The sequence below is a fragment of the Cydia amplana genome, chromosome 20 (assembly GCF_948474715.1).
Source record: "Cydia amplana chromosome 20, ilCydAmpl1.1, whole genome shotgun sequence".
NCBI classification, from domain to species: domain Eukaryota; kingdom Metazoa; phylum Arthropoda; class Insecta; order Lepidoptera; family Tortricidae; genus Cydia; species Cydia amplana.
Window position 1 is genome coordinate 6,059,661 of NC_086088.1, and position 103,373 is coordinate 6,163,033.

Below are 103,373 nucleotides of genomic sequence, written 5' to 3' on the forward strand. Positions count from 1 at the left end.
CTTTATACATTTTAAGTACAGTTTCTAAATAAATAATTCTTTCTTTTCGCTGAGCGAGGATCTTGTCTTGTTAAATCTAATTTGTGTGTCTTTAGTATTTGTTTCAATTTTATTTTAATTACTTTCTCCAATGTGACTCATGATTGTGATGAAACGGCAAGGATTTTTTTTAAACTTTAGGAGGCGGCTAACGCAAAATTGTAGTTTATTATATTATTATTTTACTCATTTTAATCGAGACGTGTAATGTAATGAAAAATTTACATGGAAACTAGACTATATTTGCCCTTGCAACCTTAAAAAAGGTAAAGCTGTCTAATTTTCATTTATTCTCAGTTGTATAACGCTCCAGGGCTTCAAATTAATTTATGTAGCATGTATGTTTTGAACAATAAAGATTTATTTAGGTATTATAATTATAGTTACGCTATACGCTATACGCTACGCGTAGTATTATAGTACCTACTTATAGGTAAGTTTAGGTTTACTTAGATATCTAGTGATATAAGTAGCCGGGGGCGGGGGATCTGACGAGCTAAATATTTAACAGCCTACGTATATGTTTTTGAATATATATTCATATTCATTTATTAGTATTAAGAAGATTAAAAATTTGTTAGGTTGGCAATGGCAGTCAAAATTCAATTATTTTAAAACATTGAGGTCATTTTTGGTTGTTATTTTAGATCTCTGGGACTCAAAGGAAAAATTTGGAACTTGGGACTCAAGGAGTTGAAAATGAACATCAGCAGAGCCATGAGCCAACAGTCATTTTGATTTGTATCACATTCCAGCAGTATTGCGCCCTCTATTGTTGAATAGCGTAAGCCCACACTAGGATAGTGACATCTGGCGGCAAGTAGCAGTACTATAAAGTACGTTCCTTATGGTGACATTCCATTTCTAACTGCAGCTGCAATACTGTCAATTTTACTATGGAAATTGACAATGACAACGACGCGTTCAGTACCGGTAGTGCAGCTGCGGTTAGAAATGGAATGTTACCATTAGAGTAAGTTGGTGATCAACTATAAATAGTAAGACGATGGCGCCAGCTGGCCCATGAAATTGTTAATATAATTATGGTTTAATAAGTTTATTTAAAATTAGGTATTATAAAAAAATGTCGTCTGTCGTTATGATTATGATGTGAAAATCCGGGGATTACCATAATGATGTATTATTATAATTGTACAATATTATATAGGAATAGCAGTAACAGTTTTTTACCTAACCGATCCAGAAATATTTACTAAACCACAGAATAAATATTAGTACTAAGTACAGAAGACCCACTCTCTAACAAAACGCGTCTGTTACGATCAGCACAGATATGGCCGCTAGGTGGCGACAGCGCCACGCGCGGCTTAACCAAAATTGGTGTGGAACGGATGTACTTTTAGCTACCTGTAGCAAAGCGACGAAATCGCGGAGTGAGCCACGCCTGACTAAACTAGAACTCGACTTTTAACGATAAATTTTATTTTACATTAATTTCACTAATTTCTTATGATTATGATCTTTCTCGGTGAAAAGAGTCAATTTTCATTAGTAAAAAAGTAAAAGTAGGTAGGTACTTGCTATAGTCACTATCCGGGTTCTATAATATGTAGGTAAGTCTGTCATATAATATAATGTGAGCCTATATGCGTCCCACTGCTGGGCACAGGCCTCCTCTCATGCGCGAGAGGGCTTGGGCTATAGTCCCCACGCCAGCCCAATGCGGATTGGGGACTTCACATACACCATTGAATTTCTTCGCAGATGTATGCAGGTTTCCTCACGATGTTTTCCTTCACCGAAAAGCTAGTGGTAAATATCAAATGATATTTCGTACATACGTTCCGAAAAACTCATTGGTACGAGCCAGGATTTGAACCCGCGACCTCCAGATTGAAAGTCGGACGTCATATCCACTCGGCCACCACCGCTTACTGTCAGGTAAATCATAATGAAAATCGATCAGAGTTTCGGCGTTGCGTGAAATTGTGCGCAGAGGCAAATGTTTTATGAACAAAGGTGTACGTGATGTTACGTTGGTTTCTGTTAGCTCTAGGTTTTTATATAACTAATGGTCACTATGGTCAGTATTTTAATTATTTTATAACAAAATAAAAGTAATGCCGATCAATCCCGATAGTCGGGCACTTAATTACGAAAATAGTGTCTGATATGATGATACCTTATGGGTGATTTTCGATATTATTCTTTGAAATTACTCGAATATACCTTATTTTAACTTAAAATAACAACTATCATGGTGTTTAGATATAAAGAAACAATGGAAAAACTTACTGTCAACGGGTAAGTCGCGGTAGTTCAGTTGGTAGAGCGGCGGGGTGATATTGTGATAAGTATCCTTGAGTCGCAAGTTCGAGTCTTGCCTAAGAATGAGCAGTACGGTTAAGGTTTATTAGTTAACAGTAAAACACTTACTATTACAGACCTTAATAAGACCTTATTTCTAACACTAACAAAAGTATGTTTCAATATATTTTTTGGCCATTTTGGCAGTCATTTTGGTACTTACTTATACTTATTTGATGCTGACTGTAAGTACAACAGTTTGTTCTAACTGCAATGAACCTGCCTACACAAATTACAATAAATATCTACAAAATCTTATTTTAAAATATGCATCAGATCCACAGCAAGGATCCTACACACACACACACACACACACACAATCACAGGAAGGACCTATTGGACCGGAACACGAAACACGGCGGATCTTGAAAGGAACGGCAATTTCTGACACCAGACCTTATATGGTGAGTTTTAATCACTACCGTTCATTCAATCTTTCAGTCACCGCTCCATCGCAGATAATCGTTGAAATTGGAACGGTTAGGGGAGATGAGATTCTTATGGGAGACAATTTCTAGAAGTGTACAGCTGATATTCAACCTTAGAGCCTTTAGTAACTGGAGACGCCTTGTCTGTCTGCCGATTTGTGCGCGGGAGGCGCACGTCAAATGTATGACTATTTGTACGTAACGCACAAATAGCTATGTCAGATAAACGTCAGTCCATACAAGTATGCACAAGCTCTTTTAAAGGCGATTCCGGTTATTAAATGCTCTTAGGTATATAACCTTTTGAACCCACAGGCGTCAAGGGGCCCACTGATTAACAGTCCACCGGGCGGTATCGGCTTGTCAGTTGTTCAGAACTGTCAAATTTTTGTTCTAACTGACAGGCTGATACCGTCCGGCGGACTGTTAATCAGTGAGCCCCTTTATACCTAGTACTGCTTACAGCGCCAGCCATGGACACGTATAAGTGTTATGGCGTGCGCTGTCAAAGTAACCTTCACACTTTCAGTTGAAGAATAATTATTGGTTCTCTCTTAGGTATACCTCCGGCCTGCCAAGATGACCCCAGCCTTGGACCCCAACTGGCTCTGCGGCGGGGTCATCATCCACCCCCGCTACATCCTCACGTCTGCCGCTTGCATTGAGGATGTCACCCACTTCTACATAGTCTCCGGAACCCACAGGTAAAGGTTGGCCGTGCCCAGGCCGAAACGTCCGACATGTCATTTTCTATGACGGCTGATCGGTGATCACTTGGTTCTTTCCATAGAAAACGAAGCTCTGGAAGCTCGGGCCCCGGCCCGGACTAACGTGAGTCAGTAAACTAACTTGATTCGTGACCCACTGCAGTGAAACATAGTTGCAGAATTCATCGGTTTTAGAGTCGTAGAATCAGGCGAACTTCTTGTCATAGCTTTAGCCATAGCATAGAGAAAAAAATACATAGAGTGCTCACTCCATACATCAGTTTTAGTACCAAAAAGACTATTAGCATCTAGCATCGAGTAGTGGAACTATTAGTACTGCTACTTGACAATAGATGTAGCAGCGACCGGAAAGTCTTATCTCAACAGCATAAGACTTTCCGGTCGGTGCTATTACATCCATTGTCAAGTAGCAGTACTGATATTTCCGCTACTCGATGCTAGATGTAGACACTGAAATTAATAGTCTGAACTGATGTATGGAGTGAGCACTCTTGTCTTACTATATTTCTCTATATGGCCATAGAGAAATATAGTAAGACAAGAGTGCTCACTCCATACATCAGTTCAGACTATTAATTTCAGTGTCTACATCTAGCATCGAGTAGCGGAACTATTAGTACTGCTACTTGACAATAGATGTAGCAGTATTACTGATAGTTCCGCTACTCGATGCTAGATGCTTAGTATAGTCTAATATCTCTATAATATCTATAGTAATAGTCTTTTTGGTACTAAAACTGATGTATGGAGTGAGCACTCTATGTATTTTTTTCTCTATGCTTTAGCTATGTTCTTTTAATATAATTTGGTCTGTCAACTGTAACATACTCAAATGTTCTGTCTGTGACAAACAATGGAAAGATATATATAGGCTGGTAATTATGATGATGATGATTTTATTTAACAGATGGGTACCGCCAAAACAGACCAACGAATGTATTAAGAACGGCGCTACGAAAGCAATTTGGAAATGTGTTCCCAAAAGTAAGTTATCAATATTTGTGTACATTCCCTAAAGCAGCGGTCGGCAACCTTTTAGCAGCCAAGGACCACATAGTAGTTAACGAAGCTTAGTTGACGCGGGCCGCACTTTGTTAATATTTATGACTTTATCAGACGTTATCGTTTGTCATTATTACATAGAAAATAGCCAGGGAGGCTCGCGGGCCGCAAGTGACAGGTTCACAGGCCGCAGGTTGCCGAACGCTGGCCTAAAGGTAAGTAACAAATAGACGATTAAGTACTTGAACTCGAAAAAAAAACTATTTTGTTATATTTTACTTTTCATTGAAGCGGTTTTCTGATATTTTTCAGGGTTTTTAATTATATCCACTCACTTGTTTTTAGTAACTAGCTCTAATTAGCCGTCACTTACCTATTGCCTAGGCAATAGAGTTTAATTTTAACTGAATTTATTCAATTCTTTAGGCATGGTAAACTTTAACTCCATACAGAAGTATAAATAGGTAGTTTCACACAATCAATTTAAGCCATAAAACTATCAAGCAACAGACCCTCTAACGATTGCTGCACTGCTTGGCGCAACCTTTTAGATCGAATTTTGTCATTATATCTATTTTATCTTTTATCTCTCAATCTATTTAATCTTTCAATTTTGATCAGAATACTCTCAATGTTCGTTCGCATTATGTCGGCTGTACACACTCGTCGAAAGTCTCGGCACCGCTTCGATCCAATTGGAGATGCGCGAGACGAGACATGGAGGAGCGAGACGAGAAGGGAACAGCATGTATACACTCGTTTTCGGCCTGTCTCGGGGTCTCTCAACGAGTGTGTACTTCGCGGGATGAGATGAATAATGTAGTAAAATCAACGTTGTTCACCGGCCTGGGGATGTTCGTAAGCAATCAAATCGTTCCTAATTAGAAAATATGCCTTCAAATGGTCACTGTGAACTTTCTAATTAGAAACGATTTGATTGTTTACAGGTGTGGCTAGGCCGGTGGACAATGATGATTTAACTCCATGCTTAACGCGAACTATAACTAATTCTGATCCAACAGCCTACCGTTTCGACGGCACCGAGTACAACAACATCCAATGGATGGAGAACGACATAGCGGTCGTGATGGCGGCGGAACCGATCAACTTCAACAAGCGCGTGCAGGGCTGCGACTTCATCCCGCAAATGATCAGGTTTAACAACGTGAGCGACGAATTCGAGGCTCCAGAAACCTCTGCTTCTGTCGCAGGATGGGGTTCTACCCAAGACTTTACAGACGTAAGCACTCAGCTAAAGCTAAACTAAGCTAGCATTTGAAGCTACACGATTCCGCTGGCTCGGCTACCTGGAAAGGACCGCACTTGGCCGGTTTTTAACAAGCAGAAACATCTGCGAACGATGCTATTAAACTTAGAATAAATTTAAGTGTTAAAATTACAGTCTGCTAGGATCCCCTTGACCCATATGGTGGAAAGATTTGCTGGCTATGGATCTGGTCTTGGTGGCTCAGATGGCATAGCGCTGGAGTATCGATCCAGAGGCCGTGAGTTCAAGTCTCACCCGAGATAGTAACCTAACAATGGTTTAAAGATGGAGAAGAGGGTTCTCTAAGTTCCAAGTGTCATACCAAGTGCCCTAGGTCTCTAAATCCGAGCTTGTGAAAACCGTGGGCTCATAACTTATGTTTTAAGTATCGTTTGATATTTATTAGTAATATTTTAATATACATGTCCCAAACAGCCTACCGACGCCATTGATTTTGGCGCCGCGACCGCCATCGCCACTGACATCCCCTCAACCGTAGTTGACAACCCCTATCCGGATATTACCCGCTCTATTAACTCAGTCCAGCTCATGGAAGCCGACGTAGAAATATTACCAAAAGGTAATGTACAAAAATTTGCCCTTCTTTTTAAAATGACAAACCGCGTTTCCTTCGCGTTGATTGCTTTTTAAGCTAAAATATCAGTACTTTTGTGTCTTTCTGCCTTCCGCATCCTATTTAAACCTATTTTAACGACACTACCACTAACTGGATAGTGACACTGACAGACTTAATTAGTGAGAAAAAAGATCATAGAAAAATAGCGGGCGCGCTCCACGCGGGAATATTTACCGAGTAATTTTATCTCACTGACAAGGTTTAAATCATGTTTTTGGATGTGCCATATTTATATATATTTTCAGTCAAAATTTAAATATAACTTTTATATAATTATGTTGTTTGTAATGTCAATGCCGTCACTTGTTATAAGTTGTAACTACAATCCCTGGGCTGCTGAAAATATGCGCAGTGTCTTGCCGCGGGATTAAACTGAGCGGGGTACTTCTTAGCGTCAGTTTGTTTTATTTAATTTTATGTTTATTAATATAATATGTAATATTGTTGAACGTTGTGTAAGCAGACTGACTGACAGACAGACGGTGGACTCTTAGTAATAGGATCCCGTTTTTACCCTTTGGGTCTGGAACCCTAAAAATAACTAATTGCATTTAACCTGGTTGACCTTATTTTCTTCGTTTCTTTGAAAAGGCAACTGCAAAAGCCTCTGGTTGCCGCGGTACCACGAGGTTATCGACAACTACATGATCTGTGGGAAGAACATCTTTTACGACGAGCTGCATCTAGACTGTGAGGTATTCTTTGTTACCCTAATATTACTTGGATGATTAGGTTATCATTTGACATAGTGACTTCGATGAAATGCCGTGGCTCCAATTAACACATTCATTGCCACCCAGCCAAACAAGACATCCGCGCCTGGCTACAAAAATTTCGTCATATAAAGCTGTAGTAGGTACCACGATCCCGACTATCGGGTCGTCCGTCCTGGGAACGAAATCATAAAATATCCGATAGTCGCATTGCTACCGCAAATGTCAAAAATCCGCTGTGCGATTTACACATTTTCTAAAATATAGACATATCGGAACATTCGTATGCATTCAGGCACAATACACAACACCGTAGTTTATTTTAACACTGTGCAATACGAGTACGGTAATATTAGGTAGCTTAGCTAGGAAATTACTGTTGCAAGTTGCAAGTACTGTGTTGCTCCACAGTAGCACCACAAAACTGCGGTGTGGAGCCACCTTTACATGTTATGTCGGCTGTACACACTCGTCGAGAGCCTCTCGCCGAGTCTCGGCACTACTCCAATCCAATCGGAGAAGTGTGAGACGAGACAAGGAAGAGGCGAGACGAGAACACATCTCTCGACGCATGTCTTACAGCCAGCACTTAGGTTGTATTTTCAACTAAGCAATTGAGCAAGTGATCGAGCAATGTGGCTTCCACGCATGTGTGATCTAATGATAAAGTTGGTTACCACAGTTTAAACTCTTAGATGTTACTGTATTGGTATATTTTTCAGGAAAACCAAATGGAGTGTAGAGAGTTAGTGTACACGCCGGAGGATGGCGGTGTTGTCCGGAGACATCAAGGCAAAAAATTCGAAAAGCTAGTGTTGCAATCGTTGAAGAGGTTGAAGATTTTGAGGCGAGCGAGGCAAAAATCGTTGAGAAGAGAAGGAAAAGAGGTTGGAGGGTTTTGTGAGGTAGATGAACATGTTATTGAGTAATTATTTATGTCACCTCTGTATTTGTGTCTGACTGCCCAGCATAACTGTACTAGTTTGTAACTTAGCTCAAAAGTGGGACCAGATTTTTGCCCTAAAAGGCCGAAGTTCAGGGTTTTGAATAATTATAGTTGTGTATACGCAAACTGACATCGAGCTGCAAAAGTGCACGGACATATACAATAATATGTACTTAAGTATAATTATGTATTATATTATAATGAATGAAATCCATTCATAAAGTGGCCGTGCAATTTTGCATTTCTGTGTACTTTTTGGCCTGACCATTGTGGCTATACCTAGTCTGATTAGGCTTCTGGTTATACTCGTAGTAAGGAAATAGTACAATCTTATCTGACCATCGGTGTATCTTATGTCTTTACTATAACGTTTGCAAACAACGAACTAGAATTTGCAATCTGTCCGTTGTTAACAAGTTGTTAAGACAGTGGACATTTGGACAATAGTGGTTATCCTTACGTCAACTAACATTATGAAAGACGATAATACCATCCAACTAAAATAAAGTTGGACGACCTTATAAACGATAATAAAGGTGGGTCCAGGCCAGACTGGTGGTCAGGCCAGACAGACCAGAATCGTGGTCACCTACGGAACTCCTAACCACTTCAGGCCACGTAGCCAACATGCCAATCGCTTACGCTCCGTACCAATCGATCGAAACTAGGGTTTGCAATCCGGATGTATGGAATTATCCGGATCTGGATCCGGATCCGCGGATATTCCCATACATTTCGGATCCGTCGTGCAAACCCTAATCGAAACGCAACTGTCACTGTCGCACTAATGGCTCCTCTACACGATGGGCCAACGCCGGCCACTCCAAGGGACGCAGCCATGTGGTAGAATGAGATAGCAATATCACTTGTTCCCTCTAACGCATAAATGCGTCCCTTGGAGTGGCTGGCGTTGGCCCATCGTGTAGAGGAGCCATAATATGGGAGAGTGATAAAGAGACACAAAGCGTTTCGTTGTCGTAGCGATAGCGATTGCCACCTTGGCTAGGCCGGCAGACTCTTTATCTATATCTACTTATATGACTTTTATACACCATCTTACCTTTCAGAACGATCACGGAGGCCCACTGATCACGGGCCAGGGCAAGACCTCAATGGTGATCGGCATCATATCCGCCTACAGAACCCTGAACAGCTCCAAGCGCTGCGTGGGCCCCTTCCTGTACACCAGCGTGTTCAACAACAGGAACCTCATCAACTGTGCTATTAATAGGCAGTTGGGGTTTGTATAGTCACCTGCACTTCCTTATCTTAGACAATGAAAAACGCTACACACACAGACAAACATTACAGGTTTGAATGATTCACGGTTAGTTTAAAAAAAAAACCGAAAATTTTAATCTGGAAGATCAAGGTCTTCTGATACAGGTACTTTATACCTAATAGGGCAGTGGTTCCTAACCTGGGGGTAATTACCCCCGTGGGGGTAAAACTGGTATTTTACGGGGGTAATAAAATAAGCTAACCTAATATAACAATACAACAAACGTACACGTTTTATTTTTTATTACCATTGGGAGGAGGGGTAAAATCAGGTTCCTTAGTTATTAGTCATAGGGGTAACCGGACTGAAAAGGTTAGGAACCACTGTAATAGGGGGTCTCGACCGTTATGTATTTACCAACTTACCAACTAGTTTCACTAGACTTATGTCGACCGGTATATGGACCGTAATCACCTTTTGTATTGTTTTCGAGCTCCCGATATTTCGACGCAGTTTTTTTACATGCATTTTGTTCACGACTGAAGATAGCGGGTGGGTGTCAAAGTTGTGCAGAATGCGCTCAGTCTACACTCAAGCCATGGTCACACAGGCGCGTTTTCCGGGCGCGGCGTGAGCGTGGCGCGCCGCTTTTACATACAAAACGCTCACGCCCCGCCCGGAAAACGCGCCTGTGTGCCGAAGCCTTCATTCTTGCGCGTCGGCTGCGTAAAACAATACAAAAGGTAATCACGTTCCATATCCCGGTCGATATAAATCTAGCACACAAGCATATCTGGGTTATTCTCTGAGAATATGTCTGCTGCGCTTGCTTCTAATTGATTGCCACTACTCTTTTCATACATCTTGCATGGGTCGGTTATTAGACAGCAGACATATTTTTTGAGAATGACCCATCTAAACATCCACATACGAAATATTTAGCATTGCCATACGGTAGCAGGGTAACCCCTTCAATTGATATTATTTATTAACGTAACAATATTTTACAGAAAACAATGTAGGACTTTATTAAGAGACTCCAGTACGGTGCTAGACCAAGAACATATTAATTGGGGTTACAAGTACCAGGACAACAGGTATTTAAAAAAGTAAACTTATCATATCATATACAATTATAAATAACTTATCATATACGCACCTACCGCACTGCCTATGCTAGGAAGAGTAGGAGTCCTAGAGTTTTATGCAAGCCTTGAACAATTTTATTCAAAATTGATGAAATCAGAATGTTTATTTTATGAGCTAATCCTATCCAATCTTACCTAACTATACGGGCATGACACATGCATGCCAAAACATTAAAATTTCCTACCTAGGCAAGTCTCCCGGACTTCCCCTACATATTTATAAGTACAAATACTAATATACACACTCTTATCCAGGCAACTAAGGACAGGCAGGCAAGAGGCTGAGACCAAGAAATCTAAGAAAGAAAAATCTAAGAAGAAAAAGCACCACAGCAAAAGTAAAACACGAAAATCTAACCACACAAGATCTGCTGAACGCATGAGCGCTGTTAAACTAGTAGATAATAATCCCCGAAAAAACCGTAAAAACGTAATGGAACACATGTCAGAGGCGTTTCTCTCCGGCCAGGGGGTGCTTGCATACAAGGTCAGACGCCACGTCCCGCCGCGGAAACGCCAAGTCACGCCGCAAAAACGCAGCGGGCGCGTGCGTTTGAGTCGCCGCGGTAGCGCGAGTGTGAAAAGCTTTGGCAAGCTTGGGAATCATAGTTCCGTCGCACTGCCGAGGAAAGAATCCCTTAAATCGAGGCATTAGGTATGATACTAATCGCGCATATAATAAATCATATTTTGTGACTTAGTGAGCTTTCATTGAACCCGAAAAAAGACAAATATCAGTTGTTTTTATCTCCATTCTCTCCCACAAAATTGGAAATAAGTAGTAGAAATATGTATACTTACATAAATAAATAAAAGTTAGCCACATCAAGCGTATTCTAAGCAAAAAAAACTAAAAACATTTTTTTTTTATTAATAAATAATGGAATTTTTTTAACATTTTATAGTATTTTATGTAATCGTTGTTTAAGAGAGGTCAAAAAAGGCGAGTGGCGTGAGTAACAATTTGAGGCGAAGCCGAAAATTGTTAATAAAGACGCCACGAGTATTTTTTGACTCAGTTAAACAACGTTGCATACAATACTTTTTCTACGACCAAGCACTTACTTTGAAATAATATAGAAAAAACAAATCTTTTTAATTCAAGAAGGAGCAAAAATGGAGGGTACGGGCGGGAAAAGAATGAATGAAATTTAAAAAAAAAACATGTCTATGGTTCACTTATTTGTCAGAGATGACATTTAAAATAAGGTTGGCAACACTGTATTTCATTCAATATTTTTTAAGTGGTCATTACACGAAGTATCGTAAAATCGCCAAAAAGATACTGCGTGTATGCACAAATTATTTTTTGGGGAATAGACTAAAGACTTGTCTTGACAACTATAAGGTAGGGTTTTAAAGGTGTGTGCACGACCCTTTAAATGACAAATGAAAGTACGGGAGTAGAAAAAAATTATAACAGATTTTCTAAATACCTACACCTCAGTGTGGTTACCACCAGTTTGGCACTGACATAAACGCCATCGAGAACGTAATTTACTTTCTATGCATCTCGCTCATATAGTGCGACTAGTGCGAGTGAGATGTATGGAAAGTAAATTACGTTCTCAATAGCGTATATGTCAATAAAATGTTGACACTGGCAGCGACTCATGGTACGGCCTCAGATATCTAGTAAGCACTGGCTGAATCGATCCTTAATAGGGCCATTCTAGGATAGACGCCCTAGTGGCATAGCTCTCCTAGTGAGTACCTATTTATTGTTTGTTTTTTTTTATTTTTTTTTATTATTTAGAAAGTTTGTTACTTGAAAAGCATTATTAAACTGTAAAACTTCATTGTGTTGTTGATATAATGACATGCAACTCATGCAAGGACATTTCAATTTCGGATTGATGTTGGCATAAATGTTAGATAATTAAATATATATAAATTATAGTAACCTAAACAATGATATTTATACATATTAAATTTCTCGATACAAGACCCAAATTAATGAGACCAAAAAATGTAGAGATAGAGATAGAGATTTTTTTTAACAATCGGCAAGCAAAAGTCTCATGTAAGAAAATACGCTTCAGCCAGCTATCATTCTGAATGAAACCAAATTATCATCCTGCCTATTTCAGCAAGTAAATTTAAGAAACAATAATGTTTCAATCGACCGTGAAATTGTGAGTTGGGTGCAATTATGTTTTGCTCTTTTCTGATTTAGTACCTGCCTTGTCAGCTTGCAATGATTTATAATTATAGGAAGTCGATTTTGACGTTACTATGCGTGTCGTGCCATATTCTAGGTAAGTTTTAATTTCTTACCTTTTTCGTTCTTTTTTATTAGGGTTCCGTACCCGAAGGGTAAAAACGGGAACCTATTACTAAGACTCATCTGTCCGTCTGTCTGTCCATCTGTCTGTCTGTCAGCAGGCTGTATCTCATGAACCGTGATAGCTAGACAGTTGAAATTTTCTGAGATGATGTATTTTCTGTTGCCGCTATAACAACTAATACTAAAAACATAATAAATTAAATATTTAAGTGGGGGTTCCCATACAACAAACGTGATTTTTTTTTTTGCCGTTTTTTGCGTAATGGTACGGAACCCTTCGTGCGCGAGTCCGACTCGCATTTGGCCGGTTTTTTAAGGTAGCGTTCGTAATACATATATTATCTTAACATAAAAATAACAAGCCGAAGCTGAAAAAAAGTCACAGTAGTACATGATTGCTTGTGACATCAGCTGGGATGTAACTGAAATAATTAATTTTCAGTTTCAGACGCATCGGTAATCAATGTAGCCACAACAGTGCCTCCAGATGTAGAAAAAATACTTGAGGATACCAATATGACTGAAGTTAGCGAGATTCTCAATAAGTCTAGAAGAATAATTGATGGCGTTGAGTCTGTGACGAAAAGACCTTACATGGTTAGTTCTCAGACTTAGTTCAGCATAAAATATACCTTCCTAATATGACATAATATAAATAACTATTTAATTTTATAAAACCCACGGATTTTTTCAATAAGTGTCTCTTTGAGCGATATCAACCTGTAAGGCTTTGTACCCACTCCAAGAATGCTTATAAATACTTATATTATCGCACCCCGCGTCATGTACAGTATCTACGAGTAAGGTTAAGTTAGCCCGAGTATATTTTGAAGGTAAGTTAAGATAATCCCAGACCTATTTAATTTGTAGTATTTTCGATTCGATTTTAGTGTTGTCTCTAGCCTGGAAGTCCTGGAACACTCCCTGACACATCTTGACTTAATTTATTATTATTTCTGATTTGCCAAAACATAACACGATACGTCACGACAGACAAATGTGAATCCGGCTTCAGAACAATTTTTTTTTCGATTAAACGTATATTACACTTAAAAAAGATATATACGATATAATACTTTCATATATATACCCTTTTCCATTAGGTATATCTTCAGCTGCCGGCAAACAACCCAAAGTACCGAGACTACCGCCGATGGCTTTGTGGTGGCGTCATCGTCCACGATGAATACATACTGACCTCCGCGGCGTGTATCGAAGACGCCAGAAACTTCTACGTGGTTTCTGGGACGTACAAGTGAGACCGCTTGACTGTGAACATGAAGCAAGGTTTCATTTAAATGTTAGGACAGTCTAAGGCTGCCTGTTCACAGAAGCGGAGCGAAGCAGCCAGGAAAAATCCACCAATAGTGCAAAGAGGAGCGGAGATTTTAGATTTTTTTTCGGTTTAGGTGGAATTTTATCTCGCTCATCGTATCACTGCCTCGCACTGTTTCACACTTGCATGGAAAGGCAGCCTAATAGGTGATAACATCTGGTTTCTCGTTTACAGTTAAAAAGATGACTAAAACCACTTATTATTTGAAAAACGTCACACTTTACCTACTAGTATAGCAAGGATAGAAGGCAAAATGCTTTATTTCGTACAATAACTGATGGTAAATATTCATCAGAAATAAAATCTCTCAAAGGTTTATTACTATAATAATGCAAATAAATTAACAGGCACAGCGAGGACTGGTCGTCAACTAACAACATGTGCATTAAAAATGGCGCGAAAAAGGCGATTTGGAAGTGTGTTCCGAGAAGTAAGTTCTTATTTTGTCACTTCACAACACTGATTACCTTTTCTAACACGTATTATGCATGCACGTAATACACTGCGAATAATGGGAACATAGTTTTTTCTTGAGTTGGGGCGCCTATCCTGGAATTACCCTATCATATTAGCATTTACCATTTACCTTCTGCAACGAAGTGTTGGAACAACTTGCCGCCACCAATCAGAAACTATAAACCCCTTGCCTCTTTGAGGCTGTCTGTCTACTGCCAATGCATTTTTCTAAGAAGTAGGTAAGCGGACACATGCATAGGTATATATATATATATATATAGGTAAATATGAAGCATTTATCTGTCCACATATTTATCTGTACAATAGTGGTAATAGGTATTACTTGTATTCAACTGTTTTGTCCTAAACTTTAAACTTACAAGTCCGCTGCGGACTGAAAAAGATTGGGAACCCCTGCTCTGCCTTCGTTCGCGGTATGAATGCAGTAATGGCTCCTCTACACGATGGGCCAGCGCCGGCCACTCCAAGGGACGCATTTATGCGTTAGAGGGAGCAAGTGATATTGCTATCTCATTCTACCGCATGGCTGCGTCCCTTGGAGTGGCCGGCGCTGGCCCATCGTGTAGAGGAGCCATAAAATGGGGGATGGGAGTTGCAGGGATGATTTATTGTGATAAATGAATGAATGAATGTTGAATGTTGAATACTGTTGAATGTGTTCAATGCCAGCGCGTGCGTGCTACGCGTAGCTGGTAACATGTGAAAACCCGTATGAAGCGAAAAGCGACTACGGACTGAGCACCCGCCTGGCGGGTTGCTGGCAGGTTAACGAACTTAGAAGTCTTAGACTCAGAACCCATTTTTTTTTTTTTTTTTTTATTAAGGTTCACCAACAGTGGCAACAACAACTTATAGACTAACACACTTGCGTAATATTAAATTATAATTGCGCCACCAATTACAGGTGAACACAGCATGCATAATATATTACTCTAAACATTTTAATAAGATAGGATTACCACTATACACCTACCAAGAATTACCATTTGCTACACAGACTACGTGTTCGACGGGCACGAGAACGACAACATTCGGTGGATGAACAACGACATCGCCGTCGTGAAGGTTGAAGACGAGTTCGACTTCGAGCGCAGGATCCGGGGCTGCGACTATGTGCCCAAGCCCATCTGCTACAACAATCGGGTATTTTATACTCTATTTATGTCGCTAAACAGCTGTAGGGCTAAGATGGCCGTCTCTTTATCATTTGTCACCATGACTGTCACGTTCTAACAAATTTGTAAGTGCGAAAGTGACGCATGGCATGACAGGTGATAAAAATGCGACCATGATAGCTGCGGCCGTAGCATGATCGCATTTTTATCACCTGTCACCATGCCTGTCACGTTCTAACAAGTACGTAAGTGCGAAAGTGACAGGCATAGTGACAGGCGATATAAATGGAACCATGCTGCCATGGTGTTTGGGTCAAAATTATCTTGGTTGTCTCGTTTCTGACCACTCTATCACGCTTGTATTTTTGTCTTATATCAAAAAAATAAAAAAAGTTGGTGCTGTTGCTTGTCTTTCCAGACATAGATTATAATTATCTTATAAAATTAAAAACCTAATTTCATCCCATACAAAAAGCTCGACTCCGTCACGTTTTTGGGGACAAAAAACAAGCAAATATTTTTTACGCGATTGACATATTATGAAGGGTCGTTGAACTCGTCAGAATTATGGTAGTGAGTGACATAGGCTATATACATTTTGAAAATGGCGCCCGCAAATGAAAAAAGGGGGGGTTCCTACCATAGCAATATGGGTAGGTACCTATTAGGTATCAAATGAAAGCTAGAGAAAAGACCGATATATGATATCTTGATATCAAACACTTTAAAAGTGTTTTAGTTCATTATTTTTAAGCAGTTGGGTTTTCTGTTTTTGTAATTACAGGTTTATGAGACGACAGTAAGTAGAAATTTTAACATATTGGTAACGTATCCCACAGAGTTCATCGTTCGAGAATCCAGGCAACAAGGGAGTCATCGCCGGCTGGGGAAGCACATTGAAATATGACGACGTAAGGATCTTTCATCGCTGTCTAAAGACTACACTTATAAAGGACATTATCTGCTGAGAATGATAAATAAATGTACCTATACCTACATATTATAAGTATTGTTTGCTGGTATACATAGGCACAGTAAGACAAAATGGCGTCATGTTTCTTACAGGCGTAAAAAGGCTTATAAACAGGAAAAAGCGAGGAACATGTATTGTGATCCCATGTAAATTTTCTCTTACATTATAAACTGAAATAGAAATGTCATATGTACTAAAAAAGTGACCAATCCAATCCCTCCAGTGGCGGAGACCGGATTCGAATCGGCGTCTTCAGCTTGCGAGGCTAACGCCCTACCTCTAAGCTACCCGGCCACAGCAGTACCCATCCCAATTTCTCCAGTATATGCATTTATCTCATCATCCCCGCGTTATCCCGGCATTTTGCGACGGCTTATTGGAGCCTGGGGTCCGCTTGGCAACTAATCTCAGGAATTGGCGTGGACACTAGTTCTTCCGAAAGCGACTGCCATCTGACCTTCCAACACAGGGGAAACTAGGCCTTATTGGGATTCGTCCGGTTTCCTCACGATGTTTTCCTTCACCGAAAAGCGACTGGTAAATATCAAATGATATTTCGTACATAAGTTTCGAAAAACTCATTGGTACGAGCCGGGGTTTGAACCCTCGACCTCCAGATTGCAAGTCGCACGCTCTTACCGCTAGGCCACCAGAGATTCTCTATATGCATTATGGTATCTTTTGAAGACGCATATCTCTCTTACACTATTTTCAGTGGGTAAACTCGAACAGGCGGGACATGAACTTGAATATCCTCCGAGAGACCCAAGTGCACATCATCAGCAAGAGGAAGTGCAAGCGACGCTGGGGCGCGAGATACGCCAACATAATTGACAACTATATGATCTGCACTAAAGATTCCACTCCAGACCTTAGTGAGGTTTGCAAGGTAGGTTTCACCTTTGCTTCCCATATGCACCCATTTATATCCTCGTGCCGCCCACCATACAAAATATAGCCAAGGAAGTTTGAACCTTGTTGTATTTTCAGTTGGGTTGAATTTCATTTGTTCAAAAATTTTACGAGACAAATGAAATGCTACCTTCATTGTTATTAGTTAAGGTTAACATTCCATTGAAACTGAGTGTACATTCTGGATACATTGGGCGGCACGAGGCTATATAATTCTGTTTGCAAAATAATCGATCTGAAAACATGTACCTACATATCAAATGTTAATATATAAATGGTTTGTGTTACCCTATCCTACAATGATACGGAAGATATAATACGTTCTTATTTATTTTATTTTATTTATTGAGAAATTTCTTCTTATGTTTAGGTTCTCCTACACCTTTCACACTTCTCCGAATTATCCCAATACAATGTTAATGGTAAAATAAGCTTTTAACGTTTCATCTTACCTGCAGGTACTTCCCTACTTTGTACGCTGTTACCGAGATGTGATAAAACTACGTGACGCTCCTCTATAATATTTCCCGATGATAATTATATTATCTTTTAGGAAAAATACGTGGATTGCACCGACATCATGTACTCCGGAGATTCGAGCGATAAGAAGATGCGACGTGTTATTGATCCCTCATCGCTGGTGCTTCACAGCCCCTTCCACAACGATTCTGGGCGCAGATCCGGCAGCGGAGGTTTCTGTGAGGTTAAGAATTTACTTAAGTATATGCCTTAACACTATCCCGCTCTATGATTAGGATCCTACAGTGTGGCTACCACCAGTTTTGCACTGAAATAAACGCTATCGAGAACGTAACTTACTTTCTCGATAGCGTTTATGTCAGTAGGATCGATATTAATTCTACTGTAGATTTTTTATTCGTCAGATTGGAATAAAATATGGCTGGTTTAAGGAGCTGGGCGGAATAAATACGAAACCCCAAATTGGGACATGAATTATATAATAAATCATAATATGGTATATGGTGGTAACTCAATGGAAGATTTTTTAAAAATCTTCCATTGAGTTAAAATATACATACGAAGTACAGTATGTAGATACATACTTACCTAAAAAGCACAATATCTTCGCCCTATTCTGTAGATACAGAATAGGGAACTCCAACCATATACCACATTTTTAGCTAAATCTGACGAATAAAACAATCAACAACAAAATGAAAATGAAATTAATAACGTTTATTGTAATAGAACGATCACGGCGGCCCCCTGATAGCGAACGACGTCAGCCACAGGCCTCTGGTCATCGGAATCATCTCAGCGTGTCTCGTGAAGGAGCGCACCAACAGGTGTTACGGCCCGTTCCTCTACACCAGCGTCTACAAAAACAGGATGCTGATCAACTGCGCTGTTTATAAGGACACATCGTAAGTGAATCGCCGACAAAATGCAGGAGAGCAAGCTGCGATGGTATGGTCACATAAAAAGAAGGCCCTTGGACTACGTAGGAAAGGCACTACAATTTTTCATCCCAGGTCGAAGATCCAGGGGCAAAATGGAAGGATATAGTGCAAAAGGACATGAGTGAGTGATAGTGATAGTTATCAGAGGACGATGTCATGGACAGGGTTAAGTGGAGAAGGTTAAGCAGGAAAGCAGATAGATAGCTATTAGGAAGAGAGAGAGTTCGTAAGTGATATTGATGAGAAAGAATTGGTTTTGTACGGAAAGGTTTTAGAACGTCTCAAGCGCTGTCGCTATCCTGTTGGGCGTTGGCATTAACCATTTCCATACTGAAATCCAAATATTAAATAACTCAAAATTGAGGTTTGGACCACAATATTATGGAAAGCTTCGGATCTTTATAGAATAACAGTAACAAGGGCCCGTTTCTCAAAAGCTTGTAACTTGTAATACAAGTGGGAGTCCCTTTCTAACAAAAGCTGTCAAAATTTGACATCCGCTCATATGACAAGTTACAAGCTTTTGAGAAACGGGTCCCAGGTAGCTAAGCGTCTGTCACATGAAGGAGCGCACCAACAATTGTTACCCGTTCCTCTATACCAGCGTCTACAAAAACAGGGTACTGCTCAGCTGCGCTATTTATAAGACCAGATTGTCTGTCCCTCTGGGCCATAAGCGGGGTATGTCCATGGGTCCGATAGTCAGATAAGATTATTACTATTAGTACTATTTCATTACTATCACCAGAGTCTAATCAAGTTAGGTCGTCACTGCGGCCAGGCCAGAAAATACATGTGAATGTGAATACACTTAAACTAAAAACTTGCAAGGGCCCGTTTCTCAAAAGCTTGTAACTTGCAATACAAGCGGATGTCACTTTTTGACAGTTTTTGTTAGAAAGGGACTTCCATTTGTATTATAAGTTACAAGTTTTTGAGAAACGGGCGTCTGGTGTGACTCAAAGTTCTGTTTTTAACTGAAAGTTTTATACATATGTATCTTGTTAATTATTATACAGCCCAGAATGCGCCAAGATGTACAGATCCAGTATAACGCACACGGAAACTGTGATGAGTTGGGCTGATCATCCTGATGGGTAAGAAGCTCATTAATTTGGTACTTATATTAATTTTTATGCTACAACTGTCGCAAGCGTACTACATGGGCCCGTTTCTCAAAAGCTTGGAACTTGTAATACAAGTGGTTGTCACTTTTTGACAGCTATTGTTGGAAAGGGACTTCCACATCTATTACAACTATTACAAGTTACAAGCTTTTGAGAAACGGGCCCCAGGTCCTTTGGCTGGTTTTAGCATCGCGCTGACCGTCGGTCCGCACCGACCATTTGTATGAAGTTCATTTCAATTCATGACGACTGTCCGCGCGGACACGTCAGCGTCATTCATACAAAAACACATCTCTAAAACGCTTCCTGAACTTAATACATATTGGTCCGGTGCGGGGTGCGGATCGCTAAGCACCGACGGTCAGTACTACACTAAAACCAGCCTCTGATGGTATCCAGGGGAGATTGTATAGGTACTGACCGGTTACAAACATTTTTGAAGGTTCGCTGCGTCGACCATTAAAAATATATATTTCCGAGATGAAACCTTTTTTCAGCCCTTTTTATTAGGAAGACACTTTTTACTGTGTTTAATGTTATAATATGCACCTAGTTCCTAGTGCCCTAAAGTGCACATCGCCATGAATATGCTTTGTCTACGTAATTGGATACGATTCATACAAATTTCATCAAATTCAACGTCCACTTGTCAGTAGTTCACTCCTAATATTACAAATACTCCCTATGAAATTAAGACTATTTTATTTGATACTCATGAGATATTACTCATCTTCAGACCAGCAAAGAACGAAATCGCTGCATTACGAAGAGCGCAAGAACATAAAACTAATTCAACACAATCAATCGAGGAACACTTGACAGATGGAGTAAATGCGACTAGCGGAGTTAATGAGTCTAGTGGTGTAAATGTAACTGTTGGGCTAAATGCGACTGCTGATGTGACAGCAGGGACAGATCCAGTAAAAGAGGAACAAGCAACTACGGGGGCACATGCCACCCAGACGGAATTTGTGGACAAAGTACAAGAGCACGGTGGGCTAGTACTAAGGTCCGGTTAATATATTGCAATATGACTGTATTGGTTAATAAAATAATTAAAATTGATTTTAACATGTTTTATTTATGGGATAGGTTAGCCCTTAAGTCTATAGCGGCAACATACTTGCCATCATATTTACTTATTTAAAACAAAAACGCATGTCTACAATAATATAGTTTATCATCATACACATTGAGAGTTGTGCATTTTCCCGGAATTTTTGATGTAGGTACAGTCAAGAGCAAAAACATAGGTGCACAAATCAACTCAAAAATTGATATTCCATAGAACTTATGTCAGCGAATTAAGAACTATGGGATATATTTTTGAGTAAGTTGTCTAACCTACCCATATTTTTACACTTAACTGTATATAGTACCTGCTAAATGCGACGACCCGCCTGGCCTAGCGGGTTGTGACCCTGCCTAATAGGAAGCCTATGGTCCTGGGTTCGACCTAGCCCCACAGTAAGCTGAATACTTAAGGCTTGGGATATTTATAATGTAATAAGCATTAAAGGAGGTATGCGTCCTGCCCTAGTAGCACGGTCGCATTTTTATCGTTTATCACCATGCCTGTCACGTTCTAACAAGTATGTAAGTGCGAAAGTGACGGGCATAGTGATAGTCGATAAAAATGGAACCGTGCTGAGCCGGCAGCATAGGTATTAATGCTTGTGAATCCCACTCAACAAAACATGACAAAATTGAGAAAAGTTACATCAAGTATCAAGTTACATCTATGTACTGACAATCCAGGACATGGGCTATCCATTTTTCCATGATTGTCAGTAGATGTAACAGTAGGCACATTGTAATAAAATTACTACGCTCGATTATTTATGAAGAATTCTATGATATGAAATAATAATTAAGAGAAAATTACCAACTACATGGTAATTTTTAGCAACAACGTAGACATTTAAAGCAAAGTGAAGAGCCAACAACGAATAAATAGACTTTCAAATCTACGGATTTTATAAATATTATTTGGGGTGTCAATAAAATAACTCAAATTTCATTTTATTCTATAATAGGTATTCAAATAAATTCAGACGAATATTTCGGTTATGTTATAACTTACAATTATGTTATAACTTATTAACATTTCCATATCTGCAGTTTTCATTATTCGAATCAATTCATAATTTTTTCAAGTGAATGCAATCCGTGAAATAGCTTTTGGTTATAATTATTTCTTGGTCTCGAAACTTCTTTAGTTCTTTCCATATGAATATTCAGTATCGTCATGAAGTCTGTTTTCTTAATTGCAAGTACATTACTATTGTACTCAGGTAATGTATTTACTACTTTAGAATGGTTAATATTGTCAATATTATCTTTAACGTAGGTAGGTATCGACTATCGAGTTATCGACATACGTATGGCAATGTAGCCTACATCTACATCTTGTCGTAGTGTGAGGTAATTAAGATACTTTAATCTTTCTAGTATATGTAAAATAAAATATTTCAGATGTACAGGCTATTGAAGTAGCGACGCACATACCGGCAACAGTAGCACAAATAATTAATGATACCCGAAGAATCATAAATGGCTGGGAGGTCACAGAGGGAAGACCCTATATGGTACGTATTTCTGCAGAACTTAAAGGATTCCAATATTTATTTATTTATTTAAACTTTATTGCACAATAAACAAAAATAATGTACAAATGGCGGACTTAATGTCTAATGCCATTCTCTACTAGTCAACCATCGGGCCAAACAGAGACATATAAAATTGGTGCAAGGAGAAAAAAGGAATTTACTTATCTCTTGAGCATATTTACTTATCTCTTGCATTATCTTTTGGGTTAACAGTTGAAAAGTTGTTGCAAATAACTCTAACTCTAACAATTATAAAACTTCTAATATGCGTCACTTCCTCTAATTTATCAAACAGTAGATATCTTTTACGGTATTTATTTATTTACAAACATGACCGGCTCACAGTTGAAGCCAAACGCCAGGACATGGAATAAACATACAAATATACAAATTAATATTTACAAATACACAAGACAAGTAAAAAGACACAGACACAAGACAAAAAAAAACAATTCATAATTATTAACATAATAACATTTTATATTCGGGCATATCTCCCAACGCTCCCAACCGCTTTAGTCTAGGGACGTCCGACAAAAACAATTAAATATTGGGATATGTTTAAACACAACACCCACCGCACCGAGCATCTTTGTAACAGTGCTGACGTTAAAATGCACATACGTTCGAACAGACGTGTCCTCAACCCTAAAAGCATAAGTACCTAACCTAAGATATAGTGTAAAAAGATTTCCATTTCAAAGTCACCCCATTTTATAGCCCACAGTCGAAAACAACTTTCCTGTTCCATTTATTGCCATAATAGTAAATTCGTTGCAACTTTGCTAATGTTTTAAGGTGCACCTAAAACTGCCCAAGAGCAACCAGAAACAGCAGGCCTACCGGACCTGGTTATGTGGAGGTGTCATTGTCCATGAGGAGTACATCCTCACTTCAGCAGCCTGCATCGAGGACGCTGAGCATTTCTACGTCGTTTCTGGAACTTACAAGTAAAGTCACCTAGTATTTTAGGTATATCCTGATGTGCTGGGGTGGAACAGTTCTTCTAGAAGACACAGAACGCAGATAGAAATATCCCCTAGCAAGGTGGATTGGTAATCGTCTAACCGTATTTATCATCTACCAGCAAGGCCAGCGCTCAACCAGCAACCAGCAAACCTTTGAGGTGGCCAATGTCTAGCTGTAGATGTCTTTTGGCTGATATGATGATACCATACGAAACGCAAGTTTATGAATACACCATGCGTTATTTGCTCTAATATAGTCTTTTTTATTCGCAGATATTCAATGGAAGATGACAAATACAACAGCCAATGTATCAAGAATGGTGCTAAGAAAGCTATTTGGAAATGTGTTCCTAAAAGTAAGCGTGACAAAAAAGTAACATTTAGCATGACATGGTCATTTCACTAGGATATACCTGTAGTACGAGAAGCATCTCTTTAAATGAAGTCAATTCATAATATTCTGAGTTTAAAGGGTATTTTAATTATACGTTCTCTGCTCGCCCAAATGCTTCGGATTCTTGATCACTATCATCATCATCATCCTGTCGTCCTTCATGAACTCATCATCTTAGTCAATGATCAAGTATTAATCGATCCCGCACTGCCTTATTTGGCATCTTTACTAGGCTGCGTTTTAGTTCATCACTTTTAATTTTCTTGGAATTGCTTACATTTTTGAAGTGAATAGCGGCGCTGTGCGCTTTTTGTGATCGAGAAAAAATGTTAAACTCGTAACAGGTGTCACGTGACCGTAAGACGTAAGACGGCCACGTGACCTGATCGAAAAACTTACTTCAATGTCATTGAGTTTTTCTTTATTGATTTAAATGCCATCTAGTGAGTTTCGATCTAACTGGTATTAATATAACTCGAGTACTAACAGTGATGTGCTTAGGGGTTTCAAGTAATGCGACGACATAACGCTAGATAGCGTTAACCTCAATACATAGTGCTGCAGACATTTTGCAATAGTGATTGAGTTTTCACTTCAACCGGCACTGCCTGAGTGCAACCCGTTGTTTTTTTTTTCAGATTACATATTCGACGGTCATGAGAACGACAACATCAGGTGGATGAACAACGACATCGCCGTAGTCAAGGTGGAGGACGGCTTCGACTTCGAGAGGCGTGTGCGCGGCTGCGACTTCATACCGAAGCCAATCTCGTACAACAACCAGACCGCATCGCTAGAAAACCCCGGGAATATCGGCTTTATCGCGGGCTGGGGTAGCACCTCTAAATACAGCGATGTAAGAATATTTCTCTCATTATAATCTGTCCTCGTTGCAACCTAAAGAAGCTCGGATGTCTTCTCGGCTACTCTTCGAATGCATCCCTATGACGATTCACTTACAACGACCTAACTATTAGCACAGAATAAGTAATAGTATTATCATCTATTAGTGCCTACATTCCGTCTGGATGGCAAGCTAAGGGGAACTTCAAAATACAGCAACGTGAGAATTCCCTGTTGCATCATAAAGAAGTCGGATCTCAAACTCTGGTCCTTCAGCTACTCCTTAAAATGTTATGTAATTTTATAGTCCTATAATATGTATTTTTATGTATTTATAGTGTATAATCCTTGAGCTATACCGGTGACCTTAGTCCTTATGTCATTTCTACCGTACAGAGTCTCTAGCTATAGCTTTCTCCTTTGTACGTTGAGTGACTATAAATCGCTTTATATGTTCCATTAATTGTGAATAACCACGTTTAGCATCCATACATTTTGATCTTCAGACAGGGATTGTTACCAGAGCCCTTGAGGATGGCCTGTGCAGTGGCGTAACTAGGGGGGTGCTGGGGGGGGCACGTGCCCCGGGCGCCGTCCAAGGGGGGGCGCCAAAATGGGCAAAAGACCTCCCATAGAAAATGGACCTGCCAAAATGTAGGAAACAGTCAAATTTTTTTATCGCGACTTAGGTGTTGGTCTCATAGTAAAAATTGCTCAGTATAATCCCAAAACCCCCTTGGCAACGAAAATGCAGTTATTTTTTAGCCACCCTGTATACAGGGTGGTCCAAACCTTGACGTCAAAAAAATTTTTTTTGAATCCTTCGTCGTTGGTTATCAGAATATACCCCATGTATGTTAGCCGATTTTTCGTAGTTTTCGAGTTTAAATTTTAACTTTTGTTAAGAAATTCCGGGGTAAAGCTTTGCGTTGCTTTTATGCCTTCTAATAATTGTTCGTGGTATCTATTTGCACTGATAACATGAAATAGCGATGGGGAAGTGACCCCATAAAATAATAGTAGAAATAACAAAAGAGGATTTTTGTAATGAATTACTAATTTGGAAGCTTTCCACCTCAGTTCCTTTGACCGGCGACTCTGACAAATTATGACTATAAGTATCACTTTTTTGACCTTTTAAAAAAACGTAGGGTCTAAAATAACCAAAAGTCCTTGAAATCGCTTGTATTTTTTATTTATTTAGGTAAGGGCAACATGCTTGAATGTAAAAGTTTGTCTTTTTTTCCCAACTCAGCCAAGTGAGGATGCTGTTTTTTTTAGCAACTGCGCCGTTTGTGAAGGATTATGTTACAAAAAGAAATATTCAGAAAAGTTCAATAGTTTTTTTTAATAAATAATTGCTTCACCCCGGAATTTCTCAACAAAAGTTAAAAGTAATAAAAATAAAAATCATAATTCGAAAACTACGAAAAGTCGCCTAACATACATACGTATTCTGATAGCCCACAGCGTGAGGAATCTAAAAAAATTTTTAGGACGGCAAGGTTTGGACCAACCTGTACCTATAACACATGCCGTGCTAACATCGCTCGTTCTGTGATACTAGAATGCCGTGAAATACCTGTGTCAGCTATTGAGAACATTCTATCCAGAGTGTCGGTGTGGGATCGGGAGAATTTAGTCCAATTCAATCCCACCAAGGCTCAATTTTGCGCGTTTACCGCTAAGAAAACCTCATTTTTCAAGGCACAACCCTACCCATGTCAGGGAGTATTGGGAGCCTCGGTGTTGATATCTCAATCAGTGACGTCCAATAATTTCGTAGCCACCTTGCTGGGTAGGCTGCGCTGCGTTCGTATCTAAAAAACTCGGTGTGCTCAATAAAGGGAGGCGATACTTTACTCTGGGGCAGACAGATCCATAGGCGTACCCACGGTGGGGCAAGGTGGGGCAGTTGTCCCACCCTGGTCTCTGACCATAAGCTAAGAATCTCTGTTTCTACCGTACCCTGTTACAACGTCCCCAGCCTCCCCTACTTCTGCCCCACCCCTTAAAAAATGCTGCGTACGACCATGGACAGATCACATATAATGCATGAGTATAATGCTGTCACCTTTGGGCAGGAGCACCTAGATGCCACCTTGGTCCCTTCAAATCAGTCCTAAGGCGCGCTATGAATAGTCTACGATCCAAAACTTACAAGCGATATTGAATCTTCAAGTCTAAGGAGATCTCCAAAAAAGAAGTGTATAAGTTTTAAAATGGTCGGCAACGCGCATGTAACGCCCCTGGAGTGTAGACGTCCATAGGATGCGGTGACCGCTTACCATCAGGTGAGTCGTAAGCTTGTTAGCCACCGATGGACTAAAAAAACACTTATTTGTCTAAATCAAAAATAAACTTTAATAAGTAAAAAGTAACCCTTTCGTTAGTTCATTTCGTTTGGGGGGGGGGGGGGCGCAAATTTGGTGCCTGCCCCGGGCGCCACATCCTCTAGCTACGCCACTGGGCCTGTGTTAACGGGAGAATTATGCATAACACAGTTTTTGAGCTTTGTGGTCTATTCTTACTATAATAAAAAATTAAAAAATATATTGACAAAAACACGTTACAGGTAGGTGTTGAAGTCCCTGACTTCTGAGCTAGGTAAAGACCTGTATTACAGAAGTCAGTGTCCTCTCCCAGACAATAGAAACTGTATAAAGAACTATGTTTCTATTTGGTTTGTATCTTTTAGTGGGCGACGCGAAGAAAGGACATGAGCTCGCAAGATCTCCTCGAGACCCGAGTGGAAATCATAACCAAAAACAGGTGCAAGAGACGCTGGGGGTCGCGCTATGCCAACATTATCGACAACTACATGATTTGCACAAAGGATTTGGGACAAACTATGTCTGACATCTGTAATGTATGTTTTTACAACATTCATTATTCTTTATCAAAAATGTATTGCCATTAATAAACATCCTGTTGTAAATCTTTGATGTTGGAATGTTTTATTGGTGATTTCGATGAGAAAACGAGGTGACCCATATTTACTGTTTAGTGCTGTTGACTTTTTGATCAGCGAATATTTACCTTAAATATGTAGGTACCTTTAAAAAAGGGACAGTGTTCCAAATGTAAGCGATACTTATGATTTCTTAAGTGCCGATCCTTTACAGGAAAAGTACGTAGACTGCCAAGACATCCACTACTCCGATGAAGAAGAAGGCAGAAGATTCGTAGAGAAGATGCCAACAAACTTGGTGATGCACTCTGCGCACGACCACCACCATAATAATGACACAAACACCGCTGTGAATGCGACAAGCGACCGGAGATCCAAAGGAGGAACGGTTGTTGACGGCGGGTTTTGTGAAGTATTTCTTCCAGTTTATAATGAATTATGAATTCAATCTTTGCCTTTCTTAAAAATATTTAAATGAAGCATTGTAGACTTATATTAAGCTTTTCTTTATATTGGTTGGTATAGAACACCTACATTAGCTAAAGTTTTAAATAATCAATTAAAATACAGCACGTACGAAAAGAGAAAGAAACATGGATATTATGATTAAGTGCGCTGTTTGACTCTAAAGACATCATCATCATCATCATCATCATATCAGCCTTTTATCGCCCACTGCTGAGCATAGGCCTCTCTTCGAGTACGCCACTTATCCCGGTCCTGAGCCAATCTCATCCAGAAGTGACCCGCAATCTTCCGAATATCGTCTACCCAACGACCCAACGGACGCCAGGCACTCCTTTCGTCTGTAAGCGGCCACCACTCCGTTAACATTTTGGCCCACCTGCCATCACTCTGCCTGGCAACATGTCCCGCCCAGCTCCATTTAAGTTTGGTAATGACGTATCCGACGTCTTGCACTTTGGTGCGTCGTCGGATCTCGACATTCGGTCTTGCAGTTTGATGCCGAGCATGGCGCGCTCCATGGCTCTCTGTGCCACTCGGATTTTATGCACAGCCTCCTTAGTGAGCGTCCATGTCTCGGCACCGTAGGTCATGGTGGGCAGGACACATTGGTTAAAGAGGCGAGTTTTCAGGCATTGTGGAATGTTAACGGATTTGAGGATGTCCACTAGTTTATACAAACAAGACAAACAAAGACATACAAGTTGTAAACAACTTTTAAATCTTTTAATACGCCTCATCGTGTTACAAAATTCAAATTCTACACCACGGAATTATTCTACTTTCAGCTAGATATAATCATCAAAATATAATCATGCTTCAAAAATACACTTGAAGTTTATTTAGTCTGAGTCTCTCAGAGCTGGATCGAGCTCTTCAAATTAAGATTCGAGAAACTCGTGTTTTCAACAAATAAATTAAATGTAGTAAATACTCGTATTTTCCTCCGGGGCGCCCCGAAGCTCACGAGAAGTACAATAGATAGCTCCAAACCTACCGAAGCCATAATAGCATTTTCTTCCAGAATGACCACGGCGGCCCTCTCATCTACGGCGAAGGCAATAACGCCATCGTAATCGGCGTCATCTCCGCCTGCCTCGTCAAAGAGCGTACCAACAAGTGCTACGGACCCTTCCTTTACACCAGCATCTACAAGAACCGCCAGTTCATCTCTTGCTCCATTTTCAAGGATGTGGAGTGCGTATTCTGTACAATTTTTGTCACAATCTTCGATATTATTTTCATTATCATAAAATACATGATTATCACGCAGAACATAAAGGTTGAAACAGATAACTGCTGAATAACCTTTAACGGAAAACATTTTCTATTTGATTTGCAGACCCAAGTGCCGAAGACAGTTTAGATCTGGAGTGACACATACAGAAAAATCAATTTCGTGGAAAAATCATGCAGATGGGTGAGTTTCTAAAATCATGTTGATTACTGGATTACTGAAAATTCGTTGATGAATGTAAACAAAACTACTTAAGACGTTTTTCTTCACGTTTGTTGGTATTTTATGAGAAATCATATAATCATCATCATTATCTTCCTCGCGTTGTACCGTCATTTTGCCACGGCTCATGGGAGCCAACTAATCCCAGTAATTGGCGTGAGCACTAGTTTTAGTATGAGAAATAATATACATAATATTTTTGATAAATATAAATTTAAACTTGGGACATACCAATTATCGTCAGAGTTAATGATTCGTAACGTCGACGATGAGTTTGTAAATTCAAACGATCCAATAAATCAAGAAAACATTTAAAAAAAAACATTGAGTTACCAACCCCAAAAAACTGAAATGTCATCATCATCATTTTCTTGCCCTTATCTCATTCACTTAGGCCACTTAGGGGTCGGCGCAGCATGTCTTTTTCTTCCATACCTTTCTGTCGCCCGTCGTCTCATCAACCTCATCATTCACTTGCGTTCGTTTCATATCATCTCTCACACACCTTTTTCTCGGTTTTCCTTTCCTTTAACCCCCTTCCACATTCATTCGTCACATGCCTCTACTACGATGGGTGATATTACCTATAGCTATGCTAGGATATTGGCTATGTATCAAAATGAAAGATACTTATTACAAAGCACATAAAAATGCTGACTCCAAAGTTTTTCTTAAATTCAAAATGTTTTTGTGCCTCAGGCCAGCAGTGAATGAGTTGGACCATCCAGTCAATAACGAAGGCAAGTATGAACCCAAGGAACCCAAGGAGCCAAGCGTCCCAGCGCGCGAAGCTGATAAAGTGTACCCTAACCGAGGATACGTGGTCCGCGCACAGGAGAGAATACAAAACATAACTACCGCGATCTGAGCTGGAGGATATCTTTCGCAATAAACATAATTATATATAAATTAACGGGTTTTTAATTAGCCTGATATATGGGAAAATCTGTAGGTATCTAAAGTCTATTTTTTTATTCGGTAGACTAAAATAACATTTCATAATATGTGTTTATTCGGTAGACTAAAATGACATTTCATATTATGAAATGTTATTTTAGTCTACCGAATAAAAAAATAGACTTTACAAACCCCTTTGAATCATTTTACTGCGTAAGATGCCTATTCGAATATTAGAAATACTTTATTTGAACATCAAATCATCAATGTCATTAGGTATGTTATGTATGGTAGCTTAAAAAAGGTACACATTTAATGACGTAGTACATGCTAATAGTTACTGAATAAATAAATAAATATTATAGGACTTTCTTACACAGATTGACTAAGTCCCACAGTAAGCTCAAGAAGGCTTGTGTTGTGGATAGGTACTCAGAACACGATATTTATAATATACAAATAAATACATAGAAAACATCCAAGACTCCGAAACAAATACCTGTGCGCAACACACGAATAAATGCCGATACCGGGATTCGAACCCAGGACCATCGGCTTCACAGGCAGTCACTGCCCACTAGGCCAGACCGGTCGTCAAAATTCATAAATGTGTGGAGTAAATCGAATGATTAAAAGATCACTTATACAAGGACAATCATGACTAAAGTCATAGAGAAATATAGATAGTAAGACAAGAGTGCTCACTCCATACCTCAGTTAGACTATTAATTTCAGTGTCTACATCTAGCATCGAGTAGCGGAACTATCAGTCAGTACTGACTGTCACTACTGTCAGTGGGTAGCAGTCTACTTGACAATAGATGTAGCACCGACCGGAAAGTCTTATCTCAACAGCATAAGAGTTTCCGGTCGGTGCTACATCTATTGTCAAGTAGCAGTACTGATAGTTCCGCTACTCGATGCTAGATGCTAATAGTCTTTTTGGTACTAAAACTGATGTATGGAGTGAGCAATCTATGTATTTTTTTCTCTATGCTAAAGTTTAAGATTACTTTTTTGTGTCTCAAATATTAAAGAAAATGTATAGGTATTGTACAAAACAATAGTCTTGTATAAATATGAAACTGTCAGTAAGTATTATGTGATTTGTGATTTCATTCATACGTTTTTACGTTTTCATTCTTTACTCTCTCCTAATTTCGAAACCTAATCCTGAAAACATTTACCTATTTACCCATTTATTTGGAAATGGTAGTTCTACCACAGCAAAGAAGTGAGTAAAGTGAGAAAGTATTAGTATCGTGGTAACCGATTTCTTCATATTAGCTATAGTTAGCAACAAGATAAGGACAAGAAAAAATAAATTACCAATTAAGTAAACTTTTATAACTACAAGTTACAAGAAAGTTAATTACTTTTTTCAATAATTGAAAATATAATTACTTCATTATATCCAGGAAATCGAATAATTAAATTCAACGAATAAAATATCAGAATAATTGTTTTTTGATGTTTAATTGAAAAAGTCATTTCGGAAAAGTTTCTGGCCAGTGTAAGACCATCCCGGTAACTATGGCCAGAATACTACTTTTAATTTCTCTGGCTCTTTTAATAGGTAAGTTGCAATTCGACTTGATTTTATAAATATTTTCACTAGCCTGAACTAAAAGCCAAACTTCTTTGGTAGGTACGTATCAAAGAATAAAAATATATTTTGTCCCCAATAATGTGTCATGCAAGCTATGTATACGAACGTTATAGCTATAGCACAATCGTAGTTTCGAAACATTTAGCGAGCTTTGATTTACATTACCTAGTAAAGTCTATTTTGTCATAGTATGAAATGACATACTATGAAATGTCATTTTAGTCTACCGAATAAAAAAATAGACTTTAGATAAGCTATGTAACTTTTGGTAAAAATATCAGACGTAGGTAAATAATAATAATAAATATCTCTATCTCATATTTATACAAAGCTCTAAATCGAATAAATCGTACAAGTGTTTTGATTAAGTATAGGTAGACCTTTTTTATGGAAAATCAGAAAAATATAAGCAGTAAGTTCTTACTTTGAAATGACTACTTACCAGGTATAGCACTTTCTGTGCCTTCGACTGATGAAAACGCCTCAAGTAAAGAAAAACATAGCAAAGATAAAAGCGGCGAAAAAAGAGGCAGTTCCGAAAGTCACGAAAAACATGTAAGTCATGAAAAACACAAAAAACACAAGAAGGCCAAGAGCACTGAAAAAGATGAAAGCAAAACCGATGAGGTGCATGATAAACATGAAAACCACAAAAAGCACCATGAAAAGCACGAAGGCCATGAAAAGCACGCGAGTCATGAAAAGCACGACAAACATAAAAAACACGATGATAAACACAAGAAAGACAAACACTCAAAATCCAGGAAGCACCATAGAAAACACAGCCGTAGACAACAGAAAAATAATAGTTCGAATTTAATAGTTGACCACGGCGATATAGGCTGGGAATATGAAAATACTACTGCAGTGGATACTAGAAGAATCCTGTACAGCAAAAATACTCCAAAAGGAAAGCGACCGTACATGGTAAGTGGTATAAACTTATTTAAATTATTTATTACCAACTTAATTTTTTACTTAAAAAAATTACTTCTTACGTCAACGAAATACTACATTACATACCTAGGAGGTGAATTCGTGAATGCTCTAGATCGCAGGTGTTTGTGGCCCGAACCGAAGGTGAGTCTTGCCTTGCCTTGGCCAGGAAGTGAGATCTTCGAAAATCCCACTTACGGTCCACTTACGGTAGGGTCACGTAAAAATATTTACACCGAACGATATTTAGACAGGTAGTATCAACATAATTATGTCATTAAACCCTCTTTTCTGTATCTCTTTATATATTTTCATCAGGTATACCTCCAACTTACGAAAGAATCCGCCAAAGCTCACAAATACCGCGGCTGGCTCTGCGGTGGCGTCATCGTAGAACGATACTACGTCCTCACCTCAGCGGCCTGCGTCGAGGATGCCGAGCACTTCTACATCGTCTCCGGCACCACCAAGTTTGTGGACAGCTTCGACTATAAGAGCGACAAATGTGTTTGCAATAATAGGAGGAAGGTCGTTTGGAAGTGTATTCCTAAAAGTAAGACACCCATCAGCTCTTTTCATTATAAAGTAACCCCAAGCCCACTTGGTTAACGCTACGTTATCCCAAGGATTGTTTCCAACTCTTGAGGGTTTCTCTAGGCTTGGTTAAGATAAATAACTATTTGACTGTAATTTTTTCTTAACACGATCAATGTCCCAATACTAAATGATATGACAAAGTCACACGGTAAAAGAGTCAGTCATTTGAAGTTGTGAACCCATAGTGGAAGCAAGGACTCCTGAAAAAAAGCTTCATGCCCCATATTGGGGGCACCCACACAGAGAACATGTTAACAAATATTTACCCAAAAGTAGAACTACTTCTATAACATGACGTCGAGAGATAAGATATTAAAATTCAACCAGGAAGGGCGCAGATGAAAACAAAACAAAATGCTAAACAACTGCAAGAATAACCATACCAACCTGTTGATGTTTTTTATCCAGGTTATATGTATAGTTTTTATTTTATTTTGAAGCCATAACCAGCGACCCTAAGTGTTTTTATTCTCTTGCCGAATCCAAACCTACGTACTCCATCGACCTCATGTTTTCAGACTACAAGTTCGATTTCCAAGACAGCATAAAGTGGTCCTCGAACGACATCGCCATAGTGAAAGTGAATAAGCCCTTCAAGTTCGGAGTCATCGAGAAGGGCTGCGACTTCGCCGCGGATATGGTTTGCTACAACAATATCAGCCGGGATCTTGAGAAGCCGGGAACTAAGGGCTGGATTGCTGGCTGGGGCAGTGGCAGTAACTTTAGAGAGGTATATTTTCTGCTATGGTGGCTTAAAACTAAATGCGTAAAAGATACAGAACCGCACGAATATATGCAAATCCAAGGAAGTTTCATGCGCTCTTATATAACTTGTCTTCTACTTCTACCTCGGAACACCATATTATGGTTTCTCTCTCCGACTGGGGAGTTAGCTGAAGCTTTCGTTATAGAAAATCTCTTTGCGCTACGACATGGGATTCTTCAAGAAGCGGGTATTTTAGGTCTCTCGGGGGTCAGCATTCGGCAACGCTTAAGTGGCTCACTGTGATGTTGCTTATGTCCATGGGCGACGATGACCGCTTCCCATCAGGTGGCTCGCCTGCTCGTTTGCTGACGATTACATTAAAAAATCCACCAAAACATTTAAGATCCGGGGAGAGCGAGATTTGCTCGAAAACCGATATGAAAACATATAAAAATTCAAAAATGCGCGATTTCCCAGAGATAAGACCTAGCTATTATGAATTGTTGCTACTGACATATATCACATATCCAGCTTGACACACTATACCTACATCATTTACAGGGAGTCTACCGTCGTCAAAAATCTGTTCACGTCCCAGAAAACGCCAAGTGTCTCCAGGAAGCCAGGGTTTGCATCATGGACAACGAGCACTGCGCGAAGAAATGGTCTCAACGGTTCAGGAGCATCATCCAACAATACATGATTTGCACCAAGGACATCATGAAGAGACTAAGCGAAATTTGTGACGTAAGTATAATAAGGTTCCGTACCCAAAGGGTAAACGGGACCCTATTATTAAGACTCCGTTGTCTGTCTGTCGGTTGAATTGCTAGAAATGTTGACGCTGACGTCCCAAAACAGGAGTTTGAAGATCAGTCGATAAGCATAACGCATCCGTTAGTCATGATCCTCTTCCTTCACAAATTATGAAGAAAAATATATTATTGATAATATTTCACTTTCGTCGGTTTTACCATACGGTTCTAGCGGTAGTGTGGTGATTTCATATCAAGTAGGCTGATTTACGAGCTTAAAAAACACCTTCGATATTTAGGAGCAGCTCATTCACTATTATATACTTTTTTCAGAAAAGGTACGCCAACTGCACAGATGTGGATGACTTGAGAAGGGACGACTTGGAAGAGTCCAGAAGAGCCGAGGAAATAGACTTGGGACGGCACCTGCAGGACCCTGATGACTATACAGCGAGGCGATCAGCTAGCCAAGGAGGCTTTTGTGAGGTAATAAAGTTAAAATTTTATTTGACTGTGTGTTTTGATGTTTTTGTCAACAATTCAAATTCTGATGGCCAAGTTATTTTGTATAGGAGTCATTATTTTTGTACAGTGTTTTTTTTAAATGATTACACGAGAGTAGGAAACTTTTCTATACGAGCAAGGTGGAGAAAGGTGGTTCCCGCTTCGGCCACCGGTGGACTTGGTCACTTTTTCTTTAGTGTATGATATCTATTTAAGTTTAAGGTGAAGAAGACCTAGCTAGTCTACAAGCTCTTTCGTCGATTTCAACTCTTACGTTTGTACAGTCACCACACGGGATTGTTACGCCATTTAGGGTCCTAGCTAAATAAGTTGTTCCATACTTACGCTATGGAATGTCCAATTCAGCTAGAACCCTAAATGGCGTAACAATAACGGAGCGTGACTCCGCGACCTACTCCGCTTTTAGAAGTCCGGTAGAGCAGAAGGAGTAAGGTCTTCTTTCCTTACTATGTTGAGCAACGTACCTACGTATATTCGTTCTTGGCCTATGACGGTCTTCCGAGCATTTATCCTTGATGATGATGATGATGGTATCCTGTTATCCCTCATCAGGGACAGGGACATAGGGCTCTCAGAAGAGATTTCCATTTTTCGCGGTCCAGCGCGGCCTCCTCCAGCTCCAACTCATTTATCCTTAGTGTTTCACAAGTTTCAATAACATTTCATATGTTTAATTTGTAAATTCATTAAAGCAATATTTAAACTAGTATTGTAAATATTACAAGTAAACCGTTTCTTCACCAGAACGACCACGGTGGACCGTTACTAGTTAAGTACCAGCAGAAAGAGCGAGTTATCGGCGTCATCTCAGCCTGCAAGATCGACCCAAAGACCCACAGCTGTCACGGACCCTTCCTCTACACGTCCGTGTTCAAGAACCGCCAGTTTATCTCGTGCTCCATCTACAAGGACACCGAGTATGTTATACCTAATTAAATTACAGATGTACCTAGTGCATTATTGTTTTCCTTCATATTTTCTCGGAAACGTGTGTATTTCTCATGCTACTTCAATCAGCCTCAGTATTTTTTGTACCGAGACTGACTGAAATAGCAAGACACGATCGTGCGTTTCCGTTAAAATACGAAGGAGCATAATTATGCACTACATCTGTATTTCTTATTTCGAATGCCCTTCTTCATTCTTGCCTTGAAGACAAAGTTTCATGATTTTCAACGAGAAGTATACCTATTGGCAAGGTGCGAAGTCGGTGGAGGGGGAAGTGGCGCTGATCGTCACAAACACAGGTAATCTTATGGAATGTCCGCCATTAGTACTAGCGGCAGCCGCTTGAACTAATTTTACTCCATAAGATTTAACGTAGAAAGTCCGCCAAAATGAGGGCAGCACCAGTCGTGCACCTAGCGAATACAAAATACTTTATTAAATAAAATGCACAATGTGATCTAAGAGATGATGCCTCCAGGTAAGAAAATATTGTTGTACAAAATTTATATAGAAGACCCATGCAACATACCTACATCTATAATTAGGATTTATAGGATAGGTTTAATTCCGCTGCGATTGTCAGAATATGCGGCATACGCGGCCCGGCCGTACATTTTGTTTAACTATAAATCATTAATATTTGATTATAACTTCAATTTGATACCTGCACTTGTTCCTGAAAAAGTGAAACCAGACGACGAAGTGAAAAGGAAAAGTTAATCGAGCTACTTAACCTTAATGCGGATATTTCGAAAGCACGCTTCAAAAAATTCAAACAAAAAAACTATAGCTAATAAAAAAAAGCTAACATAGCTAAGCTAAGCTAGCAAAAAAATGAAACAGCTATAAGAATTTATTAAAAGAACTGTTTACTAGTTTCTACAATAAAAATAAATTTTACAGAGAGACCTGTAGACGGGTGTTCCGTACGGGCATCACACATGAAGAATGGACCGTCGATTGGGATAGCGTTAAAGAGTAAGTTCTCCCTGATCTCTAGTGAAATCTAGATGGATATGTCGGCGGCCGAGTATTTTATTTGCAGAGAAGTACCAATTCGAACTAACTCTGGCTAACCCCTATCATTTTCCTCAAATGTTCTTGATCCATTTAGAGATCCTTAATGCTGGAATGTAATCCAAAATGTATTTTTATTATTTATTTATTTTCTTTGCTACAGAGACGATGATGACAAGAAGGACGACGATGACAATGAGAAGTAAGTAAAAACAGTAAATTAAAACAAAATTATACTTTTGGGTCAATTTCTGAACACGATTTTTTTTCTGTCCGTGATGAAAATCGCGGGTTAGCATCAGATAATACTTACCATTTTTTTTTTACATAAAGAAGTCACACTTTCACACCGAGTTCCATATGAATTCACTGATTAGTTGGTTTTTAGAGTACACATAAAAATACCTAAAGGCTCAAATTACTACTCCCGTGCCCTGTCCGGAATCTACTTTTAAGCATAATGAAAAATCCTACGAAAAATTCTACATTAGTATCACTAATTTAGTGTCTAATACTTAAACTAGATGATATTTACTATCACTGAGCACATATACTATTAACTTAATTGTGGTAAATAACTTGTGATCGATGTTTAAATTTTGTCCGAGCGCGCGAGTAAAATTTCGTCGGCAAAACTCAAAGGGCTCTGACAGCCGACGTTTGTATTTGAACCGCCTCGTGTCCCGCCTCACCTGTACTGGCAGTATTCGGCTGTCTCTCAAAGCAAGCGGATGTAAGTCAAGCCGCGGCGTGTTCGAGGAAATCGCGTAAGTATTTCGGAATCCGGGTGGGCGACAATTTTTTTCTAATTTCGATGCCCCTTATAAATTTTATTTTCCACATAGCTTTTCAATGACAATTGTCATATTTAGGAGCCCTTTATGTATCTTTATGTAAGCGATAACATATCAGTTTGGTCAAACACGATTTAAATTTTTGGCGAATTTTTTTATTACGAATTCTAATTTCCGTGCCCTAATTCCCATAGCAAATTTACCTAAAACAGCTGATTAAGTGGCACGGGAATTAGAAAGTATTACATATATTGTCAACAAATCTTTTATTGGGGGCACTGTAAGTTAATTGGCAATGTTTACGTCATATTATTATTACATATATATATTGGCATTGAATATATATTATATGTAATAATAATACGACGTATATCTGTCTATTTTACATTTAAGGAAATCTTAAAGAATGCACAAAAATCTGTGAATAGTTTTTTAATATAAGTACTATAGTACATACAGGATGGACCCGAATAACCCGGGCAATTTTAATACGTAAGGTAAGGTGGGGTAAGACGACACCGGGGTAAGACTATCACTTGTATGGAATCCTTGTACTGTTAGTCTTATCCCACCTTACCTTATTCATTGATCATATTATAACATTAAAATATTATATAAACATAAAACTATTTCTGGAATTATTACATATTATAATACCTGTACCTAAAGTTACATGAAACAAAATGAATCACATTTGCAATGTTTTGTTTTTGTAAATTTGACAGCTGACAGCGTATGCCGTATAAAGTTTAAATATCTGGGAGACCGAGCTTTGCTTGGAAAACATATACCTACCTAAAAACTCAAAAATGCGCGTTTTTCCAGAGATAACACCTACCTAGATCGATTTTTCACCCCAGAAAACCCTCATATATGATCAAATTTCATCGAAATCGTTAGAGCCGTTTCCGAGATCCCCGAAATATATACAAGAATTGCTCGTTTAATAGATTAGTTGTTATAAATTAAACCGTAATACTATTTGGGTTCCGTAGCCAAATGGCAAAAAACGGAACCCTTATGGATTCGTCATGTCTGTCTGTCTGTGATAGTCTTACCCCGGTGATAGTCTTACCCCACCTTACCTCATATGTGGTTAAACAATTTTTTGTGTTATGAATTTATAAAGGCAGCATATTCGATTTCTTCAGATTAACTTACACAATAACTTCTTCTCTCTGTGCCCCTATTTATTTCTTAGTATCATTTCCTATACGGCCATATACCAGATCATACACCTTGTACCTATCTACATGCAGATACATAATGACACTTTTTAATGAATAGTTTTGTATGTAAGGCGGACATGTTTACGCAACTACTCAAAGTATTGTTTTGAAATATGTATATTTTACTAAGAAAGAGAGATTAGTTGCCATTAAAATCAAGGAAACGATTAGTCAAATACGTAGTTTTTAGTGTATCATACTTTCGTAGATTTGTCGTCCGAAACTAAAATTAAAGAAGATAAATATGTTCGATGCCGCTTCAGTATGGTTGAAGTATATTATTGTAGATTAAAATATATATAAATAATAGTTTTAACTACCAAAATAAGCTAAGAAAACAATTCCTGTGCCATGTTCTAATTTCCGTGCTAGTAAAATCTAATTCCCATGGACACACTAATTCCCGTGCCCTGACCAAAATTTTAAATTGAAATAACTTTTATAGTTTTATGAATTTTTTTACCCCATAAGAAAATTAATGTTTATTATATTTTTTATCAAATTATCAGCATAATTTTTTTTGTGTAATGTTGATATTTCAAAATTCCATGGGAATTAGACAAAAATGCTCGTTTGTTGAAATTGACCCTTTTGTCGCTGACTGCATCTTATTCTTAGGATAACTGTTAGCAGAAAATACTAATACAACCCTGTAATTTATTTCAGCAATGATAGGGATGACGATGACAGGTGACATCAATTTAAATAACTTTTATAACTTAAATTATAGCTGATTAAATATGCCTTTGAAAGCTAATTTCCTGTCTTTGTTGATTTGTTTCAGTGACGACGAATCAAGAGAGACTTTAAGAGAGGCGTAAGTACTTCATACTATACTCAAAATAATCAGGAAACGATAACATGATAATAATACTACAGAGCGCAAAGTGACACAGGAGAGAAAACTTATGTGTTCATCCGAAATGTACAGTTTTCTCTCCTGTGGGTCTGTGGGTGTGTATGATTTTATCATACTTATCCAAACAAAAGGAGTACCCTTTCATGTGGGTAAGGGTTAAATAAGAAAATTAACCTTTATAGCCCTTAACTTTTGGGTATGTCCAGGAAAAGACCTGAACATGGTTTAGAGTCTGACCCAATTGGGCTTGAACTAAGTTGAAATTCTCATTTGCATTGCAGCAAAACCCAGGCCAAGCCAGCTAAAACTAATAGTTCAAGTAGCGAGGAGAGCAAAGATAAACCCAAGCACAGCAAAAAGGAAAAGTCGGCAGAAAAGCCCAAGACAAACAAAACAGCTGAAAAGAAGGATAGCTCCAGCTCAGAGGAGCAAAAGAAAAGTAAAAAAGAGAAAGATGTAAAAGTATTACGAGACACGTCTTCAGACAGTTCTAGTTCTAGTTCTGAAGAGAAAAAAGCGAGGCGTTCCAACAAGGATGTGTTTTATGAGTCTAGCAGAGATGAGAATGTAAACGAGCCAAATAGTAATGAGTAGGTAATTACTAATTAGATATTTTCTGGCAATGAAATTTTTAGCAAGCTATTTTTGCGAGTTTTATTTGACGAAATGCAAGTGCAGTTCTAAACAGTAGGACAGCCATTCTCAAAGTGTGCTCCGAGGTCCCCTAGGGCTCCGCAAAGCCTCTGTTGGGGCTCCGCGAGAATATTTATAATTAGAAAAAACCCAGCTCTTCTATAGGTACCTATATCTGGTCTATAGTGACGAACGATTTTTTTTATTTGAGGCTCCGTCAAATATTTCGCTTTCCAAACGGGTTCCGTCACCAAAAAAGTTAAAGAACTGCTGCAGTATTAGGTTAGGTAGTAATGGAGTGAAAAGAAATATCATATAGAGAAATTCCTAAGAGGTTGCGTTGTAAATGAAATTGTACGTTATAAGTACGAGTACCTACTAATAATACTCGTTTCAGGCCAGCCAGGGTAGCCAGACCAGGCGGCCTAGCCAAGGTGACAATCGTTTGCGCTTCGCTATCGAATCGCTTTGTGAAATATGATTGCAGAGCATATACTTAAGGTCAACCGAGGTAAATGCGTCACTAGAGGTAAATGCGTCTTTTAAAGATTTCTTCTAAACGGAACATTTTAGAACTATTGCAACCCTCTCTGTTTGAAGTGTGGTTACTGAACGTTTAATTCAGACGGCTATAAGTGTGTGTAATAAGTTATATGTTGCGTTTAGAACAAATCTTTAAAGGACGCATTTACCTCAGTTGACCTTACTTCGATTTCCGTGACTTGAGGATGCAAACTAGAAAGCGTTTAAAAGTAATCTTACCTTTAAGACGATTGGAAGGCCCAATGCCCTTGAGCGTCAGGGCGGAGCTAAGCGCTCTGTACCCGCACCACCCGCTTACCCCGCTCGCTGCGATCGTACGTGAATTTTGTATCGCTGCACCGCCACGAGGTTCAAAGAATAAGATACAGCCCAGAGGCGTGCAGTTGGCGCTATACTCGTATACCTTTTGTTTGCAGATATTTTGTTATTTGAGTATGAGTAGATAATGCATTTAGTGGAGGTCGTAAATTACATTTCACGGTTAATACGACTCGCGTCCTGTTTAAATCGCCGTATAAAATTATATTATTATTATATATTACTTACCCATCCCGTTACGCACCATGCTGCACGTTTGTGTAATTGACATAACTGTCGTATTGAATTGGTAGAGTGTCATTCGATGGAACTTGCTAACTATGTAAGTACCTAATCAAACTTGATGAATGAATTTACTAGTGACTTTTGTTGACATAGTTAGTTCCATACTTGCATAGTTGACATACTTGCGTCAATAAAATTTAAAAAAAAAGAAAACAAATCTATGGTACTATATTTATAAGCGGTTAGACATGGTGCTCGAATAGCTTTTTCTAATGTCAAGTTAAAAAAATAAAAAAAGGCGGCAATTTACATTTTTATTTTCTTACATTGTTTGAGAAAAGCACTATACAATGCTTGGCCGGAACAGGGATTGCAAGACTCGCTTTATCCGGATCTCGGAGACGAGGCCGGCCTCGTCTACGACTCGGCCGTCTACCGCAATCTCGTTCTACAATCCCTTACTTCACGGCCTCTGCAGTAATGTACTATTTATGAACGTAAGGCCGGTAAATGTTATCGCGATTGAAATAATATGTAGGTATGTATAGGTACTTAAAAAATGCGAGGATATACCTATAAAAGTTCAAATAAGGACGGGACATTATGGTAATATGTATATCAACGCATGTTTGAGAAATTTCCACGCATGTTTGAGAAAACTTAATCCCATCAAAAACATTACATGTAAAAAGGTGCAAGTCTCGCAACGCTTCTACTACAAAAAAGTTTTGAGATGTAATGTGAAACCAAGTCGGTTATTTTAATCAGTGCCAGGGGGTGTTAAAACTGTATCAAATATATATCTTTAATTTGTAATACGTATAATGACTTGGACTTGACTTGCACCTTTTTACATGTAATGTTTTTGATGGGATCTCATCTATTTTTGTAGGCAGTCCTTCTTTTCGGGTACTCATACTATGTATACACATACATAAAGAAACACATCTTCATTCATACTCACATCGTACATCGTAGTGTACCTTTACTTTACTACCTACTATTTTTAAGAACTGCAACAGTAACTTTGTAATAGCAAATATTTATATGGGATTACAAACTTACTTATGCAGTTCTTAGATCTTTAAAACGTGACTGATATTGCAATATTTTTAGGTTTTCTATGGCTTGATAAGCTGAAAACTACTTATGTTTAAAATTTGAAGCTTGTGGATATACTAGAAGTACCTTAGAATTATGATGATCGTAGGTGAGTGAGTGAGTGAGTGAGTGTGTCAGTGTCGAAAATAAGGAACTTTGACGTACAATATTTCTTAAACTACTAGTTCAAATTGAATGTTTTTGAGAATATATCTTAAGCATGTTTAGCCCTATATATTACTGAAAATTCAGGGTTTTAGCTTCAGCCAGCACAAAATTACAGGACGTCGAAAATGGCCTGAATCGCTTCGAGAAAAGGATGGTACGGCCGTGCCTCTCTTTTTGCTCGACTTGGCGGGGGCACTGCCGTGCCCCCAGATTTACTTAATAAACTAACATCATTTTAATGGGTAACAATCCTAAAAATGTAATGGTTTCTGAATCAAACTATATAGTATATACCTACAACATAAATTGCCAATGTTGATCAATTTTTTTTAGAAATTGAACTTTATTAAAAACGTTAAATTTTAATGGCAATATGTCGGCGCATGTTCGAAATCATTTTTTATATATTTCAAATGAAGCTTTCTCAAACATAAGTGGAAATATTGTCATTACGTTCGTAATAATAGGCTGCGAAACACCGTGTTGCGCGCGCTAAAGCGCGTCACAACCAAATCAACATTCTGCAGTTATTTAATCTTTGGCCACAATAACTCCAATTTTATTGCACCTCGGCTCAGAACAAGCATGCAGAATACAAGGAAGGCACGGAGCGACGAGCGACACAGCCTCCTCGTCTCAAAGCTAGCACACGACTGCCGGCCACGCCTTTTTCGAGCTACATACGCACAAAATGTTAAAAAATATTCGATTTCTTAAAAAAAAAATATTTATTAACATTATTCTACGTTGCATTTGTAGTATCTGTTAAAATAATTATTCTAGTTTAAAAATAACTTTAATCGAATAAACCGTTTACTAGAAATAGGCAAAGTTAGTCGCAAAACGGCCTGTCGTAATGTTCCTTTTTTGGAAAAACTATAAGTCATAGGGAACAAGTCAAACGTTAGAAATGATGTACATAAAACGTAAAATAATATATATTCTTTCATATTTTTTGTTGAACCGTTAAGAAGATATAGACTCTAGAATGTTAGAGTTTTCGGCCAAAAACGGCGTCTAGCGCCTTAAATAACATCAACATTCATCATTTTATTTAAAACTTTCTTTAGACTCTGAATACCTCCTACTATTTTGTAAACTGTTCTATAGTAAATAACCTCATGAATGGGGGAAATAAAACGCTTTTTAGGTTCAAAGCTGTTCAATAATAAAATCGAGCTTCAGGCATGCTATAAAGGTTTTCATGTTCTTGCAAGTGCTGTCCGGGTTGTTGTATAAATTAATGGTCACCTGGTAGCGGCCCGCCGTGGCACCGTTGATGGGAAGATCGTCGTTGTCCGCTTTCAAATCATGGACTTCATACGGACCCTGGAAACATGGAAACTTATCCATATGTTCACTAATTTGGTGTCAAATTAAGTAAAGTGACGTTAATTGGCGTGTAAGTCATGGGATGTCCAATAAATATTACTCATTATCAAATATCACATGTCACAGTTTTCCTTACAAAAAATTGGAATAGAAAGAAATTAGAGCGAGTACGAGTAGGTATAATAGAAAAGTTTTACTTTACTAACTAAACATAAGCAGCGGCGGTAGCATGGTAGGATTTATCGCCTGTCACTATGCCTGTTACTTTCGCACTTACAGACTTGTTAGAACGTGACAGGCGATAAAAATGCGACCATTGCTACAGCCTCAGTAGGCCTAGCACATGATTGGCGCAACAGTAACACGCAGCGAGATAGACTACCCGGTTTTTTCTAACTACCCATAACTACCTATATGTTAAAATAAAAGAGGGACGGGTAGTCTATCTCGCCGCGAGATACTGTCGCGCCAATCATGTGCTAGCCCGGCAGGTGTTATTGATTTTAAAATCACTACTTAGTATAAAACAAAGTCGCTTCCCGCTGCCTGTCCCTATTTAGATCTTTAAAACTAGTTAAAGTATTTTGATGCGGTTTTTTTTAATAGATAGAGTGATTCAAAAGTTTATGTAGACTTTGTTAACCCGTGCGAAGCCGGGGCGGGTCGCTAGTAATGAATATATAGGTATTACTGATTAGCACTTACAGCGGCAAACGGACATGTGGTGGGGAAGCCGAAGTAGCTGAAATATTTAGCGTACAGACTCTCCTCGTTGCCGAACTCCTTGCAAACGTCACAGATCTCGTGGGAGATGATCATTTCGTATTGGCCGTTTATTTCTCGTTCGACCATTACTTCAACCTGAAACGCAATTAGGTAAAGTTGACGAAATATAAAGTGAGAGAAAATTGTTCGAGAGATCGGCTCACTTTATATTTCGTCAACCTTATGAACCTTAAATGAGCACAGTCTAAAGAGGTCCACAGATTATCATTTCGCCGGACGATATCAGCCTGTCAGATAAACGCAAAAGGTGACAGTTCCGAACAACTGACAGGCTGATATCGTCCGGCAAACTGGTAATCTGTGGGCCCCTTTAGACTAGGTAGGTATACATTTTTAATACCACTCACCATAGTAGCACTGTTGAAACCTTTATGAAAGTATATAGTGCCGGCCATGTACGAAGTAGTTTCATTATATCTGTCGACATCCACGGCCGACGTGTCCACGTAGGCCTGGCTGGACGGGTCGGGGCACACATACACTGGTGAGTCGAAGTTTAACACGAATTCCGCCTGCAATGGTGAGAAAGATAGAATTGTCGCTTATATTGGCATTTTCCTTAAGTCACCACCCTTGTATAGGTACAGTGAGCATCGATAGTAGCGGTAGAAATAACGCGCCAAAAGTATGTGCCAAGCTGGAAAAGTTTTCCACCTAGAGATAAAACTACAATTCATGCCCAAAAGTATTCCTTACAGTCTAAGGGCCACTTACCATCCCACTAACCCAGAGTTAAGCGGTTAAACCGTTAACCCAGTGTCCAATTGTACTGGTATAAACCATGGTAACTCGGTTTAACCGGTACATATACGTAGAGGTCTTTTTATAGCCGGTTTAAACTCTCGTGCAAGCCACGAGACGAGCCGCGAGCCGCGCCACGAGACGCGAGTGTAAGCGGTGGGCTCGCGGCTCGTCTCGTGGCTCGCAAGCTCGTCGAGCTAATATAATTTAAACACTAACGGCACGGCATAAGGTTTATAACCGAATGACAAGCCGAACGCGAGTGTAAGCGGTGGACTCGCGTCTCGTGGCGCGGCTCGCGGCTCGTCTCGTGGCTCGCGCGAGAGTTTAAATGGGCTATTAGAGTAGATACTTTTGAGTCGTGTGATCCCCTACTTTTGATGTTAACTGTATATAGGGTGACCCGTTTAGATTGGCCAGTATGGGAAAATCTGAAACTATAAGACATACGACGATCTCTTCTTAGGAACCATGTCATCGATTTTAGTAACAAGAAAAACTGCATTCATACATTTAAAAAAAATGTGTACTCAGCTCGGAAATCGAACCCGGACGTTTTGAAAAATAAAACTAAAATTATTTCTATTTAGATATTGATTGTGTAGGTCTTAAGCAGTAAATGTTACTATGAAACATGATGTCTGAAATGAATAAAATGCATTGTTTTCATATCCTTTAATTTATTGTAGTAAGTTTTAGAAATGACCACCATTTTTTTCAATACATTTTACATAATTTTTTTTAAATGTATGAATGCAGTTTTTAGGGTTCCGTAGCCGAATGGCAAAAAACGGAACCCTTATAGATTCGTCATGTCTGTCTGTCTGTCCGTCCGTATGTCACAGCCACTTTTCTCCGAAACTATAAGAACTATACTGTTGAAATTTGGTAAGTAGATGTATTCTGTTAACCGCATTAAGATTTTCACACAAAAATAGAAAAAAAACAATAAATTTTTGGGGTTCCCCATACTTCGAACTGAAACTCAAAAATTTTTTTTTCATCAAACCCATACGTGTGGGGTATCTATGGATAGGTCTTCAAAAACGATATTGAGGTTTCTAATATCATTTTTTTCTAAACTAAATAGTTTGTGCGAGAGACACTTCCAAAGTGGTAAAATGTGTGTCCCCCCCTGTAACTTCTAAAATAAGAGAATGATAAAACTAAAAAAAATATATGATGTACATTACCATGTAAACTTCCACCGAAAATTGGTTTGAACGAGATCTAGTAAGTAGTTTTTTTTTATACGTCATAAATCGCCTAAATACGGAACCCTTCATGGGCGAGTCCGACTCGCACTTGGCCGCTTTTTCTTGTTACTAAAATCGATGACATGGTTCCTAAGAAGAGATCGTCGTATGTCTTATAGTTTCAGATTTTCCCATACTGACCTATCTAAATGGGCCACCCTGTATATACCTACCCAAAGTACAGGATTTATATTTTGGACTCTTAAAGGAATATTCACATTCTCATTTGAAGTTTAAGAGCCAACAGGAGTGGTCATTTCTCCATACAAACGTACTCGACTGTTTCCTCCGTGGGTTTTGAAGCTAGCGCAATGATTTTTTCAACACAGATTAATATTGTCAATATCTGTTGTCGGACCGTTTTGTTTTTTTTTTGATATTTTTGTTTTTTAAGGCGCTAGAGCCCTTCAAAAATGGCCAAAATGGCCTAATTGACTAAATATATACTTACATCCGCAGGACCCTGGCAGTCACAAACTCCAATCAAATACAGGAACAAAAAAATAAACATCTCTTCAAAACTCTTCATTGTAAACAGTAGTAACTACAAACTTGGTTATTTAAATACATTCTACATTGCGTGCGGCATCAGATAAACATATCTGATTATCTAACATGGTGGTAGAATGTCAGATATGTTAGATAGCTTTAACAACTTAATAGCTGTTATTATAATTAGGGGAAGTTCCGTTTAGTTAATAAGTATGGTGTACGATGATTCCAATAAGCAACGTAGAATAGAATAGGTCATCAATACTTGGTGAGGCTTGATATAGTTTTTCATAATTTTAAACAGCTAACGCGGCTGATAAGTTATTTCACTGCAAGACGATTTAAACAAACATAATAATGATACTGTTTTCTGCAGTAAACTTTAGTTCACTTAAATTATTAATTTGAAATTTTACGCGTTTTTTACTTGTTTGGAATTATTGTAACTGGCGTTGACCGCAGCTGTCTTTATTTTGGCATTATGATGGCATTATCTTGGTTATTTATTCCTTTATTCAGCGGCTATAGGTGAGTTTTATGCCTTCAACTTTGGCACCGACAATAATTATAGCCTGACAAACAAGTTTTGCCCACAAGTGATTTATGACAACATAGAATAAAAAAACTATAAGGTCAAGGTCAATGTGGCTAATTCCGTCAGGGCATGGTCAGGGCTATTCCGTCCACGAGCGTAATTTTTATCGTAGGAAAAAAACCATCTGCTTTTGATTCCTGCAGTACAGCAATCCTGCAGATGTTTTTTTTTGTTTTGTGCAGCGATTGCAAAAGCAATGCTGCTTTGTCGATGAAATTATCAATTTTGTTCGTTGTTCGAGAAAAACGCTAGTAGACGGAATAGTCCCTCTGACGGAATTAGCCACATTGACTCTATTAGCATACTCTCCGACTCTACTGACAAACCACTCTTGCCAAACTATATTGGTCACTTCTCTCTTTTAGACCACGTGTATTTATTATATAAGGGAACAAAGTTTTTATCTACCTATTATAAACCAAAATATTGTACGATTTCAAAATTGAGCCACGAACGCAGCGAGTATTTAGAATAGAATATGGAATCTTGGGCTTGGCCTTCGCAACAACTTTGCTCGCTTGTATAAAAAAGTAACTTGGGCGCCCGTTTGAAATCCAAACATGGAAATAAAAGATCTTCTATAGAAAAATATATTTTAATTCGGCTCTCAACTTCCTAATGCCAAATCGCTAAGTTACAGACATCACAAAGTTAGAAGTTAGAACGCCTAAAGGACTAATTAGTTATGATAGCCATGAATTATGAAGAATCGCTAAAGTTTACCAATTAAAAACAAAAGTAGTGTTTAATAAATTTATTAAAAAAAAATACAAAACAAAAAAAAGCCATCCATGCCTGCTACGGACGTTATAAGTTTACAAAATAAACTAAAAAAGAGTGCGTTAACAAGTTATATACATAAATACATTTAAGTGCTTAAAATTTATTGAAAGTGAGTAAAAATTACTTGGAAACATATTATGCGAATGAACACTTTAAACTTTTAAACCAAACGTGAAATGCGTATGTATTATCCACTAAGGTTATATTATACTACACTCACCGAATAAACTAAAAATTTCGAAAAATACTTCCTATATAAAATATATTTTTATTTTATACGCTAAAAGAGACCAATAAGTACCATAGAGAAAAACATAGAGTGCTCACTCCATACATCAGTTTTGGTACCAAAAAGACTATTATTTCCATAGTCTACATCTAGCATCGAGTAGCGGAATTATCAGTACTGCCACTTGACAATAGATACCACCGACCGGAAAGTCAAATACTCAACAACATAAGACTTTCCGGTCGGTGCTACATCTATTGTCAAGTAGCAGTACTGATAATTCCGCTACTCGATGCTAGATGTCGACTATGAAAATAATAGTATTTTTGGTACCAAAACTGATGTATGGAGCGAGCACTCTTGTCTTACTATATTTCTCTATGCCAATATTATGCGTAGTGTACGCACACCTCTAAACACACAAGTTAAACGTATCCTATTATGTCAAATATATATTACTTTTCGAGTCTTAAATTAATTTATAACCTAATACTGAAAAAGTAACTTGACTTGCCATAAGTTTTAAATGTATACCAACTTTCATTCATCGATATGTTCAAATGCTTCTAAAATGAATAATCAAATTCTGGCGAAAATCAACCATGTAACAACCATATCGCATGTGATCAGTTGGCACGTACATATAAGATACGAGCGAAGTCCCAACCTTCGAATTGAAATAAATACTCTTAACACTACTTAATCAAATCCTTTCAAACTAAATTTCTATTGGGACGTCGCTATTAAAAAGCACCTTAAACATTAAAAATATGTTTAAATCTGTTTCAATCTACAATATACTAAAATAGCTTCTTTTCTTGTATCATAATGGAAGAATGCTTAAAATATATTGAAACGTATGTAAACCAAGCATTCTAAGATTCACGGCTCTATAAAATTACATCTAACGTTAGACTAGAAAACAAAACATTCGTAAAGATATTTTCGTTAAAGTTTTAATATAGCTCACTCTCTCTAACAGTGCCGGTCCAATGCAAGAAAAACAAAAAACCATCGAGCGAACTCTCGTACGAATCGGGGAAACTAAAATCGAACCATCGCTTGTTCTGGTTAAATAAGTACATTGCATACCTGTAGAACTGAACGTGTCTTGCTATTTCAGTCAGTCTCGGTACAAAAAGTACTAAGGTTAACTGAAGTAGCATGACAAATTCGAACGTATCCGAGAAAATACGATGAAAAACAATTAGGTTCTAGTCTCATTTAAACCTGGTATTGAATGTCGGTGCTAGTCAGTTTAGGTTTGAAAATTGACACACTTTTATGGCAGATAACTACTCACGTTAATAAGGTTCGTATAGTATGCAACATACCCAACACAATGCATGAATTCTGTGGACCGGCACAAAGGAAAATAGACCTTAAAGCTAAATAATTAGTGTTACGACTGCCGGCAGTCAGTGTGCATAGAGAAAAAAATACATAGAGTGCTCACTCCATACATCAGTTTTAGTGCCAAAAGACTATTAGCATCTAGCATCGAGTAGCGGAACTATCAGTACTGCTAATTGACAATAGATGTAGCACCGACCGGAAAGTCTTATGCTGTTGAGATAAGACTTTCCGGTCGGTGCTACATCTATTGTCAAGTAGCAGTACTGATAGTTCCGCTACTCGATGCTAGATGTAGACACTGAAATTAATAGTCTGAACTGATGTATGGGGTGAGCACTCTTGTCTTACTATATTTCTCTATAGTCGGGTGCGAAAGCGAGTGATCGTACAAATAATAAGGGAGTTATCAAAATATCCTGGGTTTCGCGTGCACGGCAGGCGAGGCGAATCAGTGGACCTGCAAGAATTTATTTAATTGAATATCTAATAATATGCCATAAAGGAAGAGTGCCCCCGTACAATGGGGTTAAAAACTGTAGATTATTCACTAATATTGCGTTATGGTAGGCGTGGCTCACTCCGCGATTTCGTCGCTATGCTACAGGTAGCTAAAAGTACGTCCATTCCACACCAATTTTGGTGGCTAGCCATAAGCCGCGCGTGGCGCTGTCGCCACCTAGCGGCCATCTGTCCTGATAGTGACAGACGCGTTTTGTTAGAGTGAGTCTTCTGTACCTAGTACTATTATTTATTCTGTGGTTATGGGGATGGGTTTCAACTAACAAAAATAGTCTCCGCCTGTGCGGAAAATTACGCTGTCCATGATGATTGGGTTCATCGCCTTGTCCCTGCGACTTATGTCCAGCCGCTGTAATGGCGATTGGAATGGGTTGCTGCGATAACAACTACCTACGCCTGCTACTCTGTTCCTTGCGATTGCGTTTGACTACTTGTGATTATAACTGATCGTTGCAAGTGTTGCAACGGCGACTTGTCGCCGTTGCGTACTTATACTTGGTCAACCAGATCTTGACAGTAGAAAAGGCGGCAAATTTGAAAAATGTAGGCGCGAAGGGATATCGTCCCATAGAAAATTTGAATTTCGCGCCATTTTTTACTGACAAGATTTGGTTGACCAGCTATATTATTATTATACACATGGTTGGCCAGCTGGCTTAGCCAAGCTGACAATCGCTATCGCTTCGACAATGAAACGCTTTATGTCTCTATCCTTCCATATAAATGCGTTTCGATCGCTACGGAGCGTAAGCGATTGGCACGTTAGCTACGCGTCGAGTTACTTCTACGGCTGGCGGAGTGGATGCGTCCACCACGGCGGGGTATCGTCTTGGGTCGTCCCATTCGTTTTTCGTCAAGTTATTAAATTAGTCCTATTCTGCTTTCGTCACGCATTCTACATTGAAAGCCACCGACGATTGTGACGAATGTAGAATGAGTGACGAAAGCAGAATAGGACTAATTTAAGAACTTGACGAAAAACGAATGGGACGACCCTAGACGATACCCACGGCGGTTGGGCAACTCGGATGACTGGGTCATCTGATGCTCTGTTACTAGAGAGGAGATTAAACACATGGTTGACCAGTTACCTCTACGGCTGGCGGAGCGGACGCGTCCATGGCGGTTGGGCAACTCGGATGGTTGGGTCGTCCGATGCTCTGTTACTAGAGAAGAGATTAAACACATGATTGACTAGTTACTTCTATGGCTGGCGGAGCTGATGCGTCCACGGTGGTTGGGCAACTCGGATGGTTGGGTCGTCCGATGCTCTGTTGTTTCTAGAGAGGAGATTAAACACATGGTTGACCAGTTACCTCTACGGCTGGCGGAGCGGATGCGTCCACGGCGGTTGGGCAACTCGGATAATTGTGTCGTCCGATGCTCTGTTACTAGAAAAGAGATTAAACACATGGTTGACCAGTTACCTCTACGGCTGGCGTAGCGGATATGTCCACGGCGGTTGGGCAACTCGGGTGGTTGGGTCGTCCGATGCTCTGTTTCTAGAGAAGAGATTACACACATGGTTGACCAGTTACCTCTACGGCTGGCGTAGCGGATGCGTCCACGGCGGTTGGGCAACTCGGGTGGTTGGGTCGTCCGATGCTCTGTTTCTAGAGAAGAGATTACACACATGGTTGACCAGTTACCTCTACGGCTGGCGTAGCGGATGCGTCCACGGCGGTTGGGCAACTCGGGTGGTTGGGTCGTCTGATGCTCTGTTGTTACTAGAGAAGAGATTAAACACATGGTTGGCCAGTTACCTCTGCGGTTGCCGCTGCCGGCGCTAGCGCGGCTGCTGCTGGCGCGGCGGGCGCGTCCTGCGCGGCCTGGTCCCTCGGCACGCGGGGCTCGCGCGGCGGCGCGGGCTCCACGGCGAGCAGGCGCGGCTTGTCGTCGCGGTTGGGGTTAAACACATGGTTGGCCAGTTACCTCTGCGGTTGCCGCTGCCGGCGCTAGCGCGGCTGCTGCTGGCGCGGCGGGCGCGTCCTGCGCGGCCTGGTCCCTCGGCACGCGGGGCTCGCGCGGCGGCGCGGGCTCCACGGCGAGCAGGCGCGGCTTGTCGTCGCGGTTGGGGTTAAACACATGGTTGGCCAGTTACCTCTGCGGTTGCCGCTGCCGGCGCTAGCGCGGCTGCGGCTGGCGCGGCGGGCGCGTCCTGCGCGGCCTGGTCCCTCGGCACGCGGGGCTCGCGCGGCGGCGCGGGCTCCACGGCGAGCAGGCGCGGCTTGTCGTCGCGGTTGGGCGACTCGCCGCCGCTGCCGCCGACAGACATCTCCGCCAGCGCGGATATCACGCTGTCCATGTTCACCGTGGCCGCGCTGTCGCCCTCCCCCTGTGTCACATTAAAGCTATTACTCCTAAGTGTAAGGCCTGAGTGGACGCTCGAAGCGGAGCGTTCGGCGGGGCGTGCAGCGTGGCGTCGGGCTCAGAAGTGATTTGAGCAGCGTGCACTAAGGCCGCTCCTATACGCTTGCATTTGTTTAACATGCACGCCGCACGCCCCGCCCCGCTGCACGCCCAACTCGAGCGTCCACTCAGGCCTTACACTAAGATCGACTACTGAAGAAGGCAGAGAAGTAACACTGATTGAAACTTTCACGATTTTTACACATTATTAAATGCCAAAGAAGTGGCAACAGACAGACTTGTCTGGAGAAATCATGGAAGAAAATGTTGGACAAATACTGAAATATGGTAGAAAAGGGCGATTCGGAAGAGGCCTATGTCAAAAAGACCTTACGAATACGCATGCAGAAATAAACATAGTAAATAATTGTAAAATAAAATGTAACAATTCGTATAATAAAGGCTTTAAAAGGCCATTTCTAAGAAAATATGTATTTTTTTATGTGATAGTCAGCAAACGAGCAGACGAGCCGCCTGATGGGAAGCGGTCATCGTCGCCCATGGACATAAGCAGCTTCAAAGGAGCCCCTTAAGCGTAACCGACCCTTAAGAACCTTAAATACGCGCTTCTTGAAGAATCCCATGTCGCAGCGCAAAGGAAATACCTCAGGAGGCAACTCATTCGGCACGTTGTGAAATACCTCAGGAGGCAACTCATTCGGCACGTTGTGAAATACCTCAGGAGGCAACTCATTCGGCACGTTGTGAAAAGAAACGAGCGAGATGCCAGCTTATTATTTTTACATGTAAAACACAAAATAATCGAATTACCTTTTGTGGTCCAGGCTTGAAAAAGTGTAGGTAGCAGTATCCACGGAAACCCTGGAAAATAAACAGTCACATCACATTCTTGCTGCACATTTTTCACTAATTAATTAGGCAACATAGTTAAAAAGTTCCTGCTTTAGTTTATATTAAGTGTATTAATGCCCCCCATTATTACGTCTTTCGCGAATCACAGGTTGCACATCGTGGTACAGTCGCCATCAAATATATCGGAGCGGCCAAGGTGTTCACAATATCTGAACAGGCACTCTACCGCCCTGACAATAGAGACGTGTTCAGATATTTGTGAGCGCCTTACCCGCTTCCATATATCTGATGGCGACTATATGTACATGCGAGCAGTTAACGAGTTTTTACCAAGCTTTTGTTTAACTTGCAATGTACTATGTATGTTTGTACGGGTCAAATCTTGCAAGTTAAATTTGATCCACTTCCCGATTTCCGATGAAGCTGAAAATTTGCATAAGTGTGTAAGTCGGGTGACAATGCAATATTATGGTACCATGGAGCTGTTCTGATGACGGAGACAGGAGGTGGCCATAGGAACTCTGTGATAAAACAACGTAGCCTAATTGTGTTAGGGGTTTTTAGAATTGTCTCGATGAGTATTAGTTGTCTGTCGTAAGAAAAGTACAGTCAGCGATAAAAGCTTGTACCAAACTCAACTACTGACGCATTCACGGCGCGTTGACGAGATCTGTACGTACCTATTTTATTTATATTTATTTAATCTTTATTGCACAAATGAAAATACAAACGTACAAAAGGCGGACTTAATGCTAAAATGCATTCTCTACCAGTCAACCTTCGGGCAAAGCAGATAACTTGTAGGCGGCGCAATATCATGTTGTAATTACAAAACAAAGTAGGTACCTACTTTTACACAACTAAACAAATACAATGAATATAAATAATAAATAGATATAATACATAGATAATACATATAACATATTAGAATACATATACATACATATACATAAGAAATCTGATGAAACTAACAAAATAGAGAATATATATATAAATACTAAGTCTAAAATTGTATAAAATGTGTTGTTACCTTCCAAACCATTATTTGAGGTTTGACCCCGCGCTCGGAGAGAGCTTGCTTCAAGTCGCGCACCCGCGTGTTCGGGCTAATGTTCGAAATCTGCAACAAATATCAAAATATTACCATCATATGTGTACAGCGATAGAGAAAAAAAGCGGCCAAGTGCGAGTCGGACTCGCCCATGAAGGGTTCCGTATTTAGGCGATTTATGACGTATTAAAAAAAAACTACTTGCTAGATCTCGTTCAAACCAATTTTCGGTGGAAGTTTACATGGTAATGTACATCATATATTTTTTTTAGTTTTATCATTCTCTTATTTTAGAAGTTACAGGGGGGGGGACACACATTTTACCACTTTGGAAGTGTCTCTCGCGCAAACTATTCAGTTTAGAAAAAAATGATATTAGAAACCTCAATATCATTTTTGAAGACCTATCCATAGATACCCCACACGTATGGGTTTGATGAAAAAAAAATGTTTGAGTTTCAGTTCGAAGTATGGGGAACCCCAAAAATTTATTGTTTTTTTTCTATTTTTGTGTGAAAATCTTAATGCGGTTTACAGAATACATCTACTTACCAAGTTTCAACAGTATAGTTCTTATAGTTTCGGAGAAAAGTGGCTGTGACATACGGACGGACAGACAGACGGACAGACGGACAGACAGACAGACAGACATGACGAATCTATAAGGGTTCCGTTTTTTGCCATTTGGCTACGGAACCCTAAAAATACATAGATTGCTCACTCCATACATCAGTTTTAGTACCAAAAAGACTATTAGCATCTAGCATCGAGTAGCGGAACTATCAGTACTGCTACTTGACAATGGATGTAGACACTGATATTAATAGTCTGAACTGATGTATGGAGTGAGCACTCTTGTCTTACTGTATTTCTCTATGGTACAGCCATTGCTTTAATGCAGCGGTCAGCAACCTTTTAGCAGCCAAGGGCCACATAGTAGTTAACAAAGTTGACGCGGGCAGTACTTTGTTAATATTTATGACTTTATCAGACACTGTCATTTGTTAATATTACATACAATAAATTAATTAAAAATTAAAAAACACGACTGCAGTTTATAAGCGAACTGAAAAGCTAAAAATAAATTTTAGTTATGTTAGGTACTCAACTTAATGAATGTAAAATATAATATATAGGTAAGTCTTCTGTCAGGGTCGTAAACAGCAAACGGAAAAGTTTAGGCTCATTTAGGATCGTGACTGTACCTGCATATTTTATTTCGATTGCAGTCGGGGACCTTGATATATTGAATTTTTCCCATTCATAGGTCCCCGACTGCATCGAAATAAAATATACAGGTACAGTCACGATCCTAAATGAGCCTAAACTTTTCCGTTTGCTGTTTACGACCCTGACAGAACACTTACCTATATATTATATTTTACATTCATTAAGTTGAGTACCTAACATAACTAAAATTTATTTTTAGCTTTTCAGTTCGCTTATAAACTGCAGTCGTGTTTTTTAATTTTTAATTAATTTATTTTATTTTATACATTTTAGTGACCATACAAACCAACCACATTTTTTATATGATTGAAGGTACTTAAGTTGCTTCAATAAGGAGCTTTCATCATGTTGATATTTGATATGTTAGCATAAAACGTGCTTAAAAACCTAAATACGTCGGACCCAAAAACCAGACGTAATGAAAAGTGCTATGGCTTAATATCTCTGCAACTACATAATTATTTCCCATTAGTTGGCTTTCGGCCTTCGCAATTAAGATACTTAGGAAAGCTGCAGAAAGCATGCACCTTTCTTACGTTCCGGGCCTTCGGCCCTACGCGAAGCTCGGCCTTCGGCCTTTGCAATTAAGAATCTTGGGGAAGCTACAGAAAACGTGCACCTTTCTTACGCTCTAAGCCCTACGCGAAGGTCGGCCTTCGGCCTTCGCAATTAAGAAACTTGAAAAAGCTGCAGAAAGCGTGCACCTTTCTTACGCTCCGGGCCTTCGGCCCTACGCGAAGCTCGGCCTTCGGCCTTCGCGATTAAGATACTTCGAGCTGCAGAAAGCGTGCACCTTTCTTACGCTCCGGGCCTTCGGCCCTATGCGAAGGTCGGCATTCGGCCTTCGCAGTTAAGATTCTTGGGGAAGCTGCAAAAAACGTGAACCTTTCTTACGCTCCGGGCCTTCGGCCCTACGCGAACCTTCGGCCTTCGCAATTAAAATACTTGGGGAAGCTGCAGAAAGCATGCACCTCTCTTACGCTCCGAGCCTTCGGCCCTACGCGAAGCTCGGCCTTCGGTATTTACAATTAAGAAACTTGGGGAAACTGCAAAAAGCGTGCACCTTTCTTACGCTTCGGGCCTTCGGCCCTACGCGGAGCTCGGCCTTCGGCCTTCGCAATTAATATACTTGGGGAATTTACAGGAAGCACGCACCTTCCTTACGCTTTGGAGCGTCGACCCTATGTGGAGTTCGGCCTTCGGCTTTGCAGGAAGAGCCCATCTGTCTTAAGCTCCCAGTCTTTGCTTCTCGTAAAATATTGTTTCACAACAGTAGCACGTGTGCTCCGGGATTTGCAAAATTTGTTTTGCAAAATTAAAATCATCATCAAAGACCTGCCTTCTACAGTCATGATAATAGTGTCTTCTATTCAAAGTCTCAAGTTAAATCTTATAATAAACAGCACAATATGTTTATTCAGAGTACCTGAGCATTTCTCAAATAATTTGTACATTTCGATCACATCTTAGATTTCTATAAAAATTGGTATGCTTGTAAAGTACACGAAGCTGAACAATTTCCACCATATTTCCCAAAATGTCCAAGAAAGTTTGTATGAAACATTCCTTTTTTGTTACCAAATGTGTAAGGAAATCTAGTCAATCGTTCAAACCGTTCCTTTCGTATAATTTGACACTTTCGCAATTGAAAATAACGTAAGCGCCACGATGAGAAGCTGCAAAGAGAAATGTCATTAGCGCGATGTAGAACATTTCGTATTTTCTCTCCAACGATACAATTAAACATAACTTATATATATTCGTATGATCGCCTTAAAAAATCCTTTCTTTTAATATCCCATTCAATAGATTTAGACAATTCATTTATCTTTGCGTTATACTTATATTTTGTAAAATCTTGTCGTACCAAATGAATAGTTTAAACCATATTTTGTGTACAGTTTTAGAATCGTCTTTCAAAATCCTTTATTTTAATACCCAACTCGATAGGTTTATTGGTTTTATTTTTGTTTCGGTTGCACAATTTGCAGTGCATAATCCGCCATATTGGTTTTGTGATGACGTCACATAGCCTATGTTACTCGGGATGACGTAAGGATTCCAATGATATCTCAAACACCTAAATCGGTTCAGGCACTTAGCTGTTACGGTGTAACAAAGAAACTTACATACGCACATACAAACATGAACCCTGAAAACAATACACTCTTTTTTTGGGGCAGTCGTGTAAAAATAGCCAGGGAGGCTCGCGGGCCGCAAGTGACAGGTTCACGGGCCGCAGGTTGCCGACCGCTGCTTTAATGCAATGGGTTCCATATAGACATTTCAACCTAAAAACGAACCTGATCGATTGATACCATAAACACAGAATAAATAATAGTACTAAGTACAGAAGACTCACTCTCTAACAAAACGCGTCTGTTACGATCAGCACAGATATGGCCGCTAGGTGGCGACAGCGCCACGCGCGGCTTATGGATTTCCCCAAAATTGGGGCCAAACGGATGTACTTTTAGCTACCTGTAGCAAAGCGACGAAATCGCGGAGTGAGACACGCCTGCCATAAATGAAAATTTGTCATCTAGCCCATTAGGTATGGAGTACTTTCCTCTACTTAAAATAAATTATTTCACACCGTGCACGAAATAAAGCACCAGATAATTATTAGAAAAACATAACTAGATAGCAGTTATCCCTTCGAGTGGCATTGTCCACCTCGAGGTCTCTACGGTAAGTGGCGGTGGCCGCGAGACGGACAGACATTAACAAGTCGTTGAATGGCGAACACTCAGATTGAACGATGGGTTGAGTGGCGCATTACGGGACTTTGTTATGACCGAACCTTCTCGCGACCGGCGCCAATTAGAGGAGTGTCCGCGTCGCGGCCTCTGCCACGCAGAGGCATATTTAAAAAAATGGCCGCGCCATTTCTCCTACCGTTCAACCGGAGGTGCTGCCACCCGAAAGGTTATAAAACATAAAAAGTGGTCATCTTGGCCGACGATCGACTGATATCAAACTTAATGACAAATAACGGCGTTTAAATAACAACGCCATATTCAAAAATTTGGGTCTAGACAGTACGCCGCCTAGGCGATAATCATAATAGGTATACACACTGACTTAATATAAAAGAAATAGACACACAAAGCAGAACAAAAACGTCAAGAAATGTGGATCCCAATGACGTTTCGCACCATTCGCATTGATGATAAAAACGATTACGTAAATTTTGAGTCAAGATAAATATTTCGTTCAGAAAAGAGCTTAATGTCGTAAGCATTAAGTGTCAAATTTGCAAACATAAGTACCAACACTGTTAAAAAATTTAGTCCGATGGCACTAAACGTAACGTATTTACGTCAAACAACGTCAAACGAGAATAATGAACGAATGGAGTCACTTTGGTACACTTTAACTTTAATTTAATCGGGAGCTCAAATAAAATTAATTCGTGGTTCAAATTCAAACAAATTAAATTTTTAATTCATAAGTAATGTAAGTATACGTCTTTAAATACTAATTTCCTTGAAATAAATTCTACTTATTAAATAACTGTGTATTTAAGATCTACATTTACTCATAGCACGGGTGCACGGGGGCATTTAGGTACTGATTGGATTTTTTTATAAAGTCTACCTATACTTTATAAAAAAAACACTGCCACTGTGTTCAGACAGATTTAGCATTTACAGTTAGTCGATATAAGCCCTTATTGGTGGTGTATATGTCGGAAACAGGGAAATGGGCCGAACACACAAATGCCGTTGCTGCATCACCCCTATCTCTTGCTATAATTAAATAGCAGTCCACTTTGCACGTCGCATAGGTTTTCTTGGAAATCTTGAATTTAAACATAATATTATTCCTTATGAATTCCATATAAAAATATAAAAAATTATTGACCTCACATCGACTCATTAGATTTTTGTTCCTTGACATCCCTTCTTTGGTACTAACAAATTAATTTATTCAAAACCATAAAATTACCACCAGATTACATAAATTATGTAATGCTATCCAAAGAACTAACCGAAAGAAATACATTCCATCCTTTTTCCTTGTTTTATCATTGTTATTTTTACATATTTTAACGGCACATTTCGTAATTGTTGACAACTTCACATTTGAGCGTTTCAAACAAGACTAAACTAAAAAGTAATGCATGATCTGTTTTGACATTACTTTTGTGGGGCCATTTTTGGCGGCTGATTGGGTATCCAGTTCTTTATACTATATCAATGGGTATACAGGATTCTTCAGAACGCCTACAAATCGGTGAAATACAACACAAGTTAGTTTGTAGTAAGTAGAACGACATCTAGCGGCGAATACGGACAACCTCGGAAGTCGGGACGGAACACTGGAATTGGGATGTAGACTGCGTTTTTAGGGTTCCCTACCCAAAGGGTAAAAAACGGGACCCTATTACTAAGACTTCGCTGTCCGTCCGTCTGTCACCAGGCTGTATCTCATGAACCGCGAGTTTAAATTTTCACAAATGATTTATCTCTGTTGCCGCTATAACAACAAATACTAAAAATAAAATAAAATAAATATTTAAGAGGGCTCCCATACAACACGATTTTTTTGCTCTATTTTTTGTTGATGGTGCGGAACCCTCCGTGCGCGAGTCCGACTCGCACTTGGCCGGTTTTTTTTTAATAAATATTTCACAACATGCACGAAATAAAGCCATAGAAAATATATATTATAAGAAAAAGAACTCGTTTATTTCGCTCAGTGGATCTGTAAGCTATATCATAGAGAAATATAGTAAGAGTTCAGACTATTAATTTCAGGGTCTACATCTAGCATCGAGTAGCGGAACTATCAGTACTGCTACTTGACAGTAGATGTAGCACCGACCGGAAAGTCTTATGCTGTTGAGATAAGACTTTCCGGTCGGTGCTACATCTATTGTCAAGTAGCAGTACTGATAGTTCCGCTACTCGATGCTACATGCTAATAGTCTTTTTGGTACTAAAACTGATGTATCGAGTGAGCACTCTGTGTATTTTTTTCTCTATGGCTATATTGTCCACGAGTGAGTAGAGAGAGATGTCAATCAATCAGATACACACAGCCATAAGTGTGACCAAGATGGCGAATCACGCTATACGATCCCGCCATGTTTTCCCGACACCCTCCGAATTCTTCCGAATCGATACGAATCCTATTCGCATTGTCTCACTCGCTCGTCACGCTCGGCCGGCTCATTCGAATCATGAGTGGGAAAGAGCGAGCAAGGAACACTGAGATATATGAGTTACTGAGCGAAATGAGCGAGTTGAATGTGCACTGAGTCACTTAGTCACACAGACAAGACATCCTCCAGACTGAGCATAGTAGCGCTACCCCCTCTGCCACAAATGTACGGTAGTTTTACTTCATTTTCGAGTCAAAGTTTCTTTGTGTGACGTCCGGGACCAATCACGGCACGGGACTCGCTCGCCTCGTCGCCCGCACCCCAGTATTTTTGGCAGCATCGGTTTCATGAAATAATTGCTCTAAACTCCGTCTAGAGGGTTCCTAGTCCATGCTCAGTCATGAACGACACATGTGTACTAGTTACCTTGACGGAGAGTCGATGACGGGTCTCTGCTTGCGCGTGCGGCGCGGCTTGTGGTCGTCCTTGTCTGGCTTGGCCTTGCCTCTGTTGCGGCGCGGCTTGGCGCTCTTGCCCCGGCATTGGTGTGGGCCGCATGTACTCGTAGGTACTTGTAGCGACGTGATCGCTTAGTGAGCCTGACACTAGTTACCTTGACGGAGAAGTCGATGACGGGTCTCTGCTTGCGCGTGCGGCGCGGCTTGTGGTCGTCCTTGTCTAGCTTGGCCTTGCCGCTGTTGCGGCGCGGCTTGGCGCACTTGCCCCGGCATTGGTGTGGGCCGCATGTACTCGTAGGTACTTGTAGCGACGTGATCGCGTAGTGAGCCCGACACTAGTTACCTTGACGGAGAAGTCGATGACGGGTCTCTGCTTGCGCGTGCGGCGCGGCTTGTGGTCCTCCTTGTCTGGCTTGGCCTTGCCGCTGTTGCGGCGCGGCTTGACGCTCTTGCCCCGGCATTGGTGGGTCGCATGTACTCGTAGGTACTTGTAGCGACGTGATCGCGTAGTGAGCCCGACACTAGTTACCTTGACGGAGAAGTCGATGACGGGTCTCTGCTTGCGCGTGCGGCGCGGCTTGTGGTCGGTCTTGTCTGGCTTGGCCTTGCCGCTGTTGCGGCGCGGCTTGACGCTCTTGCCCCGGCATTGGTGAGCCGCATGTACTAGTAGGTACTTGTAGCGACGTGATCGCGTAGTGAGCCTGACACTAGTTACCTTGACGGAGAAGTCGATGACGGGTCTCTGCTTGCGCGTGCGGCGCGGCTTGTGGTCGTCCTTGTCTGGCTTGGCCTTGCCGCTGTTGCGGCGCGGCTTGACGCTCTTGCCCCGGCATTGGTGGGCCGCATGTACTCGTAGGTACTTGTAGCGACGTGATCGCGTAGTGAGCCCGACACTAGTTACCTTGACGGAGAAGTCGATGACGGGTCTCTGCTTGCGCGTGCGGCGCGGCTTGTGGTCGTCCTTGTCTGGCTTGGCCTTGCCGCTGTTGCGGCGCGGCCCGCGGCGCGGCTTGGCGCTCTTGCCTTCCTCGCCCTCCGTCGTGTTGCCCTGAACAAAATAACACAATATATATTACACACTTGTAAACTCCCAATGGTCGCATCACAGTGTGGCTCAAAATCGAAATCTATTATAGACGAATTGGTCGATTATTAAGATTGCCATGTAGGTAAATGATGTTACCCTGCCGCGACATACGAGTATTATGAACGATTTGGGAAACTTCAAAATAGTAAGAGGCTTTTAATGGCTATGGATGATGTGTTGTGACACTATAAGATCACCGGATGTTGATATTATAGTCTGAAGCCCTTAATTTGGGGCTGTTCATATATTACGTCTATTTTTGACCCCCCCCCCATCCAAAAATGTACATCATGACTCCCCCCCCCATTTGAAATTACGTAATTTATGAATAGCCCCTTTAGCAAAAAAAAAGTAATTCTCACTTAATCGGAGTCTCCTACGTCGCTGATACTTCTCGTAATTTATTGTATACCTCTAATACTGAAAATATACTGCTAATTCGGTGGTCATGAAATATTATGAGGTCAGAAGGCCAAAAGGTGTCTCATCTATCTAAAATTTGTCACTTTCTTAACATTTTCAGAACTATTATAAGAGTGGCATTTCGTAAGCAACATTCTAGTCTATGCCCCTATAAGTTCTCGCAATATACTTCAAAGACAAGTACATACATACAATCACGCCTATTTCCCGGAGGGGTAGGCAGACACCACGAATTTCCATTTGCTACGATCCTGACATACCTCTTTCGCTCCAGTTACTTTCATAACATTCCTCATACACAAAGACAAAAGACAAGTATTGTAGTGTGTATATAGGTGAACCAGGATCTATTGAGGGTGCGCCATGTTGCGGAATTTCACTGGAACTAATTTTTTCATACTACACTGAATTGTCACCCTATACATGAGAATAACAGCGCCCTCTTGACAATTATCATATATTACTGGTCAGGCTATAGTTGTATAGTGTGTACCTCGCCTTCGCTCTGGCTCTTGTGCGACCTGGTGCGGCGCCGCACCTTGCGCACGCGCTGCGCCGCGCGTTCCTCCACATCCGTGTCCACCTCCGCCAGCGTGCACGCGCGACCCGCTCTGAAAATGAGAGCTTACTTAAACATCACGTCAATCCCATAGACTAGGAATCCTCTAGACGGAGTTTAGAGCAATTATTTCATGAAACCGATGCCACAGAATAACGAATAGTACTACCGTACAGAAAATTCACTCCTTCACAAAAGTCAGATTTAGGTATAAAATTACACCTATATCGCCGCCTGCAAGCAAAATTGAAACTTATAACCCGCGCATGAACCGTGAATCTCCTTTGCGCGCCGCAGTTTTATGACCGAGCTGTGAGTGTCGGCACGGGGTTATCACTTGACAAGTTTTTATACCTAAAGTCTATTTTTTTATTCGGTAGACTGAAATGACAGTTCATAGTATGAACATAAAATGTCATTTCATACTATGAACTGTCATTTCAGTCACCGAATAAAAAAATTGACTTTATACCCACTGATTTATTATTTTTAAGATAAATATGTAGGAATTACAAACGTTGATTATGTAAACATACATTTTTTATCCGGAGATAGTAAGTATGTCTGATTCTCACGGAAGTAAGTTTCGAAGCCATTGTGTATTTTCAATTTTGCGCGAGCGCCGCGTGACACGACCATCGATCGTGCACGCCGAGCGGCAGCCCACTGCCATACGCCTGTCCGATGGGCGCGCCGGCCAAATGTACCTAAACTGCGGAGTGACACCCCCCTGCCGATGCTGCCAAAAATACGGGGGTGCGGGGGGACGAGGTGAGCGAATTCCGTGCCGTGATTGGTCCGTTCAAAGACACGGACCAATCACGGCACGGGATTGACTCGAAGATGGAGTAAGACTACCGTATAAGTGGCAGAGGGGGTAGCGTTACTATGCTCAGTCTAGAGGATGTCTTGTCTGTGTTGTTACCTCTCTTCATGTAGTCACCACACTGGATTATTACGCCATTTATGGTCCTAGCTAAATTGGTTTTCCATACTTACGCTATGGAAGGTCCAATTTAGCTAGAACCCTAAATGGCGTCACAATCACGGAGCGTGACTGTATTGTGCGTCTCTCTGTACATGTTTCACTGAGCTAGAACCCTAAATGGCGTAACAATCACGGAGCGTGACTGTATTGTGCGTCTTTCTGTAAATGTTTCACTGAGCTAGAACCCTAAATGGCGTAACAATCACGGAGCGTGACTGTATTGTGCGTCTCTCTGTACATGTTTCACTGAGCTAGAACCCTAAATGGCGTAACACTCACGGAGCGTGACTGTATTGTGCGTCTCTCTGTAAATGTTTCACTGAGCTAGAATCCTAAATGGCGTAACAATCACGGAGCGTGACTGTATTGTGCGTCTCTCTGTAAATGTTTCACTGAGCTAGAACCCTAAATGGCGTAACAATCACGGAGCGTGACTGTACTGTGCGTCTCTCTGTAAATGTTTTACTGAGGTTGTGCAATAAAGAGGATTTGTATTGTATTGTATTGTACTTACAGCATTTCGATCTCTCGCAACTGTCCCAGTACTGGCATGAGCTCGACGCGGCGGTTGGAGAGCAGGTGCCAGATGATGCCAGGCGGCCGCTGGCTCATCCTCTGTGTTTCGATCACCTGGAAAATTCACAATATTTGTAAGCTTTTCAGAAAAAAGGTACCTTTTAAAGGTTTGGGTTTTTAAAGGTGGATGGGGTTGGCAACTGTCAAAGGTTTGCATAGATGGCGCCATGATAGCTTGCCCTTTTTAGGGTTCCGTACCCAAAGGGTAAAAACGGGACCCTATTACTAAGACTCCGCTGTCTGTCCGTCCGTCCGTCCGTCTGTCACCAGCCACGAACCGTGATAGCTAGACAGTTGAAATTTTCACAGATGATGTATTTCTGTTGCCGCTATAACAACAAATACTAAAAACAGAATAAAATAAAGATTTAAGTGGGGCTCCCATACAACAAACGTGATTTTTGACCGAAGTTAAGCAACGTCGGGCGGGGTCAGTACTTGGATGGGTGACCGTTTTTTTGCTTGTTTTGCTCTATTTTTTGTTGATGGTGCGGAACCCTCCGTGCGCGAGTCCGACTCGCACTTGGTCGGTTTTTTCTATGAGATTTGGCTAGAGCTGGCATCCAGAGCATTAAAAAAACAAAAAATTGACACAACTCTAGGGATTGACAGCTATGATGCAAGCTATGATGGCGCCGTCTGCTAAATACTTCGACCGGCCAACCCCATTTCTTGCGGTTTTAGAACCGCTAAAAGTGTAACGTAAGTACGGCATGCTTCATAAGCGCACGCACTGAAATAGCAAAAAAATTAATCGCACTGCGTTCTATACTTCGTTTTTAGCATTAGAAATTTGGTAAACAATCTTGATGTGTCTTTTAATTGAAAAACACATTTTAAAAATAAGTTACGGTAAATATGTCTATCTAATACGATCTTTTATAGTCTTCTGCTTTCATAAGTAATAGTTATTGATTTTTAAAAAGTGTTTTTCAATTAAAAGACATGTCAAAATCGCTTACCTTCTTTAAAGTTCTTTCTAATGCTAAAAAAAACGAACTATAAGCCATAGTCGGTAGTAGGACGATTCCTAGCGTCTGATCATGTTACGGGAGGTAGCAATGCTGGCAGTATGGCCAGGCGTGGCTCACTCCAAGTACATGCGGCCCACATCAATTTTGCCGCGCACCGCTACGGAACGGACGCCCGCTTGCGCCACCTAGCGGTCACATCTGTCGTAATTGACGCGTTTTGTTAGCTACATACTATTATTTATTCTGTGGTAAGGCGTCAGCGGCAGTGTAAGAGCATTTTCAACTGTGCACCTTAAAGCGCGACTTTAGTCGTGTTTCAGTAACGTCTAACCGTTACATTCCTGACAAAATGTATGGGATCTGACATTGACCGTCAGTTAAGTGAAAATGCCCGTAGAGGGCGTATAAGAAACAAGGTTATTTACCTGAGTTGGTGTGACGATGACGTCAATGGGAACGTCGTGAGGGCCAAACAACTCGGCTGGTAAGGTGTCAAACACCTGTAACAAAAATATAACGACTTGAGACAAATTTCATATCACCAAGTTTAGGTTTAGGCGTTAAGTTAGCGTGGTATTCCACCTGCCTAATTTCATTGCGTCTCACTCTCTCATTAAGCAACATGTGAGACGCAATACACATTGGACAAAGAAATTGGATAGGTGGAATACCACCCTTTAGGCAAATTAGGGAAATAATAATTAAGTGAAAACCGGTCAAATCCCAATAAAGCCTAGTTTGTTTTGGGTTGAGGGATGGGATGGCAGTTACTTTTTGGAACCGTTTGTGGCGGTGGAACGCATGGCGGCTTGGAACCGTTTACCGGATAGTGTTGTGACTGCCCCCTCGGTCAATGTGTTTAATTAAAAACAGATTGGACAAGTGGCTTTTAAACAATAAGTTAGACTGATGATTAGGGCCACCGCACATCTAGCGTCTTTCGAGCGTCGGCGTCTACAACTCTATGGCCGCTGCTCGACGCAACGTCGACGCAACTGCGCAGCGACGTCATTTTCCGTAGCGCTGACCAGATGCCGACGCTCGAAAGACGCTAGATGTGGGGTGGCCCTTACTAGTGAAGTGATATGACTTTACAAACTTTGAACTATATAACACTGGACACTGTGACATAGGCTCATCAGCTCAATAGCTGCTCGCCTATAATTATATAATAATAATAAAATCCTAATGAGTTCTAGTTTCCTCCTTATCTTGGAAGGTCAGATGGCAGTCGCTGTCTTTAAAATGCCTGCCTCTTTGAATAACATTGCCGAGTTGGTTGACCAAGCTCCCCTAGCGGACATAAAGTTTCCATCACACAGGCGCGTTTTCCGGGCGGGGCGTGAGCGTTTTATATGTAAAAGCGGCGCGCCCCGCCCGGCAAACGCGCCTGTGTGACGGAACCTTAAGTGTAAGGCCTGAGTGGACGCTCGAGTTGGGCGTGCAGCGGGGCGGAGCGTGCGGCGTGCATGTTAAACAAATGCAAACGTATAGGAGCGGCCTTAGTGCACGCTGCTCAAATCACTTGTGAACCCGACGCCACGCTGCACGCTCCGCCGAAGGCTCCGCTTCGAGCGTCCACTCAGGCCTTACACTAAGGGAAAAGCTGTCAATTTACCTGACAATCGTGCACGGTGGTGACTACAATGGTGTTGGGCTTGACGGCCTTCATGTGCATGATCAAGCCGAACTCCAGGTCGCCGTAGCCGCGCCCCTTGCCGATGCGGTACCCCTCCTTGGAAACGGCCACGGAACCCATCACCACCAGGTCCAGGGAGACGGAGTCTTCAATGCCTGTAATAATAAATAAATATCAGGGGACATCTTACACAGATCAACCTAGCCCCAAACTAAGCAAAGCTTGTACTATGGCTGCTAGGCGACGATATACATAATTGTATAGATAAATAGATACTTAAATACATAGAAAACACCCATGACTCACACTCTAAAAAATGAAGACCAACTAAGAGCAGTTTTCTCTTAGTTGACGTTAAGTTAATTACAACAATAACGATCTTATATAAATCAAAGAAAGCTGATTACTTAAAACAATAAGTGTATCTGTGATTGAACTAATAAAGTAGGTACGTTATTAATCCTAACAATTGTATACTTTGCATCTATCATTAACTTATTGGCATAATTATGTAACGTAGGTTGATTCAATCCTTAATAGCCCTTAGTTGATCTTGCTAGGATTAATTAGTTAGCATAATTATTTTTCATGTAAATATTGAACAAGATCTTAATTGGTTCAGTTACATAGATATAATAATAGCAATCAGAATTACCTTATTTGATGTGTCTAAGTTCTTGTTAGGCTCGTATGGAATCAAGATGCTTGATTACGACTATCAAGATATTGATAGGGCCAACCAAATTTTTTTTAGAGTGCAGGAACAAATATTTGTGTTCATCACACAAATAAATGCCCTTACCGGGATTCGAACCTAGGACCATTGGCTTCACAGGCAGAGCCACTACCCACTCGGCCAGACCGGTCGTCGTAATGAAAATGACCGGTCTCAGTGCATTTACGCAAACATCAAAGGCGTCGGTCCGCTGTTACTTATTAGTCTTAAAATAATATCCAGCAAAAAATTAAATTGAAAAAAGAGAAGCAGCGTTTCTTATTGGCGGAGGAATGTTATTCCAGCATCGCGTGGCAGCATACCAGAACCAATGGATGGGGTTCGAAATGTTTTAAGTGGCAAACGTGAACCGTTAGGCGCAGCCAATGATCTGGTCAAGATAGCAGGGTACTGCTGACGCTGATAGCACACCGGTCGTTGTAAAGAAAGACTATGCTCAGTAGTAAATGTCTTTAGAATATAAAAAAAAGCTAAAAAAAACCTAAGTTTAGAATAATGTGATGATAAATGTTTTTTTTAATGCAACCTTAGGATCTAGACATCAATTAAACTTACCAATACTCTTGCCGTAAGTCTCCATGCCATTACGCGACACGGCCTTCTTGAAGGCCGCCGGGCCGGTCTCGCCTTCCGGCAGCTCTAAGCGGTTGAGGAACCCAGTCTGCAGGCGGGGAACCGGCACGTACAGGGTTTTCTTCTGTTCCAAGCACAGGACTCTGTGGATAACAGAAATTACGTAAGTGATGAAAGTACCTATAGTATTGCGACTAGTTTTCTGGGAAAACTTATTTTAACAATGTTGCATCCTTCATAGTATAACCATGTATACTATAAATACGAGAGTATAACGACGTTTGTGTGTCCATCTCTCTGTAAACTTCTGAACCGATTTAAATTTAAGTACATGTCATTTGGTATGGAGATACTGATCAGGGGCGTATTTTGAAATTTGGCGCCCCGGGCCAATACGTTTCGCCGCCCCGGAAGTCAAGGAAGAGAAACAAAATGCAATCCGCCAGGGTTGGCGCCCCGGGCCATGGCCCAGGTGGCCCTAGGGTAAATACATCAGTTTTGAGGAAGGACTTAGGATAATGACGATAGTAATAGCATGAAAATAGTCATTCTATGCAGGCTATGGTGTGAGCAGAAGATAAAATAAGTAAATAAACTCAAAATCCCTGACTGCCCTAGTATTACTGAATCGCGATTAGAAAGGGATTGAGATAGCTGTCAATCCATATTGATTTTGACGTAAGTGTATGGAAATCTGTTATTTCTAATCCCTTTCTGATCGCGGCATGATAATAGCACGGTAGCATTTTTATCGTTTATCACCATGCCTGTCACGTTCTAACAAGTATGTAAGTGCGAAAGTGACGGGCATAGTGATAGTCGATAAAAACCGGCCAAGTGCGACTCGGACTCGCGCACGGAGGGTTCCGCACCATCAACAAAAAATAGAGCAAAACAAACAAAAAAGAAAAAGCAAAAAAACGGTCACCCATCCAAATACTGACCCCGCCCGACGTTGCTCAACTTCGGTCAAAAATCACGTTTGTTGTATACACTTAAATCTTTATTTTATTCTGTTTTTAGTATTTGTTGTTATAGCGGCAACAGAAATACATCATCTGTGAAAATTTCAACTGTCTAGCTATCACGGTTCGTGAGATACAGCCTGGTGACAGACGGACGGACGGACGGACGGACGGACGGACGGACGGACGGACGGACGGACGGACGGACGGACGGACGGACGGACGGACGGACGGACGGACGGACGGACGGACAGCGGAGTCTTAGTAATAGGGTCCCGTTTTTACCCTTTGGGTACGGAACCCTAAAAATGGAACCGTGCTGAGCCCGCTGGTCTATCTTTGTATCGTTAAGATTCGTGAACATTTTCTGATAATGATAAGGCATGATCTTATCAGTCATTGAACTAGTGCAAATTCTTGGCACCTGCTGAATGTGATCTGGTGACTTGATTATCTACATGTAATAATAATAGTGTCTTAGTTGCCGTACTCATTTGAGGCATTTATAGACAGACAGACAAAATCGTGAAAATAGGGACTACCTACTCGTACTTATGTACTTATAAAATACTGACTAAAATGAATAAGAGTGATGTCTACGGAAATCAAAGATGTATCGATTATATCTAAACTAGCGACACGCCCCGGCTTCGCACGGGTTACACAAAACCTTAATAAATTAACACCTAAACTTTCCTCAAGAATCACTCTATTGATAGGTGAAAACCGCATGAAAATCGGTTCAGTAGTTTTTGAGTTTGTCGCGAACATACATACACACAGACAGACGCGGGGTGGGACTTTGTTTTGTACCTAAGTGTTTAAATATTCCGCATAAGCAATTTTTTCTTGAGTAGGTATATCCTCATAAAACTCCTGAAAGGATGAAAAAACATATTTGTTCATTAGGATAGAGCACTGATAGTTTTTTTTAATTGTATAGGTAAATGACCTAAAAAGCTCGTGATTCAACAGACGACAGACAAATAGACTTTAATTGCTCAAAACTGTTAGATAAGTACGAGTAAACACATTTTATAATTCAGACGCATAGTAACTACCTATTTGTATTGAAGAAAATAAGCACTATGTAAAATAAAGGTTGATTGATTAAATGCCCGATTCGACACACACGACTGCTGTTGCTATCGACAACAGTTATATGCCTGTCTAAATTGCTAAATAAGCTGGAATTGCTTGCTGGTTTTGTACCATAACAAATACTAAGTTAATAGACAGTTAGACACAACTTAAGACGATTCTAAAATAACTATAAATAAAATAAAACCTGAGAAAAATTGTAGCAAAAACCGAATTTAGCAAATTGCGGGCATTTTTTTCTCGTCACTCTAATTACGCCTTCATTGGAGTAAAAGAGAAAGATCCCCGCAATTTGCAAAATTCGGTTTTCGCGGTAGCCGTTCTGGGCCCTTTTTAAATTTGAGTCATTCATCAAATCATCATCTTCCATTTACAGTCGCCATCAAATTCATCGGAACGGCCAACAAAAGTGCTCACAAATCAACAAGCCTCTATAGTCAAGGCGCTAGAGTGCGTGTTCAGACCTCGGCCGCTCCGATATATTATGTACAATACCGAATAATTATGGAAATTTACTCAATTAAAATAATAGGTCTGTCCAGACGAGAAGAATCCCTCGCCAATCCGACCAAACTGTCCGAAAATGATATTAAATAAAAATGAATAAAAGCGTGTCAAGGTAATTTTGAACAGCTTGCCCGCTAGCAACTTCTGCTGCTTACTGAACATTTGTTAGAGTATTTGTCATGTCACAAAACGCATGATAATTACGACAACAAAACGGTCATTCGGGTCCAATACATCATTTTTTTTTTAAGAAAATTAAAATTGAAACGACTTTGACACAGTATAAGTACAGCAAGTTAGTAAACATTGTTATCTTTATGAAATAGGTAACATGCAGTTTAATTGTTCGGATGTTTAAAAACAAACTTTAATATCAATGTAACAAAGTATGTTTCTGTGATTTTGTATGAAACATCATACTTGACTTTGGGTTATCACTGTTATCAGAACGATTATGCGTTGTGGGTCAATCAGATGCATTCGGACATATCGATAATGCAAAGATATAATTTGATATAAATAATCTTGTAAGCCTTATGGGGCATTATCTATGAAAAGGGATATTATTGTCGATGGCGCTTACGCCGCACAGCGTCGCGCGGCATTGTATTTATATCGGAGCATCGTTAATAATGGCGTAAGCGCCGTCGACAATAAGGTCCCTTTTCATAGATAACGTCACATATTTTAATAAGATATAAACGAGTAAGTGTTATTTTATATTGCACCAAAAAATAAGCATATTTGCGCTTATTTTTTGCACTGGGCTACATATTTGGCTTTGCAAACCACGTACAGTCGACGTCAAAGATACGTTTACACTTTTGCACCTTACTACTTTATAATAAGGCGAAAAATATGAACATGTGACGTTATCTATGAAAAAGGACATTATTGTCGATGGCGCTTACGCCATTATTAACGATGCTCCGATATAAATACAATGCCGCGCCGCGCAACGCTGTGCTGTGTTTCATAGATAATGCCCCATATATTTGACGTCGACTGTACCTACATGTAATGTACCACTTCTGTATTTTATTCCATAAAAAAAATAGCGGTATTTCGCTAATTTTAGAAGAATATTTCTTTTATATTAAAAACTATATTAAAATTGACATCAGGTGGACTATAGTTCGTTTTTTTTTAGCATTAGAAATAAGGTAAAAAATCTTGATGTGTCTTTTAATTGAAAAACACATTTTAAAAATAAGTTACGGCAAATATGTAACAAATATGAATCTAATAATTATGATCATTTATATTCTTCTGCTTTCATAAGAAATAGTTTTTGATTTTAAAAGCGTTTTTCAATTAAAAGACATGTCAAGATCGCTTACCTTCTTGCAAGTTCTTTCTAATGCTAAAAAAAAACGAACTATAGTCGCTTGTTAGCCACCATATTTGACTAATTTGATTTGATAAATAACAGTAACGTTACTGTGTGCAAATTCTAGTCCGTTACAACTAGTGCGTCTGCGTCTGTAGGTACTTCGTTTTTATGTAACGCGTTATAAAATAGGTTTTCTGTACATGGAATGCATTACCCAAGTTATTGGTCACGGCTTGGGTAACATTGCAATTCAGAATTCGTACTAACAACTCTTGATCATTGATGAACCTTAATGCCTTTGTAATAAGGTTTAGGAACAGTTAACTATAAGGACGATGGTACAGACTACAGAGGGCCTACTGCAAACCACGAAGTTTTGCCTCTGACGCACTTGTTAATTCGTACGTAAGTGCGACAGAGAGGGAAAATTTCGTTCATGGTTCGCGGTAAGCCCTCAGGTTGACTTACTGAGATCATTATGAGTTTGGTTTATGAATATATACTAGTTAAGCGTTTAAAAATAAAGTTATACCAGTACTTTCTGTGCATCTCGCTCTAACTAGCTTATTAGTGCGAGCGACATGTATAGAAAGCAAGTTACGCAGACATTAGCGAATAAGTCAGTGTCAGGTCAGTGATAAACTCGTGGTAGCCGCATAGACGAGAGTAGAATCAAAATTATTTATTAATTACATGCAGTAATCGCAGAGCGCTAATAATATGAAGTAAAACTGTGATACAATATTTATTTGTAATTTATTTTGTTACGTATTTCAAAGCAAGAATCTTATAAAATCTGGCATATTATATTGTTACAAGTCTGTTTAGTTTCAGTTTAGCTATCCCGGTGTCTGTTTATAATCAAAATGTTTTATTTTCAATCAATAAAAGTATGTAATGTTTTGTTTTCCATTAACTGTGTTTACGTTACCTGCATTAATAAAAAAAATACTCTCAGTAATCTAAAAGTGAAGAAATCCGACTTTTTTCACTTTCTCTCGTAAGACCTTGAACTTCCATTTCTAACTGGCAAATTGGCAATGCTATGTTGTGTCAAAACTATTCTTACATCTTACAAACTCTAAGTTCATTGACATTTATTGTCATAGTGCCAAAAACGAGAAACCATGTGTTACGTCTATTGGGCGTATCATTTTGAATACGAAGCGAGGTTAGGAAACCGAATACCAGATTTTGTCACAACTGTGATAAGCTCAGGGGCCCCTTCTCAAAAGCTTGTAACTTGTAATACAAGCGGATGTCACTTTCTAACAAAAGCTGTCAAAAGTGACATGAGTGAAGCGAGGCCGTTGCTACCTACAGGTGTAAGGGTATTATCAATGTAACTTCACTGACCTGACGGGTTCCTGCGGCTTGTCAGGGTTGACCTTGACAGTGGTGGCGTTCTTGAAGATGTCCAGCTCTGCTAGCTTCGTGGCGGCCTCGAGAGCCCCCTTGAAGTTGGGTATGCGGTTGTACACGGGCCGGGGGAACATGGCGAGGCCGTTGCTAAGTGCTGCCATACAGGTGGAAGGGTATTATCAATGTAACTTGACTGACCTGACGGGTTCCTGCGGCTTGTCAGGGTTGACCTTGACAGTGGTGGCGTTCTTGAAGATGTCCAGCTCTGCCAGCTTCGTGGCGGCCTCGAGAGCCCCCTTGAAGTTGGGTATGCGGTTGTAGACAGGCCGGGGGAACATGGCGAGGCCGTTGCTAAGTGCTGCCATACCTACAGGTGTATTATCAGTGTAACTTGACTGACCTGACGGGTTCCTGCGGCTTGTCAGGGTTGACCTTGACAGTGGTGGCGTTCTTGAAGATGTCCAGCTCTGCCAGCTTCGTGGCGGCCTCGAGCGCGCCCTTGAAGTTGGGTATGCGGTTGTAGACAGGCCGGGGGAACATGGCTAAGCCGTTGCTCTCCAAGTGCCGCCATACTTTAAGACGGAAGGATTGCTTGGTGATCTCTTCTGGGACAGGCTTGGCTGGAACAAGGGTTATGGTGAGGTATTTGTTGAATATTTAAACAGAAAATTTACTGGGTTTAGTAGACCTTATACCGTTCACCATAAGGTTCAACCTTGGTTAAATTAAACCCCTAATCCTTAAATGAGGAGTACCAACCAAGTTCTCTTGAAATTAAGTCTTTGTTATCTACACCTTCCGGCGGGAGACTTCGTTTTATAAGGTGTAGTGATGACAGCAGAGCAGGTAGCTTAACATTTTACCATATTCATGTTTAGTATTTTTTAGTTAAAGTATCGTATATTTTTTTTAATATAGTTAAAAGACTATGCTCAATACTGTTTATTACTGCCTAAAGTTTATAAATTATAATGATAACTTTAGGGAGTAATATGGAAAGATCTTGCCAAATTCTTCAAATTTTGTATGGAGCAGACAGAAAAACATGTCCTCTTCAAAAATGGCTTCCCAAATATCCAGTGAAATTTCTGTTTTGCAACGTAAGTAGTTATATTTATATTTGTAGATGTGAGGCATGAACTTCAATGAACTGAGAGGCATACAAATTCTGTACATCCACGTGTTTACAGCAAAATGTTTTTGCAAAAAATATCAACCTCTAGTATACCTAAATTAAAAGTAAAAAGCGGCCAAGTGCGAGTCGGACTCGCCCATGAAGGGTTCCGTATTTAGGCGATTTATGACGTATAAAAAAAAACTACTTACTAGATCTCGTTCAAACCAATTTTCGGTGGAAGTTTACATGGTAATGTACATCATATATTTTTTTTAGTTTTATCATTCTCTTATTTTAGAAGTTACAGGGGGGGGGGGACACATTTTACCACTTTGGAAGTGTCTCTCGCGCAAACTATTCAGTTTAGAAAAAAATGATATTAGAAACCTCAATATCATTTTTGAAGACCTATCCATAGATACCCCACACGTATGGGTTTGATGAAAAAAAAATTTTTGAGTTTCAGTTCGAAGTATGGGGAACCCCAAAAATTTATTGTTTTTTTTCTATTTTTGTGTGAAAATCTTAATGCGGTTCACAGAATACATCTACTTACCAAGTTTCAAGAGTATAGTTCTTATAGTTTCGGAGAAAAGTGGCTGTGACATACGGACGGACAGACAGACGGACAGACAGACAGACAGACATGACGAATCTATAAGGGTTCCGTTTTTTGCCATTTGGCTACGGAACCCTAAAAAGGGCCATTACTCTATTCTGTACACCTTTATGAAATTGCCTTCATGTGCAAGAGATATGAAATGTAAATTATTATGTCATTACTCATTATACTAGTTGAATTTGCCGCCGCTATTCAAGGTGATTATATCTACCGTAGTAACTCAACACTTGTGTACACAACCATACCTACATATCAGACAAACACATGTTCTGCTTGCCACTGTATTTACTTAGTGAGTGATTATGGGTAAGTTTTGATAGAACAATACAGAATTAGTGGAATTGAAAACTGTAATAAATTGACTGTACAATTTATTTATTATACTTTGTCAAAGGACTGTCTCATTTCAAACATAGACAGAGAGAATCATACTATCTTTGTCTTACACTAGTACTAGCACCCAAAAGAAAAGGATGAGTATAGGTTTTTTGGTCTTATTTACTGACAAATTTGGTTTGACCAACTATATTTACTAGCTTCTGCCCGCGACTTCGTCAGTGTGGAGTGATGATGATAATTGATAAGAACCACCAACCCTTCCCTGCACCAACTATCACGATATCAAATTATATCTGAATCGGTTCAGCAGTTTAAGCATGAAGAGGTCACAGGCAGACAATGAAAGACTTACTTTCGGGTTTATAATATAAGTAGGAATTACTATTATGAATTTGAATAAAAATATAAGAACCATATGATATACCATGTTATACATTCAGTATCTTTCAAAAGCATTTATTATTGACCAACTGTTGATAGGGACGATCCTTTTGCTGCAAATTAATCTTCTTCTGAATGAATGAATGTATGCAATTTGATCCAAGTCTATATGTAGGTATTAATTAAAATGTAAAACAACATCCTAAAACTCTGCAATTTGCATTATATAAATTATTACTGAATTAAAATTTATAACTTCAGTTGCTTTTGACACAATGTAAAATATATCTACCCTCTATAAGAAAACTAATATTATACTGGAACTTCTTGCCTTATAATTTTAATATGACTGTATTAGAGTCTGTTCGGAAAGAAAAGAGTCGTGGAATGTATTAGAGCTCATCTAAATGGTGCAAGACCTCACATGCGAGTTTCATTACATTGCGTTATTTGATCGGTCGGCTGAATTGTTGTAACCTCAATGGTCCGCAATGTAACTAAAATCGCATGCGAGTCCGCGCGCCGTCTAAATGAGGCCTTAGGCCCCATAAATTCCATGACTCTTCTCTTTCCGCACAGACTCTAGTAGTTCTTGTTTAATATAAAAAATCACAAGTTTATTAGTTTACATGTTAAGATGTTCCAGCCTTATTAACCTTTCAATCGCTTGGAATTTTTCATTGAGCATGCTTGTGTCACCGCTGATACAAAGTTACTCGAATTTTTGTAACAGACTTTAGCGAAATGAGTAGGATATACAGCAGGCTATGGTGGTTAAAAGGTTAATATGTCCGTCAGTATTAATGATGATTGTCCATGGTTACTCTGATGTCATCATCAGCTAATAATATTAATATGCATAGCAATTTATGTTAGAGTTGACTTGGGACAACCTTTTTAACACTTCAAGGCAACTTGGTTAAACATTTTAAAACTACACATACGTAATGACTAACCGAAAAGGGTGGAATACATTCCACTTGTAAAATGTGTCTTGGTTTTGCCTGGGGAGTTTTAAAAACCCTACCTGGGCTGTATTCTACCACTAAACCCAGGGAAATCGAGACAAATGGCCGCCCTAATCTTTACACATGACACACACGGAATACCTGTTGCTACAAATTGATATTACTCATATATTCCACCACCTTTAATGTTAGCATCATACAAAATTAGACACATTAAGAATAATTTCATCACTTACCATCAGCTGTTGTCGCTTCACCCTTTTCTATAAATAGGAAAAGTGAATGTATTTAAAGGTTTCAGCACTCAATTATTCTAAATGACCAAAGCAACTAGTGTAGACATACATTTTCGTGTGGGAGGGCCAACACGCTTTTTAATGGACAAGACTGGACGAATCTTTTTTACATGTAGGTAGGAAGAAAAAATTCTGTCTTAATCTTAAATAGATTTTAGCTGACTACTGCTTTCTAAAGTATAGAAGAACAAGAGAATCATAAACGGTTCGCCCGGCAAAATTAATTCAATGAAATATCCGTACAATTTTTTTAATAGAGGCGGGCCTAGGTATGTGAGTCATGTTTCACACTCCAATTAAGCTACCTACAATATCAATTGCAAGCGCCGAGCCAAATCAAATCGTTCTGATCAGTGCACGAAACAATAATGCACAGACAAATGCAAGTGAAAATGACTGCACTAATTAGACGGTGCAATCGGTTTCTTCTACGCACATTTCAAGGCAAGATTTTAGGCAAACGAAATGTGGGTACTTACAAACTGACTCCAAAGTTCACAAATAATGATCTATACATAGTTTTCAGTCGAAAGAATGCGACATTTTTACTAAAATAGCAAAGCAAACAGCCCAACCAAACGATTGTTATTACACTATTTTTGACAACATAATGTGAAACTTACGTGCGTCCGCCGCCGCTGGATTATCGTCTCCGTTCTGCATCTTGAAGATATATCGCAATCGGGAGGTATTTCGCAATTAATTCGTTAATCTAATCGAGAATCATTAAAATCTGTAAATTATAAACCTTTTCCGCCGGACGGCACGGAACGGAACCGTCACACACAAAAATAGAACGCGAATAAAAAACAAATGCAACCAACCAACTTCGAGACGCAAAGCGCAATGGTGCCATAACACAGAAAAAAGAAGTTGGTTTTCTATTACAGAATATAAATATTTTTTTGCAATGTTGTTTTGCATGAAGTATTATATCTTAAAGCTGGTCAACCAAACCTTGTCAGTAAAAAAAGGCGCGAAATTCAAATTTTCTATGGGATATCCCTTCGCGCCTACATTTTTCATATTTGCCGCCTTTTTCTACTGTCAAGATCTGGTTGACCAAGTATATGATATTCTTTGGCATGAATATCAAAATGAATATAATTATATAGATGGTCAAGCAAATCATGTCAGTAGTAAAAGGCGCGAAATTCAAATTTTATTTGGGACGATATCCCTTCGCGCCTACTTTTTTCAAATTTGCTGCCTTTTTCTACTGACAAGATGTGCTTGACGAGCTTTACCTATATTACTTGAAATCTTGGAGGATACAACTAAACGGAGTAGCCATTAACAGGCTTTCCCCTCTGTCGAAAATAGGCGGCCAACGGTCATACACAATGTATGGACTGACGTTTATCTGACATGGCTATTTTTACGTTACGCATACATTTGACGTTCCCCTCCCCCGCAAAAATCGGCAGACTGTTTTGTACAGAAAATTACAGACATGGCGTCTCCGTTTGATTATATCCTCCAAGCTTGAAATGAATATCTGAATGCTTTAATGTTTTGCTCCTAGTGTATATTCTTTGATGTTTTGCCTTTATTTGTGTTCAATTTCATTTTATCTTTTCGTAATATTAGGTAAAATATAAAAGATAACGACAGTCTACCAACAAAAGCTTTAATAGACGGTCGTACAGGACCAACCGCGACTTCGGTCCGGTCTGAGCGAGGCCGGTTCGATAATGTGTAGGTGATCCGCCGTACGTCCGTCAAGGACGCAGCTATAAGTGAAAGCGAGAAAGAGATATTTTGAGTGGACTAAGGTCGCGCTTTCCCGTCTCGTTTACTTCTTTTAATTGCCTCAGCCCAGGGCTATAACCGCGAAAATCTGCGAAAATCGAAGTTCGCAAATTGCGGGCATTTTTCTCTGTCACTCTAATTACGCCTTCATTGGAGTAAAAGAGAAAGATCCCCGCAATTTGCGAAAAACGGTTTTCGCGGTAGCCCCTCGGATGCGACGGAATTCCAGACAGAACGTTTAAATGGCGGAAATATTTCATATCAGACAGATTTCGACCGCGCGATAGCGCAAGTCATGCTAAGCGGCCTAGAAAATCATGGTCACGATGGGCGTCAACATGCGTTCGTAGGCCGCGTCTTTAAAAGTGACGAGAAAGAGATATGTTTCTCGCTCTCACTTATGGGTTCGACGCACCAAGATCACGGTGCGGTGCGATAGTGTGTTATCACTCTTAATTTCACCGCGGAGATTTGCTGAAAGATGCCTGTCCAGATTTCTGTCTTCGTTACACTAGTACTACCACCAAAAAGAAAGGGATGAGTATAATTTTCCTGGCTCTTACTGACTGATAACTTGTGTTTGCCAGACTATAGTGAATAAGATACTGCATAAGCGAATAATAAATAATTTATTAGTTAATAAATAAAATCACAATAAAATGTCAGCTTATTATATGACCTAAAGCCAAAATGGAACCAGTGGGCCTACCGCGAACCGCGTTCGACGTGTTGCCTCTCTGTCGCACTTGTAAATTCGTACGTAAGTGTGACAGGGAGGCAACACGTCCAGGCAGGGACCAGGTTTATATTTTGTATTAATTTATCGTATTGTCTGAGACATGTGCAGCGGCGTCAGCATGAGCTCGAAGGCCGCGTCTTTAAGGTTGGCACCGCGGAGGTTAGCTTCGTGTAGATCGCTCCCGGATAAATCACAGCACTGAAACAACAAAATAAATAAATGAGTTACTAGATGACGCATAGAAGACATTAATTGTCATATTCATATGTGTTTTTTTTACTAAAGATATAAGCAATACCTCAGGCTGTTTTTTACCTCGGTATAGGGATAGATAAGGAGCGCCTTAGGCCTCGATATGTTTGACAGCGAATCGCTATACTACGCCAAATGTTTTGTGCCATGAATCTAGTATTTTAACTGGATCTGGTATGAGGGGTGGGGGGAATGACCGAACGGGATAGTTTTATGTATCTTTCAGTAGGAGTAGCAGCGAAAGCGCTATTATTGTTTGTCCTTGTCACAGTCTCACTATTTTTTTTATTCCCCACCGTACATTTTGTAAGTATTATGGTATGGTATGGTACAAATAAATTCGACCAATCATAGTGTCGCATTACTCGCATTGCCTATGTTTTGTCCCTCACGGAGGCATGCGTATACCACTTCTATAGGATCCCACCTTTTATGATAAAAGATTTCTTACCTCTAAGTTGGCACCAGCCAGTACCGCAGTACGAAGCACGCAATTTTGTAGGTTGGCATTCTTGAGTGTTGCCACACGCAAATTGACTCCGGACATGTTGCTGTCTTCCAGATTTGCACCTGCAAAAAAGAGAAAGAGGTTCAGGTTTCAGATTAGAATAACAATTGGAACACTTTAGCCTGGCCGCTCGGAATTTTCCGCACGGAATTACATGTGCAAGCGAGACAGCGCTATGCATTTGTAGAGCATCGTCCCTTTCCCACCTGTCGTTCTGTACGGAAACCGAATGAAAATTCCAAACGTCTGCGGTCAGGGTTATACCTAATGTTTAAGCCAGGGAGTTACTAGATGGCGCATAGAAGACATTAATTGTCATATTCATATGTGTTCTTTTTACTAAAGATATAAACAAGCATTTATTATAACAATCATAATAAATAGGCAAAGGGGTAGATAATACATAGGTAGGGTAGAAAAGGGGTTTCAATCGATGTGTCGAAGTCTAGTCAAAGGTCCCACTTTGTCACTTAACATAAGGACGAGTTTGGTTGTAACGTTATACAAATCACCTGTCAAAGCTTACTTATGGCAAGGAAATAGTGCAGTGTACATTGGTTGACTAATAAGCAGGTGACACCCCTACAGGGCACATTCTGTTGCCCGATGTAGGGACGGCCATCTTGTGGCCTTAATCGGAAACTTAAACTTGACATTGACACTTCGCGTCGATAGACGTGGGCTCCTGTACCCCTTCGTATGTCTAAGCTAGTGTTGAGTCGCTCACTCGTGAGGCACCTCATTTGTACCACTCATTTTGTTAATTTGTCGCAGTACTTCGTACCGCAAAAATGTCTTACTTCACTCCTCTATTCATTTTACTTGATTCTAAAATTATCTTTCTCCTAAAAGTTCTATTCTTAACCTCCAGAATTGCACTCAAATTAAATGTTACTATTTATTTATTTATAAAGGAATTAAGTGATGAATACATAAATATGTATATACATTAAATATTTTTGTCGCCGTTGGAATTAATGGAATAGTCGACGCTGAAAATATGCTAGTGCCTCACCTCATTTGAAGTAAGACATTGTAACACCTCATTTTAGAAAATGAGGTACTCATACAAACTCATTTTAAATTGATGTCCTACCCATCACTAGTCTAAGCACTGATCAGTGCGCACAAATATAAGTCCATTGTTTATTACAAAAGGTTTCAATTCGTTCGCACTGATCAGTGCTAATACATACGAAGGGGTACTGCCCCATACAGTTCATGCATGCTCCTTAACAGCTATAGGTGAACCAGGATCTATTGAGGGTGCGCCATGTTGCGGAATTTCACTGAAACTAATTTTTTCATACTACACTGAATTGTCACCCTATACATGAGAATAACAGCGCCCTCTTGACAATTATCATATATTACTGGTCAGGCTATACTTGATTATTTAACCTTTTGACTGCCAAATATCAACCTTCGTGTATACCGACAAGGTTCGCGGTCGTGCCGCAACCGATAGGCGGCGTTCAAAGGGTTAAATGAGCGTTTCTTTGATTTTTTTCATTTTTATATATTGTGACCTTTTCTGCCACTTTTGTGTTATTTCTAGTCAGGATCTCGAGCCCTTTTCATCCTTATTTATCCATCATATTTTTCAAACTTTCCTTTTTGTTACCGCCATACAAAGTATATGGGAAATGGTAACACAATAGGAAAAAAAATCTGGGACATTTTTTATCCCATTAGGATCGAAGGAGCTCGTGATTCTGAGTAAAAATAACACAAAAGTGGCAAAAAAGGTCACAATATATAAAAAAAGGCAAAATATAAAGGAAACGTTCAAATATGTGGAAAAAATCAAACTTAATGCTAGAAGGTAAACGCTAACCTTTTAAATTAACCCCCTCCATGATTGCTCGGGCGCCCGCAGGGTCTTCCATGTTACAGCCTTTCAGGTTTGCTCCTGAGACACGAAATAGTTATTTGTACAACAAGAGATCAAAGTTTGATATTTCTTCGAGTGCTTATTTTGAGTCCCGTGCAAGCGAAAGATTCTATTCTATACTCGCTACGCTCGTGAATCTAATTTAGAATCTTGAGCGTAGTAAGGGACTCAAAAGCGCACGAGATGTAAATAACTTTGATCTCGGGTAGTTCACAAAACTTTTCACCTCAGCAGTGAGAACATATTTAGAACCCGAAAAATGTATTCCTTCTTCATCACTTACCTATTCACTCATGTTTTCTTAAGATATACCAACAATTATGTTTTCACCTCAGCAGCTCGAACAAGGGTACTTTGATACTTAAAAACAGTGAGCAAAATCGCATTTTGCTCATTTTGTCTCACTCAGTGAGCAAAATGCGATTTTGCTCACTGTTTTTAAGTAGCAAAGTACCCTTGTTCGAGCTGCTGAGGTGAAAATATAATATTGCATGAATTGTTATACATAGTAGTTAAATGGTTAGCAATTTGAAAACAAGCGTTATGAGAAGGCTCTCCACGAGCACCGGTTGCAATAATATGTTACACAACTAATGCCGCAAAAATAACTGACACGATCTTAATATTGAAGGCCGCAAATACATGTGACACTTTCTTACGGCTCGACTCTACAAATGAGCCGTAAGAGTGTGTCACATATTTTAGCGGCCTTCAAACAGTAACATATTATTGCAGGTGACTGTACTGTTTTCAACAAAAAAAAACCCTGTGACGTTCACCAGGTTCCCCTGCTATGGGACGATAACCTTTCGCGACCACATTTTTAGGGTTCCGTACCCAAAGGGTAAAAACGGGACCCTATTACTAAGACTCCGCTGTCCGGCCGTCCGTCCGTCCGTCCGTCTGTCACCAGGCTGTATCTCCCGAACCGTGATAGCTAGACAGTTGAAATTTTCACAGATGATGTATTTCTGTTGCCGCTATAACAACAAATACTAAAAACAGAATAAAATAAAGATTTAAGTGGGGCTCCCATACAACAAACGTGATTTTTGACCGAAGTTAAGCAACGTCGGGCAGGGTCAGTACTTGGATGGGTGACCGTTTTTTTTTGCTTGTTTTGCTCTATTTTTTGTTGATGGTGCGGAACCCTCCGTGCGCGAGTCCGACTCGCACTTGGCCGGTTTTTTAAATTTGCCGCTCTTTTCTACTGACGGAAACAGCTTGACAGAGTATAGTTACAGTGGAGGATAGGACCCGCCAGGGTTTGACTAAGGCGAGATAGATTTTGTGGGATTTTATTCTGAACCTCGAAAGTCGAGGTACGCAAATAGCGGGCATTTTTCTCTGTCAGTCAACTTTATTGGAGTAAAAGAGAAAGATCCCCGCAATTTGCGATGTTCGCGGTAGCCCCTCAGGGTGCTATCATATTAGTAAGTAAGTAATCATTTATTGTCAGATTGTGCATGTCAGTTTACAGATGTTACAAAATTATTTGATTAGTGAGTGTCACAATCAACCGGTTTACGGTATACAATGTCCTTATTCCTAAAATACATATACAATACAATACATTAGAGATGCCCCGAATAGTAGTTTTGGCCGAATACCGAATATTCGGCCCCTCTCTCGGCCGAATACCGTATATTCGGCGACCGAATATTCGGCATGACATGCGAACATTTTGAGTCACAATTATTATGAAAACTGATCGCTAACAAAGCTCAACGTTAGATGACGTTAGCTAAGATATATTTTTGTTGAACAGCATTAATGAATAGAGTCAAACAAAACAGACTCATGATAAAAATATATAGTTTTTTAATCAACAAATGTTCAAAAAATGTCTTCGTATTTAACAACTTTCCAAGAACACATTCTAAATATACCTACATAGTTTTTGGTTATTTTTATTGTGCAATTTATCTTTTTAAGTAGGTGCAACTGATATTCGGCATTCGGCCGAATAGTAGGCAACATTCGGCCGAATACCGAATATTCGGCAAAGTGGCCGAATAGGCCGAATATTCGTGGCATCTCTACAATACATATTCAGTATTTTACCTTCCATGTTGGCACACAACGCTTTAACTCCAATGAGCTGGGCGCCCTCTAAGTTCGCGTGCGACAGGTCCGCGCGCTCCAGGCAACAGTTGGAGAGGTTGGCACCACTGAGATTGCAGTATGACAGGCAGGCATACTAGAAATAAAAAAAAATGTGTCAAGTCTAAGTGTACCTAATCTTTTTCAGACAACCTTTAGGTAGGGGAGACAATAAATAAATATTAATATTAAATTGTAACCAGAACCACAATAAATTTAAAGTTATATGATTGGGCACACTTAGATTATTATACGATCTATCTGATCCGTTAAGGCAGCGGTCGGCAACCTTTTAGCAGCCAAGGGCCATAATATAGTAGTTAACGATGTTGACGTGGGCCGTACTTTATCAGACATTATCGTTTGTCAATATTACATACAAAATAGGTTCGCGGGCCGCAAGTGACAGGTTCACGGGCCGCAGGTTGCCGACCGCTGAGTTAAGGGGTTAAGTTGGCAAAATAAAGTTATAAAAATTACCTTAAAATTAATATTTCTCAAGTCCAGCTTATTCAAGTCCGCTCCAGCCAAGTTGACCCCTTGGAACCGAAGTTCCGAGCTGATTGGAGTCATGATGAGAGCCTTCACCACATCCATGCGGTTCAGGGCTTGGCTGGTGCCAGTATTTGAGGTCAAGCTCTCGATCATTTCATTGAGTTGCGGTATCATTGAATCTATACCTGAAATGTTTGATTAAAAATGATATAACAAATATTTATTTATGGAATTGGATGGATTTATGGAATAGGTACTAAAATTTCACTTTTCTAGACCTTATGCTTTAGGTACACGCAGGCCTGGCTCACTCCGCGATTTCGTCGCTTTGCTACAGGTAGCTAAAAGTACATTCGTTCGGCCCCAATTTTGGGGAAAGCCATAAGCCGCGCGTGGCTATGTCGCCACCTAGCAGCCATATCTGTGCTGATCGTAACAGACGAGTTTTGTTAGAGAGTGAGTCTTCTGTACTTTGTACTATTATTTATTCTGTGGTACAGGTATAGGTTGATTCACAAGAGCTGACATGAATGGAATGAATGAGTAAATGAAAATATCTATTATCTATTAGTGTGTATAGTGTATAAGTAATAAAATGGTGGCTCTGAATGTATTACTATACAGTCACAGTGTGTCACTCATTCAATAAAAGTTTTCTTCCTTCCATTCATGCCCGTGAATCAACTTGTAGACTAAGGGCTCATTTCAATGACGTGCTAATTTTTAAAGTGTCTAAGTTTACATAGTTAGCAAGTTCCATAGAATGACACTTTATACGATTTTAGTTACATTGCGGACCATTGAGGTTACACCAATTCAGCCGACCAATCAAATGACGCAATGTAATGAAACTCGCATGCGAGTTTTCGCACGGTCTAAATGAGCCCTAAGGGATACACTACGAAGAAAAAATACAATTGTTTGGGCTAAAAAACATACCATAAAACACAGCCTCTTCCAACACCCCTCTGGGGTTCACATGCTTATCTAATATCACTTCTCCGTGCCTCAAATAATTAAGTATCGGCTCGAAATACACCGAGCTCCTATCTATTAAGTACGCGCCACTCGCATCTCTTGCACTGGGCTTCATTAAATACTCGTTATCGTCGTCCCCAGCGAACATACGCGCCAGCATCGACATTGGCTCTTTAGCCAGCAATGTAGACCGCGATGTGGTAAAGTGTTTACCACCAACATTCAATGTTATCCAGTCAGAAACCGTCTTTTCTTCGACATCGCACACGGACAAGTTTTCAATCGATTTCGTCACCGTGGAAGACGCTTCATCGCTCAAACCTATATAAATCTTCTCCTCATCCCTTATAGCACGTATATCATGAATTTGGCAGTCATTTGCCGAGTATAATTGCACATTATCTACAGATAACTGAAACAGTGTCGCAGCTTGAGAAAGTACGTTTTCCAACGAGTCTTCCACAGTAATAAGCTTCCCATCTTGTTCTGATTTATTTCTGTAAATGTTAACGCGTTTCATAATATGTTTTAATTGATAAAAATGTGCCTTTATGTTTAAAATAAATAGACAAAAACTAGATTGATTTCTTTGTTGACAATGACAAATCTAAATGTCATTTTTCTTGACTGACAGCTGTCAAACGGATCTATTTCTACCATAGATGGTAGTATTTCTATAGATGTGGCCTACCGCGTGCCCCCGTAAGGGATAGACATAGATGACGTCACAAACCCGGTAATACCATATAGGTAAAAATTACCCCAATATTATCAAATATTGGGGTAATTTTAATCACGTTCGCGAGTTGTTCGCCTACGTAAGACGCAGCGATAAATAAAATATCAATGGGCCAATTTTTTTTTATTTTTTTTAGAAAACAAACAGCCTTTTACAAATAAGTCTTACAAAAATGACTAAAAATAGGCTTAAAGTTTCATACGTTACTAAGTTGACTATTACAATGAAAAGTAATAGGTTTACTTAATTATAAATTACCCGTAGGTATAGTTGTGAGTACAACACGTAAATAAAGTAAGAAAACAATGCAAAATATTTACTTGAAACAATTTTTCAATTACTAGTAAACAAAATATGCCGAACTTTGTTCTTGAAAACGGACAAACTATGAACAAAAATGTCTATATCATTAAGCTATTCATTATACATATTACAAGTACACCTAAAGAAAGAATTTTTAGCATACTGTGTGCCACAGGAAGAAATAGAAAAGATAGGTTTTCGTAATATGCTTTGAGCATATCCGGCAGTTTTGCGTCGGTGCCCAGTTTCTCCTTGCGGTTGCTAAAATCCATTTAGCACGCGTGCCTGCATCTTGTGGAAATCTGGAGGTAATAAACGAAATATTCATTTTGTAATCTGTCACTTATTGCAAAATTAAGAATTAGTGCCTGCAGCATATCATAGAATTAGATTCTCTGAGTCGTGGCAAAACCCCCTATAACGTTAATATAATTTACATTCTAATTAAAAAAAAAATTAAACACTGTTCAATTTTATTGTTCGTATATGTCCAGTTCTACAGCAAAATTATTTATAAAAATGTTATTAAAATACAAAATACCCGAATTTTGGGGTAATTGTATGCATCACGGGCTGGTATCCCTCGAATAATAGCAATGCGACTAAATTGAATACACGTTATTAAAAGGGTGACGGCTTACTGTCAATATGCGTACTTAATTTGGTCGGTTAATTTATCAGGAAATATTTATAGGTTAATTTTTTTACCCGAGTTTTTATTTACTGTAAATGCTTTTTCTACTCAGATTTTAATTTATATAGCTTGTAGGATGCTGTTACTAAGCATGATAATGTGACCGAAGTATAAAATACTGTATTTACCTGTGTAATGTTACGTTGTCCTGTTTTTGCCGGTAGTCACTTGTACAGCGCAAAACTGAGCAATTCACCATATTTGTTGAATTGTTAAGTACTACTACATGCACACGAAACACTGATTTCAATATTTTTCCTGATAATCTTTGCACTGTTCATATGTTTCACACCAATTTGACGTTTACGTATTGTTTGTATCCCACCATAAACTACGGTGGGGAATAAAAAAATATGAGACTGTGACAAAGACAAACAATAATAGCGCTTTCTCTGCTACTCCTAGTGAAAGATACATAAGACTATCCCGTTCTGTCAGTTATCCCCACCACTCATGCCATCCCCTCGATTTCTACATAATTTCTACTCACCATGTGGTTTCTGTTCACGCTTCGATATCTTATTGGATTTTAATTCATTTAATAATATTATGTTTCAAAGCGAATATGGCCTATAATATTGATCTGTATTCTTTTATTTGTCAATAATAAAAAAGCCAATCAATTTTAAAAGATGTTTAAAAGTTTTTGATTTAATTTTTTAAACAATATGCGGATAATATTACGTGAAATGAACCGAAATATGCACGTAAAAATAGCATGACCTACTTTTTTAATTTTATATTCGACCTTGATCTGAATTTTCCTGCCGTGCATTTTTTATAATAGTTTTATTTAAGTAAACTAACATTTAACCATTTAAAATATAATATTAATTTTTTTTCGATGACAAGGAATGAAAAACAAAGAGGAGTCCCATTGAAACTAAACTTTAAGAGTATTAAATTTAGTTCTCTTTCGATAGGTGGTACCAAGTCTTGGAGGATATAATCAAACGGAGACGCCATGTCTGTAATTTTCTGTACAAAACAGTCTGCCGACTTTTGCGGGGGAGGGGAACGTCAAATGTATGCGTAACGTAAAAATAGCCATGTCAGATAAACGTCAGTCCATACATTGTGTATGACCGTTGGCCGCCTATTTTCGACAGAGGGGAAAGCCTGTTAATGGCTACTCCGTTTAGTTGTATCCTCCAAGTACCAAGTAGTTGTTTCCTATTTAAATATTTTTCTACAACATTTATTATTTATTTATTAATATTTGTAGGTATGTCTTTCTTTACCCATCATGCAACAATGGTGTTCCGGACATAATATAATTATGAGAAATGTGCGCGGAGAAAAAGTTCACACGTAGAGGCCCTTTTGGCACTTTAACGAGATGTAAGGGGTACAGGGGATTAATATTTATTTTTAATACAATTTATGACTTAGCCTACACACTCTTCTGCTGAAAGTTTAGTGCAGGTACCTATCTAGTAAAATAACCGTTTTAAAGTATGACAAAGCAGTTAGGTAATAAATTTGTTTATCGATTATACGATACGATCACAGATGGCCATCATAAACTCTCTGATCTATACGATCAGCCATTGACACAATTTACACCTATTCTTGGCACTTTTACACCGAACCTACCTACTTATAGGCCTACTGTTTTTTTTTTTTTATTTAGGTAAACAAACAGCCACTACAAGTTATACTTATTACACTAAGCGCCACTTGCACCAGTCCACTAACCTGGGGTTAACCGGTTAAATCCTTAATCCAGTGTCAAATTGTACTGGTAACCATGTTAACTCCATGGTTTAACCGGTTAACCCCGGGTTAGTTAATGGTGCAAGTGGCCCTAATTACCATAATATCTACCATAATTATGTGCGGCCCACGGCGCTTACCACTAATTAGTATGAATAATGTTCATTCAGAGCTAAACTAATCACCGTTAGTCTTAAGGGCTCCCGGTACTGTTTAACTGAGACAATTGCTGAGAAGTTATTTATGGTCAGCTATGGACTGGTTTAAGGCTTGGCTGCATGAAGTTGATTTTTATTATTTTATGCAAGTAAAAATGTCATATATCTTCGTAATCACCTCGTAAGTACTTGTACAAGTTGTACGTACAAGTACAAATTCAACTCAAGTTATGAACTCTGGGGTGTTGATTACATTGTTTAAAATAAACTGCATCTTCTTATTATATATAGTTTTATTTAATCTTCTTCTTACACACACAGTATCTTTAGATTTATTATAAAGCCTAAATAATTTCCACAGCTTGTAATTGTGATGCAATCTCAAGTGCCACAGACAATATATATTATAGAGTAAATAAGGTAAAGGGGATGTACAGACATTGTACTTCAACATGGGGGACATGAACTATCCCACTAACCCGGTTAAACCGTTAACCCAGTGTCAAATTGTATACTGGTAACCATATCCAGGTTTAACCGGTCAACCGCGTTGCGGTGCAAGTGGTCCAGAGTTAAGAACTCGAGTTGAATTTGTATGCCTATCATAAAAAAAAACCGGCCAAGTGCGAGTCGGACTCGCGCACGGAGGGTTCCGCACCATCAACAAAAAATAGAGCAAAACAAGCAAAAAAACGGTCACCCATCCAGGTACTGACCCCGCCCAACGTTGCTTAACTTCGGTCAAAACTCACGTTTGTTGTATGGGAGCCCCACTTAAATCTTTATTTTATTCAGTTTTTAGTGTTTGTTGCTATAGCGGCAACAGAAATACATCATCTGTGAAAATTTCAACTGTCTAGTTATCACGGTTCGTGAGATACAGCCTGGTGACAGACGGACGGACGGACAGCGGAGTCTTAGTAATAGGGTCCCGTTTTTACCCTTTGGGTACGGAACCCTAAAACGTGCGATCATAGCATTCATAGCACGATAAATATTAAGAAATAAATCAAACACCCACGAAATCGTACACGAAAAGTCGTAGAGAAATAAACATGGGTCGTTTTTACGCCCTTTTACTATGCCATAAAGTAACTATAAAAGAAAACGGCCGCTATCAGTTTCTAAATCATAAGGCTGAGGCTACTGTGCGAGCGGATTCTTTAAACATCCATTTTGGCAAAGAGAAGTGGGGACCTCACCAGTGGAGCGTCCATAGAACTCGATTCCCACCGGCTTGAATAATCGTCAGTTGAGTACGGCTCATGAAGGAAAGGACACTGAAATTAGCTCCGGCTTATTTTATATCCGGAACATTTTTGACTCGCCGCCACTGGAATCCATACAACACACACCATACACCATACGAGGGGTGTTCAAAATATTCTCGGTATGAGAATGAAAACAAACAAGTACGAAAAGTTTGATATTTTTATTTTTCAATATACTCCCCCCCTATGTTCATACACTTAAAAGATCGATCAATTATTTTTTTTAATCCCTCGTAAAAATATTTTTTATCTTTCGTGTAAAAATGCTCCTCCACTGCCGCCTTCAATGCTTCATCGTCAGAAAATTTATTTCCACGCAGATCCTTTTTAAGATTGGGGAGCAAAAAGAAGTCGCTGGGGGCTAAGTCCGGACTATACGGTGGGTGAGTAACAGTTTTAAACCCACATTCAACAATAGCTGCCTTGGCAATATGAGCAGTATGGACGGGGGCGTTGTCATGCAGAAGCAGAATACCTTTGGTTAACTTTCCTCGCCTCTTTTCTTTAATTACATCCTTTAATTGACGTAGAATGTTAGCGTAGTACTGTCCTGTGATATTTACACCTTTTTGTTTATAATCGATTAGTAATACTCCTTCACAATCCCAAAATATCGTGGCCATGACCTTGCCAGCTGAAGGGATGACCTTGAACTTCTTGGGATGAGCTGAACCCTTAATGTGCCACTGCATGGACTCTTGTTTACTCTCTGGGTCATAATGATGAACCCAGGTTTCATCTCCAGTAACTATTCTTTGCAGCACCTCATCAGGATTTTCACCGCACAGGTCAATAAAATCGGAACAACAAGCTACACGCATGTCTTTTTGAAGCAGAGTCAGCATTCGCGGAACCCATCTTGCACTTACTTTTGACATATTAAGATGGTCATGTATAATATCATGTACGGTACCAATAGAGAGATTGGTTACTTGTGCTATAGATTTTACCTTCACTCGACCATCTTCCAATATAAGTTTTTCCACTTTATCAATATTTTCTTGTGAAGTAGCTACTACAGGCCGGCCAGGTCTAGGGTCATCTTCAATACTCTCCCTTCCGCGTTTAAACTCGCTTGACCACTTTTGAATGGTAGATAAAGAAGGAGCAGACTCACGGTAAACACAATCCATTTCCTCTTTTATGGTTTTTTGATTTTTACCCTGTTTTGTCAAGAATTTTATCACGCATCGATGTTCTAATTTAGTTAACATTGTCAATTCGCACAGGATGTTCATGTTTGTTCAGCAATTGCAGAAAAACAAAAGACTATCTCGGTTCGAATTATACTTTTTTTTAATGTCAATGAATAAACCTTAGCGGCCAGTAACGAAAGAAATTTTAGAAGAGGTCGTAAGATATCAATACCGAAAATATTTTGAACGCCCCTCGTATTTTTCAAAAACTTAGGTAGGTATAGGTGAACCAGGATCTATTGAGGGTGCGCCATGTTGCGGAATTTCACTGGAACTAATTTTTTCATACTACACTGAATTGTCACCCTATACATGAGAATAACAGCGCCCTCTTGACAATTATCATATATTACTGGTCAGGCTATAAGTAGGCACATGATATGCCTCGCTATGAAGATGTATATAGTACATTATTGTCGAGGTTCGGAAGTAGCTACTTGCAGGCTGAGGATTCGTTTTAAACGGACGACCTTGGGAGTCCGTTTAATTGAATCCGAAGCCAGCAAGTAGCCTTCCAGCCGAGTCATATATAGTGCTTTTCTCAAAAATGGTGCAAGAAATAGAAATATTTTACAGAACTTACAGAAGCAATCGTTCTAATTTTCCATTAATTTTCACAGAAAAAAATACAACCATTAAAAAAATTTGCTTGCCGCCTTTAAAAAAAAAGAAGTGTATTTTTCTGCTGAAAATACGCCAACCTATTTGAGACACCTAAATAGTCGCGGTACCAACATTAAGCCTGTAACAGACTATCACACCGCACCGCGACCTTGGAGCGTCGCACCCATAAGTGAGAGCGAGAAAAAGATATCTGTTTCTCGCTCTCACTTATGGGTGCGACGCTCCAAGGTCGCGGTGCGGTGCGATAGTCTGTTATAGGCTTTATAATAACAAGTGCTGATCATCTGTTTGGCTGTTTAAGGGACCTATGCCTTCATTTGATATGGCCATTTGAAGTTTTATAAAGTTTGGAACTCGTTAAATAATGGAATTTGTATGCGACATTGCAGTCCCGAAATCGAGACTGCAATGTTTTTAACTTTTTAATTTTTTGAATGACCATAAACTACGCACTTCGCGACCTATTTTTTAACCGGCAACGTCGACTTTGCCGTCCATTTTTGAGAAAAAGCTTTTGTTGCAATCGTGTTAATATGTGACGTCCCACGGATAAAGGTACCTTATGGCCGTTGGCGCTTACGCTATTATTAACGCCGCTCCGCCGCCGCGCGCTATTATTATTGCGGCGCTATGCGACGTAAGCGCCAAGTGCCATAAGGTACCTTTTGCCGTGGAACGTCACATATAGTTTTGGTAATTAAGAGCTTTTCATAGGGTTTATTATTCAAGTCAAATAGATACTGAATGAGCTAAGGTTACGCGTCTATCACGTGAACATCATTTAATAAATGGACTGTGAAGCCTAATAAAATAATTTTCTTGCCGAACTTATAGGCATGTATTCGAACCTTCTAGGTACAGTGGGCCAAGAAAGTGGTCTACCAGTTTTGACAAAAGTTTCTGCGAGATCTTACGATCGCTAAGGTTGACAATTGTAACTGATATTCATGTCAAATCGACCTTGTTGTCTTATGACGTTCAAACGAACCTCAACCGAAGGGTGGTAGACCACATTTTTGGCCGACTACCTACCTATCTAGGTACTTCTTAAATTCTATATAATTAAAGCCTTAGTAAAATGCACCCATATCGTTAACTTTATAATCCACCGGGAAGACACCCGTTTTTCTGAACGATTTTGACCCACTCATTTCACAAAACAGGCGGCCTAGCCGGTGTGAAAGTGACGCTCGCTTGCGTTTCGCTATCGAATCGCTTTGTGTCTCTCTATCACTCTTTCATATTAGTGCGACAGTGATAGTTGCGTTTCGTTCGCTACGTAGCGTTAGCGATTGGCATGTTCTCTACGGGGCCAGTACTGGTTTCTAAAGATAAGTTTTCCATCTTGCCGGTTACTCCCATTCCCATACATAACACGAGCAATACTTGTGTTCTATTTCTGAATCGCTTTCCGCGATCATCTAACTCGATCCTATAATAAGGATAAGAGACAATGCAAATTTCCTCGCAAGGGACTTCTTGAAGACAGCCTTTTTCGGTGCAGAAACAGTGGGGCAGAAAACTTGATGAAGATAACAACTGTGCCAAAGTTTAGACGGTTTTTTACTGCTGACAATTTTAGTATAGGTATATTATCATTGAATACCAGCAGTCGGAAAATAAGTTTACTGCTAGTTAGATCTCCTAAGGCCCAGCCATACAAACGAAACATCCAAAATTTTCCACTGAAATTTGAACCTAAATTGTAGGAAATAGAGTTGATATTTCGTTGTTTGAAATTGAACGAAACAACGCAAAAGCGACTCTGTTCCAATTGAACATGGTTTATATTACATCGAACTGAATAGGTACTATAGGTAGAACCTTGCGCCAGTTGCGCCTTAGGAGGATCTCTTGGGTAGGGTTGTCACAATTATGAAATAATGGAATATCCTGACAAAAGTCCGGACATGATCCTAAAAATCCTGACATTTCCTGAATGGTAACTTCTCCAAAAATCTTCACTTCGCTTTTATATTACCGTAGACGAAGACGATATCCTTACCTAATGCCACGATAAAGTATAAAAATTACCATTAAATCCGTTAGGTATTCCAAAAACTCTCGTGGGCAGGCGTGGCTCACTCCGTGATTTCGTCGCGTCGCAACAATTAAGTACCTAAAAGTACATCCCATCCGTCCCACATCAATTTTGGTGGCTAGCCATAAGCCGCGCGTGGCGCTTGCGCCACCTAGCGGTCATATCTGTCTTAATCATAACAGACGCGTTTTGTTAGATAGCGAATGTTCTTAATAAGTACCTAGTATGTACTGCGAAAATGATTCTGATGCTTTTTACGATCAGCTACAAGGAGCTTTTGAAAAATGCTACAAAAATGTGATCGTAATGGGCGATTTCAACGCTCGCATTGGACAAAAGCTGCCTGAGGAAAGTAGAGCTTTTGGAGCATTCTGTTACGGAACGCGTAACACAAGAGGCGAGAAGCTTATACAATTTGCGCTTCAAAATAATCTATCTGTTATTAACAGCATATTTAAAAAGGACACTAAAAACATGTGGACGTGGATCTCACCAAAAGGCACAAAAAGCCAACTAGACTACATTATGTCCAACACAAAAAATAACTTTACAAACATAGAGATTATAAATAAGCTTAATTTTCCCAGCGACCATCGCCTAGTAAGAAGCACTTTCCAGATCGTAAAATCAAAGAAATGTAGAGCAAAATATAGCCTCCAAAATACAAACCTAAAAACACTAGAAGATGAAGAACTGTTCCAGCAAAATCTGAAACACAATTTGGAAAATAGTACCTTATCAACTTGTCAACATGTAGAGCTATATTATTCTGCATTGAAGAAAGGCATCACGGACTCTATGGGCTCTAAAAATAAAATAAACAATAAACCTAGAACTATACTTTCTGAGAACACAAGACTGTTACTAAAAAGAAGATCTGAACTGCAACACAAAAAACCGCGATCTAAGGAAGAGAAACAAGAACTAGGAAACCTATATAAAAATATACACAAAATTATAAAGAAAGAATACGAATCCCATAGACAACATATAATAGAGCAACACTTAACCACCACGGGAAGCCTGAAAAAAGGATACAAGGAGCTTAACCATACGAAAAAATGGATACCTTCTGTGAAAGAAAATGCGTCGCATAAAGAAACATTTTCCAGGTCTAAAATCCTAGATATTGCTACGAATTTTTACAAAAAATTATATTCTAGGAAAAAGAGTGCATGCCAATATGAAACTGAAAATACTGAAAACACGACATCTCCACCCGCCTCACCATCACTTCAAAGATTCACGGACAACGAGATTTTGAAGAAAATTAAAACTTTAAAGAAAGGAAAAAGTTGCGGCCCCGACAGTATTTCTAACGAAATAATCATAACCGGAAGTGACATATTAGTACCCTATTTAACTAAGCTTTTTAACAAAATACTGGACTCTAGACAGATACCCAATGAATGGGCGAAATCAGACATCATTTTATTGTACAAAAAGGGTGATCCTGGAAACATTGCAAACTACCGTCCTATAAGCCTACAACCATGCCTCTACAAGCTTTTTGCCTCATGCTTAGAACAACGCATCTCTGAAATTACTGAAAAACACCAACCAATAGAACAGGCCGGATTCAGAAAAACTTTCTCAACAATGGACCACATACACGTACTGGATCAAATAATTGAAAAATATGTAGAAAAACAACATCCACTATACTTAGCCTTCATTGACTACGCTAAGGCTTTCGACACTATTTCTCACGCTAGTATATGGAAAGCTTTATACGAATGTGAATTGCCGTCAGAAACCATCGAACTCATTCAAGATATCTACAACAAGAGCGTTAGTCGAGTGAAATTGGACAAAACTGGTGCCGAAATACATATTCGAAGAGGTGTAAGACAGGGGGACCCCCTCTCTCCTACATTATTTATTACAGTTTTACAACATATTATGAAGAAACTCGATTGGTCAAAAAAAGGCATAAACATAGAAGGAAAATACCTAAGCAACTTACGCTTCGCTGACGACCTAGTCCTTTTCTCAGAGACAGCATCACAATTGGAAGGGATGATAAACGAACTTAAATGTATTAGCCGTGATATTGGTTTGGAATTAAATATCGACAAAACGAAACTCATGTCCAACAAAGCTCATAGACCTATTTTCGTCGAAAACAGACAGATAGAGTATGTAGAGCAATATATATACTTAGGTAAACAACTGTCTCTATCAAAGTCTAGACACTGTGACGAATTAGAAAGACGCATTACAATGACGTGGAATAAATTCTGGAGCCACAAGGAAGTCCTAAAGTCTAACATACCCTTAAGACTAAAAAAGAAAATTCTGGACTCATGTCTCCTACCTTGTCTTTCCTACGCAAGTCAAACATGGATATATAATGCATACACGAAAAGAAAAATTACAACTTGTCAAAGAGCCATGGAGCGGAGCATCATGAACCTAAAACTTAGAGACAAACAACGTCATACGGCTATAAGGGAAAAGACTAAAGTTATCGACGCTCTATCACATTGCAAGAAACTAAAATGGAAGTGGGCGGGCCACGTGGCACGAATGAGCAACGAAAGATGGACTAAGAGAGTCACTACATGGGCGGGACCTCCCGGTAAAAGAAAGTCAGGCCACCCACTGGGAAGATGGACAGAAGACCTAAAAAAGTTTGCCAGCGACGACTGGGTAACAATAGCCCAAGACAGGGAAATGTGGAGTAAAATGGAGGAGGCCTTTACTCGTCAAGAGGTCCTTAATAATACAAACTAAATTATTGAATAGAATTTTACAATTTAAACTTGCATGTACATTAGTTTGATGATATTTAATTTAATTTAATAGTTTATTATTATTTAATTTAATAATGAAATATGTATATTTTTTATTAAGGAATTAAATGGCTTAAATAAATAAAAATGTACTATTATTTATTCTGGGTCGTGGGCCACTAGCTCCAAATTCGCCACCTTTATGCTGTAACTATAGTCAAAGAGAATTAATGTCTCTGCTATAGTATATATAACTTTCCCCTTCCTCTGTCCAACTCCAAATGTTTATTTATCTTCTAGTTGTTACCTAGTTGAGGTTTCTAAAAAAAAACCCTGACACTCGCCAAGTCCCCGCAATCCTGACGAAGGACCAAAAATCCTGACATGGAGCGCCATCTGTAAGCTTTGCGCGTTTATCCTTATTCAAAACGAAGTTCTGCTTTTTTCAGCGAGTTAAAAGAAAAACTGTGTGATTCACCAATTAATGATTTCAAAGGAAAATCAGAAATAAAATAAATTTGAGATAAAATTGTCCACGTGAACTTAAAATGTTTTTATTCAATGAAACTCGACATTGACATAAGTGTTTCCGCGAATCTTTTTGAGTCAGAAGTGTTTAATCCTATCGCTTGCCGAGCAAAAGCGAGTGGGTCAAAAACGTGCGGAAAAGAGCGTCTTTTATGTGGACATTAGGTACAAAAGTTAACGATTTGGATACATATTTCTAAATAAGACTTATCGTACAACTTTTAAGTAGTATAAGGTAGTACACGCCTATAAAGATAAGGTAAGAAAATTGAGCTTCAAAGTCCGTACTATGAACATCCGACGCGACGTCGCGTTGCGTGTTAAAAAATGTTGCTGATTATAGTTTTAAGTGAAGGACAGGGGGTAAGGAGGAGATAGTCTAATATCTAACGGGTAAAAGGGTTAGATGAAAATACAGAAAGAGATAGAGAGAGTTAGACATCTCGAGGTCAAGCTACACTAGCTGCATAAAACGCGAATCACCCTCACTCGTACAGCCAGTGAAAATGCTGGAAGAGAAAGCTATCGTACTGAAACAAAAATAAAACACGCCTTAAAGAGGCCAATTACCTTCACTTCAATGAGGGAAATTAAAATGAGTATTAAAAAAGCTTATTTTCTGACGTTGTAGATGAAGGTACTTATTTCGCAAAAAAAGTTAAATTATTACTGTTATTATCTTATTATACATAATAATATATTTGTGTGTCGCAGTAGTAGGTATTTATTAGAGTCCATGCGTTGCAATCGTAGCTAAATTTTGAAATGATTAATTGATTACGTATGGAGCTCTACAAGGTATTAGGGAGACCAAACAGACAGACCAAAGTCGGTACCACACAGCGGGATTCCAATAAGAAATCTTTATACGAGCATGACTCTAATGACGCGATCCTGTTCGAAAAAGCGGCCAAGTGCGAGTCGGACTCGCCCATGAAGGGTTCCGTATTTAGGCGATTTATGACGTATAAAAAAAAACTACTTACTAGATCTCGTTCAAACCAATTTTCGGTGGAAGTTTACATGGTAATCTACATCATATATTTTTTGTAGTTTTATCATTCTCTTATTTTAGAAGTTACAGGGGGGGGGGGACACACATTTTACCACTTTGGAAGTGTCTCTCGCGCAAACTATTCAGTTTAGAAAAAAATGATATTAGAAACCTCAATATCATTTTTGAAGACCTATCCATAGATACCCCACACGTATGGGTTTGATGAAAAAAAAATTTTTGAGTTTCAGTTCGAAGTATGGGGAACCCCAAAAATTTATTGTTTTTTTTCTATTTTTGTGTGAAAATCTTAATGCGGTTCACAGAATACATCTACTTACCAAGTTTCAACAGTATAGTTCTTATAGTTTCGGAGAAAAGTGGCTGTGACATACGGACGGACAGACAGACGGACAGACGGACAGACAGACAGACAGACATGACGAATCTATAAGGGTTCCGTTTTTTGCCATTTGGCTAAGGAACCCTAAAAAGTAATATAAGTATTAGAATATTGTATTAAATACCAGAAAACCTCCGACGAAAGATTTATTCAGTTCGCTACCACACAACCGGAACAGAAATCAAAATGTTTTGTATAATCTGCGAACTTCATTTCAAAGTAACTCTCTGTAATAACAAATAATAAAAGCGTTAGGCGTAAGATTATCTCATACATCTGCTCCGTGTTTCTTTTACCTATCTGGCATTGAGGTAACAACTAGTACTGCCTACACGAAAACTTCGTTTACTAATAAAATTGCTAGGAAATTACTGTTGGAGTTAGACCAAGATAAGTCTGCAACGATTTTGATAGCACACGCAGTGCAATTGTTATTTTAAAAAACGTCAAACTTCTATGACATAATTACGTATACATAACACTTGCACTGCGTGTGCTAACAAAATTGCTGCAGACTTATCTAGGTCTAACTCTAATAAAATTCATCTGCAACGCCTTTGACACGATCAAGTGTGGTGGTGTCACAATATATGTCGTATTTTCCTAGCCATGTGAGTTTTGGTTTTCATTGTCACCTGACGAAATGTCCCATGATTGGTGCCGTTACTTAACTACTCGAGTACCTATGCTCTATGATTGTTTTCTCGCGGGACCTACCCAATCCCGGTGCGCCGAAACTCTCATCAAATCAACTATTCTTCTGTGATTCCGATTTCAAAGCTGTTGTGACGGCCAAGAATATTTCGGCCTGTCACCTCCCTACCTTTTACTTAATTGTGTAACCCAACTCTAGAGATTTCGCAAAGGAAAGGGGCAGAGAACGGCCTTTGTGCCTTATCTTTGTCGGATTTGTAGAAGGATTTGTAGGTATAGACACGCCATGGGACCACTAAGAGATAACGGCTATATATTTAGGCTCCAGGTGGATTTAGACTTAATGCAGAGTTTATAGTTTAGACGAGTAAAAAAGTTTTTTGAAGTGAAAACTTCTTTAGCGGCGCTGTGCACTTTTTGTGATGGGGAAAAAATGTTAAACTCGTAACAGGTGTCACGTGTCCGTAAGACGCAAGACGGTCACGTGACCTGATCGAAAAACTGTTACATCAATGTCATTGAGTTTTTCTTTATTGATTTAAATGCCATCTAGTGAGTTTCGATCTAACTGGTATTAATATAACTCGAGTACTAACAGTGATGTGCTTAGGGGTTTCAAGTAATGTGACGAAATAACGCTAGATGGCGTTAACCTCAATTATACATAGTGCTGCAGACATTTTGCAATAGTGATTGAGTTTTCACTTCTGCCGGCACTCCCTGAGTGCAACCCGTTGTTTTTTTTTTGTAAGAGTTACACAAACCTAATATCCCCCGGCGTAAAATTGTAAGTTTCGCACTCATTTTAAAACGACATTCTGAAATAACATGAAATTTGACATGAACATTCAAGTTACGTACCTATGTATATGGTAATATAAAATTTACAAGAAAATTAGAGGAAGTAGAAGTTTTACATATACAAAACTTTAGTTGCTCTATTTTCTTTTTCTACTCCAGCACTTAAATGTGTCAATTAAATGACTGACAGTGATATCTAAAGCAATGTCATTTGAATGATTTGTCTATAGGCTCATAAGATGACTGCTAGCAGTCATCTTATGAGTATAATACAACTGCTTTATTTTTTTTAAAGATACAAGTTCCGATCATCTTGATTGAAAGAGGTATGTTTTCATTTACAATAATAACTCTTTTTTTTTTAAATAATAACTCAATTTTTTTTAAATAATAACTCTTCTTTTTTAATAATAACTCTTTTTTTTTGCTGCAGCTGTCATAGAAAAAGTAATGTATGCAACAGCTCATAATTGG

General features: G+C 39.5%; 7 protein-coding genes across 8 annotated transcripts; 4 read left to right on the forward strand and 3 right to left on the reverse strand.

The window, feature by feature from the left end:
* Positions 1-2,071: 2,071 nt before the first annotated feature.
* LOC134657722 (uncharacterized) lies at positions 2,072-11,113 on the forward strand. Its single transcript, XM_063513284.1, has 11 exons — positions 2,072-2,083; positions 2,652-2,771; positions 3,354-3,499; positions 4,431-4,507; positions 5,548-5,765; positions 6,228-6,372; positions 7,021-7,124; positions 7,865-8,047; positions 9,156-9,328; positions 10,321-10,419; positions 10,714-11,113. The coding sequence occupies exons 1-11, from the start codon at positions 2,072-2,074 to the stop codon at positions 11,111-11,113; spliced, it is 1,677 nt and encodes a 558-aa protein (XP_063369354.1).
* A 1,461-nt stretch (positions 11,114-12,574) lies between these two features.
* LOC134657723 (uncharacterized) lies at positions 12,575-21,125 on the forward strand. The gene is made up of 11 exons (XM_063513285.1): positions 12,575-12,716; positions 13,188-13,342; positions 13,849-14,000; positions 14,429-14,511; positions 15,556-15,701; positions 16,513-16,584; positions 17,362-17,535; positions 18,112-18,261; positions 18,768-18,943; positions 19,999-20,076; positions 20,843-21,125. Exons 1-11 carry the CDS (start codon positions 12,656-12,658, stop codon positions 21,123-21,125), a joined length of 1,530 nt encoding a protein of 509 aa, XP_063369355.1. The 5' UTR covers positions 12,575-12,655.
* Positions 21,126-22,325: 1,200 nt separating this feature from the next.
* Positions 22,326-30,664, forward strand: LOC134657467 (uncharacterized). The gene is made up of 10 exons (XM_063513031.1): positions 22,326-22,400; positions 22,582-22,694; positions 23,514-23,665; positions 23,957-24,039; positions 24,716-24,933; positions 27,619-27,789; positions 28,046-28,243; positions 29,321-29,493; positions 29,639-29,716; positions 30,455-30,664. The coding sequence occupies exons 1-10, from the start codon at positions 22,355-22,357 to the stop codon at positions 30,621-30,623; spliced, it is 1,401 nt and encodes a 466-aa protein (XP_063369101.1). The 5' UTR covers positions 22,326-22,354; the 3' UTR covers positions 30,624-30,664.
* A 1,416-nt stretch (positions 30,665-32,080) lies between these two features.
* On the forward strand, positions 32,081-37,951 carry LOC134657724 (uncharacterized). The gene is made up of 9 exons (XM_063513288.1): positions 32,081-32,228; positions 32,707-33,188; positions 33,516-33,750; positions 34,313-34,524; positions 35,062-35,247; positions 35,589-35,741; positions 36,525-36,697; positions 37,632-37,706; positions 37,909-37,951. Exons 1-9 carry the CDS (start codon positions 32,186-32,188, stop codon positions 37,949-37,951), a joined length of 1,602 nt encoding a protein of 533 aa, XP_063369358.1. The 5' UTR covers positions 32,081-32,185.
* Positions 37,952-44,758: 6,807 nt separating this feature from the next.
* LOC134657516 (uncharacterized) lies at positions 44,759-48,292 on the reverse strand. Its single transcript, XM_063513091.1, has 4 exons — positions 48,182-48,292; positions 46,081-46,245; positions 45,653-45,808; positions 44,759-44,944 (listed from the first exon to the last, which is right to left on the reverse strand). Exons 1-4 carry the CDS (start codon positions 48,257-48,259, stop codon positions 44,768-44,770), a joined length of 576 nt encoding a protein of 191 aa, XP_063369161.1. The 5' UTR covers positions 48,260-48,292; the 3' UTR covers positions 44,759-44,767.
* A 4,590-nt stretch (positions 48,293-52,882) lies between these two features.
* LOC134657725 (methenyltetrahydrofolate synthase domain-containing protein) lies at positions 52,883-80,166 on the reverse strand. Its single transcript, XM_063513289.1, has 15 exons — positions 79,945-80,166; positions 75,999-76,218; positions 70,313-70,473; positions 69,001-69,176; positions 67,808-67,882; positions 66,347-66,462; positions 64,779-64,896; positions 63,677-63,823; positions 55,957-56,046; positions 54,885-54,935; positions 53,806-54,039; positions 53,637-53,762; positions 53,468-53,593; positions 53,243-53,317; positions 52,883-52,984 (listed from the first exon to the last, which is right to left on the reverse strand). Exons 1-15 carry the CDS (start codon positions 79,982-79,984, stop codon positions 52,883-52,885), a joined length of 1,857 nt encoding a protein of 618 aa, XP_063369359.1. The 5' UTR covers positions 79,985-80,166.
* Positions 80,167-81,888: 1,722 nt separating this feature from the next.
* LOC134657395 (BTB/POZ domain-containing protein KCTD9) lies at positions 81,889-88,594 on the reverse strand. Of its 2 annotated transcripts, XM_063512941.1 has the most exons (6): positions 88,004-88,594; positions 87,050-87,249; positions 86,531-86,666; positions 84,410-84,484; positions 82,516-82,634; positions 81,889-82,010 (listed from the first exon to the last, which is right to left on the reverse strand). In XM_063512941.1, exons 1-6 carry the CDS (start codon positions 88,560-88,562, stop codon positions 81,894-81,896), a joined length of 1,206 nt encoding a protein of 401 aa, XP_063369011.1. In that variant the 5' UTR covers positions 88,563-88,594; the 3' UTR covers positions 81,889-81,893. The 2 variants fall into 2 exon arrangements, with proteins under 2 accessions (XP_063369011.1, XP_063369013.1); XM_063512943.1 differs by lacking the exon at positions 84,410-84,484 and having other exon boundaries at positions 88,004-88,593.
* Between the last annotated feature and the right edge of the window lie 14,779 nt (positions 88,595-103,373).

Excerpts from the sequence above, each read along its gene's own strand:
- LOC134657722 (XM_063513284.1), top strand. Across the intron at positions 2,772-3,353 it reads CTGACACCAGACCTTATATG|GTATACCTCCGGCCTGCCAA; the intron begins GTGAGTTTTAAT and ends GTTCTCTCTTAG. Across the intron at positions 8,048-9,155 it reads AGGTTGGAGGGTTTTGTGAG|AACGATCACGGAGGCCCACT; the intron begins GTAGATGAACAT and ends CTTACCTTTCAG.
- LOC134657723 (XM_063513285.1), top strand. The coding sequence starts at position 12,656 with ATGATTTATAATTATAGGAAGTCGATTTTGACGTTACTATGCGTGTCG. Across the intron at positions 16,585-17,361 it reads GCACATTGAAATATGACGAC|TGGGTAAACTCGAACAGGCG; the intron begins GTAAGGATCTTT and ends CACTATTTTCAG. Across the intron at positions 18,944-19,998 it reads GCTGTTTATAAGGACACATC|CCCAGAATGCGCCAAGATGT; the intron begins GTAAGTGAATCG and ends ATTATTATACAG.
- LOC134657467 (XM_063513031.1), top strand. The coding sequence starts at position 22,355 with ATGAAGTCTGTTTTCTTAATTGCAAGTACATTACTATTGTACTCAG. Across the intron at positions 22,401-22,581 it reads TACATTACTATTGTACTCAG|ATGTACAGGCTATTGAAGTA; the intron begins GTAATGTATTTA and ends AAAATATTTCAG. Across the intron at positions 29,494-29,638 it reads TCCATTTTCAAGGATGTGGA|ACCCAAGTGCCGAAGACAGT; the intron begins GTGCGTATTCTG and ends TTTGATTTGCAG.
- LOC134657724 (XM_063513288.1), top strand. The coding sequence starts at position 32,186 with ATGGCCAGAATACTACTTTTAATTTCTCTGGCTCTTTTAATAG. Across the intron at positions 34,525-35,061 it reads GTGGCAGTAACTTTAGAGAG|GGAGTCTACCGTCGTCAAAA; the intron begins GTATATTTTCTG and ends CATCATTTACAG. Across the intron at positions 35,248-35,588 it reads GACTAAGCGAAATTTGTGAC|AAAAGGTACGCCAACTGCAC; the intron begins GTAAGTATAATA and ends TACTTTTTTCAG.
- LOC134657516 (XM_063513091.1), bottom strand. The coding sequence starts at position 48,259 with ATGAAGAGTTTTGAAGAGATGTTTATTTTTTTGTTCCTGTATTTGATT. Across the intron at positions 46,246-48,181 it reads ACTGCCAGGGTCCTGCGGAT|GCGGAATTCGTGTTAAACTT; the intron begins GTAAGTATATAT and ends TCACCATTGCAG. Across the intron at positions 45,809-46,080 it reads GTTTCAACAGTGCTACTATG|GTTGAAGTAATGGTCGAACG; the intron begins GTGAGTGGTATT and ends ATTGCGTTTCAG.
- LOC134657725 (XM_063513289.1), bottom strand. The coding sequence starts at position 79,984 with ATGCAGAACGGAGACGATAATCCAGCGGCGGCGGACGCAC. Across the intron at positions 76,219-79,944 it reads TCCAGCGGCGGCGGACGCAC|CCAAGCCTGTCCCAGAAGAG; the intron begins GTAAGTTTCACA and ends CCCTTGTTCCAG. Across the intron at positions 54,040-54,884 it reads TCAAGCCTGGACCACAAAAG|GGGGAGGGCGACAGCGCGGC; the intron begins GTAATTCGATTA and ends AATGTGACACAG.
- LOC134657395 (XM_063512941.1), bottom strand. The coding sequence starts at position 88,562 with ATGAAACGCGTTAACATTTACAGAAATAAATCAGAACAAGATGGGAAG. Across the intron at positions 86,667-87,049 it reads TGAGAAATATTAATTTTAAG|TATGCCTGCCTGTCATACTG; the intron begins GTAATTTTTATA and ends TTTTATTTCTAG. Across the intron at positions 84,485-86,530 it reads GTTGTGTGCCAACATGGAAG|GAGCAAACCTGAAAGGCTGT; the intron begins GTAAAATACTGA and ends TTCGTGTCTCAG.